At 50.8% G+C, this 143,307-nt stretch overlaps 2 protein-coding genes across 2 annotated transcripts in view; one reads left to right on the forward strand and one right to left on the reverse strand.

Annotated features, from left to right (window-relative positions):
• Positions 1 to 12,502: 12,502 nt before the first annotated feature.
• TMEM266 (transmembrane protein 266) lies at positions 12,503 to 73,283 on the forward strand. The gene is made up of 10 exons (XM_056128753.1): positions 12,503 to 12,611; positions 16,845 to 17,033; positions 30,640 to 30,794; positions 33,454 to 33,527; positions 41,394 to 41,450; positions 42,565 to 42,703; positions 46,353 to 46,468; positions 63,108 to 63,297; positions 69,846 to 69,908; positions 72,732 to 73,283. Exons 1-10 carry the CDS (start codon positions 12,574 to 12,576, stop codon positions 73,265 to 73,267), a joined length of 1,557 nt encoding a protein of 518 aa, XP_055984728.1. The 5' UTR covers positions 12,503 to 12,573; the 3' UTR covers positions 73,268 to 73,283.
• A 6,353-nt stretch (positions 73,284 to 79,636) lies between these two features.
• ETFA (electron transfer flavoprotein subunit alpha) overlaps positions 79,637 to 143,307 on the reverse strand; it is a 74,674-nt gene continuing 11,003 nt past the window's right edge. Inside the window, exons 2-12 of the mRNA XM_056128724.1 lie at positions 135,953 to 136,099; positions 134,528 to 134,609; positions 134,341 to 134,423; positions 131,242 to 131,341; positions 129,420 to 129,530; positions 128,055 to 128,156; positions 124,691 to 124,759; positions 121,207 to 121,289; positions 94,029 to 94,094; positions 88,301 to 88,381; positions 79,637 to 79,930 (exon numbers count right to left, since the gene is read on the reverse strand). Coding sequence (XP_055984699.1) covers positions 79,892 to 79,930; positions 88,301 to 88,381; positions 94,029 to 94,094; positions 121,207 to 121,289; positions 124,691 to 124,759; positions 128,055 to 128,156; positions 129,420 to 129,530; positions 131,242 to 131,341; positions 134,341 to 134,423; positions 134,528 to 134,609; positions 135,953 to 136,099 — 963 coding nt within the window. The 3' untranslated portion in view covers positions 79,637 to 79,891. The remainder of the gene's footprint in view (positions 79,931 to 88,300; positions 88,382 to 94,028; positions 94,095 to 121,206; positions 121,290 to 124,690; positions 124,760 to 128,054; positions 128,157 to 129,419; positions 129,531 to 131,241; positions 131,342 to 134,340; positions 134,424 to 134,527; positions 134,610 to 135,952; positions 136,100 to 143,307) is intronic.

Here is a 143,307-nt window from a genome sequence, read left to right on the forward strand (position 1 = left end):
GGCAAGCACCCTGTCCTTCGTCCTTTACAATTTTTGCTTTATGCATATATCTTAGGCAAAATGTGGATTTAGGGTCTGGGGAGATAGCTCAAAGGGCTGCAGTGAATGCCTTGAATGTGGAGACCCTGAGTTCAATTTGTGGCACTGCATGGCATGACCCTGGTGGTCCCCAGCATCACTGGGCCCAAGCAGCATCCCATCACCACGACCTAGCACTAAACCATCTGACCTGATGAGTCAGTTATTTTTGAGAGTAACTACTGAGTCCCCTGGCACTGTTGGGAGCCTCTTCCCACCCCCCATCTCCCACTACACACACAAAAAGCAGATTTAGTTTGTTACAAGGGAAGAATAGATGCACTTACATTACATGCAACCAACCCAGATTCAATTCCTGGCACCTCATCTGGTACCCTGAGCCCACCATTAGTGATCCCTGAGCATAACTGGGTGCAGTCCACAAGCCAAAAAAAGTAAAGGAAGACTAGACAATACACAAACATATGACATAAAGAGCTATTTATACACGTGCCACCACAAAAAGAACTACCATTAGAATCCTAGGATCTGTACTTCCAGATTATTTTATAGATGAATAACATGACTTCAAAAAACAAGTGCCTGTGATTATTATCAATATATCTATGTTTTTATTGTGAGTGGTGATCTGTGGTTGTATAGAAATACAATATTTTTTAAAAATTATCTCCCGGGTCTCAGGAGATACCTCAGAGGGTTGGAGCACTTGTGTTGCCAGGTCTTGCCTGGCATTCAGAGGCCACAAGTTCCATCCCAGCTCTCTGGTGTTCCCTGAGCACCAACAGATACAGCCGCGGCCAACCTTAGGTACCACTGGGGTGGACCCTCCCCCTAAAAACTCGTGGTGAAATCCACATAACATGAAATACAACTGGCCATTCAGGCATTCTCAGCTATGTGCTCCACTCCTGTTCCGTTGAGGATATTTGCATCACACAAAGGAAACCCGGTACCACTCTCCCCGAGTAACTGTGAATCTATTTTCAGTCTTTAGATATTTATCTGTTCTGACCATTTTATATACCAAGAATCATACGTGACCTTTATGTCTGGCTGCCTTCTGCACATAGTGTTTTCAAAGTTCATCATATTGAGATTTTTTTAAATGGAAATATCCCTTTATAATAAGAGATGCTTTTGAATGAAAAGAACTGAGAGAAGAGACCTTTCCTCAAGAATAGCCCTCACTGTCTCCCTACTGTATAACTTCTGTTAATAATTTGAGGTATAGTCATGCAGACAAAGACCGTTGATAAGAACCAACCCAGCAATGCCCCCTCCCCACACATCCTGCTGTCTCTTGCTTCCTGTCACCTGTCATCAATATGGGAATGTGCATTAGTCTCCTTAGTTCTTTTAAGGATTTAGAAAAGGCTCCTTTTCAAGCGTTGCAACACCCCATTTAGGGGGGCAGAGAGATAATACAGGGAGATAATACAGTTTGGCTTGCATGTGCATGTGGTTGTCCCAGGTTCAATCCCTAATACCACAAATGATCCCCGGAGTCCCCTACCCCCAAAATTGATGCACAGAGACAGGGGTAAGCTCTGAGCACTACCCAACCACTCCCCAAAAATATCTTGTTTACTTTCTAATTTATTTTATTTTTAAATGTTGAATCACAGTGAGGTACATAGTTGTTTATGATTAGGTTCCAGTCAAATAATGTTCCAACACCCATCCCTTCACCATTGTACATTTCCTACCACCATGTCCCCAGTTTCCCTCCAGCCCCCTGCCCCCACCTGCCTCTATGACAGGCTTCTCCCCTCTCTCTGTCTCTCTCTCTGTCTCTCCCCCCCCCCCCGCTTTCTGTGCATTATGATTTGCAATACAGATACTGAGAGGTTATCATGTATATTGCCTTACCTACTTTCAGTTCTTGTCCAGAGTGATCATTTCCAACTATTATTGTCATACTCATCCTTTCTCTATCCTAACTGCCCTTTGCTCCACGCACACTTGTGGCAAGCGTCCAACCATCAGCCAGTCCTCCTGGCCTATTTTTTCTGGTCTTGGATATTAGTCTCATCAAACTGTTTTTTTTTAATATTCCACAAACGTTCTTTTCCTTCTGACTTGTTTTACTCAGCATGATACTCTCCTTTTCCATCCATTTATAAGCAAACTTCCTAACTTCATTCAAAATATCTCATTTAAACCAAAACTCCAAACTTCCATCCATTTAACTCAGCCTGATCCGCAGCCCAGCTCATCTGTCCCAGCCACTCACACACAACCCCTTCCCCCACCAGACCAACTCCCGGGGCGGGGGGAGGGGGGCTTTGACTGTGCCTTAGAAACCCAGCCATGTCCTGCTACCCCCGCCCCCTTAGAGGTGAGTAGGGGTACATGATCATTCTACCGGCTGCTCCACTCTATTTTATCCTCAATTCCTGCTTTCAGTGTTGTGCCCCCAGGATACCCCACATCCCTTCCCAGGGACCGCTTTCTTCACCATAGTCTTGTCAAGATGCTTATAAGAAATTAGAAGTGTAAAGGGCACCTTCCTTATCTGTGACCACCCACTTTGTCCAGCCTTCATAGGTTTGGGAAAATCCCCACCCTGTGTCCATCTACAATTCCAAGCAGTTAGTCTGCCCTTGTAGCCAGAACACATCTGAACAGCTTCCTCTGCCCCTGGTATTCTCTCTCCAGCCCTCCAAATTTTGTTTTCACTATACACCTTGGCCAGAGCTGCACCCTTGCTTGGGTTGACAGGACGGGCTGGCTGCTCCCACACCTGCCCTCCATCCTCCCACTTCTGCCTTCCTCTGCACCATCTCATCACTTGTTCTTCACATCTGGCTGCCCTGGAACTTCCATTCCCATGGCACTGGTGCCCTGAGACCCTAGGAGATTTTAGGCAAGCAGGGGTGTGGCCCTGAGCTTTGCACATCCTGGGAGTGCCAAAGACAGGAAGGCCGGCACTTGCTCCAGGCTCTCCCCTTTGAAAGAAGGGTTGTCCCCAAGCAAGGGGCATCTTGGCAACTCCCCAGAGATACCCTGTGGGCCACTGCATCATGCCAAGGGTCAGCTCAGAGATGAGAGGCTTCTGCAAGGACTGGGGGTCCTTAGAGAGGTCTGTGTGTCACTGTCCCCCTCCCTTAAACCAGAGTTCTCAGCCTGTCACCACTGGTGTTCAAATGAGGCGTGAGCCAGCATCTGGATTTGGTTGTCATATATGGCCCCAACTCTAGGAAATTGGGGTTCCACCTGCTAACAGTTTCTATCAATATTTTTGGATACGAACATGTACTTCAACACTTTTGGTTGTTGCTGAAAGGAGAGCAGGTCATCCTAAAATTATTCTCACCTAGTCATGATTTTTCTTATTTGCTCAGGAACTGCAACTTCTTGAAGACTGTTTCCTCTCTGTATTGGTCTGCCAGTAACAGAGGAGACCAGGGAACCAGTGATGAGGTTCACTGAAGGCCCTCGGGGGATTGATTGTGGCTAAAACAACTCATAGACATACCATGACAGGCTAGTTCCTAAATCAATGGGGTGTTTTCTGGGATGTGGGCATATTTATTTCTATTTTGGGTTTCATCCCCTGGTATTCATTTTTACCCCTGACTTTCTATCCAGTGCTTGCCCCATGGGGAAGAGGATAAAATTAAACAAGTATCTGGATTTATCTGGTCCACGGCTATCCTCAACAGCTTGCAGATGACTAAGATGCTTCCCATAAAGGGGAACTTTCCTACTTTACTGTGGAGTGTGAGCTGTTACAGCCCCTTGGAAAGCAATCTGGGACTAGCTATTAAAATGGAAGAGACATGGTCTTCAGCTCAATAATCTAACTGCTGGAACTCTGTTCCGTACGAATAAAAATCCCAATACAGAATGAAACATACACAAGGATGTTTGTGGTTTCATTTTTTCACAGTGGCAAAAAATAATTAAAAATCTGAAAATACAGTTTCTGGCCACAGGAGACCTGGTAACTACATCCTAAAATTACCCACGCCGTGGAGTATTATGCAGCCGTTAATTAAAAAAAAACATGGATTTGAATTTTACTATTTGAGAGAGGAGCTCTTCTAGAAGGTACTGTTGAGTGGGAGAAGAACACAAGAATACAATGTTCTGTTTTGAAATAGGACAAGAAAATTTTTATTTGTATGCAATTATGTAAGCACAGAGACAAACAAGGAAAACTATAGACAAGCTTAACTTTTAACTTTATTATTGGGGGGCACCCCCAGAAGTCCTTGGGGACTACTCCTGGCTTTATACTCAGGGATCATTCCTAGTGGAGCTTGGGACCATATGTGATGCCAAGGATCGAACCCAGGTTGGCTGTATGTGCAAGGCAAATGCCTTACCTGCTCTGCAATTGCTCCATTCCCTACAAAAGTTTAACTGTCACATAGGGATGTTTGCCTGCATCTAACTCTTGGGGGAGTAAAGTAAAGCAAGCAAGAAAGAGAAAACATGCCCCTAGAAAGGGATTCTATAGGCAGGAGCAACAGTACAGTGGGGAGGGCGCTTACCTTGCATGCAGCTGACCCAAGTTTGATCCCTGGCATCCTACCCCGAGCTCACCAGGAGTGATTCCTCAATACAGAGCCAGGAATAACCCCTGAGTATCACCGGGTGTGTCCCCAAAACAACAAAAACAAAAAGAATTCTATGATAAGCAACGTATACAAAGTTATCTATGTGTATGTGAGCACACATATGAAATCACTGTATCACTGTCATCCCCTTGATTGTCGAATTACTGAGCTGGCACCAATAACGTCTTTATTCCTCCCAGACCTGAGATTTTAGCAGCCTCTTTTTACTCATCTTTTCCCAACTATTGGAGGCTCTTTCAGGGTCAGGGAAACGAGACCTGTTGTCATTACTGTATTTGGCATATTGAATACGCCTTGGGGAGCTTGTCAGTCTCTGCCCTATGAGGGCGGGATACTCTCGTTAGCTTGCTGGGCTCTCCACGAGGCATATATTTATATATTTTTCTCTATGATTTGTTGCCTACTGTCTGAACCCCATCAGATATAGTGTAGTAATTGTGGAAAATGGGTAGGAAGTGTCTTATAATGTGTCACGCGGCCGCTTCGCAGCCATGTGGTCTGGAAAGTGGCCTGGAGCATGGCAGTGGTTGGGTAGGTCATTTAAAAGGCTGTAACTCTTTACTGATCAAAGAGAAGATTCTTTATGTATCTCAGTGATAAAAAGCACATTGTGGAACTGACTTCATTTTATTAAGTGCAAATCCCCCAAAGTTAGCCCAAGTACATGCTTGCACGGGACACTCATGGGTCACGTATCAGTGCCCTATTGCTGCAATAACACCACATAACAAAACACCCCACAAGATTGCCAGCCTCGAAAACAAGCAAACCTTCCTTTAACAGATGGCAGAAGGAAGAGGGGTTTGTGCCTGCCTTCGTGAGGAGTCATTGGTTCCTTAATATTTATAAGGATGTTTACAGCTTTCAAAACACTCTTTTATAATGTTTCATTATTCTCACTTCTCTGAATTTTAATTTCTATCTATGCATCTGTCCCCATTGCTAGCCCACAAGTTCTTTGGGGTGGGGTGGGGTGGGGTGGGGTGGGGATGAATGCAGTGCATGGTACTCAGGGGACCGTGCGGTGCCCGGGATTGAATCCAGGCCTCCCATGTGGGAAACATGTGCTCCCATTCCTTTGAGCTGTCTCCTCGGCCTCAGCTCATGAGTTTGTTCAATGCCGTGACCATATCTCATTGATCTCACTAATCTCCGGGTTCGTATTGTGCCTGGATCCCAGAAAGTGCTAATAATGGACTGTAGAATGAATTCTTAAAACACAACTTGAAATGGCTTTTATGAGTCATGAGTTGGCAGTTCAGGCTGGGCACAGCTGGGTGGTTCTTCTGGGCTTGACTGAGCTCCCTCCCGTGAGGAGGGAGGCCCACTGCCGTTGGCAGGCTTTGGGTGCTGACCGAGCACGTTCCAGCAGCCCGCCGGGGTGAGCATGCAGTGCGGGGGAGAGGGGCAAACCAACCATTGAGCACCGTTACTTTTGCTGAGGTGTTAGGATCCTACAGAGAAGCAGAACCTGTGTGTGTGTGTGTGTGTGTGTGTGTGTGTGTGTGTGTGTGTGTGTGTGTGTGTTAGAATTATCATAAGGAATTGGTTCATGACTGGAAACTGAGGAGTTTAGACCCAGGACAGCAGGGGTACAAATCTGAATCAGAGTCTGGGAGCTGAAGACAACTTCTCAGCCAAGCAGGGAGCTGAAGGACTAAGGCTGAGGCCTTGCATACAAAGGCCCCAGAGTCTTTTCCTGCTATCCGTGGTCCCCTGAGCACCACCAGGCCCAGTTATTGAGTCTTGAGGCAGCATAACTTGGTCAGTATTTCCAGGAGTGACCCTAAACACTACTTGGGAGTCTACCCTTCCCCCCTCCCTCCAAATCAAACAGTGGAGCCAAGGGAATTCTTTCCTACTTGGCCTTTGTTTCAACTCAAATCCCCCAGTAGATTGAATGGGGTTCATCCTTGCTGGGGTTGGAGAGAGGGCAGCCTATTAGTCTGTCAGTTCAGATCATCTCATCCAAATTCACCCCCCCCCCCCCCCGCCTCCTGGCCAGAGCCATAGTACAGGTAGGGCACTTGCCGATCTGGGTTTGATCCTTGGCATTCCTTATGTTCTCCTGAGCACTTCCAGGAGTGATCCCTGAATACAGAGCCAGGAGTGAGCCTGAGAGCTGCAGGGTGTGGCTCCTCCCGATATACAAAAATCACCAAATTCACCCTCACACACACACACACACACAGAAATGCACACACATCTTTTTATGTACCAAGTTGCCTTGTGAAATTAACCATCTTAGCTTGTAATCTCATTGGAGGAAACAAATCACATGATCAAGCCCAGCAATAGTTGCCATGAAAAGTTACCTATGCTGGTCCATTCTGGCAGCGCAGCAGAATGCCAGAACCTGGGTGGCTTAAACCTCAAGCATTTCTGTCTCACTGTTCTGGGAGCTGGCTGGATCGTCCAAGGTGAAAGTGCACAGGACTCTGGTGTTCGGTGAGAGAACTGGTTCACAGACATCTCTAATCTCAGTGACCTCACATGACAGAGGAGGACAACCACTTTTCTCCTGTCTTAAGAAGATACTCATCCCATCCATGAATGCTCCATCCCCATGAACTTAACTTCTAAACCACCACTATCAGAGTTCCTTTGTACAAATGAGACAGGGAAAACACATTCATTCTGCACTGACTGAAAGGGGGCATTGATATAGGAAGGGTAAAAGATGGGGCTATTAGAGTGAAAGGATTGAAAAATGATATCTCTCCCCCCACCCCCATCCCCACCCCTTGTGGCAAAGAATAGTCACTTGCCTGGCACCCTATAGATGGACAGCAAAGTAATTATAATCTGGGTCTTTAACATATTTTAGTGAACATTGTGTAAAGCATAACATTGCTTTGGAAATTTTCAAAGTTTGGCATTTATGTTTGAGCCGTGTCTGACTGAGGGGAGCGGCAGGACAGTGAGAGCACACAGCTGCCATTGCAGCTCTAGCTCGTGGCCCATGCACCCCCAAATCATAGATATCTGAATTCATCAGAGGTTCAGCAGTGTTTTAAAGGGGAAATGTTCAGCTGTGCTGGACCGTGCTGGGGCCAGCCAGGGGTGACATCCTGTTGGGCCTGTATCCCAGTGGGGACCAAGCGTGTCAGACTTAGGGAGGTTCTTGTTAGGGAAAATAAGTTGTGCTTAGGGTCATGGTCCTCTTGATTTTCCTAGAATGCCTGAGTAATTCTAGCTGACTGGATCTAGTTCTGTACGGGCTTGTTTTGTGCTTCCAGTGCCTTCTGAGATTTGTACTCTTGGGCAGGTTGCATCACTATGTAAATTGAAAAGAAACCCGTAGAAAAAGTGGGGTTCACAGGTGCCACACCTGGAAGAGGGCAGCCTTGGGCCACCTGCTCTCTCCTGAACAGCTGAGAATTTTGCAATAGACAAGGCAGAAGCGGGAGTGCTCCTAGGCTTTCCTTCCTTGCAGCTCCATGTTAATGCATCAAGGCATGCAGGGGTCAAGGGAACAGCAAGGATAATCTGGTGTCGCTGTGCCGAAGCCTGCCTCATCCAGCACGCAGAGTGTAGTGTTCTTCGTTGGGGGTGTGGAGTCGTGTCTGTGAATGGTGGCCAGCGCCGGTGCCTTCTCCCTGGCAGTGGATTCCACAGTGAGCTTAGGACGCTAAAACCTTTCTGTGCATTGCGCTCTCAAAGTGAAAGAACTCTGAGGTTTCGGGTTTGGTTTGGTGTTGGGTTTGGGGTCACATCTGTTGGTGCTAGGGGCTTACTCCTTGCTCTGTGCTCAAGGATAATTCCTGGTGGGGCTTGGGGGGGGCACATAGGGTGCTGAGGACGGATCCGGGGTCAGCTGCACATGTAAGGAAGTGCCCTACCTTCTGTACTATCACTCCAACCCTCTATCTATGTGGATTTTGCGAGAGTATTTTCATTGCCTGGAGACCGTTTACCACCATTCATCTCTTCCTGTTAGGGGACCCAGGAAATTAGTTCATTCAAGCCTTGGGATTCTATCACAGGTGTCCCAAAATGAGTTCCTTCTCGGTTCTTGCTTGCTGAGTCAGTTTGTTGATGGAAACAATATGCCCAACCCCAAGGAATGAATCATAACCAGGTGCTCCACACACACACACACACACACACACACACACACACACACACACTCCTTACTTCCTTGGCCAGCCCCCTGCTCCTGCTCCTTTGCGGCCCTTTGACCATGTGCCTTTGCTCTGTGCAAGGATTTATCAGGAGATTTTGGCCGAGCACTTATACAGTGTCTGCTGAATGAGAGAAAGATCAGAGCTTTAGGAAGAGGAAGCCTCTGATTATTTTTTTTTCTTGTTGGGGATCTGGTGTGCAAGCTGGAGGTTGGGCAGCCATTCTGCAACCACAAAGCTCTGAGAAGGAAGCAACACAAAGGCATGGAGGCACAGGAAATGGAGAAGAGGCGAGCAACCCAGGTCTTGGGGCCATTGTCTCCATCTCTCTTGTTGTATAGGATCATTGAGAGCTTTACTGACTTGGTTACCATGACTCAGGTAATATTTTTTGCAAATAAAAGTGTACTTAATAGATATCTCTGGTCTCCTGCCACTTGGCTGGGAAAGGTTCTGCTGACAATTAATTTCATGATGCAATCAGTTAACTTTATCAGCAAAACAGGGATGAAAGTTTTCACCTCTAGCAAACCTTGTAGCAAAAACTTTGGTCAGAAATCAAAGTTATGTTCTATGGCTCTGCAAATGCATATTCCCCAGGAATTTTCCAAACTCTCGATTCTCCCACCCAAGTCATGTGAAATCACTCTTTGTGGGTAGGGCCAGCAAGCAATATTGGTGTGAGGCCTCCAGGCATCCATGGCGAGAGGAAGAAGCGGTGGGAGGGTCCAGTGGAATGATTGCTTGTCAGACATTGGGGAACTTGAAACTGCTTCTCAAATTCTACCTGGGAATTCTGGTTCCATATCCTGAAGTGTAGCCCATCAATTTATATTCCCCAAAGCAATCCCACTCCCAGCAGTGATTCTGAATTAAAACCAGGCTTTTGAACTAGTAGATTTGTGTGAGATCAGGTCATTTTTCGTAAGGCTGAAGAAATGAACTGGAATGTCTCAGGGATGGGATGGGCGGGTGGGTGGGGCTGATTGTGAATTTTCCAACCTGATAGGTAAGGTGAATTCTTGATCTTAGATACTCTTTGGGGGTAAGGGGCATACTTATCTGTGCCCAGAGCTAACTCCTGGCTCTGCTTAGGGATCACTACCAACAGTGCTTAGAGGACCATATAGGGTGCTGGGGATCAAACCTAGGTCATCTGTGTACAAAGCAAAGCACTTTAACCCCGGAATTATCTCTCCAGTCCCTCAGATGTTCTTCTTACCTCTAAAAGTCCTAAGATACCACCTTCAACTCTGCAGATCTGACTGAACAAGCAAATAGAATTTGGGTAGTTGTACAGGCACTCGTGAGCCGCAAGAATAGGAGCCTCGAAGTTTTCTGAACTTCGTAAAGCAGCCTTACCACCCACCCAGCCAGACCCAGCAAATGCAAAACAGGTTTTCTCTGCTGCCTTTACCAGGTCTATGAAGCAGCAGGCTTGCACTTTAGATGTTCATTTATAGAGTGTCAGACTACACCTGCTCCACACAAGGCTTGTGCTTTGGGCTTATTTGGAAAATATTATTTTAAAATAACATCTTTCAGGAATCGTGCCCCCTAAAATATGCTGCTTGTGAAGGATCAGAACCTCCAGTAAGCGTCATACTCCTTGTCCAACCAAAGGTCATTTCCCATCCCTGGCTTTTACCTCTATGCTGGAGATGCCCATCCCTGCACCCACATAATTCCAGGAAACTGCCATCCATCCAGACGCTGCCTTCTTGCTCCTAAGCCAGGGTTGACGTCCAGGATGCTTTGGAAAACTAATCAATCCTCGAATGGGTTGTTTTTGGAAGATATCAGTTTATTGATTTGAAAACCAAAAAATCAAGGAAGAAAATTCACCCTTCTTCCTTTCTTTTCCCTGTGAAATATACCTGAGAGTAATCCAAGAGTTGATGAGGAGGATTTGGGATTCATAGAAGTTATTAATTGAAAAAGGAGTGATGGAAGCAGAATGTGATTTTTTTTTTTTTTGCCAATTCACTGAGCTAGCGGATTTAGGAAGAGACTCTCGTGACTGTTAATATTACAAAAACGGGCAAACTCTGAGACTCTAAATTGTCAGTTGTGTTCTCTACCTTGTTACTTGATTTTCCTTTCACCTCAAGTAAAAAGATCTGATTCTCCCCTATTTTAAAGAAAACACCTGGGGGAGCAGGAGAGTGGAACAGTGGTGGAGAGTTATTGACTAGGGTGGAGGAGGTTAAGTAGCATTGCAAATATAAGACAATAACATGGGAACTGTTATAAACCTCATTATCTCAATGAAAATGCGGGGCAGATATTTGAACTATTAGAATTTATATTGTACAGCTAAAACAATGTCCTCTTTTTTGTTAGTATATATAGATGTTGATTTATGATGATGAATGCATGAAATTTACATAATATAATGCAAAGTTATTTCAACAGAAGTATTTTTAATTAAAAATACAAAGAAGCAAGGATATCTTCTACCAGAAATTGTAACATTGTCTATAGTCTTAGGGGGGGAAATTTTGCACCTGAATCTGACTATGGTCTATAGAATTTCCCAAGTTTCTTTAACTTGAACTTTCACCTCACAGACAGAATGCAAAGGAGCTTCACAACTCTCTGTATTTACCAACTGTCCCCTTTTATTTCTCTCCCTATGAGCAACTTTTTCTTTTTCTTTTTTTTTCAAGATGCTGGAACACTTCTACCCTTTGTCTCTGTAGTTCAGCTGTCTGGGGTAGGGGTTGATCCTTCCTTGCCATCTTATAGGAAGATTATTCTGAAAGGGAGGGCCTTTGGAGTAACCTCCCCAGTAATTTGTTTTAAATCATGGGGAACTAGGATCTGTCTTTATGTTCTTCCTTCTGGGTGGTTACTATTTCCCAAAGGACTTCTAAGTACTCCCAGAGCACGGGTTTATGGAAAAGTATGTTTTATTTATGTTGTCCAATTCTCAAGTGGAAATCTTATATTCATTCATTCAACCATCCAGCCTTCCATCCATCCAATCTTCCAACCGTTCATGCACATCTTTTAGAATGCGCTCATGTCCAACAACTATACCACTTAAATTTATAAAATGGTAATTATGATTTTTTTAAACCAATACTCCATGACTGGCACTAATCTGAAGTGGTTTGCCTGAATAAACTCATTTAGCTAGTTCTGTTTTTATGTCAGTTTTGCAGGTGGGGAAACTGAGGACAAAAGGGTTAGGCAGGGTAAGTGGGTCCTGGTATCTGAGTTCACAAAGCCTGGTTCCAGGGTGAGCCCAGCTCACGGAGAGATTCAGCAGGAAGAGAGGAGAGCCTGGAAGCATGGGGAAGCAGGACTGTCAGAAGGAAAAGAAACGAGAGAGGAATTTTCAAAAAAAAAAGAGAGAGAGATTTTTTCTTTTGAAGTTAAACTTATTTTTGAGATTCCTGGAAACTGAAGTATAAAATTGTCCAGGTTCCCTTAGACACAGCTGTTTAGTGGGAAGAAGTGTGGATTAGAAGTTGGAAAACCTGGGGTCTAATCTGGCTCTTCCGCCATCTGTGTGTGACCCAGAAAAGTTACTTCTTCCCTCTGGGCCAGCTTCTCGAGCTTGAATAAAGGGAGCTATTCTGCCTGTCCATCGGAGGGTAATGACACGGATCTGTTCAACAGTGCTGTGAAGAAAAGCGTTCTCTGAGAAAGCACCAAGGACTCAGGAAGACTTTAGTTTACATTTAAGTGTCAGAAATCCCTGCTCTTCAAATGCTTCTTTTCAGGCACCATATTTGTATGTCTTGTAGAACTCCTGCCTGGAAATGCTGACCACGGGCCTCCTAACAGCGGAGCCCCACTGAACACCAAGAAAACTCATGGCTCTGGCTGCATCTTTCAACATGACGGATCCACAGTAAGTGAGCAAGCCCTGGAAGTGCTCTCTCTCTGCTGGGGAGCTGGTTAAAATCCCAGTCACACCGAAAGCCTCCTTCCCCAACCCTCTGGAAATGGTGTTTGTGTATGTGTGTGTGTGGGGGGGGGGGTTAATCTTCAACATCTAGGGAGTTTTTGTCTTTGAGCCTCACATTAAGTGGCCTGGTAAAAATCTGCTCCTCTGAGTTGCCTCACTGCCATCTTATTTTTTTTAGTTCAAAAAAAAAAAAGCAGAATTCTGCAATTCAAAACCTGTGCTATAAATCTCCCAAAGACATGAATGTTCTAAATAAGACAAAGATCTTCTAATTCTGCCTGCCACTTTACACACTGCCTTTAGCCACAGAAAATAGGGGAAGCACTCAGAAGTGAACCTGGGGCAGGATTAAGGGGAGGATTAAGGTGAATTAAGAAGATGGAAATTGCAGAGAGATTCAGAAATCATCAGAGGGTCCCTAAAAATAAACTTTATGAACCCTGCAGAGGCAGGACACTTCAGAGAGAATTCCCTTTTGCTCCCAAACTTTGATACTGTCAGGTGGACCAGCCACTTCATCTCACCAAACACCAGAAGGGTCCTTTAGTGTGTGTGTTTTGCATTGCACCAAATTAGGAAAATTTCCAGTAGGAGAGAAGCTCGCCTGTTATAACCCTCGTCCCAGCCTGACTGTGTCATTTGGCGCAAGGACCCCGCAGTACCTGTTACCCAGTAAAGCCATGCCACAGCCAACTAGACTTTTGCAGAGTGCAACGTATCTGTGTTGACCAGACCGCCCTGTTAGATAAGGGGCTTGGCTGGTAGCTGATGTCCGTGAACTTGGACCGGGTTGTGTGTGTTTCTCAGATTTCCCCAGGTCTAGGCCAGATAACTTTTGTATGCCCAATGCGGGCTGCAAGACTGCAAAAAGAAGTCCAAGGAGTGCCTTTGCTTGCTTCTGCTAACATCTCATTGGTCCAAACAAGTCACATGACTATATCCAGCCCCCCCCCCAAACACTTTGTGGGCGGAGCTCCTGAGTCACGTGGGAAAGGGAGGGATAAAGAATAACTGTGCCAGGTGGTGCCTCGTGTTCAGGGTGGGCATGACTGTCGGGGCAGAGGAGAATCCTCTCCCGCCCCCTCCAGCTTCTTTCCAGGCTTGTCACGCAAACAACATCAGAGGGGAGGAGAAAAAGAACAGAATTTCACTGTATCTGTATGGAGAACTTCCACAGTTATAATTCTAGGGTAAATAAGACAGACGAAGGATTTTATGTGTGCTCTCATACATGGGTGAGCAGCTTGGAGCATCAAGGAGAGAGGAGGGGGACTCGCATGGCAAAACTCGCATGGCAAAAACAAAACCAAAACTTCTCCGTGGAAGTGAAATTAGGGGGTGACCTTCCACCTGGGTGGCCTTCATTCTTCCGGCTGTCATGGTGACAGCTCCCTCCATTAATCTTAGCTTCACATGCCAAAGGGGCAGGTACCGGGGAAAGCTGCTCCGAGGGGAGGCTGTTTTCATTCCGGACTCAGGCAGGGAGTGTAAGACCCTGACTTGGAGCCAGAGAGATACTACATAGGGTTAGGCACTTAACCTTGCACACGGGCCAACGGATTCAACCTGGCACCACCTATGAGCCCCCTAGCACTGCCAGGAGTGATCCCTGGGCATACATTTCTGAGCACAGCCCGGTGTGACCCCCAACAAAGCATGCACGCACGCGCGTGCACATACACGCACACACACACACACACACACACACACACACTCACACCATTTTCTCCACCAAAGAGGATTTTTTAGCTCCCTGCCGATCACTGATCGTATAACCAGAAATGAAGCTGGGCTTCTCGGAGGGAGGGAAACAGTCAGCAGGCAGAAGTACTCCTGTGATCCTTGGAACTCCCTCCTGCGAGTCTCACAAACTTGCCCCAGCTTCCCCTGAACACCCCCGTTGATCAGAAAACTCGTTTGTTCAGTCAAGCAAGCCCTGGCTTCCTTGCATAGTTCCAAAGAGAGAAAATTCCACTGAGCCTCTTATATTTTGGAAACATCTGGAGGAACTGGGATTTCCCCCCCACCCCCACCCCCCGTCAACACCCACCTCTTGACTCCACCGCTGAGAAACGCAGCCTCCCTTCCTCTGACTGTTCTGTCTGACGATCTTGAGTCATTTTGTAAATGTCACACGATGATGAGTACTATTGTGTGTACTTGACAGGTAGCAAAAAAGCAAAGGTTGAAGTCAGGTCTAAAAAGAGAACTGGGGCCCCACAGATGAGTCGGTGCATTCGGGGGCTTTAGGCAGCCAACCTGTGGCATTCAAATCAACATCCCACTTTCTCTCAATGATCCAGATGAATCAAGCAAACGGAAGGGAGTCTTGCTCTGCCCTGGATTTCCTGGATAGCTGCCACGTTGGGAGCCTTGAAAATTTGTTCCCTTTTCATGGTGCGAGGGAGACAGCCGAATGGGAGCTCCACACCCAGATAGGGCCCTTCCCTCCAGAGCTTCTGCCCCGACCGAGGGCAAGCCACAGCGTGAGGAGGGACAGCCCCGAGGAACCTCCATTTCACCTCCTTGTTGGAGATTTGGAGGTCCCAGAGGAACTTTCAGAAGACTCCTTGGCATTCAAACTACTCTCTCTTCCACAGCACCATTGGGTGCTGTTCTGGTATCCCCACCACCACCCCACCCCAACCCTGTACTGCCAGGTATGACTCCAAAAGCCCCCAAGCACCACTGGAGTGGTCCCAGATAATCTCTGGCACACAGGGGCGGGCAACACCACATCCTCTGATCCTGACACTGAACCTCTGGTCCCCCCCGCCCCCGGCCTCCTGAGCACCACTTAGGAGCCCTCTTCAGTAATAAAATAACCTCTTGGGCAAGAACCAAGTTCAAAGGACTGTAGCGAATGCTCAGAACATACACACGAGACCCCATGTTAGATTCCCCAGCACCACCTACCCCTGTCTCTGTGCCACCAGATATAGCCCTGGTGAGCCCAGAGCCCTGCCGGGCTCAAGCACCAGGATCATGAGGCTCACACGGCCAGGCCAACGGTCACCAGCAGTGATACCCCCAAGCTCCAAACACACTCGCAAAACTTGCCTTGTTGTGCTTTTCACCTATTTAATGTTTCCAGGGGTGCAAGGTCCAGCCCTTCAGGGGTCCCCACAGACCTGTACAAGGAGCTAAGCCTTCGCAGAACACACAATGGGGGCACCGGCGTGGTTGGGGGGGGGGGCGCGCGTGCTGTCCCCACTCTTACTTGTGTCAACAGTGACCCCCTGTGGCCACTGGCACTGACAGGTTGCCTCTAAGGATTGCATCCCCTGGTGGAGTGGGCTGGGAGGTGGCACTGCCCTGCCCGGAACTGCCATGGGGCTGCCACCTGTTTTCAGTGTCCTTGGAGAGCCGAGATGACATAAGAGGGGACGACCCCTCAGCGGCTCCAGTGGCCGCACCCCGCCTCCCAACCTGACAGAGCAAGGTGCTGCGGAGGCCACCAGGGGGCCGGCCACATGCCTGGCAAGCCTGTTTCAGGCCCCAACTTTGATCCCTGGCAACCCCCACCCAGCAGTGCCAGGTGTGGTCCTAGTAGCCCCTGGCATTGCCAGGGTTGGGCAGCTCCAGGAATGGTCCCTGGCCCCTGAGCACTGCTCCTGCACCCCAAAGAGCCCAACTGTTTCCCGGAGATGGGGGATCACTGCCTCCCGCCTCCTCCTGGCCCAATGCCCACTGACCTCGGTCTCTTGGGGTCTTCAGGTGAGGTCACAGCCACCAGCAGTACAGCCAGTTGTCCCCATAACCGCTTTGTCGGTGAACGGGGGTAGAAAATGGTTCTAAAGGGCCATTACCTGGAAACCCGGGGGCCCGGAGCTGACCCCACGCTGGAGTGCAGAGGCCAAGAGGCCGAGAAGGCTCAGCCTTGGAGTGCTCGCGCAGGGTTCTCCCGGCCCCTCCTACCCCGTGATGAAGGATCCTGCCCCAAATTCCCCTATTTCCAGTCCAAGTCGCTCCCATCCCTGGGAAAGAGAACGGGACTGGTAGGGCCTCACCCAGCTCGCCTGTGAGTGAGTCCTGAGGAGAACGACAGCCTTGCCTCTCCCCCCAAGACTTTGTCGGGTTGCGGGGCGCCCTCCCTCCATCCTCGGGGGGAAGAGAACCCCTGTTGTTTCCCTCTGAGGGGGCTGATTCTGCCCCGTGCCCTGCTCCCCGCTGCAGGCCTGCCCGCAAAGGAGGGATTTCTGAAGTGGAGGTGATCTCCCAACAAGTAGACGAGGAGGCCCGGAGCATTGCCCCCGTGCCACTGGTCAACTTTGCCTGTCGGGACTTGCCCCTGGCTGCCGTGGACCTCTCCTCAGCCGGCTCGCAGCTCCTGTCAAACCTGGATGAAGATTACCAAAGAGAAGGGTAAGTGTGGGGCAGCCGGACGCCAGTGATCAGGCGTGTCCCTGAGGGTCCCCTGTGCAGCTTCAGGGAGATGAGGGGTACAGAGGAGGAGGAAGAGCCAGATACACACACACACACACACACACACACACACACACCATGTAGCCCCATTTTCCCTGGGGCCCCCAACTCATCATTGCTAGCCAAGCTCCGGGCCGATGTCCGCTGGAAATTCAGAAGATGGCCTATTTGGCAGCTGACACACACAAGATCCGGAGATGTCACCTACTCTGCGTCCAGCAGGGGGTCAGGGGCATGCCCTAGGTGACAGCACCCGTGAAGGGGAGAGGGGCTAGACCCACCTTACATTTATCAGATTCCCAGCAGGGAAGGGCCCTGGAAACAGGGTGTGGCCAGATGCCCAGTGTGGGCTCAGCACAGCTGGGAATTTGGCCCCCCAGTCTGTAGCCCACCTTTGTGCCAGGACATTTGACCCCCAGCTTCCAGGCACAGGGGGCGCCCCCTGCTGTTTCTTAGCTTGTCAGACCACCTGGATGCCTTTCCTACACTTAACTGTTCACTTACTCGTGCTGGTTGGTTTGTTTGGGGGGCCACACCCAGTAGTGCTCAGGGATCACGCCTGGCAGGGCTTGGGGAACCACACGGGATGCAAGTCAGCCCTGTGCAGGCAAGCGCCCTACCCGCTGTACTCTCATTCCGGCCCCTGGCTTGTTTTATTTTTAAATTAAGCTTAATCATAGGCTCCATAATTTGCAATATTGCTAATGAGAGTGTTTCATGAATAGCATGGTCCAACACCACAAAGGTGACCTCCTCCCCCAGCTCACAGTCCCGCCCTGGTAAGCCAGTTCTGTGGAGCAGTTCTCAGCTGGGGCGTTTGCTGCCTCTTTGGGCGTTGTCTGTTTTTCCTTAGTAAGGTAAAGGTAAGGTAAAGGCCCTCCCGTTGATCGTCGATTTGCTCGAGCGGGCCCAGTAACGTCTCCATCGGAGACTTTGTTGTTACTGTGTCTGGCATATCGAATACTCTCAGTAGCTTGCCGGGCTCTCCGAGAGGGGCGGAGGAATCGAACTCGGGTCGGCCATGTTGGCCGCTTGTAAGGCGAACGCCCTACCCGCTGTGCTATCGCTCCATCCCACATACGAGAGAGCTCATTCTGTGCCTGTCCCCCTCCTTTTGGCCAACTTCACTCAGCAAGATGCTATCCAGATTCATCCACATCGTGGCAGATTGCATGATTTTGTCTCATGGCCCAGTAACATTCCATCGTGTATGCACATACGATGGTGTCTTTATCGGTCCCTGTTCTTGAGCACTTGGGTTGTGTTTCCAAATTTTGGCTGTTGTGAATGATTTTTATTTGTTTTAATAGGAGTCACTCCCGGTGCTGCTCAGGGGGCTCAGAACCACCCCCAGAGATGCTTGTCCCAGCAGTGTGGATCTGATAGTTGGGTGACTGTTCCATTGATGCTCTGGGGCGACCAGGGTCATGCTAACAGTGGCAAGGGGTCAGTTGAGGTTTGTGGTGGCCAGGGGTCGAATTTAGGGGCTCATACATACCAAGCATGTGCTCCCTCTTCACAGGCATGTGCTGTACTGGCCCTGGTCTGATCTGGTTTTATGAGGGATTTTTTTTTCTCCAAATCCAACAATGCTCAGATTTTTTTTTTCCTGGCTCTTCACCCAGGAATCACTCCTGGTGGTGCTCAGGGGGACCAGATGGGATGCCGGGGATTGAACTCAGGTGGACCGCATGAAAAGCAAGTGCCCTACCCTCTGTACTGTCACTCCGGCACCCAGTCTGGTCTGTTTAACAAACATAGCACCACCTGTCTGAAGGTGCAGACAGCCTGGAGCTGAGAAATCTCTTACGTTGCCTCCATTTTCCATGGGGGCCGGGTGGGCAAGTAGTTAAGGTCAGAGAAGGGAAGAAGCAAGCCCAAGGGTGGCACAGCAGGCCAGACCAGCCCCACAAACCTTGCTGCTCCTGGACACAGAATTTGGAACCTGGGCCAGGAACCAGCTTAGAAGCTAGTCTTGAGCCACTCTTGCTGGAATATCTCCAAAGTTCTGGAAACTCACTTGCCACTTTGAAGCGAAAGGTGAAGGGCTGCCGAACTAGCCTGTTGTGAGGGTGAGAGAAAGCGTTGAGCCCAGGCTCAATGCGCAGAGGAGCCCTCCCTTCCCAACGTCAGTGGGCTAGCGGTTATGCAACAGTTCACCTTTTGCAAAAATGGCACCCCAGTGACCGTGTCTGAAAATAGAAGTTTTCTGCAAGCATTGTGCATGGAGCAGGGTAGGAACCGGGGGGGAAGGGGGCAGGGGGAGGGATTGCAGGCCAGGAGGGTAGCTAGAGGTTGCACCTGGTGTGCCTTGAGAATGGTCAGCTCAGCCAGTTTTGGCCAGCTGAAGGTCCCAGAGGACCCCCGAGCCAGGACCAGCTGCATGCATGTGTGTACGACTTCTCTGTGCACATGCAAAGGCTTTACGCTTGGTTGTATGCGCTGCAGCCGCCGCAGCGCCCACCTCAAAATGCTTCATAGTTTTTGGACAAGGAGCTGGCCTTGTTCCCTGGACCCGCAAACCGTTAGCGCAAGCTAACCGGAGCCCCACCTCCACACACACCCCTGCCCCGTGACACTGCCCTCTGGTGGACAAGATCGGCAGTGCCTCCTGCCTGTCCTAAAGACTCCTCTCTGCGCGCTTTGCCAGTTTCAGGGTCACCGGACTGGGCGGGAAGGCAGAAGGTCTCTGAGAATGTGAGTTCAGGTCCCTGGTCCCACGCCTGCACTCTGTGGAGGCGCTGCTTCCCTCCGTAAGCTGGAAGGGGGAAACAAACATGGGCCCAAAGGAAGCGCCGCTTCATCACTGCGTTTGCTCTGGAATTGGCCTCTTGCAAGGTTGCTTCTAATCAGGAAAGAACAAATGAGGTGCCTGCAGGCAGAGAGGCTCTTGATTTGATTTGAGTCTCCAGGTGTGCCCGGGAAAGCGGCTCCTGTTGGGTAAATAAGGAAGCAACGGGGCGAAGGGATTTGCTGCACGGCTGGTGTGCCCGCAGGGGGTCCCCTGGCAGTCAGCGGGCTTCCTGGAGAAAGGAGGAGAAGGCCCAGGACTGGAGCCGGGGGGGGGGGGGGGGGGGGGGGGGGGGGGGGGGGGGGAAGAGGCAAAATAGCAGCGTCTGAGCAGGGAGGGAAAGCTGCTCCCCAAGGCCTCCTGGCTCTGGCTGCATTCCCTGGGGCCCCCCAGATGATGCAGTATGATGACAGCAGGTAGGGGGGCTTGCCTTGCACGCAGCCAGCCTGGGTTTGATCCCTGGCATCCCCTACATTCCCCAAGCCCTCCAGGAGTGATCCCTGAGTGCAAAGCTAGGAGTAAGCCCTGAGCACCACCCAATGGGACTCCAAAACAAAACGAACAAAAGGAATTCCTCTTCCAACAAAAAGGTGTTTCTCTGAGGAAGGGGATCTTTTCTTTATGAGTGAAGAGCCCCTGAGATCCCGGGCAGAGGCTGCTACGGGACCTGGTGCCCTGGCAGTCACTGTCTTTTTGACTCAGGGACATCTCAGTGCCCTCAAAGAGACTGTGATGGCAGGGGAGACCCTGGCGATGTCTAGTCTCAGTATCCCAATAGGCTAGCAGCGCTCTGACAAGGAACAGCGATGGGCACGAGTTTATGCAGGACAGAGAAGCAGATAACCTGATTCCTGTCCCAACGCCAAGTGTACTGGTCCCCTCTCACCCTCACAGTGGTGACTGTGATTCTCTCTCGGTCTCTGTGTGTGTGTGTGTGTGTGTGTGTGTGTCTGTCTGTCTGTCTGTCTCTCTCTGTCTCTCTGTTTCTCTCTCTCTGTCTCTCTGTCTCTCTCTGTCTCTCTGTCTCTCTCTCTCTCTCTCTCTCTCTCTCTCTCTCTCTCTCTCTCACACACACACACACACACACACACATACACACACACACACCTCCCTGCCTGGCTGTGCTGCCAGATTCACACTCTCCCTCCTGTGCTCTGATGCAGCTGGAGGAGAAATCACAGAAATCATAGCAAGACCCAGAAATCAGGGGAAGGGGTTGGCAGGGGCTGGCAGGGGCGCACCTCACCTCCAAGCCCCCCGCGACCCAGGCCAAGAGCCTCCTGTGGCTGGGCCCCTTGGCTTACCTTTGAGCCCTGGTCCTTGTCACAATCATGGCCAGCAGGGCTGGGGTGTTGGGGGGACACCCACTGACCCATCCTCTACACTTCTGCACTAAGGCGGCTGAGGATTCAGGGGAGGAAACTCGCCCAGGAGCAATGGGCACCTGCCCCGCTCCAGCCGGGTGGCGTGAACAGTAGACACTGCCCATGCCCTTGCCTGGGAGGCCCAGGTACCCGCTGGTGACCCCGCTAGGGAGGTGGGGCTCTCTGCTTGGGGTACAGGTGTCCACCTCCCTGCTGTGTCCCCCATGGCCTTTCCTGGATGTGTGAGTAGCAGTGGGATCTGGTCTCTTCCTGTCTTCTGGGGCACTCAGAGCCCCCACCCCCATCCCTGCCTCAGTGGACCCTGGTGACCTCCCTGATACCCTACCACCAAATGCTGTCACACTGAGGAGGGCCTCAGCCCATAACTTTGGAGGTTGGGGTGCACACAGACATCCCTCCCCCTGCAGTGTCTCCCTCCCAACCCACAGACCCAGGCTCAGGGCCAGAACCATAGACCATAGCTTGCATCTTCGACCTGGCTTCCATCCTTCACACCCCACCTGGTCCCCTAGGCCCCACCAGCCATCAGCCATGATCCTTGAGCACAGAGCCAGGAGTCAGCCCTGGGCACTGGCACTGGGTGTGAACCAAAACCAAAGCAAACTAACAAAAACAAAAACAGCAACAGAATTCAAGCACTCCGGTCTGCTTATCTGCTGGTCCCAGGTTTGCTTCTTTCCTGGTGCTCAGGGGGCTATGGCAGACCCCTCGCCTTCCCTGCAGTCCCCCTCCAGCCCCTCCGACCTTCTCTCCTCCTCCCCCCGCAGAGAGCAAAGCCCAGCCCCGCCTCCTCCCCCTCACCTCTAAGCCCAGTTCCCCTTCCTGCCCGCCTTTCCATGCACTCAAGTCCTGGGGCAGCACCCGCTGCCATCTGGGCCCTGCATCCCTGCCCTGCCTAGCTCTCTCTCTCTCCCTTCCTCTAGAAGCTCCAGGAAGTGTCTCCTGCACTTGATCGCTCACCTTGGTTCAGCCTCAGCTTCTCCCCATCATGCAGCTGCTGTCCCGAGGTCCCCAGCTATCTCCTTATTGCAAGGGTCCCTCAGCCACGCCCTCCTCTTGAGACACAACCTCCCTGGGCCTGTGCTACCCCACTCCCCTGGGTTTCACTAACATGCTGGGCCAGCCAGTGCAGGGCCTAAGGCGCTGGCCTTACACGTGGTCAGCCCAGGTTTGATTCCCAGCACCAGGGTATGGTCCTCTGAGTCCCACCAGGGGTGATCCCTGAGCACAGAGCCAGGAGTCAACCCCAAGCATGAGCCAGGAGTCAGCCCTGAGCACAGAGCCAGGCATCAGTCCCGAGCAGAGTCAGAAGTCAACCCCAAGCAGAGAACCAGCAGTCATCCCCAAACACAGAGTCAGCCGTCAACCCCGAGCACAAAGCCAAGAGTGAGCCCCGAGCCACAGAGTCAGGAGTCAACCGCAAGCACAGAGTCAAGAGTGAGCCCTGAGCACAGAGCCAGGAGTCATTCCCGAACAGAGGCTGGAGTCAGCCCTGAGCACCACCAGGATTGTATCCCCCCCACCAAACAAACATAAAGCGATGAAGGCTGCTGAGCCTTTAGTAATTGTTTCTATTTCAGAGTTGCAGAAAGGGCTGAAGTGAGAAGCCAGGCAGAGCCACAGACGGGAGAAGCTGGGAGAAAGGTGAGGGGGGCAGGAAGGGACATGACCACCCCGAGGTGACGCTAGTGGCTCTTTCCTGTCAGAACCTCACAGTCAGGGGGAGAAAACATAATGGGGGCATAGGGTGGCTTTTGAGATGTAAGCTAGGAAAAAAGAGGAAAAAAAGGAAGAGATAGATACAATAAAGCAACACCTTTCAATAAGGGCTGGAATAATTTTAGCTACACCAGCAAACAAAGGTGGAGGCACAGAGGGAGGCGGAGGAAAGCCTTGTGCTGACAGAGCCCAGAATACCCTTCCCTTGCTGGGGACCACCTCCCGCTGCAAGTCTGCCCACCCCTCACTTGGGGGGGGGCGTCTCCCCCCATGCACCCCCAGCCCTTTGCCCAGCTCGGCACCAGGAGTGTCTGCCCATCTCTGCATGTGTCTGTGCCCAGTACTGGGCGGTGGCACCCAGGGCAGGATCCGGCCCCTGGTCTAAGGTAGAGAATGACTTGAGTGAATGCGAGTCAGAGGGTCAGGCTGGGGTAGGATATCTTTCGGGGCAGAGGGAAAAATTGGTTCTGACCTCAAGCCAAGGTCAAGATCCTCGGGGCAGGGGCTGGAGTGATAGTACAGCAGGTAGGGCGTTTGCCTTGCACGCAGCCGACCGGGTTCGATTCCCCGCATCCCATATGGTCCCCTGAGAACCACCAGGAGGAATTCCTGAGTGCAGAGGCAGGAGTAAACGCTGTGCATCATGGGTGTGACCCCAAAAGAAAAAAAAAACCCTCGGGGGAGGAGCAGCGTCTCTCGCCCTAGGTTCAAGGTCGGGAGCCTGACTGGCCCAACTGCAGGCCCGCCTGGCCCTCGGCATGCCAGCTTCACTGTCATCCTACAAAAAAAAAGTCTCAATGGCCTCCTAATACTCCCCCTTGCTTCATGCAATCCTGGCCTCCTTTCGGAAGAAGAAAAAGCCGTTTGGGGCTCAGCATCAAAGGCAAGTTGATTCCTGCTGTGACAGGGCCAGTGTGAAGTGCAGAAAACTCCGAATCGTGGTTTGGGAAGTCGCCTGTGTCATTTCCCGAGAGAAGGAAATACGCTCAGAGAGACTCACTCACACTCTGGATGCCAAGGAGATTTGCCTGTTGCTAAACTCCATCCCTGCCGCAGGCGATCCAGCTCTCCCACAGTAGCGATTATTCTAGTAGGTACGGATTTCCTGGTCTGCACGAATTAGCCTCTTGCCTTTGGGGGAAAAAAATGAGTTGTTTTAATTGATTAAGAAGGCGGGGCAAGTAACCACCCGCTCCCAGGCTCCAGGCGTAGCGCTGAGGGCGACCACGAGGTGGCGGCAGAGCTCCTTTGACCGCCTCCTGGTAGGGGGTTCTGGGCGTGCAGGATTCCTGGAGAAAAGTTCAAGTGTAAGACCTGCTCCCCCAAGGGAGCTGAGGTAAGAGGGCTTGGGGATCCCCAGTCATATGAGGGGGCACCAGGGCTGGAGCAATAGAGCAGCAGGGAGGGCGCTTGCCTTGCACATGGCCGACGTGAGTTTGATCCCCAGCATCCCATCTGGTCCCCTGAACATTGCCAGGAGTAATTCCTGAGTCCAAAGCCAGGAATAATCCCTGAGCATCTCCAGGTGTGACCCCAAAAGCAAAAGAACAACAACAAAAAAAACTCATGAGGGGGAGACCTGGGGTCTTGACTCTGGTATGTAGACAACATAAGGCACATAGAAAAGAGATATTTAAGATGAGAGAGAGCACGTAGACACAAAATAGAAATACGGAGCTAGACCAAATAGACATTCAAATGGAAGTAGGGACGCCCAGGGCTGACCCAGGATCTCCCCATTGCAGCTCTGTAGAGAGGCGGGCAGAGGAGTGGGGTGTCCAGGCTCAAGGCCAAGCCTCAGAAATGCATGGACACCACCCAGACCCTCTCCCCATTGGACCCTTTGCTGTCCCCAAAGGGGGTGGTTCTGTTCAGGGCCAAGTGGGGTGATGATGCCTGCATGCACCCCACCTCCTGCTCCGTGCTCTCGCCTCTCCCAGAGTTGGCACTGCCATGGCTGCAAGAAAGCGGAGATTTGGGGACAAGGGGAAGTTGATCTCTCGGGGCCTGGCTGCTCATGCAGCTGACCTTTAGCTGGGATTGCAATGGCACTGAGACCGTTCCAGGGCCGTGACTGGCCTCCCACCACTGTTTCTATACCCGTTCCTGGGCTGTGGGGGCTGCTGCGACTGGCCTCCAAGCATTGGGTCTGGGGGACATAGGGGGCTGCCAACTGGACTTCCCAGATTCTCTTGGAGGTGCCTCAGATGGTATCAGGACTGCCCCCCGCTAAATAGCCCTACTGGGTTCTGTCCCTGCATGGCCCCCTGAGCCCTGAGACCAAGAAGAAACGATGGTCAGCAGAAAGGAAGAAGCCCTGGGCCCACTTCAGATGCGTGCTGCGGGCACCTGGGTGCGGGAGGGTGTTTGTCTCGGGGCAGCCGGGGCCTGGGCAGACCCCTGTCTCTCTCCTGCTCTTTCCTCTCGTATTCGTGATACTTCACAGAGGGGTCTGGGTGGGGCTGCAGGTCTGAGGTGAAGGCCTGTGTCCTGCACACTTGGTGCCTGGCCTTGGGTTGGCACACGGGGGTGAGATGTCCCCAGGGAGGCAGCCAGAGCATCATCTAATCCCCAGGTACCAGAGTCACCACAGGCAAAGGTAGGTGGTTATGCAGGCTGTGCCAGAACGTGGCTTCCCAGAGTTTTCCACACTGTAGGGGGAGGCTGAGTCCACAGGGGCTCACAGAAGCCGTGTCAGGGTGTGCGACCCTGGGGAGAAACGAGCTACCACCTGGGCACAGAAAGAGGAGTCCAGTTCCCCTCCATTTGCCTGCAGGGGGGAAGTTAAAGGAGTTGGTTATGGCACGTGGGGGCTTCCAAGCAGTGCTCGGGGTCCCGGGCCTCACTGGGAGGGAACACTGGACCAGCTACGGCCAGTGCTTAGTGCTGGGGATTAATCTGGGCCACCCCCCATGATGCTCAAGACCCTCCAGGGCTGCCTGGGTCATGCCAGGACCATGGGTGTGCTGGGAATTGAACCTGGATCGGGCATGTGCCAGGCAAGACCCCTAAATGCCACACTAACTCTCGGCCCCAGGAGTGTTTTATTGTTTTCTGAAACACCAACTCGATGCATGAATGTTTGTAAAAGACTCAAAAGAGCCCCTCATCCTTCCCTGCGAGCCCTTCTTAGTGCTTGCTGACCAGTGTGGTCAGTCCCAGAGCACTGTCGGGAGCAGGTGTAAGGCACAGCAGCCCATCCCTGTCTTCTTCATCTGGAATAAATACAGTCAAGACAAGTGGATCCCCAGGTTGTTCTGGAATCACACAGTGTTTGCGGTGTCCTACACTCCAGAACTGGAGCACTTTGGCCTCAGCACAGGTCCCCAGCTGGCATCTGAGCCTAAGCTCTGGGGCTTCTTAAATCAGGGCTTCTCGAATGTTCTTGGCTCAGAACCCTTCTCACCTGAGACATTTTTGGCCACCCCCAGTGATGCTCAGGGCTTACTCTTGGCTCTGCACTCAGAAATTACTGGGGACCATATGGGATGCGGGGCGGGGGGGGGGGGATGGGGCTGGGGATGGGGGATTAAACCCAGGTGGGCCGCCTGCAAGCACACACCCTACCTGCTGTATTATCTCTCTGGCCCCTTGCCTGAGACATTTTTACATCATCTCAACAATATAAAATAGATACAGAATCAAGCATTTACCCTTAGTCAATCATATATTTATTTAAAAATAAAAACTTTGTGGCTTTTTTTTTACAAAAAAAAAAAAGCTTGTTACCCACCCCCACCCGTATCCCCCACCCCCACCCCAACACACACACAGTTAGTTTCAGAAGCTCAGAGGTCAATGAATGATATTCCCCGTCCCTGCATCCCTGGGACTGTCAGGGGCCTCTGGGGGTTTGTGTGTTTTCAGGGGCAGAGTCAAGTCCCCTCATTTTCATCCGCAGGTGGGGCCCTGAGGTGCAGACACAAAGAAGCCCCTGGTCTGCCCGTGCTCCCGGGGGTCAGAGCTGGAGGCAGGGAGGCCCTACCACCACCACCACCACGGCCCCCGCTCTGGGAGTTTGGTGGGAGCAGGCATCCCCCACCTCCATCTGACTGTTGCGGGGGATAGATGTGCCTCTCCCCTGGTGTGTGACCCCCAGCACCACCCCCACCCAGGCCATGAGCATCCCCCCCCCCCCGCAATGCACAGTGGAATTCAGGGATTGCCAGCCCCCCCTGCCCCCCAGCCAACACAGCCCTGGCCGTGCTGACACCTCGGGGGATGTGCGTCACGGCTGTTTGTGCACCAGGCTTGGGATGGCCGCCAGCGACCTGGAGCCGCCTGGACCCGGGCCTCCTCCCGTGGCCCACCTCAGTGCCCTCCTGAAGACCACCTGGGCACGGAGCCAGCGTTCGTTGCAAATCCCCAAAGAGCCGCGAAGGTGCCACCAAGCCTCCCCACACCGCCGCCGCCCCAGGGTGGCTTGAGACCTCAGGAGTGGTGGCACCTCACCGGTACAACACCTGCCGCCTGCCAGGACCTGCCATCTGGTGGTTGGCATTTCAGATTCTGGCAGCGTCCAACCCCGGAACCCCCGCGGGCCCGCGGCTGAGGCTGCACCGTGGCGTGAGATGGGGACATGCCTCCCCTCTGGTGGCGGTTACCGGGATAGCGCCACAGAGGAAACCAGCTGCGGTTGCAAAGGGCAAGACACCGACGAGACCCGATGCTGTTCCCTTGCCGGCCCCGAACGCCCCTTGGACACCTACCCGGGACAAGTGGACGCGTGCTGTTTCATTCCCTGCTGAAACGCAATCTCCCACGAAGGTCCGAGTCGTTTGAAGCTCAGAGAATCGATTGATTTGCAGCTTGAGTTCTGCAAACCCGGAATCCTCCCAAAAGCCTCCCTCGCCCCTGCCCGGTCACCAGCGCCCGCCTGCAGTCCGACTTTCCAAGGAACCTGGGATCCCGGAGCCAGCCTGAACTCAGGCTGCAGCCTCCATCTGTGGCTAAGGAAGCCCTTGGCTACCCCGCAAACAGACAGTCACAACACTTGATCTCTCGAGCATCCGTGCCCCTGTCTGCGCACTCCGGGTTGGCTCTTCCCCTTGTTTCTGGCACCCTGTGAGGGGTCCTGGGCCACCACCCAGGGCTGGGGTGGCACCTACCACCTTCACTACCTCCTCTGGCTGCTTCCAGACCCTCTTCATCTCATTCTGCTCGAGACTGCTGCTGGAACCCACAGCACCAGTCTGACCCCAAACACCTGACATCTTCCCCCTGAAATGCAGGTTCCAACTTGGGGAGTGACGGTGGGGGGTGCCACATGCTCACTCATTCCGCTTGATGTAGTGGGGTGTAGGGGTTCCCCCTGAGTTCTTTGCACAGCCAGAATCTAAGACGGATTCTTGATCTCTGCTGTACTGATGATTTGGAAACCCCGAGACTGAATCCGGGGTCCCTTGGCAAAGCCCCAGCTCTGTGTGGCCTGGCGTGGGCTGGGCCGTGGGGTTATCAACAGCTGGGGGTCTCGGGTGCAGTAGAGTCAAGGCCCACTAACCTTGTGACCCCAGCACCCGGCCCCCATCCAAGGCGACCCTCCCTGCCAGCCTTTGTCCCTCACTGGGAGTTCCCCATGCCTGCTGCCACTGAGTCCAGCCTGAGTGAATCCTACTGGGGTTCCCACCACGGGATGCCAGCCTTGGGCTTGTACGGAAAGGGGGCATGAAGTCGCCCCAAATGGGCATGGCTGGTGGAGGCTGAAGCCATGGGCCAGACCCTGTCCAGCTCTGAAGGCGGAATCTCCCCCGATCTCCCGCCTTCTGCTCCCTCTGGGCTTTATTGCACGGGGTGGTGCACCTTGGGGACCAAATGGCATGAGCAGGGCCTGGGAGTCATTGCGATGCCCACCCCGCGCTCCTCCCTCTCCCCCGATAGCCCAGGGAAGCTGCTGACTCACCCGGGTCTGCCCAGGGAAGATGTAAACTGCCAGGGCAGGAGAGAGCCTGTCCTGCCCTCCGCAGCTCACTGGATCCTGGGGGGTGGGGGGCACAGCACCCCCATGGGCATTCTGAGTCTGCATCTTCCTCCTCCTCCTCCCCATGCTGAGGAGGAGTGTGATGGCAGGGATACCCCAGAGTGGCACCCCAGGGACCCAGATACCTGCCTACACTCGTTGGGGGCTTCCAAATGACAATCAGGGCACCCCGGGCGCCTCTGGACTCCCAGTGAACCGGACTTGGTTAGAGAGTTCCCAGCTGCTCAGAGCCCGCAGGTGGGACCCCCAGGGCCAGCCCAAAGTGCCCGGGCCGCCTGTGCTCCACCGGGCACCCAGTCCCACCCTGTTCCACCCCCACTTTGCACCTGCTGCGGCTTTTCCACCCCTGGGCTGGCCAGTTGGTGTCGCTCCTGAGAGAACGACGACCAGCCTGGAATGAGGACTGCAGCGGGCTGAGTCCCCGCCAGGAAACCCAGTGAGAAGAGACCAGTGTCTGCTCCGTCCAGGTGGAAGGGACAGCCGCGTGGGGGGCACGGCAAGCTGGGTGCCTCTTGAACTTCAGACGGCGCCTGGTCCCCACCTCAGATGGCAGCGGTGTGGCAGGACTCTTGGGGACCCTCAGCAATTGCACAGGGGCGGCATTGTGGCCCATGGGGGGAACCTTGGGGACCAGGTACCTCCCTTGGGGAGTCTCTCCTCTCCTTCCGGGAGGGCGGGAAGGAGGCTGCAGCTTCCTGAGGGTGCTGGGGGCTGGGTGAGACCTAGAGGTGTGAGGGTTTACAATAGGACCCGAAAGGGGCAAGGGATGAGGAGGTGAGAGCCCACCTACCCACCCCACTCCAGTGATCTGGAGCAGAGGGGGCGGGAGCATCTTGTGTGTCTCCACCCCAACACCATCACAGCGGGCTTCCGGACCCCTGACCTGACCCTCTGGCCTTCTCCTTCCTACCCCTCCCCCCCACCCCCACCCCCCAACCCCGGTTCTCACACTCCCCTGGGGCTGCCGGCTTTAGAGGGGAGACCTGAGAGGTGTGGGTGAGAGGTAAGCCACGGTGCCCTTGCCCAGGACAAAGGCGGGCAGTGCCTCCCTGGGAACATGCCCTGGAGGGTCCAGAAGCTTCTCTGGGCCCCGGGGGGTGCCTCCGGTACCCATGTCCACTTCCTTATGACTCAGCCTCTTGTAGCCGGCCTTGGGAGATTCACGAAGAGATTCCGCCCTTGCAGGGGAGCAACGTCCTTCCTGGGGGGCCCTCCCCTGCGTGCTGGGTTTGAGGCAGAGACTTGACCCTCAGAGGGTGTTTGTCCTCCCTGGGGCTCCACTGCCTTCCTCACCCATCCTCATCGCAACTCTCTCTCCACAAGCCAGGAGATGCATCTTCACAGGGGCTCTAGTTGACTTCTGTTTCTTTTGTAGTTTTCGACTGGCCCACGCCTGCTTTGCTGGGGGGCATCACTCCTGGAGGTGTCGGGGTCCCGTGTGCACGGGGCCCAGCCCTGGGAACCGTCTCCCCGGCCCCTTCCTCTGGGTTTGGGATGAGGGGTAGGACAGCCGGTCAGAGAGGGCCCTGGGGCAGCCCCCCTGGAGCCCCCATTTCGAAAGCTGTTTATTCTCACGACTCACCCCGGGACCTCTTGATTGTGGGTGGGGGGCAGTGGGGTGCTGAAGCGGGGCGTGGGCCGTGCGCATCTCACCCCTGTGCGCCCCGCCCGCAGGTCATCCTGGCTGAAGCCGTGCTGCGGGAAGAGGGCGGCCGTGGCGCAGGTGTTTTTGCTCAGTGCGAGCGTCAACAGTGTCCTGGTGGCCTGTGTGGTGTTGGTGGTGCTCCTCCTGGCCCTGGAACTGCTGATAGATATGAAGCTCCTCCAGTGTGAGTAGCCAGAGGCGCCCGCGGGGATCGTGCGGTCTGGCGGGGGCCCCCACCCCAGGGCAGGGACAGCGGGGGTCCCCGGCAGCCCCCTCGGCGGGCTCCTCCTCCTCCCCTTCCCCCAGCTCACAACCCCCCTCCCGGCCGTCCCTGCCCAGAATCAGATGAGATTTAGGAGGCCGCCACCCCTGTCAAGACTCTTCAGCATTTTTTAGGGTTCCCAGTGGACCAGGCTGGCGTTTCCTGTGGTTCCAAGAGTGTCCTCGTGCGGGTGGCGTGCTGCCCCTGCTGCGGGGGCCCTGAGTCAGGGGGCACCTCTTGCAGAGGTGGTGCAGTGAGGTGCCCTAGCTACCTAGTCAGCACCCCCCACCCGCCTCAGTTCACCCAGCTCTGCCCTCTGTTCCCACACCTACCCCTCTGCCTTGTCTGGCCTCTGCGGGTCCCCTAAAGCCCGAGTGGGGTCCTGCCTCCTCCTCCCCTCCCCCACGCCACTCCCAGGCAGAGGCCTCCTGTCTGGGGGGCCAGGGTTGAGAACCAAAACTGTGCACCTAGCTCCTGGCTCCCAATTCAGAAGGTCCATCATTAAAGGCAGGTGAGATAGAGGATGGATTATAAATCCAACATACACACACACAACAACAACACCACCAGATTCCCCAACTTGTTACTGGCAAACTCCAGGACTATAGAACCGGTTCCCCTCTCAGCCCAGGGAGTCATTTTGGACCTGTTTTCTCAAGTTCCTTTTTTTTTTCTTTGCATTTTGGGTCACACCCAACGATGCTCAGGGGTTACTCCTGGCTCTGCACTCAGGAATTACTCCTGGCGGTGCTCAGAGGACCATCTGAGATGCTGAGAATTGAACCCGGGTCAGCCTCGTGCCAGGCAAACGCCCTACCCACTGTGCTGTGGTTCCAGCCCTCAAGTTCCTTTAAGGAGCCTCTGCCTGAGAGTCAGTTCCTTGTCTCAGCCTCGTCTCGCGAGGAAAGGCTGCGGGAGAACAGAGCAACCTGGATGAGCCCCCCTGGGGTCCACGCAGGGGGGATTCCCCGGGATTCCCATCAGAGTATCTGGCTGCATAAAGCGACCAGTGTCGCTGGGCACTTGGACTGTTCAGTGCAGTCGTGCCTGCCATGCTCCGTCCTGCGGGGGCAGCGGCCACTGTTGTGGAGGCCAGGCCCTAAGAGCCCTTGTTCCCGGCCCTGTGGGGACGCAGGCCTCGCCACACCAGCTGTGGCACTGACAACTGAGAACCTGGCCGGCCCTGGGATTTCGTTTAAAATTAAGTATCCGGGAGATTGATTTTGGTGGGAGATCCAATAGCAGCTCATAAAAGGCATCTTAACTTCCATAAAATGCACAATCGGAGATTTATTGCTCTTCTAAAGTGCACCGTTAAAGAAAAAAGAAGAAGGTGCAGGGATTTGGTTGAGAAATGATGGGAAGGATTTTCTGTTCCCACAAGGATGGGGGTGCGGGGCTCTGGCCGCAGCCTCTGGGTTATTCCCACGTGAGTTCACAGGACAGAGAGAAGCCCCCCAGCCCTCCAGGGGGCGGTGCTGGCCCCAAGCCTAGGGGCCCTGAATCTCCCACCTGGACCCAGTCTTCTTCAGCAGAACCTGGTTCCTACCCACCCCATCTCAGAGTTTGGGGGTTCACCAGTCCCCGGGGCCCAGGGGTAGCCAACCTGCACCCCACACGGCACTGGAAGGCTCCCTGCAGCTGTCCCCAAATGTCCCTCTCATCTCTCTTCTCTCATGCCCCTCTGGGGAGCATTCCCACCCTCTCCCCAACCCTGTCCGGGCCCCCCTCCCACCCTGACTGTGGCCCCTCCTGATGGGAGCTTGTTGGGCCCTGCTCCTGTTTTCTCAGGGGACCCCCTCCCCCCACCACACACATACACATAGTCTCCACTCCCGGCAGAGGTGAGGTGAGAATTCAGGGGCTCCTGCACACCCCCTCACATCCAGAGTCTGAAGGGTGGTGGGGGGACTTGGGAGTGGGCTCCCCACTCCGTCCTTGTACCAGCCTTCTCCCCGAAACACTATGGACACACCCACCTCTGTTTCCCTCAGTTTGCAGAAAAAGTGAGCTGGGCCTGTCACCTGGGTCCCCTGAGTGAGCTGAGCCTGACCTCCTGGTCCCCAACAGTGAGCTGGGCCTGTCCCCCGGGTCCCCCGAGTAAGCCGGGCCTATCTGTCCCCCGGGTCCTCAACAGAGCCAGGTCTGTCCTTTGGGTCCTCTGAGTGAGCCAGGCCTGTCCCCTGGGTCCCCCGAGTGAGCCAGGACTGTCCCCCGGGTCTCCTGAGTCCCCCGAGTGAGCTGGGCCTGTCCCCCCAGATGCCCCAAGTGACCTGGGCCTGTCCCCTGGTGAGCACTGTCCTTTGGGGTGGTCGTGGAGGCGGTTGTGGGGGCTCGTGGGCCCTGCCCCCAGTGGCATTTTCGCCAGCCCCCTAGCAAGGATGCTTTTAGGGCCCATCAGGGTCACATGTGAGGTGAGGCTCAGAGCGGCCCCTGTGATGGAGGAAGGCAGACAGTGTTCCCACACTCCCTCCACCCCAGCCCCTGCGCCCTCACTGGCACCATTCGGAGCGCAGGGCTGCACGCACGTCACCAGGTGTCACGGTGCCGCCCTCACACGGCCGCTCTGTGTCCGCTGCAGTCTCCAGCGCCTTCCAGTTTGCCAGCGTCATCCACTGGATCAGCCTCGCCATTCTGTCCGTCTTCTTCTCTGAGGTAGGTGGACGCATGCCTGCCCCCTGCTCCCAGGACTCCCCCCGTCCAAGGCGGGTGCAGGCATCGCGTGTCCGACTTTCCTGGACACGCTCAGGGAGGGCAGCTCTGTGCTTCGAGGGGCTCAGGGACAAATGGCCACCAGCTGGCCCTAGGACAATCCCAGAGAGCAGGCAGGTACTGGGCAGTGAGGAGGGGCAGATACCGGGCTGGTACTGGGCAGGTGAGGATGGGTAGGTACCAGGCAGGTGAGAGCGGGCAGGTAGCGGTCAGGTAAGGATGGGCAAGTATTGGTCAGATGAGGGCGGGCAGGTACCGGGCAGGTGAGAGTGATTGGGGGTAGTTGGTTGGTGTGGCTGGGGAGGAGTATAAAGCTAGGGGGGAGGGGAGCAGGGGTCACTGATGCCCATGTGGATGGGGGTGGCCAGACTCCTGAGCATTAGGGCGGGAACTAGGGCTGGAATGAGGGACCCCTCCTGAGGGACCAGATGCCGAGCTTGGCTAGAACTGCGCTCCGAGTGTGGGTGCTGGGTGGGGTGCGTCCCTCGGCCCTGCTGCTGAGACCCTCTGATGAAGCCGTGTGTGGGGCGGGGGTGTCTCTAGCCTCACAGTGTTGCATGGCAGAGAAACAAACGCGTGTGAGGGTGCCTGCGTGGGGCGACCCCAATCTGCTGCCCCCACCCGGCTTCCTTCTGAGGGGTGTTGACTTCAAGCAGCCTGGGGCTGGTGGCACTCCCCGCCCCACCTGCAGCCAGTCTAGGGCCAGGGGCTCCCCCGAGGCGAGGGTGAGGTGAGGAGCCTGCAAGGGAGGAAGGATACACAGAGATGCAGCGGGCGAGAGTGTCAGGGGTGTGTCGTGGACCCCGGGAGTGGACAGTCCTTCCTGGGCTGCTCTGGCCGGGGTGCGATCTCTCTCACATTCTGAGAGGAGGGCTGGGTCTTCTCGGCCTGGGGGCCCGCTGGTCTGGCTGTGGGCCGGACAGCAGTTACCCCAGACCCCCTGGGACCAAGCGTTCCCCTCTCAGACCCCCATGCCTGCCCCTCTCACACTGCCCAAGCTGCCTGAGACTAGCCGCCTCCCTGGGCCCTTCCCAGGCTCCCACAGCAGCCACACGATCTCCTTGGGCTGCTGAGCCTCCGAGAATGCGCCTCTGCTGTGTCTGCCAACAATAATGTTGAACCAGTTGCTCCGGCGCCTCTGGCCGTGCCCGCCGCTGCTTTGGTTTTTATCGGCTCTGCAGGATTTATGGCCCTGTGTTAATCAGCCGTCGCCTTCCTGTCACCGCCTGAGATGGGCCACCTGAAACAGCCCAGCCTGAGGGGAGACGCCCCCCACACACACACCTGCCACCAGGACGGCCTAGAAGACCCTCAGGGGGCCCAGAGCAAGAGCTGGGGGGCTGGGAACCAGGACAGACTCTCAGAGATTATGAGTCTGGGCACGGTCATGTTGGAGAGACACTGAGACACATACACACACACGTACGCACAAACATGCACACACACTCATGCACACATGCATGTACACACACGCATACACAACATGTACCCTTCAGTGGGAAGGAGGAGGGACATGGCAGCTTAGGGAGGGAGCCGGGCAGAGCTCAGAACGTGCTAGAAGGGTCTTCTGGAGGTACTCTTGCTCCTAAGAGGTCAGGCATGTGCCATGACTGGGGCCCCCTCAAGGGAAGGGCCAGGGACTGAGTGTCCCTCCAGAGCAGGTCAGGTGGCCTGTTGGCCACTGGAAGTCCTCACTGACAATGGCAAGGTCTCACTCCTATGAGCGTTCTCTTTCACTTTTGTTTGGGGGTGGGAGGCAGGTATTTGGGCCACACCCGGCGATGCACAGGGCTTACTCCTGGCTCTGCACTCAGGAATTACTCCTGGCAGTGCTGGGGGACCCTCTGGGATGCTAGGAATCGAACCCGGGTTGGCCGTGTGCAAGGTAAACACCCTACCTGCTGTGCTATCGCTCCAGGCCCTCCTCATTGGTCCTCTGGGAAAGAAGGCAGGGAGGTGAGAGGTCGGGGAGGGGGGGGTTGGCGGGGGTTATGGCCGGGCAGTCCCAGGGCTCAGAGCTCTGGCCTGCACTCAGGCCTCTGCAGTCCTGTGTGTGGGGGGGGGGGGGGAAGGGGTGGAGGAGGTGGGGAGGCCATAGCCAGGGTCCAGTACGGAGAAGGGGAGAACCCCAGCCTGGGGCAGGCAGCCCTCAGGGCACTCCACAGGCACCAGGAACCCAGCTGCCGGCCCACACCAGCTCAGCAGGACCCAGGGGCCCGTGCAACTCCTCAGAAAGTCCCAAGCTGTAACCGAAAGGGTTCAGTGAGCGCAGGTTCTTGTCACCCTCAAACAGGGCTTCGGCGGGGGGAGGGGTGCTGGGGGGTGCAGGTGCATTGATGTGCTGGAAATGGGCTGAGGCCTGGGGAGTGGACACTGCAGGAACTGTCGTGGGGCCTCAGGCAGCTGCTGCTCCTCAGAGGGAGGCCGGGGTGGGAGGCTCCTTCAGGCACCCAGAGGCCCAGGCTTCGTGATTGCCTGGCTCAGCCTCCCAGAGGGATGGCCGGATCCCCTGGGAGCCGCCTGCTGGCCGAATGATGCCACATGCCCACCAAGGCCCTCATCTCTGCCCACCCAGCAAGACTGGCTCTGGGAGGGTCTCTCCTGCTTGTGCCGGGGCACGGGGGTGGTGGGGGGGCAGGGCAGGGAGCCTCATCAGCTGGGAGGGAGTATGGGGTGGGCAGGGCGGGGAGTTGCACTGGGCTCTGGCCTCTGAGATGTGAGCGCGCATTGGGGTCTGCCCTGATGAGTGTCTGATGAGAGCTCCACCCGAGGGAGCCAGTTTGGCCCACTTGGTTGCTGTGTGGTCTTCGGCAGGTGTCTCCCCCTCTCTGTGCCACAGCGTTCCCTAGCCTTCAGGCGAGGAATGGGTCCCACCCCGGGGTTGATGCTCCAGAACCAGGGAGAGACGTTGTCTCCCTCCTCTCCACACATGCATGGGGAGAGGTGAGAACTTCAGAGCTCTGCTCCTCCCCCCCCAGCCCCCTACCCTGCTCCCTCACCAGAGCGAACCACATATTCCGACCCAAGTCTGGTGGGAACACAGCTGCCCCACAGCCTCTCAGGACACCCCCTGGGATCAGGAGGGGTGCCTTGAGGTGGGCTCCCCGAGCAAGGGTCGAACCCCAGCAGCACCCTAGGGGTTTGGAAAGTGGCTGTGATCTGCCTCGTGTGGGCCCCACCCCCATCCCCCCTGCCCTAGCCCTCAGCACCAGCAGAAACCCACAGCCATGGTCCTGGGGGACTTTCTGCCACCACCAGGAGGCCCTCGGGTCTGGCGGGTCAGCAGTGCGCATGCACGGTGATATGTTTATTCTGTTTCCCAGCAGGCGGTGAGGAAGTGTGTGTGGAAGTAGGACTGTGGCTGTTTTCCAGCAGAGAGCAACATCCTCTCTTGGGGGGGGGGGTGCTTCTCTCTGCCCTGCTGGGGGGTCTTACGGGACCTGGACATTTCCTCTGGGAAGGCCTGGGCGGTGCTTTCTGCTTCGGGGGGACGGCCCGTGGCCAGGCCTCTCCCAGCTCCGTCCTCCCTGCAGGCTCGGCCCAGACGCTCTTCACTTCTTCCTTGATGCTTGTCCCTAGCCGCCTGAGGGAGACCCCTGCTCTGCACCCCACGAGGAAGGGAAGGCCTATTCCTAACCCTGCCACACAGCTTGTCTCCCCAGCAGAGGGGGAGGTGCCGCATTCTGTTCTCACGTCTCCCCCCATCGCTTGGCAGAGGGCTGGGTATCACACCGCACCAGTGGAGGACACAAGACTCAAACATGAGAAATTGCCCTGAGAAGTCTGGCTCCTGGCCGCAAGGGTGGGATTCCATGCTTCACACGTGGAAGCTCCAGGGGTTTGGATTCTGGCACCGCATGGTCCCCCAACATCTCTTCTCAAATCTGATTTCCGCCTTTTCATTGACTGTGAACTTGACATTGATCTGATGGGCAGGGCAGCGGCATCGAGAAGGGATGGGAGATACTGCTTTAGACGGTGTCAAGCATAGGCTAATGACCTGCTTGTTAGCCCCCCGGACAGGGACTGACCGTGTCAGAAGGGGGCTGAACCCAGCAACATCACATATAAAGTCCTGCTCCGGCTCCGAGCTGCCCCAATGTATGTCACACAGCATCTTCAGGAGAGAAGAGGGTCCCATCCAGATTTTTGGCCTCAGAAGAAGAATGTGACCCTCAGGGATGGGGCAGGTGACAGTCCAAAAGCAGGTCCTGGGTACCTCTTGCGTCTCATCTGTCTGCCCCAGAATGAGCTGTGAGGCTCCGTCACATCCCCTGGATGTGTACAAAGCAAAACAGTCTCTGGGCCAGGCAGTGAGCACAGACAGCGAGACAGCCAGAGCCCTAGTTTGGTCCTTGGCAGTGCTCGGTCCCCTAATCAGTGCCCAGCGCTGGGAATAGACTCTGAGCTTCACCGAGGTATCCTAATAGCCCCACCCCTCCAAAAAAAAAAAAAGCAGCAACCAGTCTTCTTCATGTTGCCGCAGCTAATTCTGCCCATCAGAGGAAATCTGGGATACAGACAAGGCAGAGTAAGAGCAGTGGCCTGCTTTGCCATCCCTGGAGTCCCCGCTGCTGATTCAGTCGATAGCCAGCGAGTCGTGCCCAGTGATATACATGGACACACTTTGTTCCTTCTGAGAAAGGGCACCTAGTGGACCCCATCTTCGCAGGAAACTGCTTTCTTTCTTTAAAAAAAATTTTTTAATTGAATCGCTGGGAGATACAGAGTTACAAAGCTGTTCATGGTTGGATTTCAGCCATATCGTGTTCCAACACCCATCCCTCCACCAGTGTACATTTCCCACCACCACTGTCCTCAGTTTCCCTCCCACACCCTCTCCCAACCTATCTCTATGGCGGGTGCTTTTCTTCTCTCTCTCTCTCTCTCTCTCTCTCTCTCTCTCTCTCTCTCTCTCTCTCTCTTGCTCTCTCGCTCTCCTTTTGTTTTCTTTTAATTTTTCAATTTTATTTTCACAAAGTTGCTCTCAATAATGGATTACATTCAATATTTCAACACCAATCCCACCACCATTACACCTTCCCACCACTATTATTTCGAATTTTTCCCACCACCACTCAAGCCTGCTCCACAGGCAGATGCTAAATAATTTATTTTGTATGAGATGGCGGGCGGCCACAAAAGCAGCCGTGTGCTCCTGGAATTCTAAAATTTTAAATAATTGGGGTCCAGAGACATCTCAGCAGCATGCTGCTCTCTTCCGAGATTCATTTGTGAATCTCTGAATCATGGCCATTAATGCACTTAAATGACACCTGAGGGAAGTTCTCCGGCGTGACTTCCAGGAAACCCGAAGGGCAGGGAGAGGGGAAGAGGCAGCCCATTCCCGTCTCCGTGAAGCCTGGAGTTTTCAGTCACTGGTCCCGCATACCTGGGTTTTTCAGCAGATTCATTCTCATGTGGGGGGCGGGGGTGGGCTCCATCCTTTTGGGCCTTATTGGTTTGCAATACAGATCACTGAGAGGTTATCATATCTGTTCCTTAACCTAATTTCAGCATGCTGTCTGAACTACCATTCCCAACTATCTTTGTCATGGTGGCCCCTTCTCTAAAAGGAGGAAGCTTTTCTCACCTGTCCATTCCCAACTTGCATCCCAACCCAGATGCATTTGCTAGCAGCAGAGCAGTCAGGGGCAGTCGCCTGTGTGGCCTGTGAAATTAGGAAACAGGAGCTGCAGGACAGGGCAACATGTGCAGGGGTCACGCGGCCTCGCCGGCCATTTACCGGGCCTTTAATGGGGTCTGTCCCCAACACCCATTCTCTACCCTGGGGGGACCTTCTGTCCCCCTTAGCCTTTCTGGTCCTGTTGTAGCAGCGCCGAAACGCTAGGGGGCGCGCTCGCACTGCTCCGCCGTCCCCCTCAACCAAGTCGGGGGGCGCTCCCCCACCCCCACCCCCACCCCACCCCCGGAGGCTGCCTGGGGGCGCCCAGGAAGGTTTCTGGCATTTTCCTAGGGCTGGAATTTAATGTTGTCTTGCTGCTTCAGAGGGTGTGGGTGGGAGGGAGCCTCAGCAGATAGGAAGAAGGGGTTTCCCTGGGGGTGGGGGAGGAGATACCCGGGGCAGGGGGGTCCCCCCAGCCTGGGAATCTGCATTCTAACGACCTCCCAGGGCTGGAGCAGAAGGAGGTGCTGCCCGCATGGAGAAGATGGTAGTTTAGGGATAGGGGGTCGTATAGGGTAGTTTAGGGATATTTCCTGGAAAGCAGCAGTCTTTGAGGAAGAAGTGGATTTCTCTGCTGGCTTGGGCAGAGGGGTCGGGGGGTCACACACCTGGGGGTGCTCAGGGCTTACTCCTTGTCCCGTACTCAAGGATCACTCCTGGCAGGGCTCGGGGAACCAGATATTGTGCTGGGGATTGAACCCATGTTGGCCATGGTGCTGGCCAACAAGGCAAGCGCCTTCCCTGCTGTACTATAGCTGGGACCCATCGCAGGCTTTTTTTTTTTCTGTATACTAAATGCAGACACAGGGTGTCAGAGAGATAGTACAGTGGCTAGGGAGCTTGCCTTGCACATGGCCAACCTGGGTTCAATCCTCGGCTTCCCATATGATCCCCTGAGCACCACCAGGAGTAATTCCTGAGAGCGGAACCAGGAGTAACCCCTGAGCATCGCCAGGTGTGACACTCAAAAAAGCCAAAAATTTAAAAAAAATTTAAAAAAATAAAAGAAAACAATCCGTAAATGCAGACACACAGCCCTGGGCCTTCTGGCCCGGCTACAAGAATATGGGAGAAGGACACGGACTGGTGTGGCTTAGAGAATCGGGAATCCCGGCCAAGGAAGGGATCCCCCTAGAACAGCTGGGTGAGGGCTTTTTGGAGAAAGACTTTCTCTTAGAGAAGAAGCCACCCCCATAGACATGAGCTCCTGGGCTGAGGCTTTAAGGATTAGACATCCACAGCGCCCGTGTTCGCTCCTTCACAGCAGGTGATCACGCCGTGTCTAGGCCAGGGATTAGGGTGGGAGGAGAAACCAGACAGGCTCTCGGGCCTCTTCAGGTTGATGTTCCAGGAGCTGTAAATTCATGGAGGGAAGAGGTAGGTGGTGCTCAGAGGGAACAGCGGGGCCCAGGCCAGGACATTGGGCAGGGAAGAGAGAGGGGATTGAGTTGGTGAGCACTGCCTGGAACCAGAAAACCAGGGGCACCAGCAGGGACAAGGTTCCTATCTCTGGTGGGTGACACTGCAGTAGTCATGGTAGATACACCCTGGGGACCCAGTATCCCTCTCGTTGCCCCAGGTGGGGGGATCCAGGAGGCTTCCCTCTTGTTGCCCCCAGTGGCTCACGCTCACACCCATGCACCCACATTCTAGTCTTTGGAAGAGAGGGCAGGGCAGAATGGCATCCCCGGAAGGGCACTACTGGGATCTTGTACTCCTCCTCTTAACCATTGGCCAGAGCCCGGTCATATGGCCGCTCCAGAAGCAAGGAAGTCTGGGAAGTGTAGTCTTTAGCTGGGTGGCCCGTCCAAAGCACCAGCGACTATCTTAGGAGAGAAGGAACGGAGGGAGGGGAGCCATACCGCTGGCAAACAGGAGGAGAAAGGAGAGAAAACTCAGTTTGTATGTGACCTGAGAGTGAGTCTTGCCTCTGGAGTTTTGTTCCAAACACCAGGGACTTTTGAGTGCAGGGCTGGGGCTGCGGTGGGCTGAGCCGTGTGTGGGGATGGCCAAGCTGTTGTCCCATTATTGAACAAGCCCTGGGACCTTCTCCATGGGGGAGTGGGATGGGGGGAGAGTTGAACTCATGAGCTGTTTTCTTTCTCTCTTCTCTTTCTCCTCAGACTGTTCTGCGGATTGTGGTGCTTGGGATCTGGGATTACATTGAAAACAAAATAGAGGTAATGACCCATGTCCTTACGCAGCACTGCAGCCGGGTACCCGGGAAGCTGGGCGTGGGTTGTCCAGCATCCCTGATGGGGACTCGTTCCATGCTGGATGAGTTCTGCAGGCACAGCTTCAGCTGCGCAGGAGGGAAGAGGGGACCCACTTAGAAAGTTCCAGCGAAGGCACTCTATGAAGGGATCTCCCTGAAGGTCAGCATTGTGTTGTTACCCTTTAGTTGTTTTTGAAAGATTTTGAAATGAGTATTGGGGGGTTGCTTGGGTTGTTTTTAAACAAGGCCACTGTAAAAATGGCCCAGTGTTTGCAGAGCTGAGCAGAACGAGGAAAGTGCTAGTAGCTTCTGTGTCTCCAGAACAAACAAGCCTCTCTGCCTCATGCAGGGGTGGAGGAGGAGGGGCCCTCTGGTTGTGGGGGATTTTGTGCCCCCAGGTGAAGGCAAAATTGTGTCTGATGCCCAGCCCTGCCTCACCTCTCTCCATCCACCTTGTCATCTCTTTGGTCCTAGTGCTGGGGGCTGATGCCAAAGACCAGCCATGGAAATCTCAGAGCACGGCCAGGCTGGACCAAGCCAATGGGCATTCAGGGCCTGGGGTTGACCAGTGAAGCTGGTCCCTCTATCCCAGCCTGACTCCCCGCGGGTTTCGAGATTTACCCCAGCTAGCGGGGAGATCTGGACTCTGGACTCTGGCTGTCCCAGGAAAAGTGGGTTCCCCATGGTCTGTGCTTATCACACACTTCCAGCCGGCCTGTGAGGTCCATGCAGCCTGACTCTGCCTGGGCCCGGGACATGCGCCCTATTCAGAGCAGTGACCAGATGCTGGAGAAGACACTTGCTCAGCCCAAGGCTGCCTGGACAGAGGCCGGAGAGAGGTTGAGGTCATTTGAGAGAACAGAGAGAGCCCGGGGGCAGGTCCAGGAGCAGGAAGGGCCTCTCAAGCCTGGCGGTCAAGGAGTGGCATGTCTGATGATGGACAGCGGTGACCTTCCCAAGGGACAGGGTATGGGCAGGGGGCGGGAAGGGTTGGCTCTCCTGCTCCACCTGACCTGGCGTGCGGCTCCTGGGCCTTCAGGAGCTGGTCCAGGGCACTGAATGCCATCCCCCTCCCACAGGTATTTGACGGTGCAGTCATTATTCTGTCCCTGGCGCCCATGGTAGCATCCACCGTGGCCAACGGGCCCCGGAGCCCCTGGGATGCCATCAGCCTCATCATCATGCTTCGGATGTGGCGAGTGAAGAGAGTCATTGACGGTGAGTCGTCTGAGGAGCCCACAGGGCCGCCCAAACCCCAGGGGTCACCCAGGCAACCCCAGCAGGGCTGTCCACTGAGAGGGGAGAGGTTGTGAGCACTGGGGGATGAACCAGCAGCCTCGTGGGCCCAGGGTGAAGTTCCAGGACACACTGCTCCCTCGGCCACCTGCGTTCTCGGGCTGCCGGGTGGTCTTCGTGAGAAATGGTCCCTTCGTCCCCACACAGCCACTCTGGGGAGGCCTGCATGCTGCAGAGATTTGCTTGGTACAGACTCTCTTACTCGGCCAGAGCGATAGTATGGCAGGGAAGGCATTTGCCTGGCACACAGATGACGCAGGTTCCCTCCCTGGCACCCCGAATGGTCCCCCAAGCACAGCCGGGAGGGATCCCTGAGCACAGAGCCAAGGGTAAGCCCTGAGCACCACCTGGTGTGTTCCTAAACAAAACACACAAGCAGATCTTTCTGTTCAAGACCAAGGTGAGGGGCTGGAGCAATAGCCCAGCGGGTAGGGCGTTTGCCTTGCACGCGGCCGACCCGGGTTCGATTCCCAGCATCCCATATGGTCCCCCGAGCACTGCCAGGAGTAATTCCTGAGTGCAGAGCCAGGAGTAACCCCTGTGCATCGCCAGGTGTGACACCCCCCCCCCAAATAATAAAGACCAAGGTGAGAGGTGGGGTGGAGGAACTGGCCTGCTGGATTTGCCTGGACATACTTCAGGGCCACCCCTCCTCTCCCCAGGCTCTCAGGACGGGAAGCCAATTTTGAAACTCCAGGCTGCATGCGTGGTTTGAGTCTCAGCACCACAAAAGTTCCCCTAAGCACGGCCAGGGGTCGCTCCTGAGCACAGAGGCAGGAACAGATCTGCAGCACCTGCAGGGGTCACTCAAACCCTGTCTGTCCCTTCCTACTCCCCACAGAAACCCCACTCTATGATAATCTGGAGAAGGTCCTTCCAGCCTGGCTCTAGGGTCACGATGCAGCAGGGTGGAAGGTCAGCACCCCTTCTGGAAGGACGGCTGTGGGGTCTCTGAGCCGCAAGGCTGGGCCCCTCTCCCTGGTCCCCACCCTCTGTCCCACCCTTGGGATTTCCATCTCAGGAGACCCAGAATCCTCAGGGTCAGCAGACTGGGCTGGGGCTGAGTCCAGCTTTGGGAGCCCCAGCTGGAAGGCTCTGGAAGATCGTCTAGTCACGTCCTCTCTTTGGACAGGTGGGGAAACTGAGAGGTCAGAGCCATAGTACAGCGGGGAGGGCATTTGCCTTGCTTGGGCCGACCCGGATTCACCCCCGGCACCCCTTCTGGTCCCCTAAGCCTCCCAGTAGTGATCCCTGAGAGCCGAACAGCCGGACGTGGTCCCCAAAAGCAAAGGGATGTGGCTCACACTGTAATTTGACTCTGAGCAAAGAGCCCCCCACCTGCCGCCCCAGGGTCCCCCACCACTCTGAGCCATTCACTCTTTCCTGCCCGCTCAGAGCCTGCTCTTGGCTCTGTCCCTGGGAAGGTGCCCTGGGTGGGAGCCGTGCCCACTGGCCGGCCCTTTCTGTCCGCTGTGGACAGCCGTGTGCCCTCTTGCTGCTAGATCCCCACATCCCCACTGTGAATGTTCTTCCCAACAGCCCCCATATCTCCCGCCCTTCCAGGCACCAGGGGAGTCTCTCTCCCTGCCCTGAACTGGCTCTCACAGGGAGCTGCATAGGCAGAGGTGGGCAGGGGCTGCAGGAAGGCCCCCAGGACCTGGGAACTGCTTTCGGTTTAGAAGCAGACAGCGTGTCCTGTTTCCCTTCTCTGCGTGTCTCTGCAGATCTGCAGAGACCATCTGAAGGTGGGAAGGCCAGGGGAGGAGGGCAGAGATGTGGAGAGTCCAGAGTCAGAGGGAAACATACAGTGGTGTTTCCAGGGGCATCTGGAAGGGTTGAGTTCAGAGAGGTGAGAGAAGAGAGCACCAGGCAAACACTGGGGGTGGGGGGTGGGGAGTGAGAGTTGATACGGAGACTTCCAGAAGCTCCAAGAACTACCCAAGGGTACTGGAGAGAGACAATAGCAAGGAAAACACTTGCCTTGCACACGGCCTATCTGGATTTGTGCCTGGCATCCTCACAGGGTCCCCTGAGCACCACGAAGTGTGATCCTTGAGCACAGAGCCAGGAGTAATTCCTGAGCATAGCCAGGTATGGCCCTAAAAACTACCAAAGGGAAGAGATGGTCCCTGGAGCTGTGGTTTACTAGGGGGTGTGAAGGGAGGTGGTGTCTTCCAGCCCTGAGTGCAGGCTTTCTCTGGATCTCAGGACCGTCTGTAACAGGGGGCCCATGTGACTTGTACCAAACAGCAGCTTCCTTTTCTCACATGCAAAGCTGCAGGGAGCACTGTCCGGGGCTGCTAGAATGTTCTCTATAATTCAGGTTCCAGCCTCCTGTTGTCTCTCCTTCTGTTGCACATGGCCTGCTTTCTAGAGTCACGGAAGAGCCTAATATGGCTGCGCTGGTGCCAGCCATCACATCCTCATCCCCATTGCAGCCAGGAGGGAGATGTGGAGAGGCCAAAGGAAGGGCTCTGTTGTCTCTCTTCTTAAACATCTCTCTTGAGATACAGTTCACATCCCGTAAAATGTACCCATTGAATGTGCACAATCAGTGGCTACTAGTATCTTTATAGAGTCGTATCATAGTTACAAACTAGTAAGCTAGATCATTTTTATCAGTCAGACAAAAAAAAAAACCCGATGTTTGTTAGCCATCACTGCCCCTCTCCACCCTCAGCTCTGAGCCCCCAGTCTACTCTCTCTCTGGAAATGCGCCTTTCCAGTCACTGAGGCCAAGGGTCTGCTCCTCTTTCCGGGCACCGTCCTTCTCTGCTGCTGTCCAGCCACCTCCACGGCCAGCTCGGCCATGTCTCAGCTATCCTCAGAGTGGGGGCACCCTGGGTGTTTCCACGTCGGGCTGCCGTGAACACACGTCCGAGTGTCTGCATGCATCTGCGTTTTCATTTGTCCGTGGTTCTCCAGGGGAGCACATGCTGGTCCGGTGGCCACTCTTGGCTTTATCATTATTGCTACTGAAGCGGAGCGGTTGGGCCATCCTTGTCATTCCTGACTCTGCTCAGGAATCGCTCCTGGCTGCGCTTCAGAGATCATGTATGGTGCCAGGGGTGACGCTGAGATCGGCTATGTGCCAAGCAATCTCCTTCAGCCCTGTACTGTCTCTCTGCCCCACTCCCACCTTTTCCCACTTTGAACATTTTGAAACTGTCTTTTCCAAAGTGGCCGATGTGTTTCACCTTCCTGCCAGCATTTCGTGAGGGTCCCAGGATTCCCCAGAAGCCTTTGATGGAGGCTGATATGGGGGGTGGGGGTCTGTTGAGTAACCACCCCTGACTGCATCCCAAACTCCAGATGTGGCCAAGGATTCCCAAGACCCAGAGGATTCTGGGAGCACAGTCCTTGATCCCAGCCACAAGGCACACGGGCCCCAGGAGAGGAGAGAAGCAGCACCCTCAGTGCTGGGGCAGGGTCCTGCCCTCTTGGGCTCTCTGAACACTGCTGGGTCCCTGGGTCTTTGCGCCCTCGGATCCTCAGCAGGCTCACCCAGGCCTTGAACTCCTGCCGGGCCCGGCCAGCGCTCTGAGTGCTCACGACCAGTTGTATTTTCCAGCCTACGTCCTACCTGTGAAGGTGGAGATGGAGATGGTCATCCAGCAGTACGAGAAGGCCAAGGTCATCCAGGACGAGCAGCTGGAGAGGCTGACACAGATCTGCCAGGAGCAAGGGGTAACAGGCGTGCGGCCACTTCCCTTCTCTTGTTACTGGTGGGGTGGGCAGATGGGGCTCACGCAGAAGCTCAGCAGTGGAGAGGGGGCTCTGAGGGCGGGTGGGGTCTCTGAGGGCAGACAGGGGCATGTATCAGGACTCCCCACTTCTGTGCCCACGCGGGGACACTGCAGCCCTCCGACCAGATGCACGAGGCTCAGTGCGGTGAGAGGGGTGCACAGCCATGGCAGCGTGCTGTCCGGGGCTCCTGGGTATCACCTTCTGTCCTGGGGTTGGGCTGGTGGACACCCCCTCCTGCAGCCTCTCTCCACCCACCTGGCCGCTAGCCTGTGTGTCCAGCATGTGGTGAGGTCCAGGGGGCCGGGGCCGGGGATGGTCCTTAGGTAGAACCAGCTGTGGGGAAGCTGGTGCAGGGCCAGGCCGGGGGTCTGCAGGAGGGAGGCCAAGGGGAGGGGGCATGGCGCACGGGTGAGGGGGTGTCAGTGCTGTCAGAGAGTCAGGGCCCCTCCAGGCTGGGAGCAGAAGGGTGCAGGGGGGATTGGAGGAGGGCCTGGGTGTTAGGGTTCCACCTGGAAGGGACAAGGTGCAGGGGGGTCAGATGAGTCTGTTCGGTTGTTTCCAAATTTATTTGGGGTGGGGGGGGGAGCTGGGTTGGGCCACACCCAGCAGTGCTCGAGGCTCCCTCCTATCTCTGTGCTCAGGGATCATTCCTGGAGGTGCTTGGGGGACCACACGGGGTGCCGGGGCTTGAACCCTAATCGGGCACATGCCCTTTCCCCACTGTCCTTTGTCACGGGGCTTACTGTCCCTATTGATTTGCTCTTGTCATGTGAGTGTGGTGTGAGATCGGGGAGCTCCATGTCGCCCCTCGACCTGTGTGTCGGGCACCCTCGCACTGCTCCCCACTAGCAAGCCCACCCTCTGCCAGTTCCCCCTCTGGGAACCACGATTCGCCTGAGTCTGGGGCTGCTCCGTGTCCCCGTCGCTGGTGCGTTTCGGGTCGTCCCGTTCTTCCTGTGAAAGACCACCCACACCTCTCCTTCCCCTTCCGAGTGACTCTCCTGAGCACCATCATCTCAGCTTCCGTCCAGGGTGCTGTCAAGGGCAACCTTCGACAGTTTTGTGGCCAGAGACTATTGCGGCCACTGTGATCTGGCCGACACATTCTTAGCCAATTGCCCGCCAGGGTCTGGCATTACTTCCATGCCATGGTTGTTGTGAACCACACTGCCCTGAATCTAAGGGCGCATTAAACTTAGAGGTCGCTCTTGGTATATTCTGCGGTAGACCCCCGATGCTGGATCGCACCCTAGTTCTCTTGCTCGTGTTTTTGTGTCTTCCCTCTCCGTTCCCTGTGATGTTATTGTTGTGTGGAGGTCACACATGCTGGCTAGAGGTGCCGAGGTGCCTGCCTCTGTGTGTGTGTGTGTGTCTGTGTGTGAGTGTGTGTGTGTGTGTGTGTTGGGGGGAGGGGAGCTTCTGCACATTAATGTCGTGCTCAGCAGGGGGCGCTGTGGAGCTCCCATGCTCATGGGAATGGGGCCTCACATTCCTTCCTGAACACACACATACCATGTGCAAAGATGGTAACTCTGGGGGCACCGGGGGTCCCAGACGGTCAAGTCGCATGTGGGTGACATCTGGGCCCCAACGCAAGGCCTCACACTCAGAAGCCACAGAGCCACCTGGGTTCCTGCTGTCAGCTTTGAGGACTCTGGATGCTGCAGGGTTCACAGCTGGCGTTTGCTGGATGCATCAAGCTGCCTCTGAAGAGGAGGACAGGAGTAGGGGTGGAGATGGGCGGGGATGGCTGGGTGGAGAGGCCTTAGCACCACCCCCCACCCCCAGCCCCAGCCCCTGCAACACCATCTCCAGCAAGGCCCAGATTTTCTTTTTCTTTTTGGGTCACACCCGGTGATGCACAGGGAATACTCCAGGCTCCACACTCAGGAATTTCTCCTGGCGATGCTCAGGGGACCATATGGGATGCTGGGAATCGAACCTGGGTTGGTTGCGTGCAAGGCAAACGCCCTACCTGCTGTGCTATTGCTCCAGCCTCAAGGCCCAGGTTCAGAGTGCAGGGTAAGGAGCCTTCTGCAGTCGTCCGGGGGCGAGGAGACGCAGCTCAGGCTGCAACTGCCCACACAGTGCCCCGACCCCCGACACAGGCCCATCACACAAAGTGGCCACGGGCTCAGCTGCAGGCCCAGGGCAAACCCGAATGCTAACCAACCTGCACACTTTCTATGTTGAGCTCCCGGCACCCCCCCATGTTCCTGTGGACCTGGTCCAAGTCCCTCCCCAACAGCCCCCCACACACATATGCACACACACACAATCTCATCCTTCCAGGGGGTCTCACCCAGAGGAGCCTGCCTTGGATGGCGCACAGGAAAGCGCCAATATATGAAGACCGATTCCCTCTCGGGAGTGACATCTGGAAAAGAGATGAACAGAAGAAAAGCTGTTTTAATTGGAAAACCACCTGCTGCTCAGGTTCTTAGTTAAGACAGCAGAATGATGACAGGGCGGGAGGGGGGGGGCGGGGGTATCCCCAGGAAGGGCGAGCAGACCAGGCTGGAGGGATTGGGAACTGCTCCTCCAAGCCCGCCCCCCACCCCGGGGCCCCCTCCTGAGACAACAGATCCACTGCAGGAGGTAAGAGTGTAGTTCCCCAAGCACCAGGGACCCCCGACCCCTTAGAGCCACCCTGCCTGAAGGGCTGAGGGTGGCTTCCGGGGCAACACCACGGCCCACCCTGTGGCTCTGGTCCTAGCAGTGCCCCCGTGGGCCTTGGCTTTCCTAGTCAGATAAAACCCTTGGTGGAAGGCCAGAACATGCAGTGAGCAGCGGCTCTAAGGGAGCTAACCAGAGCTAGCCCCACGCCTGCTCCCCCACGTGCACCCATTTTACCGTTAAAAAGTAGAGGCACGGCAGGTAACAAGAGCTTGTCGGGTCAATGAGGGCTCTGAGGGCAGGAACGGGACCGGGTGGCCGGCTGTGACCGCTCCTCCAGCTCGCCCTGTGCAGGGCACGCTCGGCACCATTTCCCCATGCACATCCTTCTCCTTGGAGAAGGAGACGGGACACCAAGTGTCTTGAGTCAGTGCTCACTGCAGGCACTGCCCGCTCAACTCGGCTGTTTGGTGGGATGCCTCCAAGCAGGGACTAGGGAGCCCCGAGGTGACTGAGGTCACTCGACCAACCCAGTGGGCCTCGAACAACCAGCCCAGATGGGGCTCAGGGGCCTTCAGGATTGCTCCTGGCGGTGCTCAGAGCTCCGTGCGGTGGCAGGGATGGAACTCGGGGCCTTGTGCGGCCAAGTTAGCACCCTGACCCGAGCCACCTCCCCGGCGCCCGTTGGCTAGCTTGATTGCATTTCTGGCGTCTGCTGCTGCCTCCTCAATCCACCCGTGTCCTTCTCATCTTCCAAGCGGCTCCACCTGGCTCTCACTCTCCTAGCTGGGGCTCTCAGACTTCAACAAAAGTTTCCAAACCGAGTCTTGTCTAAGAGGCAACCGAAATCAGGGCTCTGGACCAAAGAGCCAAGGAAATCGTGTTCTCCTGGGGGGTGTATTGGTATAAATCTGGGTTGTATCAGTATCAACTTTCACCAAGATTTCAAGGTTTTGTTTTTTTTTTAAGTAAGCTGGAGGGGGCTGGAGCGTTCGTAGAGTGAGCAGGGCTCTGGCCTTGCATGTGGCCCATCTGGGTTTGATCCCGGGCACCCTCTAGGGCCCCCCATGCCCACCAGAAGAAATCCTGAGCGCTGCTGGGTGTGGCCCCAAACAAAAACAAATAAAACCCAGCTGTATTTTCAGTACAGTTTCAGATGCATGGAGGAATGGAGACAGTCACCCAGAATTCCACTCTGCCCCGCCCCCCACTTCTCCTTCTCTCTTCAAACGTCTCCGTGTTTTACTGTTTCTGGACCCCGGTCACGCCGAGTCATTGTGTCTCCCTGGCTCAGGCCCGGATGTCCCTTGCACTGAGCCCCAACCAGGGGGTTGTCTCGGACCCCCTCTGTGAGATGCACTGATGCTTGTCACATGATCAGGTTGGCACTGTGGGTCTGGGGACATGTGCCTTCCTTCTCCCTGTCAAGGGCTGGTGGTCAGTGCGACTCGTCACCAGGGATGCTACCTTGGGACACTAGTGGCTTAAGCATAGTTTACTTCCCTGAGGCGCTGCCCAGTGACCTGGTTGTCCAGAGTCTTGCAGGAAAGCTGTATCCATTTCATCTGTGTTCTCTGTGGCATCTTGTTTCTCACCAGAGTTCTCTACTGAGGTGCCTGGCACCTTTCTGGTGTGCCGCTGAAAGGCTGAGTGTGGGGCCCATGACCCCAGAGGGCAGGTGGAAGCCCAGAACGGGGACGGTGCTTATTGGGACATTTCTGAGTTAGGAGGTTCAGGAGTCTCTTGTTTGTTCCAGGACTAGCTCAGACCCTCTGCTGGCTGCTTTCCATAGGGAGATGGACTCGGAAGCCCTTTCCCTCCTGCTGTCTCTCCTGCAGGGCTCACCTCATTCCTAGCATGCTAAGATGCGGTGTCTGAGTGGGCAGTGAGAAGGTGGACTCTCTGTCGGTCGGTCTAGTCCTTCCTGAGTATGGCTGGTGGCCTGCAGCCCTCTGGCTTCTGGGGGCCCCAAAGGCAGGCACCCCTCGGTTTCAGGCTGCTTCTGGTTCCCTTGTCCTCAACACTGTCCACATCCCACCCTAGGTCTAGGTCCAGGGCAGGTAGGGACCAGTCGCTGAACTTTAGAGCCGAGAAAGGTCGGGCTGTTTCTCTGCTGCTATGGCCAGGCTCTCACGGAGTCAGAGGTTGAATCGATGCCAGGGAGTTTGCTCATCTCAAGAAACCATCTCCGACATTTCCCAGAAGACCACACCGGGACCTTGCTCTAGTTCTGAAACGCATTCCGAGGTCCCCACTGTCCCAACTCAGTTCCCCCTTTTGCCTTGCAGCAAAGAGCCTTTGGCTCAGACTCACGCCGCCCCCGCCGAGGCTGCAGTGGCCCCGTGGGGAGAAGGTAGGGGGTCGGGGGCTCCATCGGCCGCACCACTCACCCCAAGATCCCCGGCACTCCAGGGACTGCAGGGCTCGATCCATGGGACCACCTTGGGGTCAGTCCCTCCTGGTGGGGTGCTGTGGGGGCAGCTGGAGGGGGCCAGGGATCCTCTTACCAGAGAGTGGGACAGCGGGGTGCCAGCCTCAGCTCCACCAGGGACCTGCTTCCCCAGACCTCGGGTTCCTCGTAGGAAACATGGGGGAAATGAGGCTGACACCCGTGGGTGCTGTGCGGATCAGGAAATTCCACCTCCTCCAGCCCCCCAGGACTCTCAGTACATGGACGAGAGGGGGAGCAGGGCTGGGGACACGACTCAGGCAGGCAAGCACTTCCCACCCTCTCAGGACCACCCATGGAACGCTTATAAAAAAAAAAAGAGGGGGGAAAAGGTAAAATAAATGCGACCATAAATCATTTGTGCAGTGGTGACTCCACAGAAATGCATTATTCAGTATTTGAGCTCGTTTTGACCCTGGTGATCAGAGTTGGCAAGCAAGGGGTTATGAATCCCTTTAGAGGCGGGAAGAGCAGCTCCTCGAGGAAGGGCTAGGAGCGAGCTCAGGGACTCACATCCACTTTCCTCCTTTCCCCAGGAAGAGGCTGTTTCTCACTGGCAGTGCTCAGGGTTTACTCCTGGCTCTGCTCAGGGATCACTCTTAGGAGGGCCCGTATGCGGTACTGGGGTTGAGCCTGGGTCAGCCATGTGCAAGGCAAGTGCCTTACTTGCCATATTATCTCTCCACCCCCTGGGTCTGCAAATTTTAACCAAGCATTTGCCTTTTGAAAAGCAGAACAATGAGAAGAAAAGAACCCTAAGGTCTCCCTCCCTCTCTCTTTCTTTCTTCCTCTCTCCCTCTCTCTCTCCATCTCTGTCTCTTCTCTTTCTCTCTCTGCCTCTCTCTCTCTCTCTCACTTGCATACACAAGATACACACATACTGAGGTTGATGTTTCCATATTGAAAAGTAAAATGAATAAGTGTGGTACTCTCAGCCCCTATACACATAGCCCTTCAAAAGCAATGCGATAGGGGTTGGAGCAATAGCATAGCAGGTAGGGCGTTTGCCTTGCACGCGGCTGACCCAGGTTCGATTCCCAGCATCCCATGTGGTCCCCCAAGCACCGCCAGGAGTAATTCCTGAGTGCATGAGCCAGGAGTAACCCCTGTGCATCACTGGGTGTGACCCAAAAAGAAAAAAAAAAGAGCGATGCGATAACTTCTTTAGAAAGGGAACCAGAGAAGGAGGCCTCTGTGTCAGTTACCGCGAGGGTGAGTGTCTCGGCTGATGAACACACCAGCCAAAGCTGAAGCTGCTCCCTTCTCTCTCCAGAGATAAGAGGGAGCCCCTGCCCCCCTGTACCCGTCAGACCCCAGAGCTCCAGCCATGCTGTGCTCTGACTTCGTTGGGCGGTGGCACTTAGGGCTCCGGATGTGGACATGGCCTGTGTGCCTAGAATCCAGCTGTCCTGGCGCCACTGGGTCAGTCCACGGCAGTCACATGCTCAGGCTCCCTCTCCTCCCCTAGAGCCCACACTCGGCACCCTGGGAGACCTCCCTGATGCTGATTTGGGGGCCACACAGGCAGTGCTCAGGGCTTACTCCTGGCTTGGCGCTCAGGGATCACTCCTAGTGGGTGCAGGGAACCAAATGGGGTGCCGGGGATCAAACCCAGGTCGGCCGCGTGCAAGACCAGCACCCTCCCTACTGTGCTATCGCTCAGGCTGCAGAACTGTCCCTGGCTGAATGCCAGCCTCTAGCCTGTTTCCCAAAGAAGCCAGGGCTGCACCTGGACCCTAAGTCCTGAGCATTTGTGGAGGGAGAGCGTGTGGGTGAGGGGCATGGCCTGCTGCCACCCCCGCCCCCCACTGCCTCTCCCTAACTCAGGGTTCAGGTTGGGGGCGGCTGTCCCAAAGGGAAGCTGAGCTCTCTCCTCTGAGCCGGGCTCTGAACCCCATGGCTCCCAGAACCCCCAAGGCGACGCTGATGGCTCTGCCCGTGTCACCCGCCACGGCGGGGGTGAGGCATGGGATAGGTGTCCCCAGCCTGCAGGCCTGCAGGAAAAGGGGTTCAGCCCTGGATCTGAGGGTCCCGCCCCGTGCCGCTTCCCTCTCTGTCCCGGTGGAGCAACCCCAGCTCAGCTCGAAGACCCAGTTACCTGCACTGTCCAAGATCTCCGTGGAGGAAGTGCTGTTTTTCTGTCTTTCTTTCTTTCCTTTTTTAACATGGGAAGTGATTTGTAAAACGGCCGATAGCTTTAATGACAAGCCTATTTCGCTGATAAAATTAGCCATCAGAGGAATAACTTATGTTATCCTTTTGCCATAATTTAAATTTATGGCCCACCACCAGCCGTCTTCCCCGTGGATGGAAAGGGGCCAGGGTTGGATTCCGCTTCACCCCACTCCTAAATCATCCGTTTGCAACTGTCTCCTGATTTTTATTGTTACCAACAATGGCGGAACTAATGGAAATAAACATTGGATGCCGTCCCAGCAGCGGCCGGGTGGGGAGGCTGGGCGGTCTGGGCAGACAGCACTAAGAGGGGAGGCGAAAATTATTGCTATCGCATTAGGTAGCAACACGCTTCTGGGCAGAGTCTGCATTGATCCGGCTAAGGCCATGTCAACCCGTTCTCTGCACACCAGACCATTAAGGGCCGAGATGCCTGGGTGTGGCCCCGGGGGTCGGCCCCGCCCGGGCATGCATTAGAAGCCCAGCCCCATGGAAAGGCCTGACTCTCCCTGAACGGGCGCCGGGATTTCCCTGTGGATCCTGCCCCCCCCCCCGCCCCCCTTATCTGATTGGAAATATAGAGCTAATGGAGTGTCTGAGCAGGGCAGTGCTCTGACTCTGCCCCAGTCCCTGCTCCCACTGGCCCATTGGCTGATGGGAACGGTACCTCCTTTTGTCACCAGTGTCCCCACCACCTCCAGCCCCCCCCTCCCGTGCACTTCCCCTCCCAGAGACCCAGACTCACGCTCCCCCCGCCCCACCCACCCCAGGCCTGGGGGCTGGGCTGATTCTCTTTGCCTGCAGGATGAGTATGCACTGGTAGAAGAGTGTGGAGGTTTGGGGGTGCAGGGGGATGCGTTTGCCTTCATCCTGCTTAGGGGTCGCTGAGTTCCTTGGCTTTGTAGGCTCGTGTTTTCATTAGACTTTGGAAGGCCTCAGCTATGCTGTTGTTATTGCTTCCGTCTCAGCCTCTCATTGTTCATCCTCCTGCAGCTCTAAATGCCCGTGATGGGTCCTTGATTATGTCCCATGTCTCTCTTACTCATTATTCTACACCCCTCTTCTGTTTTTTATAGCAGAAAAACAGTGGTGTGGCGGGGGCCAGGAGGATTCAAGCTTCACGGTTTAGTGCCTCTGATGGGGTGATGCCTCTTGGTCTCAGGGGTACTCGGGGGGTCCTAGGGCTGCCCACAGCTGTGCTGGGTGGGGTGTGCTACAGACTGAACTCAGGGTTCCCTACCTGTCCCGCATGAGCTCTGCCTCTGAGCCATCTCCCTGAGCCTCTTCAGTGCTCTTCCCCCCACCCTTTATCTGGCTGTCTGAGTTTCACTCTTATCCTGAGACCCACCCTCAGGTTCAGCACCTCTATCTTCCTCTGATTCCATCTGCTCCAGGCCCTTCTGTCTGAGCGTCACTCTCAGATCCTATCTGAAGTTTCATTGGTCTGGGGCTGGAGCGATAGCACAGCGGGTAGGGCGTTTGCCTTGCACGCAGCCAACCCGGGTTCGATTCCCAGCATCCCGTACGGTCCCCTGAGCACCACCAGGAGTAATTCCTGAGTACAGAGCCAGGAGTAACCCCTGTGCATCGCTGGGTGTGACCCTCCCCCCAAAAAGAAGTTCCACTGGGCTGCTTTCATTAACTCTGTTTCTCCACTGAAGTGCCACCTCCAGTTTCCCCATCTTACCCTCTTACCGACTTTGTTGAATATGCATCATAGTTATTTTGAAGTTCTTATCTGTTCATGCAGACATCTCCCAGAGCTTGGCAGCTGTGAGTTGCTTTCCGTCTTGGTAATCAACCCCCTTTTACCTGCTTGTCTGCATGGCAGGCAATTCTGTTGTGTATTGTGCGTTACTGCTACTGGATTGGAAAGGTTATGGGCGACGTTGTCCTGATAGGGTTAGGCCTCTGGGAAGTGGGGCATTTCAGCAGGAACAAGGCACAAGGAGGTGGTGTGGAAGAGGGAGGGGGGTGGCCCTCAAGGCACCATCAATAGTTCAAGGCACTTACACTTGCTTCCCTCCTAGCCAAAGATTCCGGAACAAATAGCAGCTTGTCTTGGAAGGCAGCTCGGCCGTGTGCTACGGGAGACACAGTGACAGGCCTAGAGACAGACGTAGACAGAGTGAGATGTGATGGACCCAGCGCCCCAGTGCCTGCCTGCAGCCTTGCTGCCCACCGCCCTCCCCCCCCCCCCAACTCCCTTCTGCTCTTTATTGAGGGCGAGTCACACCTGGCGGTGCTCAAGACTTAGGAATCATTCCTGGGGGGCAGCTTGGGGTCCATGTGTGGTGCTATGGATTGAGCCTGGGTCAGCCATGTGCCAGGCAAGCCTTCTTCCTAGACTCTCTCTCTAGCACCGGGGCATCTGCCCTTACCCGCGCCCCCACACCCACCCCCCTCCCGCCAGCTCTCCTGTCTTCTCCTTGAGCGCTGTCATTTCTTCCCGCTCATCAGGTTGCAAGTTTGCTGGCAGAGGGAACTGAGGGGGGGGGGGGGGGCCTGGGAACCACCAGCGTGATTTCCCCTTTGCTTCTGCTGCCCCAGGTGGTCCCCACCTGACCCCAGCAAGAAGGATTCTCTCCCACCTCAGGGCCTCTGTTCAACACTTAATGAGGCCCTGACCCGCCAGGAGCCCTGGACCAGGCTCCCGTCCACCAGCTAGACCGTTCCCACCCACCCTGGGCTGTCCTGGCTGCCAGCAAGTGGAGCTGAGCGTCACATGCCTCTCTCCATTGGCGCGTTCGGGATTCAGGGGAGACCACCAGGCACGTCTGCCTCTGAGCCATCTCCCTGAGCCTCTTCAGTGCTCTTCCCCCCCCCCCCCCTTTATCTGGCTGTCTGATTTTCACTCTTATCCTGAGACCCACCCTCAGGTTCAGCACCTCCGTCTTCCTCTGATTCCATCTGCTCCAGGCCCTTCCAGCTGAGCGTCACTCTCAGATCTGATCTGTCGGGGTTTTAAAGTTTCACTGGGCTGGGGCTGGAGCAGTAGTACAGTGGGTAGGGCATTTGCCTTGCACGCAGCCAACCTGGGTTCTATTCCCAGCATCCCATATGGTCCCCTGAGCACCGCCAGGAGTGATTCCTGAGTGCAGAGCCAGGAGTAACCCCTGAGCATCACTGGGTGTGACCCTCCCCATGTGGTCCATCCCCACTTGGTCCCCCTCATCCATCTGGGATGGCTGCTATCACCTACCCGACTCCCCACCCAGTTCACTGCCCTGTGCTGTGGCCAGTGCCAACTGTCCAAGGTGCTCATCAGACTCCCGCAGCCCCCATCCCTGCAGCCCTCTGCTGACTAGGGTTCAGCTAGTTGTTGCTCTCTTCTAAAAAGCCTGTGTCCTGAATGCATGTTTCCATGCCTTCCGGCCCCAGCCCCTCTCTGCTGCCTCACGGACACACTACTGCAAGGACCCTCAGAGCTGGCCCTCAGGACTGTCCCCAGGAGACTGTCCCCTGAGTGCAGCCAATCTCCCTCCCCCTCCTGGGACCCCCCAGGACTCGGCTCTCCAGCCCCAAACACAGAACTTAATGTTAAGCCCCTGACTTCGGGTGGATGAGCGGAGGGGAGGGCTCCCACACTTGGGGTTCACCTCTGTGGCCTCACACTGTTGTCAGACCAGGTTCTCTGTCTGCACAGTTGTGCTGGGGCCGGGCGCGCCCTGTTCTCTGGCTGTCTGGCCGGAATTCCAGCGGGTCCCTCCCAGGCAGCGCTGTATCAATTACAGCTCATCAATAATGCAGTGGCTCAGAGTGGCCGGGGAGGCCATTAGCTGGCCCTGCCGAGCGGCCTTGGAGAAAGTGGGCTGGATGGGCCCCCGGGAGTTCAGATTGGCCAGCACAGGAGGGGCTCCAGCCCCGGGGGCTCAGGGGGCTCCCGGACCCTCCGTGACCTCGGAGAGCTGAGCGCTGAGCCCCACCAGCCAGCGGGAGGCTGAAGCCCTGACACAAGCCACCCCGGGAGGAGCCAGCCTTGCTGCTGGGGGTCTTGAGGCCAGTTGCCTCACTGGGGTGTGGTGAGATCCTTGTTCTGCTCCAGCTCCGAGACCATTTGGGGTTGGGCCTATGAACAGGCCCAGGGCCCAGCAGGACCCCTGTGGGGCCGTGCATATTCTCCGGGTGGCTAGGGAACTCCAGTGGCCCTCCCCTTGCTGCCCAGGTTCAGTGGACTCAGGCCATTCCCCCACTTGGGACGGCTGATGCCATGGGCGGATGAAGGAGCAAACAAGGGCCAAGCCGGCTGGCGACCAGATGCCGTTTATTCCATTCTCCCCACCCGCCAGTTCCGGTCTCACTAAGCCCCTCATTCCCGTCTCCTCCCGTCTTTCCTGCTCAACTCTCCGCGCCTCCTCTCACAGCCTCCTCTCTCGTCTCTCCACGCGCCTGCTCCTGCATCTTCCCTGCATTCTCCTCCTTCTGACCCCCTGGCTAGTCTCTCTGCACTCCATCTTGCTGCCCTGGTCTCTCTCTGGTCTCTCCCCAACTCCCCGTATTGGCGTCACCATACCCGTTGGCAGCAAAATCAACATAAGAAAGTCCTTCTTCTGCTCAAGGGCAAAATACCACTTCGGGGTGTTTTGACTTTCCTTAGTCTAAAAACAATGAAAATCTTAATTCGACTTCTTAATATTAGTTATTTTGTATGGACGCAGTAAGAGATACACTGAACTTGTAGGGTGGTTCTCCTGGGGACATCTTGCCACAGACTCAGACTATAGTGCTCAGGCTGGATTAATCATTCCTAACCCTAGCAGGGTGCAAATCTAGTTATTGCTTTTTGGATCATGACAGCATTTGTCCATGACCATGCTCTTACCTTATAGTTAAGCATTATGGCTTGACTTTGGCCTGGCCCATTTCGATGCCAGGGTAGCACATAGCTCACGCTTGCCCTGGGTCCATCCTGTCCCTTTTCAGGACCCTGCTTTTGAGGTGCTAGGAAGTAAGAGCAACTGAGGCTTAGGTCAAGAGAACAGATGCTCTGGAGGTAATATTATCTGAAGTCAATTAACTTCCAAGTTACAAAAGCATAGCATTAACTGTCTTCTTGTGCCCATTGAAAAAGGACATTGCTCTGAATTAATTGTGCAAAGGACTTAAAGAGAAGAGAGAAACAATATTTACAAGTCAACAGAGCACAAAGAAAGAGGTTACAAGTAAACCCAGAGGAATGGGAGCACTGTGATGGGAGTAACTCAATAAACCTAAGCTCCCTGCAGCAAGGGGGAAAGGACAAACCAATGTTATCCTACAGGGCAGGCCAGGGCTCTGTGTGGAGCAGTATCAAGCTCCATGTGGACAGGCCAGGGCTTGGATCCACACTCAGTCTCCTTGTTGTATGCTAGGCTTACTTAGGGATCCACAGACTTGAGGAAACCGAGGCACCTCACACAGGGGCTCACTCCGCCACCTTCCTTCAGCACTGAGTTTTGCAGACAGCGTAAATCCTGGCAGGATTCTGTCTGCTGGGGGCTGGGGACATCCTGCAAGGGACCCTGAGGCCAGCGCTGCCTGTTCCTTTCGATTCTTGCATGATGCGGTGTTGCTCTTCCCTTTCTGGGCTCCCCTCCCTAAATGAGCCCCTCTCCAGCCCAGCCCAGCCTGGGGGTGAGAGGCAGCTGGGAGCTGGCCTGGAGGGAAGATCCACAGACTCTCCTTCCCCAGCGCCACTGAAACGAGAGCAGAGACAAACATCATGCTCCTGAGCCTGGACACAGGGCCTGGTAAGCCCTGTCCATGGGCATCAGGAGACAGAGATGTCGGGAGTTAGGGTGGGGGGTGGCTGGCAGGCGCAGGAAGCTACGGGTGGCAGAAAGCAGAGGATCCCTGAGGAGTCCGTGGGGGTGCGGGGGAGGGAGACGGACATTTTTCCTCTCAGAACTCTGAGGACCGGAGGACTGAGGAGGAAGGGGTGAGTCCACCCCCTCATGGGGATGGGAGAGGCTATAACCAGGGAGACAACAGGAGACGGGAGAAGCAAGGGGGCAGTGGGCGGCCAGAGCCGGAGCCTGCTTTGCTGATAGGACAGGGTCTGGGTGTCAGGCAGGTGGGGTCTGATTCCAGCTGTAAGAAACTCTCTGACTCCTACATGGGAGAAGGGATGGCAGAAGCTGGAGTGTCCAGGTGAACGCTGACCCACAAAGGTGGCAGGAAGGGGGATGGCGGGGTGGCACTCACCGACGGAGTGAGATGGAAACCTCTGAGGGCCTGAGAGAGGACGTAGGGATATGGACCTTGCTGTGCACGCGGCTGACCCTGGTTGGCCCCCTGGAGGCACGTATGGTCCCCTGAGGCTGCCATGAGTGGTCCCGGAGCACAGAACCAGGAGCAAGCCCTGAGTACCAACGGGTATGGCCCACAAAAAAAAAGGAAATAAAAACAGGAAAACCCAAGGAGCAGGTTTGGGGAGGCAGGGAAGAATCCTGTCTTGACCAGGGAGACAGGGACCCAAACTTCACTGCCGTGGGCAGATGCATGGAGGTGGGAGGCTTATACACCTGGGAAAGCTCAGGCTGGGACTGGACATAATTGGCAAAATAGGTCATCTTCTAGCGAGGGTGCCAGCCTGGGTTCCCCGGGCACACTCCTGAGCCCCCACCAGATCAGCTCTGGCCCTGGGGGATGACCGGAGGACGCAAGGAAGCGTGCAATGCCAGCCCTGAACACTAGGTGGCGGCGGCGGCGCTCCTTCCCGAAAGTGGACGCGGGCTCCAAATAGCCTGCAAGGCCGCCCTGGACGTGGCCCCACGCTAGGCCAGGGGTCCGGAGCACGAGGAAGCCGCCCACCCCCCACTCCCCCAGCAGACCCAAACTGAAAATGCGTGCAGTTTTTCTGCAAAGTCCTTGAGAGGCACAAGCCCTCAAAGAGCTCTTGGTGGTGAGAAACGCCCGTTGCGCGGTGGGGACGTCAGGGCACAGGTGTGCCGGCCGCGGGCTCAAGGTGACCTCGGCGGAACCGGCTCCGGACAGCTCCCGGCGCTGCGGGGCGCGGGTGCAGCCAGTCCTGCACCGGGAGGCCTGGCACCACTTTCCTTTCCCCTGCCCGGGTCACAGGTAGCGAGGGTGGCATTCGCGCCCGGGTGCTCTGACTCCTCACCCGGGGCGCCGCCCCTCATGTCGTGTCCTGTCCCGCCCCGCTGGTCCTCGCGGTGGGCCAGCCGCCTGGTGTCCACGTGGGTCCACAGGGAGACGCAGCCCGGAGCTGGGGAAGGAGGCCTGGGACCAAGGGGGGGTATCGGCAAGGCCCGCCCCTCCCGCCAGGGGGCGCTGTTCCCTGCCCTCGCTGCCCCCCACCTACCTGGGGGCGCCGTCCCCTGCCCTCGCTGTCCCCTACCTGGGGGCTTGTCCCCTGCCCTCGCTGTCCCCAACTGGGGGCGCTGTCCCCTGCCCTCGCTGTCCCTACCTGGGGGCGCCTTCCCCTGCCCTCGCTGTCCCCTACCTGGGGGCGCCGTCCCCGCCCTCGCTGTCCCTACCTGGGGGCGCCGTCCCCTGCCCTCGCTGTCCCCTACCTGGGGGCGCCGTCCCCTGCCCTCGCTGTCCCTACCTGGGGGCGCCTTCCCCTGCCCTCGCTGTCCCCTACCTGGGGGCGCCGTCCCCGCCCTCGCTGTCCCTACCCGGGGGCGCCGTCCCCTGCCCTCGCTGTCCCCTACCTGGGGGCGCCGTCCCCTGCCCTCGCTGTCCCTACCCGGGGGCGCCGTCCCCTGCCCTCGCTGTCCCCTACCTGGGGGCGCCGTCCCTGCCCTCGCTGTCCCCTACCTGGGGGCGCCGTCCCTGCCCTCGCTGTCCCCTACCTGGGGGCATTGTCCCCTGCCCTCGCTGTCCCCTACCTGGGGGCGCCGTCCCCTGCCCTCGCTGTCCCCTACCTGGGGGCGCTGTCCCTGCCCTCGCTGTCCCCTACCTGGGGGCACTGTCCCCTGCCCTCGCTGTCCCCTACCTGGGGGCATTGTCCCCTGCCCTCGCTGTCCCCTACCCGGGGGCGCCGTCCCTGCCCTCGCTGTCCCCTACCCGGGGGCGCCGTCCCCTGCCCTCGCTGTCCCCTACCTGGGGGCGCCGTCCCTGCCCTCGCTGTCCCCTACCTGGGGGCGCCGTCCCTGCCCTCGCTGTCCCCACCCGGGGGCGCCGTCCCTGCCCTCGCTGTCCCCCACCCGGGGGCGCCGTCCCCTGCCCTCGGTGTCCCCACCTACCCGGGGGCGCCGTCCCCTGCCCTCGGTGTCCCCACCTACCCGGGGGCGCCGTCCCTGCCCTCGCTGTCCCCTACCTGGGGGCGCCGTCCCTGCCCTCGCTGTCCCCTACCCGGGGGCGCCGTCCCTGCCCTCGCTGTCCCCTACCCGGGGGCGCCGTCCCTGCCCTCGCTGTCCCCTACCCGGGGGCGCCGTCCCTGCCCTCGCTGTCCCCTACCCGGGGGCGCCGTCCCTGCCCTCGCTGTCCCCTACCCGGGGGCGCCGTCCCTGCCCTCGCTGTCCCCTACCCGGGGGCGCCGTCCCTGCCCTCGCTGTCCCCTACCCGGGGGCGCCGTCCCTGCCCTCGCTGTCCCCTACCCGGGGGCGCCGTCCCTGCCCTCGCTGTCCCCCACCCGGGGGCGCCGTCCCCTGCCCTCGGTGTCCCCACCTACCCGGGGGCGCCGTCCCTGCCCTCGCTGTCCCCTACCCGGGGGCGCCGTCCCTGCCCTCGCTGTCCCCTACCCGGGGGCGCCGTCCCTGCCCTCGCTGTCCCCTACCCGGGGGCGCCGTCCCTGCCCTCGCTGTCCCCTACCCGGGGGCGCCGTCCCTGCCCTCGCTGTCCCCTACCCGGGGGCGCCGTCCCTGCCCTCGCTGTCCCCTACCCGGGGGCGCCGTCCCTGCCCTCGCTGTCCCCTACCCGGGGGCGCCGTCCCTGCCCTCGCTGTCCCCTACCCGGGGGCGCCGTCCCTGCCCTCGCTGTCCCCTACCCGGGGGCGCCGTCCCCTGCCCTCGCTGTCCCCTACCCGGGGGCGCCGTCCCTGCCCTCGCTGTCCCCTACCCGGGGGCGCCGTCCCTGCCCTCGCTGTCCCCTACCCGGGGGCGCCGTCCCTGCCCTCGCTGTCCCCTACCCGGGGGCGCCGTCCCCTGCCCTCGCTGTCCCCTACCCGGGGGCGCCGTCCCCTGCCCTCGCTGTCCCCTACCTGGGGGCGCCGTCCCCTGCCCTCGCTGTCCCCTACCTGGGGGCGCCGTCCCCTGCCCTCGCTGTCCCTACCTGGGGGCGCCGTCCCTGCCCTCGCTGTCCCCACCCGGGGGCGCCGTCCCTGCCCTCGCTGTCCCCCGCCCTCCCGCCCGCCCCTCTGCGGCGCCCCCAGCGCCCTCCCCTCTGCCTCGGCAGTTCGAGATCCGGCAGCTGCGGGCGCACCTGGCGCAGCAGGACCTGGACCTGGCGGCCGAGCGGGAGGCGGCGCTGCAGGCCCCGCACGTGCTCCGCCAGCCGCGCGGCCGCTACTCGGTGCTGGAGGCCGGCGCGTGGGCCGAGGAGTCGGCGGCCGGGAGCGTCGAGGAGGAGCTGCAGCCCGCGCAAGGTGGGTGGGGCGCCCCGATCGAGGCCCAGGTCGGCCGGGGCCAGGGGCCCGGGCTGACCCTGACCCTGACCCCGCCCGCCCTCGCCCACCTCCAGGCTTCTCATGCTGGCAGCGCCTCCCGGTCCGCCCCCTGATCTCGACCTCTAGGGGCCTGGTTTCCCCTGGGCAGGCGGATCTCGGCAGGAGGCCGGTCCACCTCCCACCCGTGTCCCCGACAGCTCTGCCCTCCTGGGGTCCAGAGGTCACATGCTCAGATCCCGGGCTCAGCGTCAGCCTGGAGTCAGTTACTCGGCCCCCTGAAAGGGGGCATCCGAGACCTGCGCTGGTGTCCGTCCCTGTGGGCTTCCCAGCCCTTCACCTCCTCCCCGCCTTGCACAGTCATCTCTTGCTTCCGCATTTGTTTTGTTTTGTTTTGTTTTTGGGTTTTTTTTTGCTTTTTGGGTCACACCCAGCGATGCTCAGGGGTTTCTCCTGGCTCTGCGCTCAGGAATCAGACTGTGTGCAGGCAAATGCCCTGCCCGCTTCTGTAGTTTTGCTCAGCTGCCTCTGCCCCCTGTTCTCCCTGCCAGGTTTCCCTTCAGGCCCAAAACCATCTCCGTGAGCCCCAGTCCCCTCCCACCCGGTGCAACTGAGCCCCCACCCCGAACAGCATTTCCAAGCGTGCCCCCAGTTGCGTGCCTCCGCCTCCTCCTGCCTGCCTGCCTGCAAGCTCAGGGCCATGCCGAGGAGATAAGGGCAACGGCTGCATCCTGACCAGTCCCTCTCCCCACGTGGGTCTCTGCACCCTGGGGGCTTAAACCGGGAGCCTCCGGGCCTGGGGTCTCCGAATCCAGGACTCGAACAGAAGAGAGGGTGAGAATGAGCCTGTGAAAGTGTTGCCGGAAGGCTGCTGCGTCTTCGGCTCTGGCTTTCCTAGGCAGGGAGGGGGCAGGAAGTGGACGACAGCCCGGCTCACCCAGGATGGTCTCCACCTGCCAGGCTGGACAGCTCCCCTTGCTGTCCCACCTCCGGGACCCCCACTGCCCACAGGGAGCCCTGGTCTGGGCCTGGAGAGTCGCACAAAGGAACCTCCACAGAAACTGCAGGCCCTGTCAGAGGGGCTGGAGAGAGGAAGAGGGTGAACGGGGAACAGGGGGTCAGAGGGAGGAGCAGGAGGTTGGGGGGAGGAGCAGGGGGCCAGAGGGAGGAGTGAGAGGTCAGAGGGAGGAGTTGGAGGAGGAGCAGGAGGTCAGAGGGAGGAGCTGGAGGCCAGAGGGAGGAGCAGGGGGCCAGAGGGAGGAGTGAGAGGTCAGAAGGAGGAGTTGGAGGAGGAGCAGGAGGTCAGAGGGAGGAGCTGGAGGCCAGAGGGAGGAGCAGGGGGCCAGAGGGAGGAGTGAGAGGTCAGAGGGAGGAGTTGGAGGAGGAGCAGAAGGTCAGAGGGAGGAGCTGGAGGCCAGAGGGAGGAGCAGGGGGCCAGAGGGAGGAGTGAGAGGTCAGAAGGAGGAGTTAGAGGAGGAGCAGGAGGTCATAGGGAGGAGCAGGGGGCCAGAGGGAGGAGCAGGGGGCCAGAGGGAGGAGTGAGAGGTCAGAAGGAGGAGTTGGAGGAGGAGCAGGAGGTCATAGGGAGGAGCAGGGGGCCAGAGGGAGGAGCAGGGGGCCAGAGGGAGGAGTGAGAGGTCAGAAGGAGGAGTTGGAGGAGGAGCAGAAGGTCAGAGGGAGGAGCTGGAGGCCAGAGGGAGGAGCAGGGGGCCAGAGGGAGGAGTGAGAGGTCAGAAGGAGGAGTTGGAGGAGGAGCAGGAGGTCATAGGGAGGAGCAGGGGGCCAGAGGGAGGAGCAGGGGGCCAGAGGGAGGAGTGAGAGGTCAGAAGGAGGAGTTGGAGGAGGAGCAGAAGGTCAGAGGGAGGAGCTGGAGGCCAGAGGGAGGAGCAGGGGGCCAGAGGGAGGAGTGAGAGGTCAGAAGGAGGAGTTGGAGGAGGAGCAGGAGGTCAGAGGGAGGAGCTGGAGGCCAGAGGGAGGAGCAGGGGGCCAGAGGGAGGAGTGAGAGGTCAGAGGGAGGAGTTGGAGGAGGAGCAGGAGGTCAGAGGGAGGAGCTGGAGGCCAGAGGGAGGAGCAGGGGGCCAGAGGGAGGAGAGGTCAGAAGGAGGAGTTGGAGGAGGAGCAGGAGGTCAGAGGGAGGAGCTGGAGGCCAGAGGGAGGAGCAGGGGGCCAGAGGGAGGAGTGAGAGGTCAGAAGGAGGAGTTGGAGGAGGAGCAGGAGGTCATAGGGAGGAGCAGGGGGCCAGAGGGAGGAGCAGGGGGCCAGAGGGAGGAGTGAGAGGTCAGAAGGAGGAGTTGGAGGAGGAGCAGAAGGTCAGAGGGAGGAGTTGGAGGCCAGAGGGAGGAGCAGGGGGCCAGAGGGAGGAGTGAGAGGTCAGAAGGAAGAGTTGGAGGAGGAGCAGGAGGTCATAGGGAGGAGCTGGAGGCCAGAGGGAGGAGCAGGGGGCCAGAGGGAGGAGTGAGAGGTCAGAGGGAGGAGTTGGAGGAGGAGCAGGAGGTCATCAGTCCCAGCTCCACTCAGTGTCAGTTTCAGTTGTGTCACCCGTGAGTGTGTGTGTGAGTGTGTGCATGTGTGTGTGTGGGGGGGGGCATAGTGGGTGGGCGCCCAGGGGAGCAGGGAGCATGTGACAAGCCTCAGCCATACGTGAGGGCACGGTCGTGGCGCCTGCTGTCAGCCCAGGGCCCGGCCATTCCTCTGTGACAGCCCTGGGTGCCCCCTGACCCTCATCCCCCCACCCCCATCCCCCCACACAGAGCACCTCATCATCCCCCTCACCCCACAGCGCTGAGCATGTGGCATGATTCACAGCCTCCGAGGGGCCAGGGAGGCCAGGCCCCACGTGTCCCCGGGACCAGGAGCCGGGAGGCTTGGGGACAGCAGGAGTTATGGTGGCAGCCGCGTGGGCATGGAGAAGGCGGGGGTGGCGGCTCCTGGTGACCCGCATCACCACCGCACACACGGACAGACAGGGTGGGTCTGCCAGCAGGGGTGTGTCCTGGGAACAGCCCTAGGAAGGGGCTCTTGGCTGGGGGGTCAGGGTGGGGGATGCCAGCCCAGCCCTGGCCCCAGCAGTCACTGGCGACATGCCCAGCGGCTCTGGCCCCACTTGCCCGGCACAAATCATTTTTAAAACCAAGGCCGCGGCGGTGCAGGCTCTGGGCCTGCCCGGTTCACAGGGCCCCTGTGCAGTCATTAATGCTCCCCCCAAATTTATTAGCCTCCAAGCTCCCCCGTAACTTATGACTCACGGTCCCATGGGGAGTGCCCGGGGTCTCCGCACGATCCACCCTCCCCGCCCGGCACGGCCCAGAGCAGCCCTGGCGGTGTCTGCTGGGAAGTGGGGGGGGGGGGGGGGTGTTTCCCGGGCAGGGAGGGGCCCGTGGGCTCATGGAGCCGCCTTGGGGCCCTCTTCAGGCTTATTTATGCTTCAGGGAGCCCCAGAGCCAGGGACTAAGACCTGAGGAGGTGGGGGCATCAGCCGCCGTGTTGGGAGGCCAGAGGGAGGGATGGCGTGAGCTGGGGTGGCGGCTGGAACCCTGGTGCCTGCCCCCAGCACTGGCCCTCCCGCTCACTCCTGCAGTGTCCCCTGGGAGGATGCTTTCAGCAGGAGGGGCCCTCCTGGTCTTGCCAGCACTCTCCGAAGCTGAGTTTCCATTCCTCTCTCCTTTTGGGAAACGCAGGGCTCAGAGAGCTGCCAACTGGAGCTTTGGGCCCGCGTGCACCCCAGGACATGCACCTGAGCCCCAGAGGCTCGGCTGACTCAGCGCCCCTGCTTCCTCCTCTCCTCCGAGCCCACCAGCCCTGCACTGGGCTGGTTTTAGGGGACCAGCTGGGAGGGCCCTGGAAAGCTGCAGAAATGACCCAGGACTCAGGGAGAGGAGGGGTAGCCCCGGGCTGAGCCCGCCCAGAGGGCACAGAGGCCTCCTGGGGTAGGAGCCCCGAGCCTGTGATTGTGCCCACTCTTCTCCCCAGCCCCTCCTGGGTCCTCCCCCTCGGGAGCCATGCCCAGGGCCTGGATGGTTCTTAGGCAGACCAGCCTCTACCCCTCACTCCTTCACTCCCCTCACCCTCGTGCCCCCGAGATCCCTGGCACCCAGCAGTGCCCGGGCAGGAAAGAAGGGGTAGTATACTGCCCCTGGAGGGATAAGCTGGCCCCTCACTATCACCTGTGTCCCAGTGGCAGGCACACACTGACCCTGTGCAGAGTGCCGCCGTGTCCCAAAGGCTCTCCAAGTCCTCAGGAGAAGAGGGCGGGCGGGCCTGGGAGGCGCTCCTGTCTCTAAATTCCCCAGAGGATGGGGGCAGGGGGAGGGTGTGGGGGTCACATGCCGAGAATCTTGAGAATCTGAGGGAACGTGAGCCTGGAGCTCAGGCCAGTGCAGAGGCCACAGGGACCGGGCAGGGCGTTTGAGGCGGGAGGGGGGAGGAGGGAGGCCCGGCCAAGTGCTGGGGTCCCAGCCTCCAGGGTGGAGGGAGCACCCGGTTCTATGTTGGGCTCGTTGCCGCGGTGGGAGCTGGAGGTCACGGGAGAAGCTGCATGTGGCCAGCCAGGCAGAGGCGTCTGGGCTGAAGGGCAGGGGTGGTTCTGGCCAGCAGCCTGTGTGGAGGCAGGCAGCGCCCTCAAGGGGGGAGGGGGGACACGAAGAGACACAGTGGGGGACTGGCTGGACTCCCCTGCTCTGATTCCGCTGCCCAGGGGGCCAAGGGGGTGTTAGGGATGAGCCCTCACCACAGGGGCACAGGGCAGAGACATGAGCTGCAGGGGGGGGGGGGGTGGAGGGGCTCGCTCCTGCCTGCAGGAGGAACCCGGGCATCTGTGTGGGCCCCCGAGGAGTCACGAGCTGGGTGCTGCTGGCCCCCGGGGAGGAGACACTGGGCGGTGAGAACTCTCCAGGACAGCAGCTAGGGTTACAGGGGACAAGCGCCAGGGCCCAGCCTGCAGACATTTGGTGCCTGCCTTTCCCGGCACCATGCAGTTAACCCAAGCGGTGGGGGCGGGGCTTCCCAGAAGGACAGTAGGGGGAGGAGGCGCCCAGGGCAGCCAGGATCCGACTCAGGGCCTGGCACCTGCAAGGCAAATGGGCCACTGAGTCAGAGAAACCAGAACCGAGCGGGTGGGGGGCTGGAGACCAGGACTGTAGGGTCCCTTCCCCCACCCCCCACCCCCTGGGAGCTCTGGCCCAGGGAGGCAGCTGGGCGGGTGCTGCCAGGAGGCAGGGGGCCCAGTGCCCAGCAGAGAGCAAACTTGACAGAGGAGGCGCCCACCATGGGGTGCAGGCCCGCTGGGGGCACACCCCGAGGGGTGCGGGGACCCGCCCTGCTTAGAACTTGGGTTGGAGACAGTGCCAGGAGCCAGTGGCCTGTCTCCTCAGAGCCTGTCGCAGCCTTGCCGGGCCCCCTCCTGGCCCAGCCAGAGGCTGTGACCCGCCCAGCCCCCAGGACAGCTACACCCAGGCCCTGGGTCTCTCGAACACCCCAGGCCTCCTTAGGGGTGGTCTCGTGGCTCTGCGGACACTAGTTTGGCTGCCGCATCACCAGCCCCCAGGACACCACACCAAGGGCTCCATGCCTGTGTGGGGGATGTGGGGCACTGAGGGCCGCTTGGGGGGTGGCGGAAGGGGACAGTGTTCACAGCCCGGACCCCAGCAGTGGAAGCCTGAGGCGGGGGACCTGGTGGAGCTGCACGGCTGGCCCCCTCCTCAGCCCTGGCGGTGAAGCTGGATGCACCTCACAAGAGGGCCAAAATGCTATGGGACGGGCTCGGCAGTGGACACTTGGCTGGTCCCCCACGGTGCCCCCCGCTGTGCTCCTCTCATGGGCACCCCCATCCCAGGAGGGGGGGTCATGGCGGGGGTCTGACACCGGGCTTGACACCAGGTCTCCTCTCCCTGGCTCTGGAGAGGGGACACTGTCCCCATGTCGTGGACGGGGTGCCGGGTGCAGAGAATGCCCCGCGGCGACAGCGGTGGAGCTGAGGCCAGAGACCAGGGCGCTCGGGAGGCCCCTCTGGGTGAGGCGTCCGGGCAGCCCCCCAAGTTCTCACTTGACAACCCCCCTCCCCTCAGGGCCCTCAGCGCCCTGTGACAGAGGCACCTCCCGAGCCCCGCCTGGAGCCTGGGCAGCAGGTCCCTGGGGTGTGTCCCGGCCCCCTCCCAAGTGTCTCTGAACTCTGCTCGTCCTGTGCCTGTTGGGCTGGTGGGCAGGTCCCTGAGACCGGGTCCCCCGCCCCAACATCTCGCTCAGCCTGGCCTGCTGCTGTCCCGTCACAGACTCCCACACCGTGCGTTCCAGGGCGTCCCTGCAGTGCTCGGGGGACAGGACCTGCGGTGCCGTGGGGCCCCCATCGCTGTCCTGTGGGACCCTGCATGGAGGACAGCACTCAGGCGAGGGCGGAGGGAGCTGAGGGCGGGGGAGGGGCTCTGGCCCCTCACAGGGGAGGCTGTGTGCTTCCTGGGTCCCAGACCGGGTTGGAGAGGGGTGTGCCCGCAGCCCCAGCCCTGCTGACCACACCCCCTTTTGTTCCACTTCCCTAGACACCACGGTGCAAGATGACATGAACAGCTACATCAGCCAGTACTACAACGGACCCAGTAGTGGTAAGGGGGGATCGGGGGTCCCAGATCTCAATGCGGCCCAACATCTGGGTGGCCCTGGGAACCCCGGTGGCTGAGGGCGGCAGGGGCAGGAATTCAGATCCCTTCAGCTCTGGCTGCTGGCTGGGGACTTCCAGGTCACCAGGGAGGGCCTGGTGTGGACATCTCCGTTGGAAAGAGAGGTGCAAGGCTTGAAGGCCTCGGTGTGTCCACAGCTGGGGAGAGGGAGCAGGAGGCCGAGGCTGGAGCAGCAGCAGCCGTTCTGTGCTTATACTTGCTGAAGCCTCACCCTGGGAAAGAGTTCCCAGAGACTCTGCAGCTTTCCCTGTGTTGTGCAAGACCCCTCTCTCCTTCAGCGCCTGGTTTCTTCTGAGCTTTGGGCTTTGACCTGCAACAGGATGTTTGTTTCAGGTGTCAGTGTCCAGGTGGGAGACACTGTCTAGGGAGACACTGTGTCCAGGGAGTCAGTGTCCAGGTGGGGGACACTGTGACTCACCCTGAGGTCTCGTGCAGACAAAATATTCCATGCAAGATATTTTGGGAGAGGGCCGGAGCAATAGTACAGCGGTAGAAGGGTGGGCGTTTGCCTTGCATGCAGCTGACCTGGGTTCGATCTCCAGTATCCCATATGGCCCCTGAAGCCCGCACAGGAGGTGATCCCTGAGCGCAGAGTCAGGAGTTAACTCTTGAGTATTGCAGGGTGTGGCCCAACAACACCCACCCCTCCTCCCCGCCAGCCCCCTGCCCCAACAAAGATATTTTGGGAGAGACCATATTCATGTGTTTATTAAGTCGTTCATTACCACCCATTTTGTTCTGGTTTTTGTTCATTCCCAAGTTAGGCACTAAGGAAAAACAGTGAAGGGTTTTCAGTCGAGGGTTTCACTGGGGATCTCAGAGACCTCGGAGAAAAGTGGGGACTAACATACAGTGCAAACTGGTCCCCACAGCCAGTCTGCTAGCAGCCTTTACCACCACGCCCCAGTCCGAGAGTGTTCCACACCCGCAGGGACTGTCAGGTCAACAACTCCATTTTATTGACTGCAGTCACCGTGCTGGGCCTAGCAGCCCTAAGATTTATTTTTTGCTTTTTGGGTCATACCCGGCAGCACTCAGGGGTTATTCCTGACTCTGCACTCAGAAGTACTCCTGGAGGTGCTCGGGGGACCATATGGGATGATGGGGATCGAACCCAGGTCGGCCAGGTGCAAGGCAAACTCCCTCCCCGCTGTGCTACTGCTTCGGCCCCATGTGCATGGGGATTCGTTACCTCTTGACGCCCTTGCCCCGTTTCACTGAGTTTATGTTTCCACACGTAAGTGAGATCGTCTGATCGCTCTTGACTTTCCGTGGCGACCCAGTCAGACCAGGGCCTCCCAGCCTTCTTCTAGCCATGGCCTCCTTCCCGTGGCCTCCCTGTCCTACCAGCTCACCCCCCACCCCCAGTCTCTTACCTGGCCGCTCACTTAAGTAGTTTTCCCCTTTGGACCCGAGAATCTCCTGCTTTGCCTGTAACTGTTGGAAGCAGCTAAGGTGTTTTTGCTTTAAATTATTATTTTTTTTTTCATCGAACCACCGTGAGATAAAGTTATGAAGCTTTCATGATCAGGGTTCAGTCATACAAAGTTCCAGCACCCATCCCTCCACCAGTGTGGTTTTCCCACCACCAATATCCCTCGTAGCCCTCCTGCCACTCCCCACCGTCTCTATGGCAGGCATCTCTCTCTCTCTCTCTCTCTCTCTCTCTGTCCCTCTCTCTCTCTCTGTCTCTCTGTCTCTGTCTCTGTCTCTGTCTCTCTCTCCCCCCTCCCTCCCCTCCCCTCCCTCCCTCTCTACTTTACTTTAGGACATTAAGGTTTGTAATACAGATACTGAGAGGCCATCATGTTTGGTCCTTTGCCCGAGTTTCAGCACGCATCGCCCGTCCAGAGCGATCCCTTCCACCCCTCATTGTCACAGAGGCCCCTCCTCTATCCCAGCTGGCCTCTCCCCCAGCCCTGGAGGCAGCTGTTCGAAACAATGAAGTCATGAAATTCACTTATAAACGGAAGGACACGGAGAGGAGAGTATCGTGCCGAGTGAAGTAAGTCAGGAGGAGAGGGACAGACGCAGAGCGACCGCACTTCATATATGTGGGATGTAAAAACCACAGTTTAGAACTAACATCCAAGGATGCTGGAAACAAGGCCAGGAGGACTGGTCCACGGTTGGAAGCAGCCAAGGTTTCTCAGGGACTTTTCCCTGAGGGAATCGTTCTGTCAGGTGACGGGACTGTGGAGGACGGAGGAGCAGGGATGACTCAACCTCCAGTGCTCGGCTCCCCTCTCCCCCAGCCCCGTCTACCCACCGAGCTGTGGAGAAGCCGCCCTCACTAGGGACACCCGCTGTCAATGCCGCCCTTGGTTGCTCTCAGAGAGGCCTGCTGAGGGGGGAGGGGCTATCCCAGTCCTCAGAAAGCGCCTCCCCAAACACGGGGTTCCCACTCCCTTGCCTGGCCCCCATGCTGAGTCAGACTGGACTCAAGTGGTCAACAGCCCCACATCACAGCGACTCCAGGGACTGATCAGGAGCCCTGGCAATGGGCGTGGGGTTTCTCTTGCCCCGGGGCTGCTCCAGTCCCTTCTCGGACCTGCCTGCAGGTGCCTTGCAGGGGCACCACTGCTCAGCACCCACAGGTGAGGGTCCAAGCCGGCCCCGTGTCCACACCGGAGTTAGCAGTCTTCTGGCGTGTGTGTGTGTGTGTGGGGGGGGGGGGGTGTCCGTCTGCTGAAGCCCCGCAGTCCCACTCGGCGCCCTCCCCCTGACCGGCTGCTCTCCTCCCCGCAGACAGCGGCGTCCCCGAGCAGGCCGCCTGCATGGTCACCACGGCGGCCATCGACATCCACCAGCCCAACATCTCCTCCGACCTCTTCTCCCTCGACGTGCCCCTGAAGCTGGGCGGCGAGGACACCCGGGCCAGCTCGGACAGCGCCTCCTTCCCGGCGCACAGCCCGGCCACGGCGGCCCCAAGCGCCAGCAGCCAGACGCCGGGCTCGCCCTCAGACTGCAGCACGGGCCCCCGCGAGGAGCCGTGGTCGGAGCCCTCGGGCGAGGCCCAGGCCCAGGACCTTCTCTCCTCCCTCTCGGAGGACCCCTGCCCGACCCCCCGGGCCTCGGACCCAGCCCCGCCGGGCTCGCCACAGCAGCCCAGCCCCGAGCTGGAGCCGCGGGTGGGGCTGCTCAACCAGAAAAACCAGGAGCCCTTCTCCGTCTTTCAGATCAAGCCCGTCATCCACTTCCAGCCCCCCGTGTCCATGCTGGAGGAGAAGTTCAGATCTTTGGAATCCAAAGAGCAGAAGTTGCACAGGGTCCCCGAGGCCTAGAGGCCGTCCCCCCGCCCGGCCCCACCTCGCCCCACTGGAGCTGGGTGGGAAGCAGCGGGGAGACCAGCCTGGAGCTGTCGCCTGGGCCCCTCACCCCGACCCCACACACCGGGGCGGGGGGCCTGCAGGGTGCCCTCCGGGAGGCGGCACCAGGCCAGACCTGCCTCGGACCTCAGCGCCCAGAGCTGGCACCCGCTGGGGCCCGGGGGTGCTCGCCGCGAGGCTTCTGTGGTGGTGGTGGTTCTTTTGTTTTTAACCGTTTTTACAGAAACCAGCCTGTGGCCCGGCCTCAGCAGGGTCCAGCGGGGGGGAGGGGGGGCCGGCTCCGCCTCTTCTGTCGCCTTCGTTCCGCTGCCACCGGGCCCCTGAGGAGCAGCACTGTGAGCAGGGGCGGCCCAGCCCCACCCACCCACTCACCGCCCCACCCACGCGGTCTCCTCCAGGACCCCGGGAGGCGGAGGGGGCCCGGACCCGTCACACACAGCCGCCGCCATCGGAGCCGGCGCCCTTAGTCCCGGTCCTTCCCTTCCGCATGAGCGTTCCGGGGTCTCTCCGAGACGAATCTCATCTCCGCACCATCATGGCACAGGAAGGACGATGGGGGGGAGGGTGGGGGGGCACCACCATTTTCCAACCTTGGCTTTAATAATAAAAACCAGCTGCATTGACACGCGGGGCTGGTGGCGGTCTCCTTCAGCTGCAGTGCCTGTGGCTCGGGGGTCTGGGTGAGACCCCCTCCTCAACACAGCCCCAGCTGCCTGTGACCTTGGGCTGGTTCCTTCCTTTCCCTCCCAACGCAGCTCCCAAGGGCTGTGCCAAGAGCAACCCGACCCCGCTCTCCAGCTGCGCCCGCCACGTGGCCAGCTGTGCCGGGCAGTGGTGCTGGTTCCCTCCGCACCCCCAGCAGGCAGGCCCCAGCCTGGCCCCTCTGCGTCACAAGGGCCTGCGGACCCCGCCTGGGCGTGCAAAGGCCCGGCTCTGGCTCTGCCGCCTTCAGCAGGGCCGCCCAGGTGTAACTGTTTCCTTGAAATTCCCATTTCCCACAGCCTCAACTGACCTTCTGGACCTGCCCAGCCCCTCTGAGCTGGCCCACCCATCTGCCTCCACCTTGGCTGAGGGTTCTCACGAGCTTCCTGTGGCCTCCTGGACTCATCCCAGGGCTCGTTGGAAGGGAAGGATGGGTGTGGGGGGCGGCCAGGCGTGGACAGCAGGACGTGACCGCCACTGCGATATGGGGTGAGGGTCAGGAAAGGCAGCAGAGGGGCGGACAGTCCCCGAGTCCAGGGTGGGCGTCTGGGGCCAAGGGATTGACATGACAGAAGCCACCAATGTGCTTAGTGACCCACCTCCCACACTGGCGCTGGGGGACGAGGGGGGCAGCCCCGGGCCAGAGGGGAGGCGGCAGAGACCCTGCTTGGGCTTTCCCAGTGTCCATGGTGCTGCCGCTCAGGCTCTGGGTGGGGCAGCGGGGCAGATGTCCGAGCACACCCAGGACATGCAGCTTTGGGAAAGGGCCACGTGTCTGGCAAGTCCCCAAGGAAGGGGGAGGGGCTCTGCCGGCTGGGTTCAGGTGTGACTGCCCCTGGCCTCACACCCCTACCACATGGGGGCGCTATAGCCCCCCCCACCAAGGAAACTTGTGACTGTTCAAGCCCTGGGCGAGGCCAGTCACTAGCCTTTGGCCCCTCAGGCAGGCCGGAGGAGCAGCCCCCTGGCACTCACTCAACTTGTGGCCAGAGCTAGAGGCGCCCTGAGGCCCACCCCTGCTTAGCCTGCTCTGGGGTGGGGCTCAGCGGTTGGCTGCACAAGCAGGTGTGTGCGCCCCCCCCCCCCCCCCGCCCTGTCCCCATCCTGAGAACCTCAGCAGCACCCCAAAGGGATGGGGGAGGGAAACGTCAGGCTGGAAGGTCACCAGTGACAGTGCCCGCAGGGCTGGAGAGTCTGCACCCCTCTGCACCCCGACCTTCCCGTCTCAGGCTCTGCCCTCCAGATTCCTCCTGGGTTTCCAGGCCTGTGTCTGGCTTGCAAAGTGGCTCCCTGAGAACCCTGGGGTCTGTTCCCTGCCTACCCCCCCGCCCCCCCAACACACACACCAACACACACACCCAGAACAACAGGATGAAGTCCTGGGTGCTGCCCTGCCCCCCCCCCACCCCCGCAGGAGGGCAGCTGGGAGAGCTAATGACATAATGCAAGGGAAAGCCCTCTGAGAAGGTTCCAGGGAGACACTAGAGAAAGTCTCATGAATAATGGATGCCCGGGGGCTTTGCTGCCTGTTCACACAGCACTGGGGGAGGCTGCCAGGGAGGCTAATTTAATGCTGCCAACCCCCAGTTTGGTGGTGAGGTGGGGGCAAGAGCCCGTCTGCCCCCTGGGTTCCCCTGGAGAGAGTGCCCAGCCTCTGATGAGGACCAGGGCACACTCTCCCCTCCACCGCCACCCCCTAGCTCCCTGGCCCTCACCCCACCCCTCATTCCCCTCACCTGCGGGCAGCTGGACGGCCGCAGGACGTCCCAACAGCTCTGGACTTCCCCCCACCCCCTCAAAGTTCACTATTATTTCCTGGTGAATATTCTTCAGTTACCCAAGGAAAAAAAGACCCACTGAGCCACTATTGAGGCCACTTGGCAGTCAGAGACTAACTGGCACGAGGGCTGCAGGGCTGTGGGCGGAGGTGATGGCGTGACAGCACGGGGCGGGAGCCCGTGAAACAGGCTTCCCTGGAGATGAGTGGGGGCGTCAAGACGTGGCGATGGTGGGCAACTCCCAGGCTGGCAGGGCACCAGTGCCCCGGCACCAGGCCAGTCCTTGTCAGTGCCGTCCCAGAAGGAGCAGGGTGCTGGGACTCTCCTATGTTCCATGCTGGACGCAGGCTGGCCGGGCCCAGAGTTGAGTGCAGACCCCACCCCTGGGCAAAAAGTGGTCCCAGAGAAGCAAAGTTTGAGGTAGGGCTCGAGGCCTGGGGTGGTCTGTCCCATTCTGGTGCCTGTCTTCACCTGGCCTGCCCGGGGGCCCTTTTTCCACTGAGACGGCTCCCCTGGACTTGGCTCAGCACAGGGCAAACAGGCTCCCCAAAGTGGGGATTATTGGGCCTGAGTACGGTTCAATAGGGGACACCTGCCCTGCACGGCGAAGCCCTGAGCTCAATCCCCAGCACTGCAGCGAGCGGGGGACTCCCCCACCCCAAACTCAACAACAGCAAGAAGGGTAAGTAGATTCACTAGGGTAAGGAGGGGAGGGTAGATTCACTAGGTAAGCAGATTCATTAGGTAAGGAGGAGAGGACAAGTAGATTCACTAGGCCCACCCTCCCCACCTGTCCCCTACCTGAAGCTCTGCTACACCCCAGGGTGGACACTTCAAGATTTCTTCAAAGCTTCCCACGGACAGTTCTCTATCCTGCAAAGGACAGAAGGATGAGGCCACCGTGGCGCCTCTGAGGGGGACCAGAGACAGGACAGAAACCAGGTGTCCAGATGCTGGGAGACCAGCCCCACTCAGTTCTCGGTCCTGCCTGTGGGCTCCCGGGAGCCCTCCTGCGAAAGAACCACACTGGGCTGGGCAGGTGCATTTCTGTGCCACCCTGTGGTCCGCAGCACAGGCGAGGACGTTGGGAAGCCTCGCCGGCTCCGGGGACTGCTGGCCACTCACCAACTGGGACAGGGCAGAAGGTAAATGCCAATTCACGCTGGCGCTGTCCCTCACTCAGCTCCTGTCCCACGTGCCCTGGGACAAGCATGCAGCTCCTTAGAGCTAAGCAAAAGAGAGACGCGAGTCTGGGGGTGCAGAGAAGTGAGGAGAAGGTGCGAAGAGGAGGCCGAAGGTGTGCTCGGTGACCCTCTTGGGCCCACTCCCTCCTGGTCCATTTCTCCCTGCAGAAATTCGGGGGAGTGAGGGGGGGAAGGTCGGGACACCCAGGCTTGGCAACCGCTGAGAGGTCACAGCAGGAGGCTAATAATAAACACCATGTGCTTGAAACACTGGCCTGTGCTCCAGTTTTACCACCGATGACCCCGGGGACAGTCCCTTCTCCCCCAGAGCCCTTCCCCCCCTCCCCCAAGCTTCCTGCTCAATTCATGTCCGCGGGGTGGCCAGCATGAAAGCACACTGCACAGCAGCTGGAACCCTGGGCAGGTTTCCCACGACCATCTCCCAGACCCTGGTCTCTGCACCCAGCCCCGCACCAGCTGACAGGCAAGCTCCCAGCCCAGCCAGCCCTGCCATCCTGCAACAGGGCTCTGGGGCTCTCCGGACTCCAGATGTGGGCACACTTGGATGTGGACCAACCTGTGACACCCGCCCGCTGAGATGCAGCCCAGCCAGCCCTCCCTCTCAGAGAGGCGGCAGAGCACCTGCAAGTGGGGTTCCCAGCCTCCGCAGAGGCACTCCCTGCTCCTCCGGCAACACGCCCCCACCCGATCCTGGAAAGAGGCCTCCCACTCTCAGCCAGCCCCACCCAGCACTGGACCCATCTCTGCAGTCTCCAGGGGGCCATTCTGTAACCAAAGAGCTTTCAGCCAGAGCCCTGTGGGACCGAAGGCCTGTGGGCTGCTGCTACAGCCTCCTAATTGCTTCCATCTCCTCCTTCTCCTCCCACCACAACCCAGGCCCCTTTGGGTCAGGCGAGGCCCCGGGCCAACCCCCCTCACTAGCCTCGTGCGGCAGGGTGGAGGGAGCACTGGAAGGGAAGACGTGCTCAGGCAGCGGGGTCTGAGGGAGGCACGCAGCTCTCACGTGCGTTCCGTGGCACACCCCTCCTGCCCTGGCATCAACTCCAGGAGACACGCGAGCAACAGTCAGCAAGCGGCAGAGGGCACGTCCACGCAGTCCCCACGCGGCCACCAATACAACAGACGCCGCAGCTGGTCAGAGGCTGCTCCGAGGGAACGACCCCCAGCCACCCGACCCATCAGCTCTGAAACCTATTCCAGGTCCTGGGAAGACAGGACGGCAGCGCCCCCAGCGCCTTAGGCCAAAGTATGTGGGACAGACTTCAGACTGGGAAAACCTGATTCATTTTCCAGGCAGACCAGGAAAGAGTGGGTGGCCAAACCCTCCGCCTTGCCTGATGCTGTCTGTGAGCTCCGTCCCATAGCCTCGGCTCAGATTCCCACCGAGGGCAGCCCAGGGCTGGCCACGACATGCTGCCCATGCTGAGGACCCATCAGCTTCTCCCGTCACAGCCAGGGTGTCTCCTCCCTGGTGGTGACACACCGCCTGAGGGCAGGGCTCGGATCGTGGCACCCAGCACCACGCCGCCTCCCTGTCGGAGCGGCACAGTGGCTGCTGCCTGGGCCAGATTCTCCCAGGGGTGCTCCCGAGCACTGCTCGGGCCACAGCAGAGACCAGGGGCACTGGCTAGAGTGCCAAGGGGTGGGGCAGAAGCAGGACTCTGCGCCTGGCAGACACTGCCAGACACACAGAGACCAGCATCCTGCCGGGGCCTCCCCCCATACAGGGAGGAGGTTCACCCACTTGGGGGGGCGGGGAGAGAGGGAGAACACGAACCACACAGGTGGGTGATGACCTGGGCCTGGCCACTGGGCTAGAGCCTGAAGAGCACCGTCAGGAGGGTGGCAGAAACCCTGAGCTCTCTGGGGTTTCTGCCGCAGCTCTTGTTAAAGACAGGATCACCGCTGTTAACAAGAGCAGCAGATTGTCTGACAGAGGCCAGACTGGGTCTGAGCAGCCCCTCCGTCTCTAAGCCCTCTGTCAGAGACCTTAGGATCCTGTAAGCGGACAAAAGCTTACAATGAAGAGAACACTGGATTCACTTCACGTCATCTGAACTCAGTGGGTCTACTCTGGGCGTGAGCTAGGGGTTTCTGAAGACTGCAGCATATTGAAGACGATATTCAGGCTTAAGCAGCCTGCTCCCTCCCCCTCCCCACCTTTCTTTCTTTTTTTTTTTTTTTTGGTTTTGGGCCTATACATAGTGGACTCAGAGATAACTTCCGGTGCCAGGCTGGGGATCGAAGCTGGGTCGGCCGCTTTTGTTTTTTTTTTTATCCCTTTAAATTCCAAATTTGCCAACTTAGCTCCCCTACCCATGACGTATTCGATATGCCAAACACAGTAACAAGTCTCACAATGTTACTGGGCCTGCTCGAGCAAATCGATGAACAACGGGAAGACAGTGACAGTCACAGTGACAGTCACAGTTCCTTCCCTTTTTCTCCCAATAACCATATGAGACTGGCAAAGCTGGCAGGAACACTTGTGTTTACAATCTTGCCTAAAACACAAAGCCCGACATGAGCAAGACAAGCAGCAAAAAAAAAAAAAAAAAAAAAAAAAAAGAAAGAAAAAAAAATCGAGTGTTTCTTTTAAACTCCCTTTAACTTTTTCAAGAAATTGGCTGGAGGTAGTGTTAAGGCTATGGAAAGGCTTTATTATAGTATTTCATTACAGAATTAGAAAATTTCAAAAAATACTTGTCTCGAACCACAAATAATTAAAAAGAAGTATAGTCATAGCCCCCATAAAAAAGCACTCTGGCCTATGACAGAATTTTTCCTCAAATTATGAAATGCAGCATTCTATGCTTTCCAATGATTATTATAATAGCCATGGGTTCCTAAAGTTTCTGAATACTTTGACATGATTTCCTTAAGGTATTTCCAACTCATTTCTTCTTCAATATTTCAGTCATCTCAGGAACAACCTGCAAAAACAAAAGCCCAGAAATGTCACTTAGCACCTTGAGCCTTCACCAACATCGGGTCTCAGCTGCCGCGATGGGCCAACGGGGCAAAGGGACACACCAGCAGGGTCTCTGGTGAGGCACGGAGCGCTCCCGTGTCCCCACGAATCATCCACTCCCAGCTTTCCTGGAGCGTCCCCTGCTACCCACAGGAGGACCACAGAGGCAGAGAGCCGAGAGCCAGCTTGGAGTCCAGGAGCCATCAATGAGCATCAGCACACCTCAGAGAGAGGGAGCCTGTCTGTTTCTGACCTGCGCTGTCAAGCTGGACCCTTCCCAGCATTCTTCCTGATGTTCCTGCTCTTCTTCCAACTCCACACCCAAGTTTTCTCTCAGCCACAACTCCTGTCCACAACTCCTGTCCACCTCCTCAAATCCTGCACTGAACAAACACTAGTTGCTTTTTCAGCACAATTACTGTCTCTGAGCACAAAAGAGTAAGCTTCAGGCTGGGGAGATAGGTGCTCCAGGCTGGACTGCAGGTGGAGCCCCAGGTTCAATGCCTGCCCCCCCCCCCCCAGCACTGCTGGGAATGAATTCCCCCTACACATCTCCCCCCAAGTCTGGAGCAGACGAGAATCTCTGCATGTGGTCCCCAAACAAAGAAACAAAAGCCAAAGAAAACTGCATAGTCAGTATCATCCCTCTATTAACACCAAGGCCTGGTATTAAAGCAGCGACTGGTCAGCAGATGGACAAGAAACCACAGACACACACACACATCGGGGTTCTGGGGATCTTTTCTTTTTGTCTTCTGAGCTACACCGGTGGCGCTCAGGGGTCACTCACATCAGCGCTTGGGTCTGAAGTGGGGGTTTGGGCCAGCCAAGCCTGCCTCCAGCCCTCAGAGCGCTCTCCATGGTGCTGGCCCCCACTTGTAAAGGGATTCATCACTAAGGTTTATGAGGAACTTCTGGGGGTGTGACCACAGCTTTCACCCGCGTGGGAGGCTGCTCCAGCAGCCTGGCTAACACAGGAGAGCTGTGTTTGGGAGCATCAGAGAAACGTCACGTGGACAGAGCCCACCTGAACCCTGGCCAATCCACCTGTGCACAGTATCAATTACCCAGGCTTCCAGGGGGCTGTCAGCGGCCCGAACTCGCAGAGATCCCAGCTGAACTCACCACTGATGAATACAGCCTCTCAATTATTTAAAAGAGCTGCATTTCCATTAGGTGGAAATAATGTGTTCGTACAAAATTTATTAAGGAAATTGTCGACATGTTGTTTCTTCCGAATGTCGCTTTGTCTCCTGCCTACTAAAAGGCGCGTGTTGACCATGGAGCCAGCGGGCATTAGCTCAGGGCAGCACTAAGTGCTGGCACTCCTTCAGCCAGCCCTCGGCAGAGCAAGCCTGTGAGCTCGTGCCACTCACAGGGAGGGCAGCCTGAGGAATCTCACAGGGCCCTCTGCGTTTCATGAGGAATCAGCTAGACACAACTTCTTCCAAGTCAAACAGTTCAATTTAGAACATAATCTTTTGCCCCCCAACCCCCGCCCCCCGTTTTGCATTTCTGAACCACAGTCGATGGTGCTGGGGATTGAACCCAGGCTGGCCACGTGCAAGGCACATGTCTAAGTACGTGTACTATCTCTTCAGCCCTGAGAACACAGACTTTTTCCCCCCCTATTTATTTATCTGCTTTCTGGGTCGCACCCGGTGATGCTCAGGGGTCACTACTGGCTCTGCACTCAGAAATGACTCCTGGTGGTGCTCAGGGGACCACCTGAGCTCAGGGGATGCTGAGAATCAAACCCAGGTTGGCCACATGCAAGGCAAATGCCCTACCCGCTGTACTATAGCTCCGGCCCCCACATGCCATTTTTCGAAAGGTTCCTCTCCAAAACTCTACCCCCCAAAAAAAAGTTGTGGCAGCTTTTTCTTGGTATTTCTTTTTTTTTTAATTAGAGCCACCTCCGACATTCCAAACACACAACACCTTATTTATAGAAAATGAGACACCAGTTCAGTACATAAGTATCTGATGGCCTGGACACACGAAAAAGTTTGGATTCTCGTGTGCCTTCTATTTTAAATACCGTGGAAGTAGCTCCCCACACAGTATGAACAAATGGATTTGAGGCTAACTGCAAAAACACGACTGCACCACAGCACAAAGCGACTATTTCACTCTTTAACCTGGACTTCCTCCTGCAGGCACTGTGGCAGACAGAAAAGTTTGGAACTAATCCCTGACCATAAGGACGAAGCTGAGAAGATTCTGGTTAAATCACCATCAGAAATGTGCTTTCTACTCTAAGACAAGAGGATGAGAAGGGAGTTCTGAGAGGTTGGTGTGGATGAATAAAATCAATGTGGAGACCCCAATATGAATGAGGTGACAAGACAAATGCCGCAAGTTTCACAGAGAGAATAAAGGAATTAGAATGACTAGTGAAGAGCTGTGCGGGACAGAGTGAAAATGTCTTGAATCACAGGTGACTTGCCAAATCCACTCATGGAACAGAGCGGAGTTGGTCCTGGTACAGCCGTACAGAGACAAATGAAAAAGAATGAAGTTGGACTTTCACCTCACATAATACAATAGCAACTCTAAATAGGTCAATGACCTAAGAACGTAAGAGTTAGTATAAGACAGCAAATAGAAGGGGAAATCTTCATGACCTTGGGTTTCACAATGGAGTCTTACATATTACATCAAATACAACCCGAATATATGTATCCAACAAAAACTATATATAAAATTCAAGACTTTAAAGCATCAAAAACAAATTGGAAACCATGTATCTAATGAGGGTTAAATACCGAGAATCTATAAAGAACTCACACAACTCAAGACATAAAGACAATTCAATTTAAAAATTGGCAATGGGAATCAGAGAGATAGTACAGGAGATAAGGCGCTTGCCTTACAGGCAAGCTGACCCTGGTTTGACCCTGGGAACCACTATGGTATCCTGAGGATTTCCAGGGGCGCTTCTGAGAACGAGGAATAGTCCCTGAGCACCGCCCAAAATTCGTAAAGAGCTTGGATTATTTTTGTCAAAGATGACACACAAATGACCATTAAGCATGAAAATATGTTCAGCATCAGGGGTTAGGGAAATGCAAATTAAAACCACTACAGGATAGATATCACGCTCCACGAGGAGGGTCAACAATATAAAAAAAAGACAATCACAAATATTAGCAAGAACCTGGAGACATTCAGACCATTACATGTTATCAGTTGGAATCAGTAAAAAGGATTCAGATTGGGGAAACCATCTGGCAGTTCTAAAAAATGTTTAAGCTTAAAGAGTTATCACATGATCCTGCAGTTCCATTCATAGAAAACATACCCCAATGAGATAATAATGTTCACCTCTACAGAAACTTATACCACATGCAGAGGATTGAAACTCAATTACTACCTTGTACCATGCACAAGAATTAACCAAAAATGGATTTAAGCCTTGAATCTAAGATCTTTCAAACATAAAACTCTCAGAAGACAAATTGTGGGTCAGGTCCTGGACGTTAATTAGTCTTAGCTATGAGTTTTTGGAGGTAATACTCACAGGAAAGTCAACAAAAGCAAAAAAAAAAAAAAAACAAGTGCAACAACATTAAACTAAAAAAGCTTTTGCACAACAAAGAAAATCATCAACAAAAGGCAACCTACTGAACAGAAGAAAATGTAAACCATATCTGATAAAGATTAATAACCAAAATATGTCACTGTCACTGTCCTCCCATTACTCATCGATTTGCTCGAGCGGGCACAGTAATGTCTCTATTGTGACAACTGTTACTGTGTCTGGCATATCGAATACGTCACGGGTTGCTTGCCAGGCTCTGCCGTGCGGGTGAGATACTCTCGGTAGCTTGCCGGGCTCTCCGAGAGGGGCGGAGGAATCGAATTTGGGTCAGCCATATTGGTCACTTGCAAGGCAAACGCCCTACCCACTGTGCTATCGCTCCAGCCCAACCAAAATATGTAAAGAGTCCAATTCAATAGCAAAACCAACACATACACACAAACACACAAACCCCTAAAAAGCCCAGAACAACCTAATGAAATGTACATATGAATTGTCATTTTTCCCAAGAAGACACATAGGTGGCCAACAGCTACACGAAAAGGTGCTTAATGTTACTAATGGTCAGGAAAATGCAGAATGCAACTATAGGCTAATACTACACTTCGCACCTGTTAGGAAGGCTACCGTTAAAAAGTTAATAAAAAGCCAATGCCTGCTGAAATTACAGAGAAAAGGGAACCTTTGTTCATCACTAATATGAACAACGATTGAGAATGAGGTCTCTATGGAAAGTGAATAAATCTCCAAAGAAAGATAAAACCATGTAATGTCATCTCTATGGAGAACTGGAAACAAAACAGAAACAAACCTACCTCCACAGATACAGAAAACAGATTGATGGTTGCCAGGGGCAAATTTGAGAGGCGCATGAAATGGGTGAATGAGTTAAAAGGTCTAAACTCCCATCATAAAACTCTAATTGATGGGGTGTCAGACACAGAGACCACAGTACATACCACTGCATGCCTGACAGTTATTAAGGAGGACAGTTTTTGTTTTGTTTTGGCCACACCTGGCAATACTCAGGGGTTACTCCTGGTTCTGCACTCAGGATTATCTACTCAGGGGACCATATGGGATTCCAGGAATAAAACCTGGGTCAGCTGTGTTCAAGGCAAATGACATGGATGTACTATCACTATCTGTATTATCACTCCAGTCCCTAAAGAGGAAATTTTTAAAGTTCTTATCACAAAAAAGTTCATATTTTTATCACTAGTATTATTACTAGTATTATTACTATGCCGGTCATTTCCCAAGATATACAAATATAGAAAATATATCAAAATACATAAAGACATATAGTATATACAAATTCCCAATCATTATATTGTATAGCTGAAATTGTTTCAAGTATTTTGCTCGAGTATAATAAATAATAATACAAATACAAAATATTAATATATAACCTATTTTATAAAAAGTTTTGGGGGGCCAGAGTGAGAGAACAGGGGTTACAATATTCACGTGTTACATGTGGTTCAATCCCCCACACCACAGGTTCCACGTCCACTGCTGACAGGAACACAGAGCACGGAGGCAGAATACAGCCAGTTCCAGCCCCCAACCAAAACCAAAAAGGCAATGATAAAAATAAACAATGCAAACAACAGCAAAATAGAATTACTATGATATTCATCCATGTCATCCTGGATGTTTCCCTGGAGGAAAAATTTTTGCTTTGTACCACCTGGTTTGGGCTGGAGCGAGAGCACGGTGGGTAGGGCGCTTGCCTTGCAAACGGTCAACCCAGGTCAGATTCCTCCGCCCCTCTCGGAGAGCCCAGCAAGCCACCGAGAGTATCCTGACCACACAGCAGAGCCTGGCAAGCTCCTCTTGGCGTATCTGATATGCCAAAAACAGTAACAAGTCTCACAATGGAGATGTTACTGGTGCCCACTCGAGCAAACCAATGAACAATGGGAGGACAGTGCTAGAGTGCAGTGCCACCACCTCGTGTGCCAGTCGAGAGCATGCTCCTTAAAGCAGTTTAAATTAAGCTGCAGAAGTAGTGGGGAATCACCCATTTTTAGTACTTGCTGGGCTGGATAACCAGGGCGATGAAAGAGCAGATTTCTAAGTGTTGTCAACAACTTGCTGAATAGTCTTTCAAAATTCCATCTCTCTGGGACACAGACAACTCAAAATAAACACACCTCACTCCTGTTAGTCATTTAACATAGTAACAAATGGAAGCCTGCAGCTTAAGCAGTATTTTCTAATATTCTCACAATTTTTAATTTTCAGTTTCTCAAATGTCTTTCCCTTTCCACTTATCAGTTATAAATAAGTGTGCTTTAGAACACTATAACATCAGGCATTTTAAAAATATAATTCTAGGTAAAAACATACGAATTTTATACACTACTTCAAATGGTCTATCATCAAATCTGGGCTTCCTAAACAAAACAGTGTGTGAAAAACTCAGGGTGGAAATTATCCAACAATGACTTTTGTGGTCCCTTTCATTTCCATTGTCCTAGAACTCTCACAAAACACCCGTGAGTAACACACACACAGATACACAAACATACAGGCACTACGTATGACCATTCCACCAATTTCTGCTTCAAGATGCTCCTGCCCTAGGGCAGCTGTCCACTGTCTGAACACCACTGATCTCTTGAGTGCTGAACATACCGTCTGTTAATCAGGGAAGCTCTATATGTGTAAGGTACACAGAACACAATACAAATTAAAATAAAGCCACTTGTAAACTTATTGAAATATTCACTTCAGGAGAAACAGCCAGAGAGCTGCCTGTTTACACAATGCCAATGTGGTATATGCTTGTCCTGAGAGTGTCTGTCACTGGAACTACGTACCTGCTACCTGAACAAAATTTCCCTCATACAGAGAGAGCCATTACTTTTTTTTTTGGTCCACACCCAGCTGTGCTCCAGGATCACTTCTGGCAGTGCTTGGGGGAACAGATGTGATGCCAGGGACGAAACCGCAGAGCAAGTGCACTAATCCCTGAGCCTCCCCTATTCTCTGGGCCCTTCCTGCTTGTTTACACACCTGGGCCAACCAGCTCCACAGCTCCACAACTAATCCTGAAGAAACGCCAGGCCGCTGAATCATCCAGGTAACCTGGTATCCCAGCTGAGACCTCTGGAGCCTTCTCAGGAGGGGGGAAGGCTGAGATCCTGCCTTGTCCAACGGCCCTGTGACCCACCCACTCCTGACTTCCTCCAGCACATCAACGGCCCTGCTCCACAGCTCATGGTTAATTTCAAAGAGACGCCAAGCCGCTGAATCATCCAGTCCTGCAGCTACTGGAGTGCATGGCCAAACAACACCTCCAAATTTCACAGTACTGAAAGGCCAGTAGGAGCATGGCCAAGTAAATCCTCAGACGATGACTTCAGTAGCACCACTGTGAGACAGAACAATTTTCACTAATTTTAACTGAACTAATTTTGGATAATTCCATTTGCTATTTTGTTGTAACAAGCACTATAAAGCAAATTAAAAGTAGAAAATAAAAGGAGGGGCAGGCAAATTGCCTAAATGTACCCGAAATTTCAGAAAGGGGACTTCTGGATCACTAATGAGGGAATGAATTCTTCCCAAAGCAAGAGACAGTTCTGGAAGGGGGTGGGGACAGACACAGGAATCCCTGGGGACAGATGTCCTGTGCTGTTCTTATCTTTTCACAGTCTGGGTTCTCAACTGAGGAATCACCAAACTGTAGAAGGGTGGAGGACTGAGTGGTGACTACGCACAAACAGATGTGCTCTGAAAATGTGCACTGGGGGGTGGCCAGGCTGACAGAGTCTGGGTGATGGGCCATTCTTCTGTTGGGACATCATTTTTGCCTCCAGCTGCTAAGGCCCAAGCCATCTCACGGTGCCTCTGTGTGAGGAGGTCCCACACCAGTAAATCCACTTCATCCCAAGTTTGGCCACCATTTCAGAGTCTTAATGCCTGCACAAGTCATTACTGTACAATGTCACTGTCCAGGGGGCCAAAAAGACCAGGCATGCCTGCGCTACGCCCTTACGATACAGGCAAATAAATAGTAACTGTGATCCATATCACCAGTTTCACTCACTGGGGGCGCAAACACAGGGGTGACAGCAGGGTAGAAAGAACACACACAAAAGGCAGGGATAGAAAGTGTTATCCCAATAACCACTTGCGAGCAGGAACTATTATGTACATGTACTTGTCACCTTAGGGAGGTCTGGAACTCGCAAGCACATCAAGCAGGGAATATGAGCTGAGTCAGATGAACTGCCTGCCCCTCCTTGGAAATGCTTGGCAAATCTCAGAACACCGGCTTTTGACGTGAACTTCTTTAAGAGACCTACTACACATGGCACCAGGTTAGGATTACACGAATCCCCTCACATCGTTTATTACCTTAGTTCTTGAGATGCCATGAGCCATATACGCATTTTAAAAATCAATGTGACCTCCTTACGGTAAAAGCGACAATGCTCTTCACTAGTGCCTCTCAACCTTTTTCTGACTACAGTTCCCCTCTTTTCTGTTTCTTTCCTACACCCCCATCCTGCTGGTTGGGTCCCGACTTCAGTGAATTTCACCTGTGGGCCCCTTGGAATATTCTGGAGACTCTCACTGAGAAACACAGCTCTGTAAACATGTATCAGGACAATTTCATTTTAGACAGTTCAAAATTGTAGACTACTTTTATGTACACAGAAAGATATAAAAACACTTAAGATTTTCTGAATAAGAGCTTCCCTCTGACCATCTCCAAGAGGTCCTTGAGTGATAAACTACTTACACCCCCACTTCCACTCACGGCCAACTTACCTTAAATAAGTCTGCGACTATCCCATAATCTGCCACTTGAAAAATCGGAGCTTCTGGGTCTTTGTTAATGGCCACAATTGTCTGAGAAACAGAAAGTAATAATTAATCCCTTTTATGCTGTGCCAATACTATAAATCATAAATTTCTGTATCGGTACATAACAAAATCATCCCCAGCCCCTATACCATGAGCTCACTGAGAAATCGAAAAAAAAGTTTTAAGTCATTTTTTTTTACATGACTGATTTTTTTTTTCTTTTAAATCAGAGAAGATTCTGCGGAGATGGCAGAGAACACAGCATCAGAAGCCTGTCTCCCCACCAAAATGATGACTGCATTGGTCCAAACTAAACACACTGTCTAAGGGCTAGTGTGGACATTCGTGAACTCCAGAATGTTCTGAAGGCTTGCCATTTCATGGGGAAGAACAGGCCTTGCAAACCACAGTGAATTTCAGCTCACCCCAGCAGCTTCGCTCCCGCCCAGCCCCTAGCCTCTGCGGCAGTCAGCTGTGCACAGGAACTACATGCGCGCATGACCATGTGTCAACAGGAACTGGACAACAGCAAGGCAAAAAGAACACTCCCTGGCCTCCAGCTACTGAGGACTTGCTCTTTGATGGTTGACTGCTGCATCTGATGGACCTCAAAGGTGAAAAGGGGGATCATAGCTATTGCCTGGGCCTCATTTTTGCAACTCACTTCCGCTCCAGTAAAAGAGGAAAAGGTGGTGTGGAGGGGGGCGCTCTGGGCCACCCCTCCGCCCCAACAATAACGAGATGACTAGAATAACTAAGTCTGAACAACTGAAAGAAGAAAAATTAAAGATAAACAGAGCCAAAGGGACCTGCAGGATAACGTCAAAAAGATCAAAATATATACGGTGGGACCCCAGGGGAGAATACAGGACAGAGGGACACACTGAAAACATAATGGCTAAGCCCCCCAGCCCCACCACCCGCTCTGTAAATGTGATGAAGAATATAAAAGCATTCAAGAAGTCAAACAAACTGCAAGTCAGATTGGCCCAGAGACCCACGACGGTGCACTTCACAACTCTAATGAGCTACAGCCCAAGTCTTCGGGGTGTGGAAGGAAACTGAATTCCGAACGTTAGCAGAGGCCCCATGAGGACCTCACTTACAGGAGCAGGGGGCACATGGGACAGTCTAACTCACAGCGGCCAAATGGGACTGTGCTGTTCAGGACCCACGGGAGGAAACTGGGAGAGACTGCGAAATGCAGACAGACCTTTCGTTTCCTGAAATTCTGAGGATAAAGGTGCTGACTGTGATGGCACAGGTCACAGAGTGCCACTGACGGTGCCTGCAGTTGACAGCACTCTTAAGAGTCGCTTGGCAGATTTTGCTGTGCGGTTCTTACTAGAAAAATATTGAGTACATTAAATGTGTTGGTTCTACTACTGCAAATTACAATTCAATAATCTGACTTAAAATGTCACTAGAAAATTTTGTAGGGCACTGAAATGTATTGAATACACAGAATAAAACCCCTGGATTAGAAAATCACGTGACCTACTTTAATTTGGTATGCTGTTTTTGACCTTTATTGTTCTGTTTTGGGGCCACACCAGGTGGTGCCCAGGGTTGACCTCCACCTCTGCACTCAGGATGACTCCTGGTCCTGCTTCGGGACCACATGGGGTGCTGGGAATGAAGCCCGGGACAGCCACACGAAAGGCAAGTGTCCCAACCCTTTCCTATTGCTGTAGTCCTATTTGGGATGATTTTATTCAGTAAGATAGGAAGACATGTGCTTGACCAAATCATGATGAGGTTTTGAGTCACTCTTCGATTTTGTTTCGCTTATCAAATTACCCATAGCCCAATTTATGTGGCCTTTCTGGCTCGAACTATTTATCCTGCATAAACTCCACTACATTTTGTCTTTTAAAAGTACAATCCAGAGTAATATAAAATTACTAAAATATAAAATATCCTGCAATAAAAATTTAATTACTTAGGCTGTTAGTAAAGAAGAATGTCAAAATAAAACCCCCAAAATTACCATATGTATGCAGCATATAAATGAAATGAGTGCCGTATCACTCAAAATCTTCTAAGAGCTACTCTTATCATCTATACAAATTTTATGGGGTTTTATTTGTTTGTTTGGGGGTGACATCTGATGCTGTTCAGGGATTACTCCTGGCAGTGCTCTACCCTCTATACTATCTCCTGAGCCCCATTTTCTACACAAATTTTAAATGTGAGAGATTATGTCATATTAGAAATGGAACAAAAAGAACTAATCACTCACAAAACAAAAAGAAATGATCACTCAAAGGATGCTGTGCTTACTGATTATTTCTAATGGTATCAAATTTATATAAGTAGCTTAGTATTCCCCACAAACCATAAGTTTCTAACACCACTGCAACTAAAGAATTTTCACTCTAATATTCCATCATTCTCATAGAACATATAATTCGAATCTCCAAAAGTGAAGTAAAACATTCCCTATTACTACCATGAAAAAAGCTTCAAAGAATTTTTATGTATACACCTAACTTCCCTTAGAGAGGTTCTCAGGTTCAGGGAGATGAGCAAAACACCCTGGAGTATCTGAGACTGAAACATAGTAATGCCCAGCTAACTAGCAGTCCTGAGAAATGGGCCACATCCTGTTCCTTTCTCCAGACCCCCAGATATGTGGGCACAGATGGGAAACAAAGGGCTTCACTCTGAGCCAGAAGGAGAAGGATCTGAAATGACAGGCAGTGACTTGCAGGAAGGCGCTTCTCTTCTGGGACTTGTAACCTGCTTCACTGCTATCAGCAGAGATTTATTTAATTAACAGTAGTTAATGATTCTCCTGGAATCCACCTAGTCAAGCATCTGACAGTTTAATCACCTGAAAGCTTTCTCATCCCACTACATAAAAGTCATTTTTAAAGAAAAAGCACATAACCATGGACAAGGAACTGCTAAAGTATTTTACAAAAAGTGATTTGGAAATCTAGACTGATGGCTTTTCTTATTACTAAAATATTATTTCTGAGCTATTAATTGTAAATAACTATTGTAAAATCTTGTTTGTATCCAAAGCACTCAAAATGGCTGTATTAATTTATGTTCGCATTGCTTTTAAAGAGCTTTTAAGGCACAGACTGCATCCAGCGATGTCAACATACATGTATTATGCATGTCCTTTTTTTTTCCCCAGCCACTCTCAGCAGTGCTCAGGGATCACTTCCGGGGAATTGGTGGACCATAATGGGGTGCCCAGGATGGAACCCAGTTTGGTCATGAACAAGCAAGTGCCCTGCGCACTGTTTGATCTCCCCGGCCCCTATTATACATGTTCTAGTACATGTGGCATAGTTCAAAGAGTGCTCTCATTGTATCAACTTCCTTGATGTAAAAATTAAATCTCAGGGGCTGGAGTGATAGTACAGCCGGTAGGCACTTGCCTTGCACATGGCCCACTAGGGCTCGATCCTTGGCATCTCATATGGTCCCCCAAGCCCACCCTGACTGATTCCTGAGTGCAGAGCCAGAAGTAACCCCTGAGCACTGCCAAAAACAAAAGCACCAAAATAAATAAACAAAAATCTAATATTCTTTAAACAATGCTAAAATTGCAGCTCTATTCCAATTCAATGATCAGATTAAGTCATTCTAATTATGCCATTTCAAAGCTTAACCAACATTCTGACCAGATGCTGTTGTTGCTATGTAAGGGATAGGATAGCAGGGACTATATTAATTCTATTTAGGCAGCCCTAGTATCTAGTACAAGACACAGTACAAGTACAAGACACTAGTACAAGGTTCAATATATATACATTTGCTGACTAGAGAAAATAGTCTTGACCCAAGTTAACTTTTACAGGATTGCCCTCCTCCCAATCTCTTTTCTTGAACTGCTCCATTTCCCCTTGAATGACCACTACCTAGTCCATCTCACCAAGAATTCAGCTCTACTGGCACAAGAATGAAAATTTTCACCAGTATCTTTGACAGCCAGAATATTTTCTCTTAGAAACAAAGAATTCTAATGAATGATAGTAAAACCTCTGGCCTTGGATTACAAGACTCAGATTATCAGACAGTGGGACGTGGGGTCAGAAGGGAATGAAGAGCTGGGTCAGAGGTGACAGAGGGACAATGGTGGAGGGTCTTGGGGACTCTGGCGATGATGGTGGGGATTCAGTAACTTTTTACACCAATACCATAAATGTTAACACTATTATAACAATGCTACCCAAATATGCCAGACACAGTAACAGTAACCTAAATTACAATTTTTTTTTCTTAAAGAAACTGGGGCTACAGAGACAGTGTAATGAGAAGGACACTTGTCTTGCACATGTCTGACCCAGGTTCAATCCCCAGCAACTCAGATAGTCCCTTGAGGCCTGGCAGGAGTGATCCCTGAGTGGAGTCAGGAGTAAGCTCTGAGTACCATTAAGTGTGGCTCCCTAAAAAATGAAATTTAAAAAAGGAAAGCAGCACAAATACATGCTGATAGTTGGCTGGGCCTTAGAAACATCATTCTATATGAAAGAAGACAAACAGAAGGACACACAATGAGTGATCACAAGTATCTGGACTACCCAGACCAGGCAAATCCACAGAGACGGGGACTGGGGGCTGCTAGAGCCACGGGGAGGGGGAATGATGCCCACAGGGGTCTCTTGGCGGGGCGATTACAAGCTCTGAAATTAGAGGATGCTTGCACCATGCAGTGAATATACACAAAACACTGAGTTGTACATTTTATTAGGGGGGAGCTAATAGTATGTGATGCATTATCACAGATTTTTTTTTTTAAAAAAAGAAAGAAATGCATATTTCTGGGTACATGTGAAGTTGCTAACACTATTCTGAGATTGCTAGTGCCTGAGTGCTTGACCCTTAATGCCATAGTAACCTTTCCCCCACTGGCAATGCGGCTTTCTCCGCCCAGTAAAGAAACCTGCCATCCAACTGTGAAAGTTCACTGGTTTAGGGCCAATTCATTTAGATGTTACAAGGAGTATCAGACTGTTAAAAGTTTTATTACCTTTCATATCAAACTTCCATCTGAATGGATAAGAGCAGGAGTCAGAGGCATCTCTGAGTTCATGAAAGACCAAGTTCATAATTCACACTGCAGTTATGCATGAATTAATATGTCATATTTGGAAACACACATTCATGGACTCATTACATAGGGCTCCCAGATAAGCAAACTGAAAGTCAAGTGCTTCTGCTGTAAGCAGCATTTTTTACGATTACTGAAGCATTAAGATGCTCCAATCCGCAAACGTGCCAGTCACCGCAGTAAGAGGGAACTTGCTCACACATCAGCAGGGCACTGAGGGGCCCCCGGTGAGGCACACAGATCATCAACAGGTTAAATGTCAGAACCCCAGAGGATGAGCCTGCCCACACTTTCCACCCCGGGACTGTCAGTCACGGGCACTGTGATATTCACCCGGGATGAGTACTTCGCAGCCAGAACGAGGGCGGACAGGGCATCCTGGAGCGACCAGCAGCAGCGCTGAAGCTCAGGTTCTGGCCTTGCCCCACCACACAGCACTGGACCTTCTTCCAGTGCTACAATGTCAGGCTGCAGGCAAGAGCTTTCTTCCTTTTAGGTCTTAGACACACATCAATGTGAACAGCTCACTTACACGCCCTGTGACCACCTAGAAACCCACTGTGAGACCTGAGTTATAATGTCAGATCTTCCCGTACTGTGCTTCTACTGTTACTTACGTACCTTGCTGTCCTTCATCCCAGCTAAATGTTGGATGGCTCCTGATATTCCGACAGCAATGTAAAGTTCCTAAAACAAATGAAGCCACATTATTAATATAATAATGTACTATTAATATGCATTTTTATTATTATATGTTTTACTTCCCAAGTATTTATTATTAGCAATTCAAGTGTTGGGCAGAATACTTTCAAAAATCAAATAGAGGCGATGCCTATGATTCAATAGATGCTGTCCTTCCTCTCTGGTAGTCCTTCTTCTCCTCAAGTCCCCCCAGTAGTGGTGGTATAGCATGTGGATAGGGACCACAGATATTGTATGACTGATAGAGCACAGGTCAAGGATATGTGGGCCGGGATGGGGCTGGAGCCGGCCCTTTTCTCTCCATCCCAATGAGAGTTGCCGTCCAGTCCACAAAGGCCTTTCTGGCTCCTAATCAAGCTGCATAACGGCCATGATCCCAGAGACTCAGGAACAAATCTCTGAACCCGGAAGGTTTTGGCAGAAATCCCTTCAGATTTAAGGGTTAAAATTTCAGAATTTCAAAATCGCCTGGCCACTACTGCAACCACGCAACATCGTACGTTATTCTTAACCAGCAATAGAAAACAAATTGTCTACTGTTGCCTTTTCAGCAGATCTGAGTGTTGGGGTAAAATCCCAAATAATAATGGTGGGTCTGGTGTCAAAATATTGAATGTGATCAAAGTAGAGAGAGAGTGATGTGGAAATCATCTGCCCCACAGGTAGGGGGAGGGTGTGGGATGGGGATATACTGGGGTTGTTGGTGGTGGAGAATGGGCACTGGTGAAGGCACGGGTGTTTCACTGTATGACCGAGACTTAGACCCGAAAGCTTTATAACTGCTCTCAAGGTGATGCAGTAAAATTATAAAAAATAGAAAAAAAAAGGGGATATGTGAGGCCTGAGTGTCATGGCCAGCCTGTGCACTTCTGCAGAGCAACGGGAGGGTGTGGTGTGGGTAGATATGAGCACTGTGGCCCCTGTACTCTAAGCATCCCAGACATGGCTCCGATAAAAATAAGTTTAAGTGAGTAAGAAGCATGTAGCAGTGAGCATGTGCCTGTCACTGCCAAGCACTTTATAACGACTGTTTCACTTCTTGACTTTCTGTGAGGAAGCACTTTTGCCTGTGCTACTTGTTTCTCTATCACACTTCAGCTCGTACGTGCTGTACATAGTCAGTCGCACTGTGTACTCATGGATGGACACATATGACCACACAAAATCAAAGACATTTTTCTTAGTTGCCTGCCTTTCATAAGAAAGGTTGTTAAAATGATAATTAAATGCTTCATCTACTGAATACCTAAAGCCATCTATGTCTGAAATCACAGATCACTGATTTAGTAAGCACTTCATTAAAAGAGCTTAGCTGCTCCTTCTGTCTCCTAGGTATAATTAAGGCTTCAATTGAAAAGCTTCTCCCCCACGTAGTGAAATAAGAGGTAGTGCTTTGGGGAGCAGACTTGTAACCAGACTGACATTGGGGGTTTGTCATAAGGAACAGCAGAGCTTCTTCTCAATATGAATAAAATGGGAGGCACTGAAGGCGGCTGATATGCTCACTTTCACTAGGAGGCAGATAGGTCAGACGACCGAGGTTCAAGTAGCCCCACTCTGTTTCTGCACTTCTCATGAACTAAATTAACTACTCCCTTTAGGATAAGAAATGTCCATTAGGATCTGAAAACGATGCTGACACCTAATGCTATGGTTGGTCATCATCACTGGTGGCTGCAAGCACCAATTACTGGTGGCTGCAAACAAGTCAATTTCCCTTTCTTTCAGTTTCTCTAGCTGAAAATGGACTGTAAGTTCCTTCAAAAGCTCTCCCTGCTCACCCAGCATGGAATCAGAGCTGAGAAAAGCTGGAGTCGGTGATCCCTCAGCCCTCCTGTAGTAACTCTACCCTGCATGTGGGAGACACATCCCTGGGCTTTATCTGCAGAGGCATGAAGCATCCAATGCCATGAGACTCCATGTTCCATGAGAAAAGTCAGTCTCCAAGGTCCGTAAATTACTTTAAAAACATACTAAGTTTGTTTTTCTTTTTAAACATTGTACTGAGGTGCCATAATTTACAAAGTTATTCATAGCACCCCACTTAACAATCATTCATGATCAAATTCCCATGTATACAATTTCCCAGTATCAGAGACCAATCCTGTCTGGGTCCGGAACCATATGGGGCGCCAGGGACCGAACCTGGGTCAGCCACATGCAAGGCAAGCGCCGAAACTGCTATACTTTCACTCTGGCTCCTGTTTTCTGATTCTGTTGGTTCTAAAGCAATCAACAAAAGCCTAACTTGGTCCACAAAAAAATCACAGGATGGGAGACACACCACGAAAAGCTCCACGCACAGCTGGACAACACAGTCAATTGGCTGTCTCCTCACAAAGAATGCTTGCAAGAGGAAGTAATTTCTTTTTTTAAAAAAGAAGCACCATTTTCTAACAGGTACAGGTACTGTCAATGGACAGATAATGCTAACAAAACCTCAACTTAATCTAAGTCACATTTCTTTTATAAAAAAATTCCTTAAATTGTTAAATCAAAATATACTTAATAAGGCCATCGAGTTGAGTTCTAATGTAGAGTTTTTAAAGCAATTTATTTAGACAAACAGTGTCTCATTGCTCTTAAGCATATTCTCAAAGCAAGCATTGGAAAGGATCAATCGATCAGTAAAGGAGTCTCTCTGACATACATGCCTACATTAAAATTCAACAAGTCCTAAAAGCCCCTCCATCTGCATTATAAAATGCTAATAAAAATGCTAAATCACTCTCGAAATGAACAACTACAGACATATAATGCAAGTGAAATTTACTTTAAACCCTGAGAAATAAATGCCGCTGACTTTAACCATAAATTTCACCAAGGTTAACAACAGAACAAAGCAAATCAAAGGAGGTTGTTCCGGACTATCAGATCCTCCTTTTCTGGCCAGTTTAGTTTAAGTAGGCCCAATTAACCAACAGGACCTGACTGGACTGCCCTGCAAACACGGTTCTCTAAATAAGTATGAAAGCTCTTGAACAACTGCCCCAAGTGAGTGGGATTTGGGCTGCTGTTCTGATATCTGATCGCTCTCCGGCAGGAAGACAGGCTTTCCCTCTTTTTCTTCTTGTTTCAATAACATGTACAAGCTGATTAGATTAATACTGTAGATTGCTTCTACGTGGTTGAGAAAGCATTTTTTTTTGTATTTCAATAATAATAATTAGTATTACCAAGTCTCCACACACTGATTTATGGAGCACTTCAGATACGGTTTCACAACAGAACAAGGCAATCCCTCCCCTAAGGCACTTTCCTCTAAAAACAGACAGAAGATAATTTGGAGAGACAGAGAGAACAGCAATTAAGAGTTCAAAAAGAGAGGGGATTCGGAAAGCGTGGGATTAAAGGAAGGAACAGACACGGAAGGAGCAGTTCTCGAGATAAAACTCTTAAAAACTCTTTAGCAAAGGGAAAGAAGGAACCCAGAAGAATGAGAATAGATAGACCTATACATGGCTAAATGAGCAGTTTGGTCTAGACGTTCTGCAGTTCAGGAATGTGGAGTGGGAAGCCAAGTCCCAGGAAGGCAGGAAAACCAGAGGTCATTCTGGAACAGGAGGAACAGCACTTGGCCCATACGGACAAGGACGGCCAGAAAGGAGCACAAACCCCTTTCCTTTGCCAAAATCTAAAAAAAAAAAAAAAAACTATACAGACCGATCCAAAGATCTCAGGGACAGAGGTCAAGCGGCTTTACAAGGGCTAAGCTGAACACTGAATCAGGGCCGGCAACTGCTGTGTCCAACGTGCTTGGACGATTCCCCAGCAGAGTGTTAGTCCAGGCTGTGAACAGGACCCAGGCTGACTCCCCAGCGCTTTCACTTGACACACACGAACTGTGGGACAGTAAGCTGTCTGTCCTACTCCTTAAAATGCACGCCTGAAGAACTGTGCTAGTTCTGAACCTCTCTGCTTCACAGGGTTGCTATGAAGTAGCGTATCTACTTTCCCTGGAAACAGAGGCATGCTTCTCGTACTCATGGGCTGAGACACGGTCAGATATTGGTTCTGCTAACCACCCCCTAACCCCTGCCCCAAGTGGCTAGAAGGGTTGTTAGGGTGGTCCTAGGGCAAACACTTACAGCTGTGCAGGATTTACACTAAAGAAGGCATTATTCAGGACCACAGGCATTAAGAGCTGTGTTTTACTGCAATAATTTTCCAAAAGGGGGCAGCAGTAAAGTAACTGTGTGAAAGGAACGGCACTTGCGCCCATACGGACTTTTTATTTTTTTCAATTTCGTAGAAAGACTGGAGTGACAGCACATCGGGTAGGGTGTTTGCCTTGCACGCAGCCGACCTGGGTTCGATTCCTCCGTCTCTCTCGGAAAGCCCAGCTAGTTACCGAGAGTATCCCACCCGCATGGCAGAGCCTGGCAAGCTCCCCGTGGTGTATTTGATATGCCAAAAACAGTAACAAGTCTCACAATGGAGACGTTACTGGTGCCTGCTCCAGCAAATGGATGAACAACGGGAGGATAGTGCTACAGTGGTACAATTTCACAGAAAACATTCCGACAGACAAGTAATAAAGCTGGGAAGCCTGAATCCCCTGAGACAAATTCTGTCATCTTCCAAGAACAGCATAACAGGAAAGCTGGGAAAGTGCTGATGAACCTGCTGTGGACACTGTCATTGTACGTTATAGGCAAGAGATTTGTCCTGTGCCTTCAAGACACTCACCATCTAACAACATAGGTTACAGTTAGGATCAAAAATATTTGAAATTCAATCCAGGGAAAAGTTGAAGCAGCCTGCTGCAGCTCTGGTCTCTGTGTAACCCTCTTATCTTCTGTACCTTCCACCAAGACATGAAAAAAATTGAATCACACAGTTACAGAGCTGTTCATGGTCAAGTTTCAGTCATACAATGTTCCAACACCTATCCCTCCACCAGCGAACATTCCCCACCCCCAACATCCCCAGTATCTGTCTGTCTGTCTCGTTCTCTCTCACTCACTCTGTGACAAAGCCCACAAGTTGGGAAAACGTATTTACCTACTACTCATCACGTAATAAGGGGTTAATATCCAAGATATATAAGGCAGAACGTTACAAGAAAAAACATCCAACCCTATCAAAAAATGGGGAGAACTGAAACTTCCTCAAAAAAGAAATACGAACAGTCAAAAGACACATGAAAAATGCTCTACAGTGCTAATCATGTGAGATGAAAATCAAAACAACAATGAGATATCTCACACCACTGAGACTGGCACACATCAAAAAGAACAAGAGTAACTAGTGCTGGGGTGGATACGAGAGAAAGGGACTCTTTCATTGTTGGCGGAAGGCTGACTGGTCTAGCCTTTTTGGGAAACAATTTGGATATTACTCAAAAAGCTAGAAATTGAGCTTCCATATGATCCAGCAATACCAACTCTGGGAATATACTCCAGGGTGCAAAAACATACTGCAGAAATGACATCTACACACCTATGTCCATTGCAGCACTATTCTCAATAGCCAGAATCTGGAAACAACCCGAGTGCCAAGACCAGATGACTGGTTAAAGAAATTATAGTACATCTACGCAATGGAATACTATGCAGCTGTTAGGAAAAATGAACTATGAAATCTGCTTATAAATGGATGTACACGTAGAGTATCATGCTGAATGAGTCCGAAGGAGAGGGGCAGACATAGAATGATTGGTGGGAAATATGTGTACACATATTTCACTGTCACTGTCTTCCCACTGTTCATCGATTTGCTCGAGCAGGCCCAGTAACGTCTCCATTGGAGACTTCGTTGTTACTGTGTCTGGCATATCGAATACGTCATGGGGAGCTTGCCAGGCTCTGCCGTGCGGGCGAGACACTCCCGGTAGCTTGCCGGGCTCTCCGAGAGGGGCGCAGGAACTGAACTCGGGTCGGCTATGTTGGCTGTGTGCAAGGCAAATGCCTTACCCGCTGGGCTATTGCTCCAGCCCCCCCCCCCCACACACACACACACAGACAGGCATATATATATATACATATATGTGTGTGTGTGTGTGTGTGTGTGTGTGTATATATATGTATATATAGCCTTTTCAGATGCAGGGAGCAGAGCAGGAGAGGAGTCGAGTTCATCCATCCCCCCCACCATTCCTTGCCCCGAGCATCATCAACTTGACCTCCTCCAAGCCGGAGCCCATTCTCTTAGCTTATCCTGCCTGTGCTGCTTCCTTCCAAAAATTTAAATATTTGAAAGTAGGTTTTGTAGATCCTAACTTAATGACCTAACTGCAAGTCTGAGAAACAAGAGGACTACAAAGAAACCGTAATACTCTCACAACAATCTGACCCGCTGGTGGAATTAACATGCTCAACGTTCTCTCGTGGACGACTGGGGTTATGGAAGCTTTCTTCAGGTAGAAATATAAATTAAAGTCACTCCTGGAATTCCAAGCAGTATCTGGGCTGTGTTCTCCAGCGTACTGGAATGCAGAAATGAAGTAGAAAACCGTCTTTTATTTACTTTAATGACTTTCGCTCCACAGGACTTACTGCATCCAAAACAGAGATACAAGAACAATATAATGTAAACCACAGACCTAACTAAAAATATATTAGCCACATTAAATTAAGTACAAAGAAATAGGGAAAACTAATTCTAATATTAGTATCCTTATTCTGACTAGCCCCATTACAAGTGCCAAATGGCCATGTGTAACTTGGCAGGTCGGATGGCACAGAACCAAGATAATTATAGAACAAGCAGGGGGGGAAATAAAAAGGAAAAAGGAAAAGGACCTCTCTGAGCTCTGCACGGGTTCTATGGCTTATGGTGTGACAGGACCAAGTTAGCCTCAGGTGGATGCTTTTGAATAAGCTCAGTTACAGCGGTATTAACCTTTGAGAGAACCACAGCGCAGAGGCAGCAGTGTGAAGCGCTGAAGGACAGCTAAGAGGCAGCAGGACTCAACAGCATGCAGCCGACATGTCACACACAAACGGCGAAGACCCATGCAGTGTCATGCTGGGCCATTATAGAAGAAACCAAGACAGATGAAAGTTATTGGTTCAATACAGTAAATGTATACTCTAGAAAGAATCTATCAAATTTCGTTATCAAGTGAGGGTTTTTTTTTGTTTTTGTTTTTGTTTTTTTCCTGGCTCCTAGAACTCTGAAAAATCCATCCTTAAAAACCACAGTACTTGGGACTGGAGCGGTATCACAGCAGGAACAGCGTTTGCCTTGCAAGCGGCCGACTCAAAACAAAATACATCCCCAAAGAAGGTCAGAGTAGACCAGAACTTATGGGCTATAATTACCTACACTTAATATTAAAAAAAAATATTTGTGACTTTAAAGATATTCATATTAAAAGAGAAAAATATATAAACTAGATCTTAACTCAAAAAACTGTTGAAAGTGAGCAAGCCTAAAAGTCGTAACATTTAATCACTATTACAGCTAAGTAAATACTAGGGAGTTGTTCAAATCTGGATCCTTCTGTGTTCTCAAGCAAGTTAGTTCAGCTCTCAAATACATTCTCCCCTCATATATAAAAGGGAAAGAAAATATCCAGCAACTAGGGTTGCTGTGATGATTGCGCAATCAACCACAGAGGGACCAGGAAACAGGCCAGCTGTGAGGGCACATGCCTGTCATGTGCCTGACCCAGGCTTGATTCCTGGCACCACAGGTTCCCCAGGTACTGCTGGGTAGAGCCTCAGCGATCCCTGAGCACCACTGGAGAGGCCCGGGTTGCCAGGACCTTGTGATGACACCCAAACAGCAGCACATTCTCAGGCCCTGGCACTGAGCCACCGGTCCAGAATTGCCAGTGGAGCCCCTTGAGCTCCCAAGCACCGGCTGGAATCCTCAACCCTCCTAGCCCCCTCAACAGCTCCCCCCCCCAAAAAAAACAAATTAAATTATCATTGAATCTTTATGAAGCAGAAGACAATGATGACATAAATTTCACTCCAAATGGAAACTATTACTGGGGCCGGAGAGAATGCAGGAGCTAAGATACTTGTCTTGGATTCAGCCAACCTGGATTGATTCCCTGGATCAAATATGGTCTGTATCCCCCAGCACTACCAGGAGTGACCCCTGAGCTATACCTATGCACAGAGCCAAGAGTAAGCCCTGAGCACTGCAGGCTGTGGCCCAGTCCTCCCTACCATACTAAAAAAGGGACAACTTGTATAGTTAAAGAAATTGCTAGTCATGTGTTACACTTCTTTTTGAATAATGTCCTAGGAAATTTTCACTGATATTTGTTAGACTTTTTTCAGTTAGTAGCAAGTATGAAGTTAAAATTTCCCCATCTTTTTTATTTGTTTTGGGCCCTTCCCAGTGATGTTCAGAGGTTGCTCTTGGCTCTGCAATCAGGAATTAGCCCTGGTGGTGTACAGGAGACAGTATGGGATGCCAGGGATCGAACCCAGGTCAGCTGCATGCAAGACAAACGCTATCGCTCCAGCCCCAATATTCCATCAATTTTTAGATATCACAGGCTGACCTATGATGCTGGAGTGAAATTCTTTACACAATTCTGACAATCTTCACAGAGATACATATCCCAGACACAGTACATATCAAAATGGTCATGTTAAAAAACATAAAGGTGAGATTACTTAAGCTTATGCTATATAAACACACACACACACACACACACACACACACTGACTTAGTTCTGGAACTAGAACAATATTCTGCCTGCAGCAACATCAAACCTGTTTAACTTTAAACAAAATAGAAAGGAAATATTTAAACATCTACTTTTTGTTTACATGAAATATGAATATAAGCAGAGTGGTTAAATCTGGAGCTCTCAGAGCAGAAAAACTAAGCCAACACTGTTTCCTGTTTTTTAAAAATCAGGGTTGAAATTCCTTTTCTCCCAACAATATTGCCTTCTAGATGAAGCTGAGGAATGATAACTTAAAAGTGTTATTTATTGCAAACCATAATGCCCAAAAGGAGAGAGAAAGTAAGAAGGAAAGTGTCTGCCATAGAGGCAGGGGGTGGGGTGGGGTGGGGGTGGCAGGAGGGATACTGGGGACATTGGTAGGGGGAAATGTACACTGGTGGAGGGATGGGTGTTTGATCATTGTATGACTGAAACTCAATCATGAAAGCTTTGTAACTGTATGTCATGGTGATTTAATAACAATTATTTTAAATTTTGAAAAAATTTTTAAATGGACCACCGTTATGGCTCTATGGGCCACGGAGATAACTAAAAAGGCTGGCACATGTGCTCTGCATGTAGAAAGCCCAAATCTCTTAGCACCACATGGTCGAAAAAAATGCTAAATTTCTTAAAACGTTAAAAACAAATTTTAGAGACATATAAGTAGTTTTAACTAGAGCTCAGAGATAAAAGGTTCAAATAATAAAGACCCAGACCAAGTAAGAGTTTTACAAGAGACAACTGTAACTGTCTTTACTCAAAGACTAGAGACTTTCAAAACACACACACACACACACACACCAGTAGTAAAATAGAATTTATCATAGCGAATAATGCATGTACCTCTCTGAAGTATACTTAAATAAATTTTCTAATTTCTATATAACACAGAAGTGTCCATTGGTACACTAGCCTAGGGTTCCTCACCCCACGCAGGTACAGCATCTGCTATGCTTCCGGTTACCTTTCTAACAGCCGTTCGCGTGTTACCCAACTCCCTTTAAAGCAGGTCTTGCCCACATGTCAGGGAGACGACTTACAGAACAAGCCGAGGAATGTATTGATTGCATGCTGTTATTGTGTGGTTAATATGTTTCAATGTACATTATCTGTACAGAAAACTACTCATACTTTTGAATCAAAATTATAATCTAGCTTTCAATGAAGTTAATATCTGGTTCCAAGAATGTGAGAGAAAAAACCCAGAGTATTTTTTTTTTCTTTTTGAGTCACACCCAGCGATGCTCAGGGGTTACTACTGGTTCTGTACTCAGGAACTTCTCCTGGTGTTGCTCCGGGCACCATATGGGATGCTGGGGATCGAACCCCAGTCAGCCTCATGCAAGGCAAATGCCCTGCCCTCTCCAGCCCCCAGAGGATTCTTTTACCCACCCCCCAAAATAAGGCAGAAGTCCTCATCTAGTCCACTGACAGTTTCTAGCATTCATGGACACCCACAGATCAATGCACATCCTGCTGTTTATTAGGCAGAGAATATGGAGCTTGGATTTTTTTCTGTCAAGATTCTTTGAAATCCTAAACTCACCCATAAATATAAGTTCATCCATATTCTCTCCACAGGCCTACTTTTCACTCCAGAAACAGAAAGGGAAAACAAAGTCCTATGAATATCTTCTTCACAACTATTCTAGATAAAGTATGTCCATGGCTGGAGAGACCGCACAGAGATAAGGGATCTGACCCTGATTCTATCCCCAAGCACTGCCAGGGGTCACTCCTGAGCACAAAGCCAGCAATAGGTACTGAGCACTGTCCCGATGTAGCCTCTCCAAATCCAAGACACTCCCCCAAATATGCCCAAATCAGGCGGAAATTAATACCACTGTGTACCTTTTTTTGTTCAAATATGAATTTAGTAACAATTTCTCAAATAAAAAGGTAAAACATTTTTAAACATTTACTAACTATATTGTGATTTGCAATTCAGTATATTAAATATGAGCCAGAAAAGCAAAAATTTTAGTTCCTAATCTTTCCATAGTGGTATTTTAGTTGTGTTTTTAATCTGTTGGGGGCCACATTCCCCACACCCCAGTTCTTGGGGTACTGTGTCAGAGAGTAAACCCAGGCAAGGCATGGGCTCAAGCCCCTAATGGTGTTTCTTAATAGCAGGTTTGATTTCACAGGACACAGAATGCATATGACTTGAAATAATCTGTTTTGTAAATAAAGGTTCCTGTTTAATTATAAGACTTAGTATAGCTTCTATATAGTCACAGATTCCTTAATGTAAAAAGATCAGTCAAATATATTTGAAATGATAGAAAGCCAAGATGATTATATACTTTGCTAAGATTACTCCGATAACTTACAAAGAAATAACTGAGTATATGACATCAAGTTAGTAATAGTATTAGTCTATTAAAAGTTTTTCATTTTAGGAAGTTGAAAAATATGACAAATATTTTATCAATAAGGTTTCTTAACTATTAGATATGCTTTATTTAGGACATACAAAACTTAAAAACCTGTGTAAAAAATTTGTAGTAAAGAACCACTAAGATTACCTATAATATTTTATCAACAAAATAATCCAGGTCTCATGGAACATCAAAAACTGTCTTCCATTCTCCTGACTCCCACAATAGATTCTCTTCACTAGCCAAAGCTGCATCTTTTCCAAAATTATTAAGAAGAACTAGGCCCTCTGCTTATGCACAACCACTTTTGATGTTTCACCTAAACTAGGTAATTTCCATGTCAAGGAGCTTGACATGCCTGCCTGCCTATGAACTGCAAAGAAACAGGAGGAAAACAAGCTGGAGGTTCCTCCAGAAATGACACAGAAAATCGCCACAGGCTAGAGCAGCCCCGCCCTGAGGTGTCTGCCCCAAAGCTCCTGTCTGCTGACACGGGAAGATGCTCCTGTGTCAACAGACACTTGCACACCTGTACGGAGTGGGGCGCACAAAACCAAAAGGGGAAAACAGTCTGAGTATATATCAAACAGAAAAATGGATCAAAAACACGTGGATATAAGTATTACAAATAATTTTAGCCATAACAAGGAACAAAATTCTGAAACATGCTACCACACAAATTAAATCTGAAAATGCGCTAAATGAAGATAACCACAATATTTTACAATTATACACTTATACTTTTACAAAATGGGCAAATCAGAGGCATTTCCTAAATCAGGCATTACCAGAGGGTGCTATTATGGATATACATTTCTGTTTAGAGTAGTGGGAAATTATAGATATAGAAAGTGATGATAAGCACACAGTGCTATGAATATGATGCAAATGAATTATACATCTAAAATAGCTAAAATACACAAGAAAAAAAAAGCTAAAATGACTAATCTGTTATATTTTTAATATTTTTAAAATTTTAAAATATTTTTAAATAACACAAGTTATTTAAAAGTTATCACCTTAACAGAAACTCTCATCAATTCTCTATCTTCCAAAAAGTTAACTCAAGCATCTTGCGGTTTTGACAAGCATCAAAAATAAACTATGTCATGTTAAATACATATACGTATATATTTATCTGTAAACATAAACTTACATGGGTACAAATTGTGTGGGAATTCTACTATCTAAAACCAAAAGACAAAACTTATTAAAAATAAGAGCAACTAAAAAAAATAAGAGCAACTAGAGCTGTAAAGCTCAATCTAAGTTATAAAGAGACTCCTTAAAGCAGCTGATAAAGTTATTTTAAGAATTTAGGGAATAAGCGGAGAGGCTGAGCAGGCAGTATAACGGGAAGCACTCTTGCCTGGCATAGGCCAATCTGGGTTTGAGCCCCAGCATCTCATACGGTCTCCTGAATACTGCCAAGGGTCACTCCTGAGCACAGAACCAGGAGTAGCCCCTAAGCGCTGCTGGGTGTGGCCCTACTTTCTCCTCTCACACCGCAAAAAATAATTTGAGCAGAATTAAATGGAACAAAAGTTATCTGTAAGAAAATAACAAATTCACTGTCCAATCTAACTAGAGATCCTTAACTAAGTCAGGGGTAGAACATTCCATACAGCACTGTCATTACTATGTTTGGCATATCGAATGTGTCACGGGGGAGCCTGCCAGGCTCTGCCATGTGGGCGAGATACTCTCGGCAGCTTGCTGGGCTCTCCGAGAGGGGCAGAAGAACTGAACCTGGGTCAGCCAGGTTGGCTACGTGCAAGGCAAACGCCCTACCAATGTGCTATCATCACTCCAGCCCTTGGGCATTCATAATATCATTGATGAGCCACACAACACAGGCAGAGAGGCAGTGAGCAGCAGACAAGCATCCACGTTATGTCCTGTCATGTACGGGGGCCAGACCACAAGACCACAGGCTAAATGAGGGCTATGGGCCGACATTTCCCTCTACTGCTCTACGATATCTCCCTTTAAGAAGGAAATACGTTATTTTGCCCCCAAAACTACTTCCTAAGTCCTTTCTATGACTGTTTAATACTGATATAGTTTGATTAAACTGAGTTATTTAAATATTCATTAATATATGATCTTAATAGTCACATCTTTAATCAAAAAATGAACACAAAGACTGAATTACATGTTAAATAATCAACTAACCACTGAATAAACATTACTTTATCAAGCACTGACTTAAATCCTCATATTCATGTATATGTTTATCAAATCTCATAGTTACACATGAGAAAATTAGTATATGAAAAAACTAAAAATAGAGCTAGAACCAGGATAGAAATTCAGGATAACTTTATTCCTCTCAAAGAACCACAGTAAGAGAGTCCAGCAAAGATCTGCTATCTACTCTTATTGATTCTCAAGCCAGTTCCTAAATTAGACCAACTATAAGATAAATCAATTTATCCTCTTAGTGGCATGTTTTTAAAGTCATAATATGTGAAAAGGATTTAAGGGGCTCCAAGACTTGACATTTCCAGCTTGAGGGAACGGGGAGGTAGCTCAAGAGGCTGGAGTGCTAGCCTTGCCGGCAAAATTCTCGTGCAAGGTTTGAACCCCTGGCACCACCAGGCCCCCAAGCGCTGCTAGGTGTGGTCGAAATAATAAACACAGAATTTCAACTGCACACACAAAATGGTAATGGATAAAAAAAGTCTCTTTGATATTGGTTCAGAACACATGTCTAAACAAAACAGCTGAGAAGAAAAATCAAACACTGAAACTGCCAAGATACAACCAGGTCGAACTTTTAGCAAATAAGCTTTTAACTACTGTACAACCAAGCCGTGCCCCCAAAGCACAGTTTACAGATTCTGCAACTTCTCCTTTGTCATCTGCAGCCTCGCTGTAAGGGCCCTGATCATCTAGGCCATGTAATTACCTCTCAGAAGCATGCTTAGGGTGTCCGCTGGACTGCAGGTCTATACAGTATTTCTCCTTGTCCTCTTGGGGATGAAACATCAATTGCTTTCAGCTAAATGCACTCACATATGAATATTTCAGTGCAATTTAATGCTTCTGTATCAACCCCATAGGAATAAAGCATCAATTTGTGAACAGGGTTCTTCTGGAGTTAAAAGCCAAGCTGGGTAATGCAGTATGAAAAGCGTTGTCAATCTTTAGCTTTTTAGCAAGTCAGAAAAGCAGTCTATACATTCGGTCCCAAATGCATACAAATAACTATAAAGTTTGTTCTTACACAGACTTCCCAACATTCAGGAATTTTCAAAGGAGAAACCAGAAACAAAACTTATCTGGGAAAATTCTCCCCAGAAGGATTCTTAATCTGGTCTCAGTGCTCTCTCCGCTCAATGGACCAGAGGTCTCTAGTGAAATACAAAAATATAAGCGATCTACTTCCACTAAGAAGTCACACCTCATGTAAAAATATAGTAAAGTCTCCTTAATGATTGTAGTATGTTTGTATGTTCAGGTAATTAGAAAGACAAAGCCATTAACAGAGCCTCTAAAAGACGGTAATTTTAAAAAGGTAAAATCACCACTTAATGTCAGGCTTCAGACGTCCTGGGGGGAGTAGAGCACTGGAGAGACAAGGAGGAAGACAATGCACGGCAACGTGGCGAAGCCTGGTTCAATGCCCAGCACCACGGAGGGTCCCCTGAGCATGCCCAGATGTCCCTGCCGACCAAAGATCCAGAAACTGCTCCTGAGCACTAGAATGTGGCCCAAAAAAACCCTCCCCTTCCATTTTTTTAAACTTACGTTCTAATTATAACATAAATCTGATACTGCTAAACTAAACAACAATTAATGTGCTTAGAAAATCCAATGAAACTGCCAGGCAGCAGTTAAAAAAAGATACAATACTGCTAATAATTTCAAAGTAAAACAACAACAAAAAAGAAACTTTTGGCAAATGAAGATATTTAATTCTGAGAAAAGAATTAACACAGGGATTAAACAATGCTAGGCAAGGTTTAATAAAAAATACAATACTGTTAATAATTTCAAAGTAAAACAACAACAAAAAAGAAACTTTTGGCAAATGAAGATATTTAATTCTGAGAAAAGAATTAACACAGGGATTAAACAATGCTAGGCAAGGTTTAATACACTGCATCTTCACGACTACCCTATGAAGAAGGGACCATTTTAACCAGCATTATCTAGCTGAGAAAACTGATCAAGCAGTGATCAAGGTTCCACAGCAGACAGGGGTAAATCAAAGAGTTTAATCCAGGCCATCTGCCAGGAAATCTGGACTTGTACCAATGATTTTTGAGTCATACAACAATGTCTATGAAAGTGTACCTTTTAATCTGATAAGGCCATCAAACATCCTATCTAATGATACAACAGACCTGGTGACAACATCACACCTACTAGTAGAACACTAGAATTTCTTATAAAGGGTCAATGGTGTTTATCATCATTTTTTCTATTAATGGTGCTCAAGTAGACCATGCTGACCCAGTAAGAGTAACATAAAAATATTAACTGCATATCTAACCATCTATAACTTTTACAAAGAAATTACAGAACGACTTGGATATTGAAAGATAAAATCATGGCCAAGCACAAAGATGGGGGACCCTTTCCCAAATTATCTCCACCTCCAAGTCCCCCACTTGAAGATTCGTTGCTATCTGAAGGCACTACTCCAAAAATTTTAAAACCGGTAATATTTTTTCCTGAGTGCAACAGTGAAGGTACTTAGAACTCTGAGTGACTGTCCCATCTACATAGCAGTTCTATCTCAGTTTTCTTAACAAGATCATAGCTTATGTTCAAGGGAACACACAGCGGTAAACATTTTGTGATTTTTTTTCCCATCTCATTGCATCATAGTCTAAGTCTTTGGAAAATAATGCATAACTTTAGTTCTGCAGCATCGGAATCCACAAAAAGAAATATCATCTTATGGCATCTGGGTGTGAGCCTCCAAACCAGCCTCCTCACCTGCCCACTAAACAGCAAGGACTATTTCTCCCACTCTCGCCCAGGCAAGGCTTCAGTAGGTAAAGTGTTGTTTAACTGGCCTCGGTTATGAACTAAACTTGTATGTGTTTACAAGCATCTTTAGAGCACTTTTCCATTATTTACTGATATAACCAAGCCAAATTTGGAGCAGTGTAGAAGAAATATCAATTCTGTCCAGTGGGACAACAGTGTGTTCAGAAACAACTAATAGGTCTGGAATAACTGGTGCTTGAAATGCTTTTATATTATATACATTTATTATTCTTAAGAAATGGACAGAGGGGGATGGACTAGATTCTCCTCTTGAAAAAAATAAAATACAAACTCAGGTTCTCTGAGACTTACGTATCCTCACAATTTCAGAAACAGGCTCAATTTATGGAAGGCAGGCCAACATTAGAAAATCGCGCTAGGTAGGATCAAGCGGGAAGAAGCTGCTGTTAGTCAGAGGGTCCTCTTTGTAGAGGTTCTAGAAGATGAGGGAAGAGGTTCTGGGTGCAGGGTATCAGCATAAGTTAAGGAATACTAACCCAAATAAGACAGGAATAATAGCATCCGGCACTGAGCTGGAGCTATGAGCAATTAGAAAAGGCTCTCTTTGACAAAAATAGATACGTTGGGTTTCTGACTGGCACCATTTTGCCTCTGTAGAGAGAAGCAGGAAGAGTAAGTGCCTGAAACTAAAGCAAATGATAAAAAATAAAGGGGTAAGGGACCAGGGGCCAAAGAGACAGTACAGCAGGTAGAGTGTTTGCACTGTACATAGCTGACTTGGTTTCAATTCCCAGCATTCCATATGGTCCCCTAAGCCCCACCAGGAGTGACCCTTGAGCACTGCCAGATGTGGCCCCAAAGCCCCTCCCTCCCAAAATAAAAAACAACATAAAACAACTGAACAAAACTGGGGGACTTAAATAAAGATGCCACTTAAAATTATCAGTATACTAACAGGGCAAAGTCAAATTTCAGTTCAGGTCGATAAATTGTAGAAAATTTCTAAGGTTATGCAATCCAACCGATTTTTTTCTACATGAATAACTTTTGTTAGTTTTTGTTTTATTTTTGCTTTGAGACCACACCAGAGGTGCTCAGGAGTCACTTCCAGCAGTGGCTCAGGAGACCATATGCGGCATCAAGAACTGAACTGAGGTCGGTCTCAGGCAAGGGAAGTGCCATAATCCTATAACCCTCTCCAGCCCCAAAGTATTAAAGTGGCATTTAATTTTTTTTGGGGGGGGTTCGGTTGGAGACCACACTTGGCGATGCTCAGAGATTACTGTATCTGGCTCTACATTCGGGAATCACTCCTGGAGGTGCTCAGGCGACCATATTGGGGTGACAGGGATCGAAGCAGGGTCAGCTGCATGCAAGTCAAGTACCCACCCACTGTGCTACCGCTTGGCCCCAGTAAGTGGCCTTTAAGACCTGAGTCTCTCTGCAGAGGCACTGGAGACGCGGAAAAACAGAGAAAGGGCAAGCGCTCAGTGGCACTCTCAGTACACCAGCCCACTTCTTCCGGTTTTTGTATGGGGTTTCCTGGTGAGATTTCACCGGAGAAGAATTTTGTAACAGACTTATTCATCTGAAATTTATCCCCTCTAGGATAAGCCAGAATAGCAAACACAAACGTGAAAATCTTGGGGTCTTCATGGAGAAGCACTTAAATATCAGGCAACAGACTGATACTGGGAAGTACGAAAAATGGTCCAACAAAACGACTATTTATAGTAAAGACAGTGGAGGATGTCAATCAATAGTGTCCTCTCTCGAAGGGCTCAAGGGATAAATATTTCTCTCTGATTTGGATGCTGGACCAAATTATGTTTCCCATGTGCAATTAGTTTGTTTTCACCTTGGGACACTGCAAATCAAGATGCTGCTCTTGTTCCCCATGACGAACTGGCTTCTAGAAAACCCACTGCCAAATTTGCAATCCACATCTAGCAAATGAACAGAATCCGAGAGAATTCGTTTTCTTCCAAGTCTAAGCTTCAATATGAAATATCCAACCTTTGTCTACTCTTCCAGCCGAATTTTCTCCAGCTCCCACAGAAGAAAAAGGCAGAGGTTGACTGACACAGGTAAGAGGGGTGGGAGGAGAGGGAGAGATATTTTAAGAAAGACTCAGCCCTGAGTCCCAGGAACAAAGGGTTCCCCCAAGTCTAAGGCTAAAAGAGATATGCCACCTTAATCCTAAACTGAATTCTACTCTGAGACAGGAAAATACTATGAGCCACGATGCTATGGTAAAAATAGTTCAGAAAAAAAATCATGTATATACATACATAAATGTGATGATTTTAAAAATTCCAGCTTTGTTAAATTTGAAATTACTTCCAAATAAAGCAAATTAAAAACTAAAGAAGAATAAAAGTCTTTGCTAAGCAAATAAGTTGTAAACGAGTGGGTTTCCGATTACTGGCATAACTCCACAAACACAGAAATAATTCCAAGTGTGGATATGTAAACAGAAAAGTTCTTTCGTATGTATCTGCAAACCAGTATCCATGAGCAAATAAAAATGTATTTAAACTATAATCAAATTCAGAGCATCCCTTGGGCATTAACATTTCCTCAAATAACTACAGAGATGGTAAAATTATCTTTATAAGAATAACAGAATTAGGGATGGAGAGAGGAAACCTCAGGACAGTGGAGGAGGGGAAAGCTGACACTGGTGGTAGGGTTGGAGTCAGGATCATGAAGAGTGCCTGGAACTTTAACCTAAACGCTTTGTCGATCATGATGCAACGCCCCCTCCTCGCACCCCCAGAATTAGTACTTATGTAGCTTCTTGCTTGAAGTGGGCTTTTGTTTCGTTTTGATTTAGGGGCTTCAACTACTGTGTTTAGGGCTCACTCCTGGCTCCGTGCTCAGGGATCATTCCCGGTGGGGTTGGAGAACCATATGGGGTACAGAGGAGCAAACCCAGGTCAATCACGTGCTGGGCAAATCCACTATCCACTGTACTATGTCTCTGGTTCCGCCGTAGGAGAGTTCTTAAGGCTTATCATCAGAGAACTATAGTAATATTTTCACAGCTATTATAATAGGGCAATAAAAATCTAAGAGCCTCAAATATAAAGCTGAACAGAACGTGAATGGAAACAAAAGTCAAATGTTAAAAATTCCAAAGACTTCAATGGCAAAGAACACAGACCAGCATTTAATAAAATACCATGTTCAGCTTTAAATACAAAGAAACAATGTATTAATACTAGACAAGGGAGGACCCGCTTAATAGCAGGCAGTTCAAATGGAGCTTGGGGGTGGGGGAGCAGAAAACAGATTTCAGAGAGTCACAAATACGAGTAATTCAATGCTAACAGTGGAAAACAGCTGCCAAAGGCCTAATGCAATATTAAGTAGTATTAATTAACATAATATTTAGGAAGGTAATAATACAACTCTGTGCTAGTCAGAGCACATGTGAAGTAATGCATTCAATTTGGAACTCAGAACTCTTGCTTATGGCCCTAAGGGACTAGCTTGTGTCAGACTAAGCCTCCTGCAAAGAAAAGCTATAAAACCTGGTTAAAATCCAGAGAGCAACTGTTTAAATGTATCCGAGATCAATCTGAGAAGCCAGGTTTCTGGGAGTTCAGGGGGAAGGTGCTGGGGGACAAGCACGGTGAGGAAAACTTCCCAGACACCCCTCCTTTCTCCCTGGTCATATATGCAGGCTTCCCACTGGGGAGGTCCATCAGAGGCAGTTACTCCAGATGGAAGGAAGACGAACTTTCCAGAGAGAATTAGAAAGGGAAATTGCAAACTGCATATTTAGCTCGCAGCTCTAAATAAGCCTGTGCTGGACAAGTGAAATGTGTCACTGGACAAAGAACTACCTGGAGAGGACTGTAAGAGAAAATAGGCTTTGGAATGTTGGTTCAGTCAATACTGGCTAAAACAAATGATTACTATTCTTAGTAGGTTTATAAATAAATCTGTGACTTCTATTATCTACTCAATGTCTATAATATCCCTGCAAAGCACTAACCATCCAATTTCAAAATATGAGAGCCCAGATCCTGGGAGGTCCCCAACGTTTCCGGAGTCTCCTGTTTAGTACTAATTTCACAGTAACATAAAAATATTACATACCTTTTTTGTTTCTCTTATCCTATTGTAAGTATTCCTATCTGATTATATAATTCAGTGGTGTTTTCCAGAAGCTACATGCTTGAGGAATTCATCATCTTGAAATATATGCATCTATATTTTCATTTCCTGAAAGCATTATAGGGCTGTATGGCTGAAGAGATAGCATAGCAGTTAAGCCTAAGGGCCTTGCATGTGGCCGGAAAGATTCCATCCCTGGTGGCACCACACATGGTCCCCTGAGCACCACCAAGAATGATCCCTGAGCACAGAGCCAGGCAGCTCCTGAACACCGCAATATCTGCCCCTCTCAGTATAAGAAAGGCCTATATAAATGCATAAAATCTACATTTAGAGATATTCATTCATTTGTTCTCTTAGAAGTTACAACTGATATCATCATTTCTATAACCTCAGTACCAAATTGATATCTAGAGCCCCAGAGATTTCCTTGTTTCTACAAAAAAGAAAAAAGTAAAAAGATAGGTTCATTTGTTTTCTGATATGTCCTTACCATTTGAGATTTTTTTTTTTGCTTTTTGGGTCACACCCGGCGATGCTCAGGGGTTACTCCTGGCTCATGCACTCAGGAATCACTCCTGGCAGTGCTCGGGGGACCATATGGGATGCTGGGAATCGAACCTGGGTTGGCCATATTGGCTGCGTGCAAGGCAAACTCCCTACCCGCTGTGCTATCGCTCCAGCCCCACCATTTGAGAATTTTTTAAAAATTTTCCTATGTATTTCAAATGTTATCTAAATTTTATTTTCTATTTTAATAGTATTTATGGTATAACACAAGAGGTTAATTTCTCTGCCCCTACTGCAACAAGTACATCTAATGATGCTGAAAGAGATTAGAGTTCTGAACAGGAAACAGGACTCTATTCTCAAAGATACTGTTTTATACATCAGGGTCCTCTAAAAATATTCGCTTGACCCAAAATAAGGAAAAGAGCAGCGGGGAAAACTGCAGACAAAAACAAGTAAAAAGATTACAGAGACAGCAAATGACTGGACAAAATCAACTTTCACGCCTGATCAAGCTGCAGTACAAAGGAGATTCACTCCCTGACTGAAGCCCCTAAAACAACTGGTCAAAATTTCAGAAATAATGCCTCTCTGACATAACTCTCAGGAGCAAACTGTCCAAAGGAGGAGAAGCAGGCAAGCAAACCCTGTGATTGCCCCACAGGATGAACTGAAGTGGATTTCCAGGCCTCAGTGCAGAGGGGAGACCTAAAGTGGAATTTGATGATGTCTAAATTTAGGAGATGAAGCTGGGAATCTGAAAAGCCAATATGGCTGGACGCTGCAAGGAAGAGAATGGAGAGGGGGAGCGCCAGTAAGAGAGCCCTGAATAATTCATCCCTCTCTTTGGTCTACGAGGGAGTACTCCGGAGCAATGGCCGAGTCCCCTCAAGCCTTTGATGAGTACTCATTAGCACAAGTCCATAAGGAAACTACTCAAGGCTAAGGGAAGAACCACCAGAAAAGAGCAGAGGCAACATCCCCAGGGCACACACAAACCCAGAAATAGTTCATGCTCCTACCAGAGTAGAAAGGCTCCTGATTCACAAGACATTGAGCAGAATACTCAGAAGGGTGCTGCTCAGTCTTAGATCACAGGCTGCTGCTCTCTTTCCACATAGCGAAGTTAAAAAGCAAGATTTCAGGGGTTCAAACTGTTCCCAAGTAACTCACTGAATCCCAGCATAAAACTCACATATCTTGAAAGGAACACAAAAACATCTAGCGTTCAAGAAAATACTCCGCCGTGTTTGACAGTCAACAAATCATTACCACATATACAAAGCAGAACACATTACAAGAAGAAAATGTAATCAACTGGTATCAATCCCAAATGATAATGATGAGAAGGTATTAAAGGAAGATGAAAAGTCCTGGGGCCAGAAATACAATCGAGTAGTGGTAGCACACGTGCCTTTCAAGTGTCAGGAGCAGGGTTCCATCCCAGGCAGCCCAAAAGGTGTTAATCCTAAAGTTATTAAAACTACATTCGTTAGATTCAGGAAGGCAGAGGAACTATAGAGAATATTCGATAAAGGCACAAAGAATCAAACCAAACTTCTAGAGATTTAAACACTACATGTCGGGGGCTGGAGCGACAGAACAACAGGCAAGGCACTTGCCTTGCACTCGGCTGACCCAGAGCTGCTCTCCAGCATCCCATGTGGTCCCCTGAGCCTGCCAAAAGCGACACCTGAGTGCAGAGCCACGTGTGAGTCCTGAAGCTTCAGTTCATCACAGACCACACAAAACTGAAAAGACCAGGTTAAACTGGGGGCGTGAGGGGGAGAAGGGGGTTGTCGGCCTCGTGTCTACCCAAGCGTAGCTCCCGGCGGATGTTTGCTTCCACAGTCCAAAATCGCTGCCAAGCCCCCCGATCGTCTCACCAAAATGTAACCGGCTGAAAATTCGGGTGTGCTGGTTTTGTGACTGAGACCTCCAGGCTTTCTTCCAAGGTCAGGATGGGCTCACTCCCCCACCTCCCTGTACTTCCGGAAGTCTCAGCAGTCACATTCACACTCCAAAGTTGCCACCCAGTTAAATGACCTACTCCAGGCTTACCTTCCCTACAGAAATGCTGAATGCCCTGAACAAACATGATGACCAATCAGTACCCATAATGGAGAGAGAGAGAGAGAGAGAAAGATAGAGAGCGAGAAAGAGAAGAGAGAGAGAGAGAGAGAGAGAAGAAAAGTGTCTGCCATCGATGCAGGCTGGGGGGAAGGGATGTTGGGGATAGTGGGAGGGAAAGGGGGACATTGGTGGAGGGAAATGTACACTGGTATAGGGATAGGTATTGGATCATTATATGACTAAAATACAATCATGAACAGCTTTGCAATGGTCTGTCTCACAGATAACAATTTAAGGGAAAAAAAAAAAAGAAGTAAGCCCTGAGCATCGCGACATAAGACCCTACCTCAACAAAACAAAACTAGTGTCAGAAGGAGAAGTGGAAAAAAAAAACTGTATGCTGCCTGATAAACAAAGCATACTAAATAATATCAATGGCTAATCAGGTACTGCAGATTGAAGATATGGCAGCAGAAAACTATTCAAAATAAAGATAAAGCAGGGCAGTGGGGGGGGGGGGGGAGGCGATTTAACAGCACACTGATGCCCTGTGTGATAAATAATTTAGCAGATGTAATACGTTTGTAAATGGGCAGAAAAACTATTTAAAAAATAACAACCAGAAAACTTCCAACTTTGATGAAATCTCTCAATTTACAAATCTCAGATCAACAAATGCCAAGAAAAAGAAAACCACAATTAAAGCACACTTAATTTCAATTGTTTACAAAATAAAAAAATTCTCAAAGATAGAGAAGGGCTGCAGATCTGCACACAGGAGCCCAGGTTCAACCCCTGGCAACACACGGCTTGTCAAGCACCACTGGAACAGCCCTGAGCACCACGCCAGAAGCAGCCTCTAAGTACTGCCAGGCTCAGCCCTCGCCCCAGACAAGCATTAGAGGAAAAATATAAATGAACAAATGTAGCAGATTTTGTCAGAAAACGATTATTTGCGACATGTAAGATTCCTTATATACACAGGAAGAGAGCTGCTGGAAGGTCAGAAAAAGATACACACTAGGAGAGAACGCAATCTTTAATATCAGATTAAGTAACTTTCAAGAAAAGGACTACTGCAAAAGGAAAACATCACACGATGACAAAACTAAAGTGAGAAACAGACAAATCCACAACAGTTTTGAGAGTGTAACACCTTCTAGTAATTGAGAATGGGACTGAATACCATTACAGAAATAAACCATCAGGAAGACAGCTAACTTTAAAAAGTCAGACAGTTTCTAATATCGGCAAATTCTTTTCACTGTATAGCAAAGATTGCCATAGACAAATAAATACTAATTTATACGCATAAAACTATTGTCTGTAAATAATATGTGTATATATATGTGTATATATATACATGTACACGCAATAGTTTGGTCTGTTGACCTAATATTTACAGGGTATACTCAAATAATGGCAGAACATGCATTCTTTTCAAAGGGCACGGCATGATCTGATACCCAGATAGATTGCTGAGTCATGAAGTCTCAGTTTTAGTACATTTTGATACTGAAATATAAAAATATTCTCCAAAATTAGAGTAGAAAGAAAAAAATAGTTTTAACTAGGAAAAGTCAAATAACTAAAAATCAATCATTTCCAAATTTTTGAAATCAGAAAAACATTAAATAAAAATTAAAATACAGTATCTATTAAAAATTGTGAGACATAGTTAAAGCCATGAAGAAACATTTATACCTTTAATATTTATACTTAAGATCAAGAAAAATATAAGATTAGTTAAGTTCTACCGTAAGAGTATATACCAAAAGTAATAAAAAGCAGAGAAATTGAAACAAAAATACTGATAAATTTCTTTTTTTTTTCTTTTTGGGTCACACCCGGCATTGCATAGAGGTTACTCCTGGCTCTGCACTCAGGAATTACTCCTGGTGGTGCTCAGGGGACCATATGGGATTCTGGGAACGCCCTATCGGCTGTGCTATTGCTCTTAACTTCACTAATAAATTTCTTTTTTTTTTTTTGGCTTTTTGGGTCACACCCGGCGATGCACAGGAGTTACTCCTGGTTCATGCACTCAGGAGTTACTCCTGGCGGTGCTCGGGGGACCATATAGGATGCTGGGAATCAAACCCTGGTCGGCTGCGTGCAAGGCAAACGCCCGACCCGCTGTGCTATTGCTCCAGCCCCTTCACTGATAAATTTCTAAGTTTATTCATTATTGGCATAAATCCCTGGAAAAATAATTTGGCAGTTTTCTCACACACGTTTATGTAAGAGTGTTCATTCATATCAGCATTATTTCCAATAGTCAACAGGTGTAACCCAAATGTAGATCAAATGCTGAGTGGATAAATAAAACCTGGTAGATCCACATAATGGGAAACCGCTGGCAATAAAAGGGAATGAATGAACCGGGAAAACATTTTGTGCTTACAGGCTTACAGAAGGCCACATATTACAGTCCTATTAAAATTAAATGTTCAGAAAAGCTGAATCTATAGAGATGAGGGGACTGAGAAGGTAACAAAAACAGTGTTTCTTTTTCGGAGTTATGAAAATATCCTAAAACTGAGTAACCATTGTTCAACTCTGATCAGAAAGTCAGTGAATCAAATGTTCAATTACATCAACTCTATGGTATACGAATGGTAACTTAAAGCTATTGTTCTTAAAAGTTGGATCACTGAAAAGCTTTTTCTTAATTTTATCAACTCTTAGTTAATTGGTAAAGAGAAGAAAACAAAGAGAAGACAGAAATTACCAATTATAGAAATGATAGAGGAGCTATCACTGGACACTACAAGCAACAAAAGAGAGGACAATATAAAAAAAACTTTATACATCTGGCAACTTAAATACATTGGACCAATTCCTTGAAACATACTACTTAGCAAAACTCACACAAAATAAAATAGAAAATCTAAATAGCCTTAAAAGGAAAAATCATAGAGTAACTCTTACAAGATTTAAAAACATTGCAAAAGAAAATCAATAGGGAAATCACTGTACACAGGCTACATAAACAATTCCCACAAAGGAGTTTTTTTTTTTATGATAAAAGGACAAAGAAGTCGTGTGGGCCCATGCAACCAAATGAACCCATCTTACTCAGAATCAAACCCAGAGTCACACGTATGTATGCACGAAATGAACTTCACCACTCACCCATAGCCCTGGCCCAGTATCACTTTTTTTTCAATGAATATGACTGAATGTCCTGTTTTGAAATATAAAAACTTGTTTTCATCCACATAACAGAAATTTTTAAACTGGCTGAGAATCCATTCACAAAAAACATAGCAGCTAAGAAATATGATGAGCCATTAGATACTAGTGATTCAACTTGGAAGTCAATCTATTCCCTTTTTTAGTGTTGGAAAGATTTAACTAAAAATACTCAACAGGGGCTAGAGAGATAGTACAGTGGGTAGCGCATGTTCCTTGCACACAGCCAACCTGGGTTCAATCCCTGGCATCCCATCTGATCCCCCAAAGCACCACCAGGAGTGGTTTCTGAGCAAGAGCCAAGGGTAACCCCTAAGCATCACCAACTGTGGCACTCTCCCCCGGCAACATCCCCCACAAAAAAGGAGAAAAAAAAAGAATATTCTCAACAACAGGAACCAAGAACTGATCTTGGACTTGGAAGGGGGATGAAGGGACAAGAAAGACACTGGGACACCAGTGGAGTGGAGACGAGGGGAGAGAGTCGTACGGGACTGCATGCACAAAATCCTATCATTAATAACATGGTGCCTAAAACAAGTTTTTAATTTTTTTTAAAGAAGTCTCTAATCATTTACCCATATGGAAAGAGAATTTTCTGGATTTCATGCAACTAGACAAAACACAGAAATTAACTAGGTATTTAGGAAGGTGTGAGTAGGACTGCCAGTGCCTACTGCAGCAGCCCATGTGAAGCTGGAGCAGCGCCGGGGAGATCAGCCCAGCCTCTCCCAAGGAGGACACGCTGACTCGTGAAGTTGTCCACAGTTTCAAATGACACAGACTGAGAGAAAAAACCAGACTACAAATAGCATTCACTGCTCCCAACGTCAAGATTCTGTATTAACACATACTCATTGATCTTACAGGTTGCATAAATAAATGGTTATGAAAAATTAAATGCTAATGTGGACTTATCAATAAAATGCCGTCTTATTAATTTTCACTTGATGATGTTATATGAATTTGATAAAGTAGTCATGCTTTAATTTTTTTGAAAATCTTAAGAAATTTAAGAACTGCTAGGCATTTTATTCAGACCCAAAAAAAAAAATCCACACACCTTATAAGATGAACACATTCACTGGGGTAATAACTAACTACTTAGGTATACTGAAGAGGACATAAATCACTGAGATTACTGTTCAGCAAACAGACACAGTTCTGATCCCCAAAGAATTTTGCATGCATATTTTATTGCAATACTTACAGGTGCCACTATTTTTCCTGTCTGTCCAACTTGCATATCATTGGGAACAAAGCCAGCATCAACTGCAGCCCGAGAAGCACCAACTAAAGAGAAAAAAAAAATGTCAGTTTTATAGTATGTATATATGTATATATAGAGTAGTTAGAAATTTACTTCACAAAGGTCTCAATTTTTTAAATTTCCTAAAGCTTTACTGATCAAGAATTCTAAAAACTATGAAATCTTTGGGCTGGAGCGATAGCACAGTGGATAGGGCGTTTGCCTTGCAAGCAGCTGACCTGGTCAACCCGAGTTCGATTCCTCCGCCCCTCTCAGAGAGCCTGGCAAGCTACCGAGAGTATCTCGCCCTCACGGCAAAGCCTAGCAAGCTACCCGTGACGTATTCGATATGCCAAACACAGTAACAATTGTCACAATGGAGACGTTACTGGGCCTGCTCGAGCAAATCGATGAACAGGAGGACAGTGACAGTGAATATTTCAAGAATTATTTTCTTATTTATATTCAAAGATTTTTAATTTGGTTCAAAGATTTTTTGAACCAAATTTATATTCAAAGATTTTTAATTACCTTCTTACTTATCAAAAAGGCATTCAGACATTCATAAACATACACTGTAATCTGCTTCCGATTATTTTATAGCAGTGTTCTGTTAAGTAATTACTTCACACTTTTTAACAAGGTTAAAAAAATTTTTTTTTTGCTTTTTTGGGGTCACACCCAGCGATGCTCAGGGGTTACTCCTGGCTCAGCACTCAGGAATTACTCCTAGCCGTGCTGGGGTGACCATATAGGATGCTGGGGACCAAACCTGGGTCAACTCGGATTGGCTGCGTGCAAGGTAAATGCCCTACCTGCTGTACTATTGCTCTGGCCCGCCAACATTTTCGTTTTGCCTTTTTGGGTCACACCTGGCGATACACAGGGGTTATCCCTGGCTTTGCACTAAGGAATTACTCCTGGTGGTGCTCCGGGGACCATATATGGGAATCCAACCCGGTTGGTCGCGTGCAAGGCAAACGCCCTACCCGCTGTACTATTGCTCCAGCCCCCACCAATATTTTCTATCTGAAGTTTTTTTATAGTTTTACTGGCGATTCTCCTTAGGTCAGCAGGAGTCAACAAGGAGCCTGAGACTGGAGTGAAGTCACCTCTCCTGCAGGAGTTAAGAATGAGCTTCAGGCTCTCAGAGCCACGGGCCTCCTTTACTCCTAATTCTATCACACCTTGAGGTTGCCAGAACACCCACATCCTGGCATAGACTCAGGCTGGTCTTCATAACCCATAAACTGATGCCCATAATGCCCTGTGCACCCACCTCCTGCCTCCCTAATTCCTGTACCCTTACAGTACATTCTATACACAGTAGCAGCAAATGTTGAGTCTCAGGAGTTTCCGGGGAACTAGAAACTGAAAACCAGTGTTTGTCAACTTTTTCCAACCTGTTTCCTTCCTGTGGCCCTGACCTACCGGCTGGCCTCCATTTACACAATTTTCACCTGTGGCCCTCTTGTAATATGCAGTGAACACAGGGGCCTTTACATGGTTGAGAAACGCAGCTTCCTATCTCTCACTTATCTGTCTAGATGCTTCCTGAGGTCACTGATTCCTTCACAGTCTTTCCGTGAGTTGATCTGTTTGCGATCGACTTCACACAACTGGGCCTGGGAGTGGGACCCCTCACTGCCAGTCCCCAAGTTTCTCCTCCTATTTCCATAACTGCCCTCTGTTCCAGGGGCTGGAAAGATGGTGCAGGGAAGAAAGCTTATGCTTTACAGGTGGCTGAGCCCAGCTCAATATCCATCACATGGTTCCCCTTGGCGTGATGAGGCTGCAGTCCTTGAAGCCTGCAAGCCATGCTTGGAAGACACCACGCATACAACACCCTCTGCCACGAACTCTATGTCTTCAGATCATGGTGCCCATTTATTACTATGTCCCCTGTCAACTACTAGATCATCACTCTTTATTTCTCCATAATTTTGATCTTTTGGGATACTATCACTCTCTTCACTAAAGTCTTTCTTTTCTTTTCTTCTTTAATTTTTAATTTTTCCATTATTTTTATTTTTAGTGGTTGGGTCACATCTAGCTATGCCCAGGACTTGCTCCTGGCTCTGATCTCAGGAGTCACACCTGGTGGACTCAGGGACCATATGGGGTATCAGGGATCAAACCTAGACTAGCTGCAAGCAAGGGAAGCCATACAATCTCTCTGGCCCCTCCATTACAAGTCTTGCCTTGACTCCTGGAAATCTTACCACCCTGGCTTATCAGTACCTTGAACTCCTCCAGTCTTAATTATTCTCCATTCTACTTTAGTCACAACTACAGTCCTACTCCTGATCTCTCCATCCTCAGTATCCCTAAATAATCTCAACTTCCAATGCCTCGGAGATCTTTCATGCCACCTCACTCCCTTTAATACTTAATGCCAATAATATTCTAACCCCACAGGAACCTAGAATCCTAAGCACACCTTCCCCTTGTCCTTCCATGTCCTCTCTTCTTTAGCTGGATTAAATCCTATGATCAATGACCCAAGCAATACTCTGTACAAATCCTCAAATTCTTCCTGTTATCAAACTCATCTAGAAAAACCTCCCGTTTTGGTTAACTGATTTAAGTTACCTTTCTGCACTATCCCTATAATTCAGTATGTCTGGCAAAAAAAATAATAATAATAATCAAGTTGGCCAGATATTTTTTTTAATTTTTTAATTTTCTGAAGTTGGCCAGCTTTAAAAAATATTAGTGGATCAAAAGTCTATAAAGTTACAGGCAAAACTCATAAAAGGGGAGAGGACAGAACTGACATTTTTGTTTTGATAGGCTACATTTACATAACTGTAATTTAAAAATAAAATGCACTAAATTTTTTTAAAAAAATTTAATTCTCATTAATGCACTAAGTTCCATATGTCCTACAAATAGTGGTGCTGGAGCAACAGCACAGCGGGCAGGGCGTTTGCCTTGCACATGCCCAACCCAGGCTCGATTCCCGGCATCCCATATGGTCCCCCAAGCACTGCCAGGAGTAATTCCTAAGTGCATGAGGCAGGAGGGACCCCTGAGCACCGCTGGGTGTGGCCCAAAAAGAAAAAAAAAAAACTAACCAAACAGTTAACTACAATGAAAGAAATAATACTAAATGCATTTCCTTTTGTATGAGAGATTTACATTAGGTCAACAATGAAGAGGAATACAAGGGCTTTTCAAGAACATGAAGTAGGTGCCCAAGTTGACACAGAAATATTTTAAAGGGAAAAGCCCCTATCTGACAGATTTTATTTCAGAGTGCCAGTGACATGCGAAAAGAAGAATGAAGACATTTTCTCTTCACATGTACTTACTTGGGAGACCAAAGTAAAAAATTATTTCAGAGAGAAAAATTATTTCAGAGAGAAAACTAATTTTTAGCATACACAGAAATGAAATGATTTTGAAGAAAAGGTATTTCCAATGAAAAGGAAAATAATTTTACCTGCAGCCTGTAGTTGATCTGCCAAGTCATATAACAACTTAAAGTTCTCTCCACTCTTCAAACCCCGACCTTATTAAACGGAGGAGGAAAAAAAAGCAAACGTAAACATTCTATTAAAATGTTGCTACTTTATATATGAGCGAATCTTCCTTCAAAACTTTCATAACTGCCAAATTAAATATGCCACTTCCTAATTTCTAGGATACTTGTGAACTCCCCGACAAAGCATTCAACATTACTATACTTAATTAGCTAAGTGTATAATTCATCTGTTTTAACAAAAGTTTTTCTTAAGAGAACAAAGACTCTACAGGGTCCATCTCTACCCTGGTCAGTGCTCCATCCACAGTGTTTAACAATACTTTATTGAAAGAGTGAAATTATTTGCATGAAGTCATTCCATAAGACTGAAGAACAAGTACACCTTGCCTTTGAAGTTTCTCCAATATTCAGAAGTGGGCCAAGATAGTCAATAAACAATTAATGAATAAAAGAGTAATCTGCATTAGGTGTGGTCCTTCAATGCTCTTCATAATATAAAGCTGCTTGGAAGCTTAATTATTTCAGTTGATAATTAGTTTGGAAAGATTTTTTAAACTAGCATTCTTATTTTAAAAATAAGTCATGGTGATTCTCAAAAAATTAGAAATTGAGCTCCCATTTGACCCAGCAATACCACTCCTGGGAATATAACCCAGAGAGGCAAAAAAGTATAGTCAAAGTGACGTCTGCACTTGTTTGTTCATTGCAGCACTCTCTACAATAGCTAGAATCTGGAAAAAACCTGAATGCCCAAGAACAGATGACTGGTTAAAGAAACTATGGTACATCTACACAATGGAGTACTATGTAGCTGTTAGAAAAGATGAAATCATGAAATTTATATACAAGTGGTACTACATGGAAAGAATCATGCTAAGCGAAAAGAGGCAGAAAAAGAGGGACAGACATAGAAAGATTGCATTCATCTGGGGAACATAAAGTAACAAAATAGGAGACTAGCACCCAAGAATAGCAGAGTACCAGGTTTTAAGTACCAGGAGGTTTACTCCATGGCTTGGAGGCCAGCCGCACATGCTGGGGGAAAAGGTAGCTCAGATAGAGAAGGGAGGACCAAATAATGGGTGTTGAGAGGATCCTCCCAGGATGGGAGATGCATGCTTAGAGTAGACTTTAGACCGAACATGACTGCCACTCAATGCCTCTTTTGCAAACCACAGCACCCAAAAGGAGAGTGAGAACAAGGAGGAATGCCCTGCCACAGAGGCAGGGTGGGATGGGGGGAGGGGGGAGAGGGATACTGGGATCAGTGGTGGTGGAGAATGGGCACTGGTGGAGGGATGGGTATTCAATCACTGTATAACTGAAACCCAAGCACAAAAATCTGTAAATCGACAACTATACCTCATGGTGTTTCACTAAAAAAAATCTAAATAATAATAATAATAATAATAATAATAATAATAAGTCATGGGCCAGAACTACAGCACAGCTGGCAGGGCGCTTGCATATGACTGACCTGGGTTTGATCTCCAGCACTCCATATGCTATCCTGAATCCCACCAGGAATGATTCCTGAGTGAAGAGCCAGGAGTAAGCCCTGCGCACCATTTGGCATTGCCCAAAATTAAATAAAGAGAAAACCAAGTCAATAGACTACAGAATTTCCCCTTAAAAAAAAATAAGGACTGGGGATATGGTGCCGCCAGCAGATCAATCTGTACCTGTGAGGCGAGTGCATCAGCAGCCTGATGGCGCCTTCAGACTTCCAGATACCCCACAATTGCTGCTGTGCTTTTGGCCAGACCCCAGAAACTTGGGGCAAAGTTTACCAAGAAAGTAAATGGCCAAAAGTTAGGTATGTGGGAGACACACCCACAAACCACCTCCGGCTCAGCTATATGATTGGACGCATGGCCTCTCTGGTTCCTGATCGAACTGCTTAACGGCCATGATCCCAGAGATTCAGAAACGAATCTCGGAACCCAAAGGCTTTTGGCAGAAATGTGTCCAGTCCCTGCAGTAGGTTACTGGCGCTGGGCCACTCCAGGTGAGAAAAGGTTTCGTGACTTGGCCTGTTTCCCCTGGCGGCCCGGTGACCACCATCCTCCAGAGGCCACTGGACAGTCAGGTTTGGGCCTGCAGTGGCGAGACACGTGGGGCCTCACCAGATGGGGGTGGAACCGGCCCTTTCCTCCCCATCCCAACAATACCCTGAGTCGCCACCTACAAACGGCCTCTCTGGCTCCTGATCACGCTGATTAATGGCCATGATCCCAGAGACTCAGAAACAAATCTCGAAACCCAGCGGCTTTTGGCAGAAATGCATCAGGACCGCAAACAAGGTGGCTGTCACCTCAGAGTTTATTGGAAAGCCAGGTATGAGCCGGCAGTGACGGGGCAACTGCAGTCTCATGGGAAGGGGGATGGTACCGGCTCATCCTTCATGCACTACTGAGGTCACGAGTTGCCCCCCACGAGCGGCTCTCCGGCACAGCCGTAACACAGATGCACAGAAACCAATCTCGTAATTATCTGGCTCTTTGCAGAAATCCAAAATCGTGTAGCCGCAATAGTGGCCGCACGCCATTATATGATTCTCATAACCAGCTACAGAAAACAAAGTATTTCACAATGCCTTTTCAGCAATTCTGATTGTTGGGTGGTAAATTCTAAACAATAATGGTGCATCTTTTGTTGAAATAATAAATGTAATCAATGTAGAGAAGGGTGAAGTAGAAATCATCTGCCTCACAGGCATCGGGAGGGGTGGGAGGGGGGTATATTGGGGTTCTTGGTGGTGATAAAGGAGTACTGGTGAAGGGAAAGGTGTTTGATCATTGTATGACTGAGACTTAAACTGAAAGCTTTGTAACTTTTCCCACAGTGATTCAATAAATAAATATAAGAAGATGAAAAAAATAAGGACCATGAAATATGCAAGTCTTATACAATATTAACAGTCAGGATATTAAAACTGCTGAGACTTTCAGAGGTCTCCACAGAGACCCAGACAACCCGGGAAGTTTCTCAGAGAGAGGCAACCATAAAACCTCACACCAGTTTTCTGACCATACATACTCTTTAGAACAGCATGGAAGTCCACCAACAGAGCGAAAGTTACTGAGACATGGATCATGCTCCCCCTGGCACCAGTGGCAGAGATGCACAGAAAAAAGCCTGTCTTTTGAATTAGCTCATAATTTCATTTTCTTTTCCTCACTTGGTAAAATTAGAATGATTCTTCCAAATTTATCTGCCTCTTGTGTTTGACAAATATCCGTGCTTCTCTGAAACTAGTACTAATAAAATCAAAGTATTCTGAGTTTCATTTTTTTTTAACAAATTATAATATTCCACTCACCACCAGACACCACCACTTTGGCACCAGTCAGCTCTGGTCGATCACTTTTTGTTATTTTCTGATCAAGCCATTCTGATATCCCAGCCGGAGAAGTACTTGAGGCTGCATACATTGAGATAAATATATATATACACACACATATATATATAAATGTATATACACACACATAATAAAACAATGACTATAAGGTCTAGTTGTTTATGGTTATTACTTTTAAGACGAATTTAAAAGTTAATTTCATAAAATTTAAGTTTGTTGGTTACTATTCTATACAAATTTCACTCTCTGATTTTGGAAAGATTTAAAAAAGAACTAGATTCCAGTCTTTACTCTGTAAATCAGGTGACTTTTAAGAGGACACAAAAATCTCCCAGTTTACCTACAAAATTTTTTTTGTTCAAATAAGCAATGATACATGTTTAAATAAGATACTATATATATTAAACTCAACAATATTAAATAGTTAAGCATAATTTAGTAATTACCTTTCTCAAATAACATACTAGATATGTTCAATGTAACACTCATCAATAGTTAAAGGGCAATTTAATTATTACCTTTCTCTATAACATTAAACCTCCAAAGTATTACAAGAGAAAACAATGACAGCAAAAAATATTAATAGTATGCCTGGAGGATGACTAATAGCCTAAAGCTCCTGCCCTGTAAGTGTCAGACCAAGAAGACTTGATCCCTTGATCCCCCATGTGCCAAGCAGAGGCCTAGAGGGTCTGTTGCTTAGGACCCTCCATGCTACAATGAAGTATGCGATGTCTGGCCCACCACAGCCAGGCAAGTTTGAACACTGCAACTGGAGATGTGCACCTCTCTGGAATGGGCAGCACAAGCCAGCACATGCCTAACCCCATCATGAGAGCAAAAAGTAAAGGGGAAGAGGCCAGGGAGACAGATGCACCCAACTCAGGTCAACTTCCTGGCACCATGGGGCATCCTGAGTAGCCCTGGGGCCTCTCAATAAAGCAGGGCCCAAGCAGCACCAAATTCCTGAGCCTGACCACTGACCCACTGGCCCAATTAGCCAAGCAGGGCTGTGAGTGGCCTTGGACCCCCTGAGCATTGATTAGGAGGTCCCAATCCCCAAAGAGAAGGGAAAATAATTAAATTTTTTAAAATTATTTTACTTTAATACTAATGTAATGGATTAATCTTAATGAATCCTCTGTCCCACCCCCATGCCATCAAACCAACTATGCTAGTACTACAAGTGATATACAACACAGCTTGAGAATAGAATTTAGCTTGAGATCTCAAATACTATACTGTAAAATTTAAATGGAGGCCAACTGGTATTCTAATATAACTGTGAACTAAAAAAACGAACACCGGCTCCAAATGAACACTCACCCTTTTCTGAACTGGCACTACCGCCACTTGCGGCTGCAGCTTCAAAAGATGTTCCTCGAACAGAAAACACTTTCACCTTCTCATCACACTTCACTGTACATAAAGCATTTCCTGAAATACCATATTTAAAAGACAATCATCAAAGGCAACAAAACAAGCACTCTTTAAGGGTTCTGAATTTACTTCAAAGTCAGAGAAATAACTGTTTCCTACTAAGAATAGGGAAAAAAGGATCAAAATACCAAAGAAGCATGTCAATGGATATTTGTATAACCCTGACTGCTTTTAAAACAGGAACAGGGACTGACTTGCCTACAAGCAAGAAACTGAGTAATAGGTACTCAGACGGGGAAGGTGTGTTCTTCCTAAAAAGAAATACAAACAAAAGCTTCCGTTACAAAAAAAAAAAAAAAAAAAACACACCCATCAGAAAACTCAGCAATAACAGCTGGAACAAATAGGTATGAAGCCACTAAGTATGCTATAAGAGGAGACAAAGTGAAAACATGATAGAGAATAAAGAAAACAAAGTATGAAGTTTTTAAGTCAAGATTTTAAAAGGATTTAAGACATTTCCATAGATTAGCAATCACATTAAGAGCAAGATTATCATCAAATATTTCCCCTCAAATACTGCTAAAGATGAAAGGTCTGATTTGAAAATTGATCATTTGCACTGAAACACACAATTTTAATCGGAGAGAACAAAGAGTTCATTACCTTCTCCAGGCCCACTGAGAGCGGTACGCTGGGCAGATCAATCAACTAAAGAGATACTGAAATGTATTTATGCACATGGAGCTGGTGAAACAAAGGCGACCAGGAGTACTATTTTTAAAAACTAAAAAGTTTTGGGCCCTAGCAATAGTACAGCAAGTAGGGCGTTTGCCTTGCACACAGCACTCGCATTCAATCCCTGGCATCCCACAGGATTCCCGAAGTACCGCCAGGAGTAATTCCTGAGTGCAGAGCCAGGAGTACCCTGTGTATCGCCGGGTATGACCCAAAAAGCAAAAAAACCAAAATGTATTGAACAATTAACCTAATTTTTATTGATGACTGAAAAATTTTTACTCTGTAAAATGATAAAGTGGAAAAGAACTATTCTTGAGTAGGGAGTAGGGATCCTCAAGTCAATGATGGTTGGAGCGATCATTTGGGATGGGAGATGTGTGCTGAAAGGACCAAATGTGATAGACTCTCAGTATCTCTATTGCAAACCGTAATGCCCAAAGAAGAGAGAGGGCATGAGGGAAATTGTCTGCCCCAGAGGCAGGGGGAGGGTTGGGATGGGGGCGGGGATACTGGGGACATTGGTGGTGGAAAATGTGCACTGGTGGAGGGATGGGTGTTTGATCATTTTATGACTGAAACTCAAACATGAAAGCTGTGTAACTCTATCTCACGGTGATTCAATTAAAAAAAGAAAAGAACTATTCTCTGAGTCTATCAGAAAGTCATGCTATGGCCTACCAGCAATTCCAAACTAAGATTCTTTTTCTCAGAAACATTTAAGATCGTCCATTCAAAGCAACTGGATAATTTAAAAAAAAATTATTTTCAATTAATTTCTGCTTTTAAAATTTAACAGGTTTGGGGGCTGGAGAGATAGCGCAGCGGGTAGGGTGTTTGCCTTGCACACGACTGATGCAGGTTCAATTCCCAGCATCCCGTATGGTCCCCTGAGCACCGCCAGGAGTAACTCCTGAGTGCAGAGCCAGGAGTAACCCCTGTGCATCGCCAGGTGTGACCCAAAAAGCAAAATAAATAAATAAATAAAATAAAATAAAATTTAACAGGTTATTTTCTCCTGGGTACTAACCTGCATATATCGTTCTCACAAATGTGTCAGGTGACTTGATGTCAATGATGTCAGAAATTGGAGCCACATCAAGTTTGGCTGCCAGTCGGGGCAAAAGATTCTAAAAGCAAAGTGAGCTCTGCATTACAAACACGCATGCTAACATACAGCGATAAAATATGCGCAACAACATTCTCTAAAAGCGTATTCTATGGAGATTTTGATGTAAATAGATTATACTTCTCATAAATCTTCAGACAAATCACAACTTTAAGCACGACTTTGGGAAAGTTCTTGAGATTAAACGGGTACATGATTACACCAACTATGAATCTTAATGAGTTTTATACTACTAAACTAGTTAAACTCGAGATGTTGAATTAGGAAATATAGTATTTACTTTGGTGAACATCATTGTAAGCTGTAGACTGTTGTAGACTAATGAATATCTCCTTCTCAAAAAAGGAAAAATATCTATTGGGCTAGAGCAAGAGTACAGCAAGAAAGGCATTTGCGTTGCACACAGCCAACCCCGGTTCAACCCTCTGCATCCCCTCTGGTCCCCCGAGCCTGCCAAGGTGATCCCTGAGTCCAGAGCCAGGAGTAGCCCCTGAGCACTGCTGGGTGTGCAAATACCCAGAACACAAAAAAAAACCACAGGAAGGGAAATTTTTAAAGGAAAAATGAAAACACGCAACTTCTTTAACAACTGCTCCCTGAACTTTAACTGTTCTGGAAATACTGGAAAAAGTGTTTTGCACATTAAATTCTAAATACTGAAAATAACTAAACTTGTACGTAACACATATGAAAGAAAATATTTATTTATTTTTTGCCTTTGGGCCACACCCAAAGTGGCCCAGGAATTACTCCTGGCTCTACACTCAGGACATCACTCCTGGTAGAGCTCAGGGGAGCATATGGGAAGCCGGGGATAGATCCTGGGTTGGCAATTCAAGGCAAATGCCTGAGCGCATTTAACACTTAATAAGGTAATTCCTGAGTGCAGAGCCAGGAGTAACCCCTGTACATCGCCAGGTGTGACCCAAAAAGCAAAAAAAAAAAATAAAAATAAAAGTTGCTTGAAATTTAATATCCTATGTTTTATTTTAGAGTATCTTTTTAAAAAATGACCATGACGCTTAAAGGCTTGTTCTTCTGAGCCTGCATCTAAGTGCCCTGAGAGGGAGAGTGGCAAACGAATCTCTCTCTACACTCCCACATGAAACCACACACTTTCAGGAAGGCAACACACACAAAGACGGCAGAGACATAGATGTCCCTCCACTGGGAAAGTAGTTCTCCAACACAGCCCGTGACTTCCCATGACTTTTAAGATAGGCAAGTTGGTATTTTATAACTGTTAAGTGCTGAGATTTTGGGGTGTGTCTGTGAATCCAATGGTTCGAAGAGTTCCTGTGCTTGTCTTTTAGCTTTATATGCTGTGAGAGCTAGGCTGTCTTCTCTGTGATTTTTCATTTTGGCAGTACACAGGATTTACTCCTGACTCTGTGCTCGGGGATCCCTCCTGGCAGGGCTCAGGGGACCACATGGGGTGCTGAGAACTGAGCCCAGGTCGGCCCATGCAAGGTAAGCAAGCACCCTACCCACTCTCCCGGCGCTCCAGCCCTGCTCTTGTCTTTTCTGTTGTCAGTAAGCAGGAAAGCCAAAAGCAACTGGGAGTTGTTCCAGGTGACAAGAGATCTAAGGCTTAGCTAAAACTGTTAATATGTTGCTATCCCCCCCCTTTATTCTATATTATGGTGAGCGAACTTTTGGATCTTTTTTGACAAGCAAGAAACATTTATTGACTTGCTGGATCACAATTAAGCTGGAAGATTTCTAAACCTAAATCTCTAAATCTCTCATAGGTCTATGAGAAAAATTTGATGTTTTTGCCTAAATTTCTTACTGGGGAAGTATTAAATGGAGTGCAGCGCTGTCAGCACTGTCCTCCCATTGTTCGTCAATCTGCTCGAGCAGCCACCAGTAACGTCTCCATTGTGAGACTTGTTGTTGCTGTTTTTGACATATCGAATACATCATAGGTAGCTTGCCAGGCTTTGCCATGTGGGTGGGACACTCTTGGTAGCTTGCCGGACTCTCCGAGAGGGATGGAGGAATCGAACCTGGGTCGGCCGCATGCAAGGCAAATGCCCTACCTGCTGTGCTATCGCTCCAGCCCATTAAATGGATTAGAAAGATAAACCATGTAAGAGTCAGAAGAGACACTAGAAGCTACACAGTTGTCTGTCTTGTATGTGGCTGACCAAACACGATCTCCAAAACCTACCACATAGGTCCTCTGAGTACTGCCAGGAGTGAATCCTGAGCACAGAGCCAGGAGTGGCTCCTGAGTATCACCAGATATGCCCTTGCCCCACACCAAATAATTTAGGAATGTCATGACTAGCAAAATGACTTTTTAAGACCTAAGATTGTATCTTTTTCTGTTTCGTTTGCTTTTTGGGTCATATCCAGCTATGCTCAGGAGTTGCTCCTGGCTGTGCATTCAGGAAATACTCCTGGCGGTGCTCATATGGGATGCCGGGGAGCAAACCCAGGTCAGCCGCAGGCAAGGCAAACATCCTACCCGCTGCACTATTGTTCCAACCCCCAGAATGTATCTTAAGGACCTCTTAAGGGTTCAGTGGCCACCAAGGGACTCTCTTAAGCATGTTTTGTCTTTAGCCCCATCTCAATGCACATGATTATATTAAGGGCTTCTTAACTTGAGGGGTTCTTCAAGCACCACAAAGTCCTTTCCTCCCTCAAATACCCAAATACAGCGATAATGGTCTTTCTTAGCACCCACCAGTAACTCTTAACATGGCTTACTGCAACAAAAGACATGACCCCACACATATGTATCCACAAAGTTCAGCATGACTTATAAAGAAATGTAATTTTTGAAAAACAGCCTAGTTTTCTCGATGACAAATTTTTTTTTAAGTATCAATCTAATAAATTATAGCTTTCAAGAACAGGACTGTCACCGGGAAAATTTAAAAGCCTAGAAATGATCCACTACCCAAACAAAGATGACTCTACGTTTCTGGCCCAAGGAAACGGAACCCTTCCGAGCAGTGACATCAGATTGCGCGCTCTCAGTCTTCTCACCTTTCCAAAGGCAGATGCTCCAGCACAGATGTGCGTGTAATTGAACTGCTTCTGAGTTGCCAGAATCAGCGGTGTCAGTTCCTCTGAGAATTAAAGACATTCCGTAAACACAGTTCATCATGTTTTCAGTCATGTAGTCAAGCATAATTTAACCATCTCATTTTATCCACAGTTAAATGACCCTCACCTGGAAGGAGGCCTTTGTACGCGTCATGCTGGGCGACCAGAACTTTTGCTACACCTGCTACTTTGCAGAGATCTTGTGCCACCTATAAATAAAGGAGTTTTAAATTTATCCATCTAAGAGAATCAGGCAGAGAAACTACAAGATATCAAAAGAGCACAAAACACTGGAGCTGGAGGTTACACCCAGCGGTGCTCAGGACCTGCTTTGAGTGCAGGTTCAATCCCTGGCACCACACGGTCCCCATCAGCATCACCTGAAGGGCCCCAGAGCACCTCTAGGGTGGCCTGGGTCATGGCCAGCACCACAGGGCCTGAGCAACACCACATCCCTGGGCCCTCACACTGGACCGCTGGTCCAGCTGGCCAAGAGTCACGAGGAAGGGGCCCCTGGGTATCCTGCTTGGGAAACCCAAAGCATAACATTAATTTTTAAAAATGTCTTTTATGATATCAATTCCACACAAAGAAATTAGACAAGTGATTAATGTCATCCTGAACCTACATTATATCAAAACATTGCATCTGTTAATTTTTTTTTAATTTTAAGTAAAATGCTGTCAAGACAGAGAATGTTCTATCAGCAAGCATTCTCCAGATCTCTTCCTCTGAGATCCAAGCACCCAAGTACAACGTTGGAAACTCCCAAATGTGTGAGAAGAAACGGGCAGCTCAAGCTAGATAATCTTGTTCATGGAAGCAAGATTTCCGCTATCCCACAGAGCTGTGGAACAGGACATCTTTCCAGGGGGTGAATTTACAAAGTTGCCAATTTCTCCTTACAACAAAACTAAGATTATCTTTTTTTAGTTTGGTTTGGTTTTTTAGTCACCATCTAGCTGTACCCAAGGCTTACTCCTGGTTCTGTACTCAGGAATCACTCCTCGGATAGCTTGAAGGACCACCTACAGCGTCACAGCCAGCCATGTGCAAGTCAAGTGCCTTAATCCCTGTACTTTCGCTCCAGCCCCTAGATTATCTCTTCATGCCAGCAATATACAGTTTGGAAAGCCAAGTACCTGCATTTGAATTCTTACACCAATTAAAAATTAATATCTGTGATATTCTGTCCAGATTTACCACTTTCAAGAATTAAAAGCAATTAGCAAGTATATTCATCAATACAAAAAAAGGATCTGCAATTAACCTCCAGGGGACTCAAGTATTATCATTTCACTTGGTACCTGATGGCACATAATGGTGCCAGTGGAACTAAATCAAGTATTCTACCTCATTTCAAAAGATAAAATGCTTAGTAAGCAAACCTTTCAGTTCCTTTTTCACATGTAGTAAAGACCGTAGCACCACTATTTAATGAGGATTAGGGCCCAGTTTGGGTTACAGTCCTTCGCATAATTCTCTGTCACCATCTTTTCTTGTCTCTTGATGGAGATTATATTTGCTATGGTTGACCTTAAACATTTCTCACCTTGTCACATTTGGTTCCAGCTACTAAGCAAGACACATCACCTCCAAGACGTTTGGCTGCAGTGATGGTATTCAAAGTAATGGGTGCTAAGGCATCATTTGCATGCTCAGCTATTACCAAAGTACTTTGAAATCGGAGCAACGAGGCCTACAGAGAAAAAACAGAAAAATGAAAGAGAATGTTATTATACAACTAGGCCTTCCTTCCTTCCTTCCTTCCTTCCTTCCTTCCTTCCTTCCTTCCTTCCTTCCTTCCCTCCCTCCCTCCCTCCCTCCCTTCCTTCCTTCCTTGATCACACCTGGCATTGCACAGAAGTTACTCCTGGCTCATGAACTCAGGAATTACTCCTGGTGGTGCTCGGGGGACCATATGGGATGCTGGAATCGAACCCAGGTTGGCTGTGTGCAAGGCAAATGTCCTACCCGCTGTGCTTTTGCTCCAGCCCTAGATCTTTATTCTTATCAAGCATGTATACTTTAAAGAACATTGTGCACAATACTCAATTCTATAAATAGCACTGTAGCACTGTCCTCCCGTTGTTCATCAATTTGCTGGAGCAGGCTCCAATAACGTCTCCATTGTGAGACTTGTTACTGTTTTTGGCATATCGGATACGCCATGGGGAGCTTGCCAGGCTCTGCCGTATGGAAGGGATACTCTCGGTAGCTTGCCGGGCTCTCCGAGAGGGACGGAGGAATTGAACCCGAGTTGGTCGCATGCAAAGCAAACAACCTACCGGCTGTGCTATTGCTCCAGCCCAATTCTATTTATAAAATACTTGCACAATATCAAAAATTGAACAATTTGTGTCTATTGGCCTACTATTAACATTCTTATCTAATACAAACCAAAAATTCAAATTAGGGACCAGAGAGTTAGGGCAGAGGAGAGGGCACTTGCTTTGCCTGAAGCCAACCAGTTTGATCCCTGGCACCTCATATACTCCCCCAAGCCCATCAGGAGTGATTCCTGAGCTCAGAGGCAGTAGTTAAGTCCTGAGCATCACCAGGTGTGGTCCCCAAAATACAAAAAAAAAAAAAAATCAAAAACAAGCCCACAAAAAAAATCCATTTAAATACTATTGTTAGATTGGGGGGGGGGGGGACTCAAAATGACTTCACAAATCTACATTAAATTAAAAACTGCTGAATGTATCTAAATTTAAAATACTCTGTGCAGGAGATACGGCGCTACCATCACATCAATCTGTGCCTGCAGGGTGATTGCATCAGCAGCATGAAGGTGCTTTCAGATTTCCTGATACCCCCAAATTGCCACTGTGCCTTTGGCTGGACCTCAACAACTCAGGACTAAGTTTCCAGAGAAATTAAACGGCCAGAAAGTAGGTGTGTGGGAGCCACACCCACAAACCACCTCTAGTTCAGCTCTACAAGTCATATAATGATCGAGTACCCATCCCTCCATCAGTGCCCATTTTCCACCACCAATGTTCCCAGTATCTCTCCCGCCACCCCACCATCCCACTCCACCCCCCGCCTCTTTGGCAGGGAAACAGGCTTTGACTCTCTCTTTCACCCTTTTACTCTCTCTCTCCTTTTGGGTGTTAGGGTTTGCAACACGGGTACGAAGTGGCCATCAAGTTTGGTCCACAGTCTACTTCCAGCACACATCTCCCATCCTGAGCGAGACCTCCAAGCATCGTTTACTTTACAAGCATCTCAGCTACCTTTTACCCCAAGGCCGGCTTCCAAGCATGGAGTGATCCTCCTGGCCCTTATCTCTACTATCCTTGGGTGTTAGTCTCTCATTCTGTTACTTTATATTCAACAAATGAGTACAGTCATTCTATGTCTGTCCCTCTCTCTCTGACTCATTTCACTTAGCATGATACTCTCCGTGTTGATCCACTTATATGCAAATTTCATGACTTCATCTTTTCTAACAGCTGCATTGTATTCCACTGCGTAGAAATACCAGAGTTTCTTCAACCAGTCATCTGCTCCCAGGCACTGGAGTTTTTTCCAGATTCTGGCTATTATAAATAGTGCATGAGGCTGGAGTGATAGCACAGTGGGTAGGGCGTTTGCCTTGCACACAGCCAACCCAGGTTCGATTCCCAGCGTCCCATATGGTCCCCCAAGCACCACCAAGAGTAATTCCTGAGTGAATGAGCCAGGAGTAACCCCTGTGCATCACCGGGCGTGACCCAAAAAAAAGCAAAAATAAATAAATAAGTAGTGCTGCAATAAAACATACAAGTGCAAATGTCATTTCTGCTGTACTTTCTGTATCTCCGGGATATATTCCCAGAAGTGGTACTGCTGGGTGAAATGGGAGCTCAATTTCTATTTTTTTGAGAAACGTCCATATTGTTTTCCGAAAGGGCTGAACCAGTCGGCATTCCCACCAGCAGCGAAGGAGAGTCCGCCTCTCCCCACATCCAACCCAATACCAGCTGCTTTTGTTCTTTTGGACGTGTGCCACTCTCTGTGGTGTGAGATGATATCTCACTGCTGTTCTGATCTGCATCTCCCTGATGATTAGTGATGAAGAGCATTTTTTCATGTGCCTTCTGGCCATTCGGATTTCTTCTTTGAGAAAGTTTCTGTTCATTTCATCACCCCATTTTCTGATTAGATTGGGTGTTTTCTTCTTGTGGAGGTAAACCAGTGCCTTGTATATCCTTGATATTAACCGCTTATCAGATGGGTATTGGGTGATTATCCTTTCCCATTCTGTAGATTGTCTTTGTATGCTGGTCACTGTTTCGTTGGAGGTACAGAAGCTTTTTACATTTAAGATAGTCCCAGTTGTTTATCTCTGTTTCCACTTGGCTTGGTCAGTGGCCTTTCATCTTTGAAGATACTTTTAAGTATGCGGGTTTTGTAACTGAAATATCCAAGTTTTTTCATAGTTGGGATGGGCTACCTCCCCCAACTTCCCTATACTCCTGAAAGCACTGGCAATCCCCCCACAAACCAATTCCAGTGCCACCATGTAAGCTTATCTACTGGCCTTGCTTCAGAGATCCATAAATAAATCTCAAAAGAGACCAAAAAGTCGGGATGGGCTACCTCCTCCTGCCTCCCTGTACTTCCAGTCACATCACACCCCAAACCTGCCATCCACTTAAAAAGCTACTCCAGTCTTACTGTCCCCATAAAAATACTGAATGCCCTGAACAAATATGATGACCTCTTAGTACCTGTATTTCAAACAATAACACACAAAAGGAGAGAGAGAGAGAGAGAGAGAGAGAGAGAAGTGCCTGCTATAGAGGGAGGCTGGGGTGGACGATGGGGTATTGGAGGATGATGGGATGCAAACGGGGGCACTGGCAGTGGGAAATGTACACTGGTGGAGGGATGAGTGTTGGATCATTGTATGATTGAAACCCAATCAGAAATGGTTTTGTAATGGTCTATCTCATGGATATTCAATACAAAAAAAATTTTTTAAGTAATGAGAGTTCTTTTAGAGTTCTTTTTTTTCTTTTGGGATCACAACCAGCAATGCTCAGGGGTTACTCCTGGCTTTGCATTCAGGAATTACTCCTGGCAATGCTTGGGGGACCATGTGGGATGCCAGGAATCGAACCCGGGTCGGCCACGTGCAAAGCACACACACTACCTGCTGTACTATCGTTCCAGCCCCATTCGGGAGCGATAGCACAGCAGGTAGGGTGCTTGCCTTGCACGTGGCCAACCCAGGTTCGATTCCTCTGTCCCTCTCAAGAGCCCAGCAGACTACCAAGTGTATCCCTCCCATACGGCAGAGACTGGCAAGCTCCCCATGGCACATTCAATATGCCAAAAACAGTAACAAGTCTCACAATGGAATAATTACTGGTGTCCGCTCGAGCAAATCAATGAACAATGAGAGGACTGGACTACAGCGCTACAATATAGAGTTCATGCCCACTTCAGTCAGCTTAATCGGTGGCTGAAAAAATAGCAGTACTCCTACATATTTTTAAAAAGTAATAAAGCAAATAAAATAAAATACTCTGTTCAAACATAACAAATACCAACCAGGAATCAAATTACTACCAATTGTATTCAGCTGCAGAATACTGCTAAAAAGTTTGATATATATTAGAAATACTGGGTTGAAGACTCATTATTAAAACTGCTTTCTAGAGCTGGAGAGACAGTTCAGAAATGTAGGAGTTTGCCTTGCTTCCCACTGGCCCTGGTTCAAATCCTTGGCACCAGATGGCCCACAGAGCACTGCTAGGAGTCACTCCTGAGCAGAACCAGGAATACCCCTCAGCACCACCAGATACAGCTAAAACCAAAACTGATTCATAATGCTTCAGGCAAATGTTTTCAATATAAAAATAACTGGTAATGAACACAAGCATGTCTTTAAAATGCAACACTGTATTTTAAAATTTTATTGTGGATTTTTTACTGCAATTTTACTGTGGCTTCAACTTTTCAAATATGATTCTGAATTAAAAAACGCGTACAGATAGTATTTTGGAACCAGCCAATATCCCCCCTTACCTATTGGAAATGATCAAGAGACAATAGTCATCAGAAATACTTTCTAACTTTAGGAACACAAAGATTAACAAGAATGATCTGTATGTCTGAGAATTAAACCCAAATCTTATGAATGCCAGGCACACATTTCACCACTGAGCAAAACCAAGCCCCTAAACTGTAACAGATATTGTGTGTGTGTGTGTGTGTGTGTGTGTGTGTGCGCGCGCGCGCACATGCGTGTGCATTACCAAGGATCAATACCAGGGCGTCACACTTGGGAAGGTCAATGTGGTACCATTAAGCTTTGTTCCTGGCCCAAGAACACAAATCATGAAGTTTAGAATCAGGAAGAAAGGAAGGGTGAGTGTCCTGGTCACGTGGATCACCTCATACCTATAGAGTGACACTCATACTCATCAAAAACCACCACCACCACCAATCCAATGTTGGTGTGGATCCAGGGCGGGGGGCGAGGGGGAGAAAAGGACTTTTCTTTCACAGCTGGTGGCAGTGTTGAATGGTCCAGGCTTTCTGGAAGACAATATGAACATTCCTCAAAAAACTAGGAACTAAACTTCCTTATGACCCAGCAATGCAAAGCTTTCGAATACAATCTAGGGGTTCCAAAACACAATACAGAAAAGATATCCTATGTTCACTGCAGCACTAGTGCACTATTTATTCACAATAGCCGTAACTGAGAAACAACCCAAGTGCCCAAGAACAGATTACTGAATGAAGAAATCATGGTACATATACACAAAGGAATAATATTCAACCATAAGAAAAGATGAAGCCCCATAATTGTCTGCTACATGGACGGATCTGGAGACTAGATCCATGCAAAGTGAAATGAGTGAGAGGGACAGACACAGAATGGTCCTTGGTAGTAAGCTTGCCACGGGGGGGGAGGGGGGGGTAGGATGGGTCAGGGAAGGGACCACTACAATGATAGAGGGAAGCGGTCACTCTGTACCGGGACTAAGTGCTGAAGGGGATAAAGTGACATGCATGATACCCTATCAATAACAGCAGGGTAAACCACAGTGCCTAAAAGAGGGGCCTGGGGAGGAAAAAGAAAGAAAACAGTGCTTACCACAGAGGCAGGTTGGGGCTGGAGGGACAGTGGAGACAGTGGGGGAGGGAAGTAGAACCTGGTGAAGATATTGGTACATTGTGTGCCTGAAACTCAATCATGACTGACTTAGTAATTTACAGTGATTCAATTTAAAAAAGACTCAGAGACTATAAAATCCAGATCCCGGAACCGCGCGGCCGCTTTTGCGGCCTCGCGACATCTTATCAGAACTTTTTTTTATGACATCTTATTGTCTCATTCCTATTTTGGACAAACTTGCAGGCTATCGAATGTAGCCTGCCCACAGGGCAGAGTCTGGCAAACTCCCCGTGGCGTACCAAATATGCCAAATACCAGTAACAATGATGGGTCTCATTCTCCTAAATAGCCTTGAATATAATCTCATGGCTAGGATGAAAGAGACGTTACTGGGGCCTGCTTGAGGCAATCGACGAATAACAGGATGATGAATGAATGAAATGAATTTAAAAAAAAAAAAACACCTTTTTTTTAAAAAAGAAGATCAACACAGAGAAGAAAAAAATCAAGGAGGTAAAGAAGAGATTAACAGGAAGCCATGGGGAACAGGAGTCAAGGGGATGGGAGTACAGTGGTACTGTAAAGGCGTATATAGCTAAATATCCAAACCAGAGAGTCAACAACACTGAAAACAAGAGATCCAATCTTCAACAACCAAACTTAAAATATGCCTGTCAAGGTGACAGGCTGGGAATGGGGGGAGACAGAGGGGAGGGATCCTGGGAACCTTGGTGAAGAAAACACTAATGCTGGTAGGGTTGCTGAAATACAGAATATCTAAAACCCAAAGATGAATAACCTTCATGGTGCTTTAATAAAAAATAATTATTTTAGGGGCTGGAGCAATAACACAGCGGGTAGGGCGTTTGCCTTGCACGCGGCCAACCCGGGTTCGATTCCCAGCATCCCATATGGTCCCCTGAGCACTGTCAGGGGTAATTCCTGAGTGCAGACCCAGGAGTAACCCCTGTGCATCGCTGGGTGTGACCCAAAAAGCAAAAAAAAAAATAATTATTATTTTAAAGATGATGATCAGCATTACAGGCATGAGAAAAAGATGAAAGATAATGTTGAAATTTGTGAACAGCAAGGAAAAGAAGCACTGTGGGTTAATTGGCAGAGTCTACAGTTTGATTCGGCAATGATCCTCGTAGCTGGAGCTGGAGTAAAGAAAGCATAGTCTGGGGCCAGGAAGATGGCTCCAAGGCTGGAGGCACGATCCCCAGCACCACATGGTTCCAGAGCACCATCCAACCAGGATCAGCCATCCTCACATTACCAGGTGTGGCCCCAAAAGCAAGACAAAAAGGAAAAAAGGGGAAAACATACTGTAGAATTTACCCAGGGGTAAAACTTTGCAGGAATGTATGAATGGAAGCCAGGCGAGTACTGTCATCATCTACATTCATGAAAAAGAACAGTACATTTTTCCTTCCGTGTAATCATATTTTAAACGATGATTGCTAATGCTCGTATTTTTCATCTTTTTCTTATCATTGTACACAAGCAAACCAGTTTAACCAGGATCTCCATAATCTTCTGGGTTATTAATAATCTGTGTATGGCTATGCACAATGCAGAGAAGGCACCCTGGTAGCAGGATCCTCGTACTCATCCTCCACAGATGAGTGTCCCTGCAGTCTCCTGGGACTGGCCTGAATGCTCCAGAATGCTCCACTCTGCAACTAGCTCACACCACCAAGCTCCCTACCACTACATGGGGTATTCCTGACCTCCTCTGACTCACACACCCCCTGCATCCTTGCTACACCCAACGCCAGAGCTGG

This window comes from Sorex fumeus, unplaced genomic scaffold, assembly GCF_029834395.1.
Source record: "Sorex fumeus unplaced genomic scaffold, SorFum_2.1 ptg000067l, whole genome shotgun sequence".
In the NCBI taxonomy this organism is placed as follows: Eukaryota; Metazoa; Chordata; class Mammalia; order Eulipotyphla; family Soricidae; genus Sorex; species Sorex fumeus.

Coding starts and splice junctions, on each gene's coding strand:
- TMEM266 (XM_056128753.1), top strand. CDS start 12,574: ATGGCTCTGGCTGCATCTTTCAACATGACGGATCCACA. Junction 30,795..33,453: donor AGATATGAAGCTCCTCCAGT/GTGAGTAGCCAG, acceptor TGTCCGCTGCAG/TCTCCAGCGCCTTCCAGTTT. Junction 46,469..63,107: donor AGATCTGCCAGGAGCAAGGG/GTAACAGGCGTG, acceptor CTGCCTCGGCAG/TTCGAGATCCGGCAGCTGCG.